The 144179-nt window shown below is 45.7% G+C and overlaps 4 protein-coding genes across 12 annotated transcripts in view; 1 reads left to right on the forward strand and 3 right to left on the reverse strand.

Moving 5' to 3' along the window:
* si:dkey-172j4.3 (diacylglycerol kinase delta) overlaps positions 1-17944 on the reverse strand; it is a 34333-nt gene extending 16389 nt beyond the window's left edge. For 3 of the 7 annotated variants that reach the window (XM_049028934.1, XM_049028937.1, XM_049028932.1), the window contains exons 1-2: positions 17791-17943; positions 16279-16531 (exon numbers count right to left, since the gene is read on the reverse strand). In XM_049028934.1, the coding sequence (XP_048884891.1) occupies positions 16279-16467 (189 nt within the window). In that variant the 5' untranslated portion in view covers positions 16468-16531; positions 17791-17943. Of the gene's footprint in view, positions 1-2107; positions 2275-16278; positions 16532-17449; positions 17689-17790 lie in introns of those variants that run through there. The other 4 variants (XM_049028938.1, XM_049028935.1, XM_049028933.1 and 1 more) reach the window with 4 other exon arrangements.
* An 8282-nt stretch (positions 17945-26226) lies between these two features.
* On the forward strand, positions 26227-33084 carry gpr185b (G protein-coupled receptor 185 b). The gene is made up of 2 exons (XM_049028801.1): positions 26227-26316; positions 27353-33084. The coding sequence occupies exon 2, from the start codon at positions 27355-27357 to the stop codon at positions 28348-28350; it is 996 nt and encodes a 331-aa protein (XP_048884758.1). The 5' UTR covers positions 26227-26316; positions 27353-27354; the 3' UTR covers positions 28351-33084.
* Positions 33085-33837: 753 nt separating this feature from the next.
* zgc:109889 (uncharacterized protein LOC553542 homolog) lies at positions 33838-48249 on the reverse strand. 3 transcript variants are annotated; one of them, XM_049029684.1, is made up of 10 exons: positions 47992-48249; positions 47065-47174; positions 39256-39413; positions 38883-39017; positions 37737-37890; positions 37527-37650; positions 36837-37012; positions 36273-36548; positions 35781-36163; positions 33838-35558 (listed from the first exon to the last, which is right to left on the reverse strand). In XM_049029684.1, the coding sequence occupies exons 3-10, from the start codon at positions 39386-39388 to the stop codon at positions 35401-35403; spliced, it is 1539 nt and encodes a 512-aa protein (XP_048885641.1). In that variant the 5' UTR covers positions 39389-39413; positions 47065-47174; positions 47992-48249; the 3' UTR covers positions 33838-35400. The 3 variants fall into 3 exon arrangements, with proteins under 3 accessions (XP_048885641.1, XP_048885642.1, XP_048885640.1); XM_049029685.1 differs by lacking the exon at positions 47065-47174 and having other exon boundaries at positions 37533-37650; XM_049029683.1 differs by lacking the exon at positions 47065-47174 and having other exon boundaries at positions 47992-48248.
* A 3589-nt stretch (positions 48250-51838) lies between these two features.
* htr2cl1 (5-hydroxytryptamine (serotonin) receptor 2C, G protein-coupled-like 1) lies at positions 51839-107309 on the reverse strand. The gene is made up of 5 exons (XM_049028781.1): positions 107211-107309; positions 61148-61278; positions 59734-60414; positions 55113-55313; positions 51839-54454 (listed from the first exon to the last, which is right to left on the reverse strand). The coding sequence occupies exons 3-5, from the start codon at positions 60119-60121 to the stop codon at positions 53583-53585; spliced, it is 1461 nt and encodes a 486-aa protein (XP_048884738.1). The 5' UTR covers positions 60122-60414; positions 61148-61278; positions 107211-107309; the 3' UTR covers positions 51839-53582.
* Between the last annotated feature and the right edge of the window lie 36870 nt (positions 107310-144179).

The following is a 144179-nucleotide window of genomic DNA, read 5'->3' on the forward strand; positions in this document are numbered from 1 at the left end:
GGCAGCCGATACGGAAGCCTGGCGCTTAAATAACGACTTTAGATGGGAGGTTAAGGACGAGTGGAAGAGGCAGCACCTCCTCTCCTCCCAAACCAGCAGCACCTCCTCTCCTCCCAGACCAGTTCAGCTGAGCTGCCTCTAGAACAACAAGCTGTTTCAATGGCTTAACTGCTTAAACAGAAAATCCTTACAGGAACATTAAAAATATGTTTGGGACAGTGTGTGGCTCAATGGGTTAGGGTGTGGTCAGAAGGTTGCTGGTTCAAATCCCAGGATCAGCAGAGTGATTTCACTGCTGGACCCTGGGGTGAGGGAATGGCTGGGAACAACTTCTCTTTTAAAAACTGTGCTTCTTTGGGTAAGTGTCTGCTTAATAAATAAAAACTTCATAAGACACACATGGTCCCTCATCTATAACAAGCCATCTCTGTCTCTAACACACAGAACACTGACGCCACATCCCCTCTGTCTGTAACACACAGAATAGTGACACCACATCCCCTCCGTCTCCAACACACAGAACACTGACACCACATCCCCTCTGTCTGTAACACACAGAATAGTGACACCACATCCCCTCCATCTCCAATACACAGAACACTGACACCACATCCCCTCTGTATGTAACGCACAGAATACTGACACCACATCCTCTCCGTCTCCAATACACAGAACACTGACACCACATCCCCTCTGTCTGTAACACACAGAACACTGACGCCACATCCCCTCTGCCTGTAACACACAGAATACTGACACCACATCCCCTCCGTCTCCAATACACAGAACACTGACGCCACATCCCCTCTGTCTGTAACACACAGAATACTGATGCCACATCCCCCCTGTCTGTAACACACAGAACACTGACACCACATCCCCCCTGTCTGTAACACACAGAACACTGACACCACATCCCCCCTGTCTGTAACACACAGAACAGTGATACTGCATCCCCTCCATCTCTACATCTTTAACACCCAGAACATTGATTCGGTTTCTCCAGTTTTAGGTCTCAGTGAACCGATACCTGACTATTTCCAATTCAAGACTCAAAACAATGACACTCAATCGTTTCCAGGCTACTCACACCGGACTGTTTCTATGGTGATTTCCCCGCCAACTGGGCATGAGCTGTGGCCCTCACTGATTTTCCCGACTCTTCAGACTCAGTAGCCTCCAAAGTTCCCTGTCAGGTCAAAGGCCTCAATAGCTGTACAGCGAGATAAAGCAGTCCCCCCTGCTGGTCAGGCGTGCGAGACTGGGTGACCTGAAGCTCCCTCACTCCTGACCATGTTCAGAAAGTGAGTCCCCAGTAAAGATCGAAAGTCTTGTGTGTGACCTACAGCCAGTAGCCGGATCAATGAGGCGGACAAACGGACCCATTCGGGTCCCTCCTACGCAAGCATACCCCCCTGATAGGATCAGAGGTGAGAGGACACCATGCAGGCAGCGGACTCCAAAGGACTGGAACTGTTCAATCACAGCGGAATAAATCAGCCAGCATGCGACTGCAGGGGGGTCGCAGTGGGAGGGGGAAATGCAGGTGGTCGATTTGCACCCCACAGGTGGGACACTCAAAACTACCCACAGATCACAGCTGAATCACACACGAGACTCTCAAAATCACACGGAGATAATGGCTAAAACACACGGGACTCACACGGGAACACGGCTGAATCAAACACGGGCCATACGAAATCACATATGGCTCACACAGGATCAAGTACAGATCACAAAGCATCATACAGAGATCACATAGGATCACAAACAGACGCCACAAAATCATATAGGGATTGAGCAAAATCATACATATACCACACAAAATCTTACAAAATAATACACAATAAAATCACACACAGAAATTGAACCATTATCACATCCATATTATACAGAATGGCAGACAGCTGTTCTGGGATGCTGGTCAGAATGCCACCCAGTCTGCCAATCAGAGCTCCAAGCCACCAGTGTCAAGAAGAGGTGCGGGAAGTCAGTGCTGAATGACCTGATCAACAAAGACTGTGTGTTCTACCAACACACTGGCAGCAAAGAGGAGGAGGAGGAAGACGGAGATGTGAGTGCAAAAAGGACAGATAAGAGTGTAAACCTGAGTGTCAGCCTGGGTTCGAGTGGCCCTGCCCCCCAGGCACAGCTCCGGCGGAGGGCTTTCCGCTGGGGGGTCCATCTGGGAGAGCAGCGGCACAAGGCAGCAGTAAGTGGAGGGGCAGAGCCGCGGCATGGTGGTGCGGCTGCTGGATCCATTCTGGAGTTGAGCCCCTTCCGCTCGAATGAGAGGTAGTGGCTGACCCCGCCCATCAAACCTCATTCCAGCCAATGAACACACGTATGCAAATAAGCCCCTCCTGAGTCCAGCCCCTTTTCACTTGCACTTTCAGTTCTTCCCAGGTGTGTCCACGTGTTCGGCAGAGGAGCGGCGGTGACTAAAAATAGCGTGGCAGAGCCGGTCGGCCCAGATGCCGGTAATGAGATCAGAACATGGCCCCGCCCGTCGGAGGTCGCTAGGGCTCTGAGCTGGGAGGAGCAGAACTGCACTTCTGCACCCTGGGGCTGTTTTAGTTCAGAAGGCTCCAATTTCTACCCCCCCCCAAAAAAAAAGAAAACATAACAAGACACAGGCCACATTATAACTAAAACCATTACTGCTAAAGTATCAGAATAGCTTCCCAAAGCCCAGACCGGCCCAGTCTAAAGATCACAGGTAGGTGTGCCATTGACCTCCAACGTCATCCCATGGCTTGTGCATGGCATCGATATTGAAAACCACAGATTTTCACAGCCACAAGGTACAATAAAGACGCTCATCTATAAAACGACTATGATTGTGCTAACAGGTTCTTAAATATCACTGCGTTCCTTTGTCTGCCTTTGTTCCTGTGTGGGAATTGGCAGGAAGCTGGAAGAGGATGTTGCCTTTTTAATCTTTTATACGTCATGTGACACATCCTGTCAAACACCATGGTGAATGTTACACTGATTTATGCAACTAGATGTCCAACATATATCTTTTATCTTCAAACTGCGACATTTGTTCTCCGTCTGGAACTCAAACCTGACACCCACTGACTGTGTCTACAAACCATGAAGTTCGCGACCCTTGTGGCTGTCGCCAGTTCCCTCTGTCCCACATGTAGGGCCAATAGGTGGCAAGCAAGGCTAAATTATGTCAATCACTTGGAAAAAATGTGGGTTAAAACGATAATCTGATGAAAGATTAAAAGTTTCCTATATTTCGGAGGCTGGCACTGACGAGCCAAAACATTTTGATTAGGCGTGTGGCGATTCTCCAAATCCACAGTTTGGTTCAGACCTCAAAATTTGAGCCATGGTTTGACTCACACCTTGGTTTTTGTTTGGAGGGGAGAGTAGCAGGTGAATAAGATAAACGGGGGGAAAAATTCTGGGTTCTATAAATCACCAACTAATTGAAAAACGTTAGATTAACGCATGTTAGATAAACTTAACTTCGCATAAAATTTCTACGTGAACAAACATTTTTAAAATATAATACTATACTCCACTGGCCTGAATGTGTTGGGCTGCCCTTCAATCTCAGGGTTATTATACATCTTAACTAATGAAACTAGCCGAGCTTTTATTGTGGGCGTGACCACTAGATCATGATTGGACCAAAATGGTCACATGATGCACACTTCTACTAACTTTACCTAGAATGATATTTTCGTGATTTTAATCTGTTATAGTGTTAACTGCGAAATTAAAAATAAGTCTGATAACATTTGTGACCTAGAGCTTAACAAGCTCGCAGTTTCGGTCTCAATTTCAGAATCATTACACCACTAAATTTGACCGGCCCATGTGAAGCAAATAATCTCCTAAAAAAGGCACATGCTAAGATCTTGGATTTTTTAGATGGTAAGCTAACATCCAGTACTCATAGTTGACGTGTAAAGATCTAAGTGACTTTTATAAGGGCCAAATCATTACAGGCAGATGACTGAGTCAGAGCATCGCTAAGAGGGCAAGGCCTGTGGGCACTCATGGTCAGCTGAGGTCAGTACTTGCTGAAAGCAGCCTGAGGAAGGACAAACCACGAACCTCTGACAGAGTGTTTGGTGGCCAGGACTCATTGGTGCAGGATTTTCACACCAAGACTATGTCACCTGGTACCGACCATGAAAAGGGTTACTGTGGCACAAATGGCAGATAATTTTGATGATGATTTTCATCATGATGATGATGGGAGTGATATGCTACCACACATGTGGCATAGAGCCCTGCTGACCATGAGTACTGAAAGTTACCTCACCACTTAGCATGGGGGTGGTGTGTAGCTCAACAGGCGAAGCCTCTGTACCTGTGACTGAATAGTCACTGATTCGAGCCCCAGCCTCACATGTCCATGGTCCCATGAGCATGGCCCTTAGCCCCCAGCCCACACCCCCAAGCTCACTCACACCTGTTTGTGTGTGTTATGGAGAGCAAGAGGGGGGGGAGGGAAAACGAGAACTAACCCATGGGAAGATGTATATCATTTCTGAGTCCTTATGTAAAGATGCACTGACTCAAAGTAGATACACAAAAAATAATTCACCGCAGTTGCTTAGCGCGCCACTAGAGGGCCAATAGAAGATGTCACCCAGATATCTTTTTGCCTTTTCTAACTACCATTGTTCTCTCCTGCTCTCTGGTCTCCCTAATCCAGGCACATACACAGCTTAGGGCTCCCAGACGAGCCTGCAGGACCCAGGTCTGCTTGACTGGCTGTCCCTCTCCCCATCCTGCAAGGTACCTGTGGATCGCCTACAAACAGACGTGCCATTCAGTCTGGGGTTAGGCAAGCCGCTTTATTACTGAGGAGAATGAGGAGTGTTAACCTTGAGTGGAGCACGACAGTCTGTGTGTATGTGTTTGTGTGTGGATTAGGTTTATATTACATTGTGGGGACCAATCATTTTTCAGTTCCCCACAAAGACCTGTGAATGCAATAAAAAAAGTAAAAATGCCAGAAGTCTCGTATTTTGTTTGGTTACTTATGGTTAAGGTTAGGGCTGGTCAGGGGTTAAGGTCGTCATGTTGGGATTAAAGTTTCCCCATTGGAATGAATGGAGAGTCCCCACAAAGATATAATTACAAACGTGTGTGTGTGTGTGTGTGTATGATGGGGAGGATTCCTGTCCATCATGAGACTGCATCATGTGGGCTTGTCATGGGAACAGCAGCCCTGTGTCTGGCCACAGAGGCCAAAAAAGTGCTGACTGCATGCCTGGAAAGGGCAGTTGCTCGCACACTGACGTGGTTTTGCACGGCCGCACGTCTGCTTTCACCCATCTGCCAGTGAGCACTTCACTGCAGTCAGTTGCTTCAATTCTCTGTCCACTTCCTCCCCAGCAGGGGGGGGGGCAGTCAGTACACTGTGTCACTAGTGACTCAAGTTCCTATATATGTCGGCCGGCGTTTAAGCATTCAGGGTGTTAAATTTCCACTCTGAGTGTCCTTTGTCACTCACCTCCCACCGCCCCCGCCCCCCCCACTGACCCCCACCTCATATCAGTCATGCCACGTTCAGATATTTTCTGTCAAAGCCCATGTTTCTGTATGTCCCCCTTCCCACAGGCTGTTTTTAGCAAACATGGGGTGTGGCTTTTACACTGAAACTCACCACATCCTTCCGGAAATAGCTCAGCCATGTATTAATAGAAACATAAAACGGTGCCCTGGGCCATGAGTGGCCCTGCGGGCCCTGGTGGGGAGGTGCAGGGCTGCGAGGTGCGTGTGCACGGGTCCCCCACTGGCGGGGGCCCGTCAGGCCTGCGTGAGGACAGCTGAACTGATTCAGTCGTCGCAAAATGGATTTCCATGAAATGTGAACCCAACCTAGCAGCGACAAGAATGACCTCTTCTGAAAGCAAGCGAAGATGGCCGTACGGGAGCGACTATGGGTCTGAACGAGGAAGGAGCAAAGGGAGGGGAAGAGTGAAGGAGATGATGGAGAGAGAGAGAGAGAGAGAGAGAGAGAGAGAGAGCTGTGAAGTTAGCAGCTATCAGGGCTCAGTCCAGGAGGTCGTATCTAGCAGAGATTCTCCACACCTGCAGCGGAATCTCAGCAGCATGCAGACTGTCCCAGTACCCTGAGGGCTCGCCTCAGCGCTGGGAGTCCCCCCCCCCCCCCCATTCCAGGGCCTAACCGCTCTCCCTTTGATGTCCACTGATGCGGCTCCCCCCACTGACCCAGTGTCCTTTCGCAGTGGCTGGTGGCTGCCTTTCATGCACGGTGGGGCCTGAACCCAGGGTAAGGTGCCCCCCCCCCCCCCGCCCCCAGCGAATCACGTCACACTGCTCAGACCTGCCCATCTCACTAGCGAGGTTAAATGCTAACAAGAAGACAAGCTAACCTGTACACAGCTAGCTCAGATTATTCTTATTAATAACCTCACTCTCTCATCCTAGGGCAGAAACAGCCTTAGGGACATTAAACTGCCCTGCACTGAAATGGGGGGAGGGGGTGCAGGATTAAATTACCCCATTACAATAAGGTTTCATCCTGTACACCAGAGGGAAACAAGACAGTGTCTAAGGCTGATCGTCTGCGGGTCCACAGTCTGGGTGGGCTTGGCAGATGCAGAACTGAAACCCGGAACTCTGGCAGGGGGCGGGGCCACAGCTCTGACCGTCATTGGTGAGATGGTATCCAGAAACTTCCACTTAAAGCGTGTGGAACATGAACCCAGAGGGTTCGTGAACCTGCATGTTGCAGGAATAACATGCTGGGACCTCCTCTTCCTCCTCCTCCACCCACTCCTCGGCTCCCCTGCTGCTCGGCCACATCCTCCCACTCGCTCCCACTCGCTCCCACCGGCTTCCAGGCACTTTGGCGGAACGAGGAGCATGGTGGGGGTGTGGAGGGCGGAGGAGGAGTGGAGCGAGGGAATGGGGAACTGGAGATGCAGCGGGAGCGGCGTGGATGGACTCGTACGCCCGGATTGCTCCTGGGGGCCGTGCTGGGGCGGAGAGAGCTCGGGCCGCAGGGGGAAGGTCGAGAAAAATCAGACAGCCCCTCCAGGACTAAACATCCCCCCCACCTGCCATGACGTGCTGACTTCAGAAACAGCCTCTGTAGCGCCCAGAGGGCAACCCGGTTCGCAAAAGCATGACAGCAGCGCCGCACAAACTTCGGTTTTTGGAATGCGGTATCACTGCGGGATGCAAATCCAGTGGGGAACTGGAGACAGCACAGACTGCTGCAAGGAACAAGGTGAGGCACTGCAAAATCCAGTTTAGGGATGCTCACACTTTGCCCGGTTGCTTAGTACCACACTCAAGCAGCCTCCTCGCCACTCCCCCGCTGGTCTGCGCTTAACGTTCCGGGCCAAAGCGCCCTTTCGTTACCATCATCATGCAACTTTTTGGTTGAAGAGAACATAGGAAGAAAAGTGCTATCTTCATGATTAGTGTCCTCGCTTTGTGGCTTATTTGGAGTCCCTTTGAGCGAGATGACACAGGGCCCTCCTACAGATTTATCAAGTATGCAATGCAAGAATTTTCATGTAATCGTGCTGCACATGTATTTTAAGTGTGACGTGTCTGGTCATGGTACGGAGCGATAACACTAGTCAAATGAACTGGACTTTGGGGGTCAAACGTACTCGGGCACAATACGGATCACCTAGTGTGAGTACACCCCTGCTCTCATTCAAGTTAGGAGGAGGTCTGGACTCCATCGACACGATAAGCACAAGAGCAAGACATCAAGATATGCCACATGTTAGAGGACCAAGGTATGGTCAAGCCAAGGGCCCAATCAGAAAGAGGGAACTATAGATGAGGGCCTTATAGATGTGTGGCCATACAAAGGAACCAATAGAAGAAAAGGAAGCGCAGCGGAGAGGTGTGGTCTTAGAAAACATCCAATAACAGCCAAGAAAGTCTAGCAGAGAGGTGTCATCACAATGAAGATCCAATTAGAAACCCTGTAGAGGGGTGTGGTCACAAAATAGGGCCTAACCAGAGAATCTGGGGCTACACACTGTCCTCATGAAAAGATCTTTATTGCTGGAAGCCACTGGTAAGCTGTACCACAGACATATTCAAATTATGATGTTCGTTAGTGACAGCCAGCTGTCTGGGAGATTAATTAATCCTCCGGAGTCTTCCTTCCTTCCACTAATGACCACTAATGAGTTGTACAGCACTTAAAAGCAGGGTCTGCTTGTAATTACAGACACAGCGGGGAGCTCTGCGCTTCCTCGGACAGAAAATCGCTCCGGAGAGACGAGCAGGATCATGGCCACGGCTCCGTATGTGTGAGGGCGGGGGTTCCCAGAGCGCCCATAGCCCCTCGTTTCCATGGCAGCATGTGTGTGTGCGAAGGGGGGGGGGGGGGCAATGCGTCACCTCGGTTTGAGTCAGACGGGAGTGTGGTGGGATGCAGAAAGCGAGGGAAGGCCTTATCCCCTCCCCTGCTGGAAGCCGGCCGCATAAAAGCATCTTCCAGGCAACCAAAGCAGACGTAAAGGAGTGGGAGGATGTGGGGGGGGGGGGCTGCTTCTGAATGCGCGCACACACACACACACACACACACACACACACACACACACACACACACACAAACTACAGTGGGATTTGCTGGATAAATGTTCTTGCCATCTTGCCGCTGCACAGGAGATTAATCAACGCAGATGGAAGGGGAAGTGACAAGACAGCGGCGATGGGGACAAGCGGCCACGTCCCCCCTCACCCCAGAGTGACCCACTACCAGTGCTCAGCTGCTGCACTTCCGTCTGACCGCTCTCAGTTGCCATGGACACAGGCTACCGGGATGTCTGGGGGGAACTGGGACAGTGTTAAAGGGACAGCGCCAAATACAGATCTCTATTTTTTTATATATATATATATACTCTCTCCAGCCAATAAGGATGCAGTGGAGGCAGGACTTCCTCCTGCAGGGATGCAGGTAAACGAGCCACAAATCTCCTCGTCTATTTTTATCTCCTTCATCCTTTATTTGACTTTCATTTTGCCCGGAAACCTTGGCCTGGTTTCACAGGTTGTGTCCAAACACTCTCCCTGCATTTGGGCTCCCTGGTGGACACTGTATTCATCCACCCATGGAAGTTCGGTTCTTGTCAACAAAGACCTAGCAACAGGCCGGCGAAGGGGGCTGGAAACTGGGGATACATGCTGCTCCATCACGGCCTGAGTCATGGTGACTCCAGTTAAAATGGAGGACTCGCTCTTCAGTAGGCAGGTCGTTGACAGGATGGCAGTGCGGCCCCACCGGCGAGGTGGGCCTGCTCTCTCTCCCTCACCTGCACCCACGCTCTCATTTAAAGCCTCATCAGCAAACACACTCACTGCATCTCCACTCAAATTCCATTCCTGTCAACCCCCTCCCCCCCATCAACCGACCACAACCCCAGCGTGCTATTCCTACCCCAGCTGTACCCCCACCATGTATGCGTGGGATTCCTCCATGCAGTGTCAAAACAGCATCGTGTCGGACGTGTCATGGATGAAGTGAAACATCCAGACACCAGGTGGCGACACTAAGCGTCGATCCATCACTAAAGGCCACATGCCTCGTTCCCACCAACGCGGAGCCGGTGCTGGGCTGGTTCTCACTTGGTGCTTTTTGAGAACCTGCCTGCATTTCCACCGGTTTCAAAAAAGAACAGAACAGAAACATTATGTAGGCGTAAGTGAAAGCAAAGTAAAGGTTAATTTGTATTTTGTTTTTCGATTTATTTTACCGAACTGAAAAAAAAGTGTTTAGAGTCGTTGCAGCCCAGTCTCTGTTTACCTGTTTATCCGTTATTCTAACTCGCTATTTTACCGCTGTCCTTTTAAGGATCCCGCAATAAAAGAGTCTGCAGTTCGCCTCGTAATCTCTTAGCCACTCAAATGCCACAATATTTTATTCATTCAACCTGCGACATATTTATACTTTATTGTTAAACGTATTTATGCTTTATTGTTAGACATATTTATACTTCATTATGAAATCTGGCCAGCAGTTCAATCTTTAACATTGTTGTAATGTAACATTATTCTGCTAATAAGCTGGCAAGTTTCACTGCTGGCATCGGTGATGTTAAACATAACAATACTGGCTATAGATTGAATTTTCTGGGTATGCGGAATATTTGGATGCAATAAGCCGTCCTGCTCTCGCTGACGTGATGGCGCCAAATTCTGAGCCCAGTTTTCCTGTGGCGCTGGGCTGGAGCCTCTTTCTGGCACGGGGCCATTTATTCTGCAGTGAAAACGTATGGAACCAGTGCCGGACTGGGAGAGAGTCTGGCACGGCCACTGAGTTGGTGGAAACAAGGCAATAGTGTCCTGGAGTCTATCCAAGGCAGGGGAAACCCAGGCAGTCACACTCTTACAGTCACTATGGACACTTTCCCTAAACTTACAATCAATATCGGACAATCTCAATTTGCATTTTTAGATAGATAGATAGATAGATAGATAGATAGATAGATAGATAGATAGATAGATTTGCAACAGTTCAAATTGTGCATCAACACATAACATAGTACTTTAAGACAGAAAGAAGCTGAAGTATGTATTTCCAGAGTGCAATTATAAATTTGACCTGTAAACACAATCAAACATAAGACGTCACACAAGACATAAGACAGTAAATCTAATAAACCATGTAAGGGATGTAAAATACAATAAATAGTTGAGCTGTTGCACTGAGGATGCTGCACAATATTGATATTGGCCAAGAAAAAGGCCGTTGATAGTATAAGTGGACGTTGTGCTGCAATCTAATCTTTTTGGGGTTGCAGTAAAAGTATTTTACTACTTTATGAAGTATAAACATTTACTTCTTTAGCAGACACTTTTATCCCAGAATGCTCAGAGACAGACAGTTCCTGGAACAATTAGGGGTTAAGGGCCCAAGGATGACACCACTCAGCTGATCATGGCACCTAAACTGGACACACACACACACACACACACACACACACACACACACACACACACAGCAGCAGTGTTAACCCAAAGTACTACGCGCTGAGGCAAAAGACCAAAAAAGTCTAATGTCTTCTACACAGATGGGCTGCCAGCAAGACAGACTCGCATAATGACCGATTGTCTTACTGCTGCTAGATTTCCAATTAAGGCAGACGGCCGGGGTGGGACGGAGGGGGGCTCCACTAATAAGATTGGGAAGCATTTTGGTCTTGGCTCCCTTAGTTTAGAAAAATCCGAAGGTCAGCATCCATCCTACCACAGCTGCTTTTAAAGTAATGAGCCCCCAAGTCAGCCCCCCCCCCAATCAGCCACATAATCTGACAGGTAAACACTTCACCCCCACCACCACACACCCGCTATCTGCAAACTCAAACTAAAACACAGTAAACCTGTGCTTGTCTGTGGGGGGGGGTGACCCCCAGGGCTGTCCATCTAACCACAGTTCTCAGCACCCACCACGTCCACCCCCTGAGTGTGCACGCCCCCTCCCACTGGGCGTCACGAGGATGTCCCTCCAGCCCCTGCTTGAGATCTGAACACTTGGACAGGTGCCTGGTGTTCCAGTTAAGTGAGATGAAGATGAGCTGGGTAAGTCACCCCCCCCCCAAACTGAAAGCTGGAGATGCCCTCCCCAACCGCCCGGAAATCACACACTCCGCCCATCCAACTACACACCACACCCACTCATGTGCAGTTCCACTCAACTACCTTCCCCTCTCTTCCAATCCCAGGAGGCCCCACCCCACGTGATTGGACGCCACCTCTCTCCCGAGGTTCCCTCCCCCTTTGCCCATTGGCCGTCACAACAGAAGAGCCGCTGCTGCCAGATGCGAGGGATGCTCTAACTGCTCATCTCATGTTAACGGATACACACCTGGACTATGGTCACCCCCTCCACAGTTATGTAAACTGGGGGCTGACATAGAAGCTCAGCTGCTCTAAGTGAGACATGATTGATGGCTGGAATGAAGCTAATAGACCTTCTAATGCATTTAGAGGAGGATTAGCCAGTCAAACAGTCTGCTTATTGACACTAAGCGTAGTGCTTAGAAAAGGGACCAAATAGGCACTGACACATCCGATGCCGACAGAGCCAGGCAAGAGTGGCCCCCACCCCCATCGTGGCACAATAGTCACAGTTCAGCACCCCCCTTGTACTGGAACCATCTAGACACATGCCCCCCCCCCTCCACACACACACAAAGGCTGCTTTCTGTGGCTTCCTGTACAGCTTCATTTGAACAGCCTGTCAAGAATCAGAAGTGGTGCTATTTTGGGTCACAACAAGTGTGGGTAAAAGAAAAAGAAAACAGAAAAAAGGAAATGTCGAAAATAAGGTTCCTTCCTGTTTTTCATATTTTCTTCTTTGAAAATCTAAAGTTGACAAAAAAACCAAACACAGAATAAGAGTTTGAAGTGTCACCTCACGTGTGCCAAGGCTATTCTCTGCCAGGGACAAAACCCGGTGCAAGTGCTTGGTTGGACAACAAACTGAGAGGCCATAAAATTGTCTTTCCCTCAACAATATTTTTAAAAACGTGCCACCCTTTTAAAGAGAAGATAATTTACAACTTGTGTTAAATGTACAGAAGATCACACAGATTGCCACAGGAAAGGAAAGCATGTGCTGTGAATATGATAGATCAGCCTGCTGTGAGAGGTGACAGTCACATGTTATCCCTTGGTCACACAGGGCTGGAAAATCATTTTAGTGACATGGAATGACAGGTCACCTCCCTCCACCCCCCACGATCGTCACCAGAATCACTAGGACCCATTTCGATTCAAGTCATTAACCTGCCACCTAAAATTCGCACCCTCTGATGTCATCAAACTCGTACAAGAGATAACCGGGTTTCTAGGAACCAAAACTTCTCCGCAACTCCCTCATTAAAACTTTTTTTCCATGTGTCACAGATTGTGAGGGATTGTCTGGGGACTAATCATGAAGCTGGGGGGGGGGGGGGTTGGTGACACTGATAACCCCAGAAGGTGGAGAATGAGGACAAGGGCACCCCCACGACCCACTTCACCTGACGAGCATGCGCTCCATGCACATGCACTCAGTCAAGGCCAGTCAATCACATTTCACTCACTTCCATTTCATTCGCCCAGAGGAGTTGCCCAGGGAAGTAAATTTACGGAGAGATTTAAAAAAAAAAAAAGTAATTAAGACCATAAATATCATCCCTCAAGCCCTAGGAAGGTAATGGAGCCCAGGCCCAAAAGAATAACATCTATAAATGAATAAATGACTAAAATCCCAGCATGAAGGACACAGAGAGGAAGACTGACGCCTCCTACAAAAACACAGGCAGGGGCCCTGCTGCCCTCAGTGCCTGTGCCACGGGTGGCTGAGCTGAGGACGGCAGAAGGGCGGCTGTGCAGCTGCCCCCCAAACAACACCATGTGCTCACATACTCTTTTTCACCGGGGCAACATTAGGGAGCCATAAAATTCTTGGCTGGCATCGTGACACAGTACCTGGGCACAGCCCCGGCACCAGCTCCGCCCCCATCCACCCTCCCTTTCTGATTTTTTTTTTTTTTAATCGCCTCTGCAGCAGTGGCCCTCTGCCTGTATCCCATAATGCACCAGCACTGCAGAGAGACTCTGAGTGGGCTGTAGCCAAAACGGTCAGTGCGAACACGCTCACATCACGCACGCCGCGGCGTGACGCACCACTCGTACCTATGGCGGCCCTCACGCAGAGACGCTTACACAACACTGTCCGTTTCTGAGCACCAGAAATCTCCTTAGCAGGAATCAGCCTATGAAACGACAGCAGGTGCGAAGACTTTGTGGCTTTGCGAACATGGGTGAATGACAAAGGGTTCCCCACTCACCGCGAGGGTGTGTCTCAGGTTAACGCATCGGCCGCTGCCGATCATCCCGCCATATCGCAGCCCGACGGTGCAGGTACAGCCCTGCTAAGCAACACCCTGAGATCCAAGAGAGCATAGAATTATCAAGGAGGAAGACTGAGGAAGACTTCCGCTACAATGGCACGGAGCGCTCAGCACCAAGGGACAAGCCCGTAAACATACTGGGCTGTTGACACAATAGGCTGCATTAGCACCAACACACTGGGACCATTAGCACTGACACACAGAGCGAAGATGCACTGCCAGCACCGCTAAGGGCTAATTAGCTAGCGTGGTGGGGGGGGGAGCACTCTGCCAGGGTTTTGATGCGGTAGAGCTTCAAAGAAACGTCGTGTGTAAATAGGCACAGGTGAATTTACAAATCTGCTGGTAAGCCCCCTGCTGTGCCATCTTAAATTGTGTTTTACTATAAAAAAAAAAATTAAATAAAACAAAAATCTTGGGGTTGGTTCATTAAAAGAGCCCATTCCTGGGGAGTAAAATGGGGGGGGGACTCACAGCCACCCTCCCTGCCGAAACGCCGAGCACCGTGAGAACAGCCGGGAATTTACAACCGATGCAACATGTTTGCCAGAAAATGAAACGCTATTAATCATTCAAATTAGTGCACGGTGGGGTGGGGGCGATGTGGGAGGAGGGAATTTTTAAGGAAAAGAAGGCTGATTATTCACCCACCCATCCATCAATCATTTTCTTTTCTGCTCTTCCAATGGGGTTCGAGATAACAGTTCTTCACATGCTTTATTTGTTTATCTAATGAACCGAACACAAAATCCACGGTCATCAGAGGACAAATGCTGGAGAAGAATGCAATCAGTGTGACAAAGGTATTTGTAATCCCCCCCCCATGCTTCTTGGGATGCAAATATTTAGTGATTGCACTCTGCAGAGTGATGAGGTCATCAGGCTTAAATCCTGCAGATCAGTAACCAGGTTAATCTCTGCCAGATGAAGACAGGTAAATATAATCAGTTAGGCTCCACCCAGGCTCTGTTTGTGTGTGTGAGGGGGGGGCAGCAGCTATCAATGTCACGTCCAGAGCTCCTCAACCCCCCCCCCCCCCCCCACCATATCCAGGCTACATGCTCATGGCCCAGCCACTGGTGCTAAACACCAGCCACTGATCCAGACTCTACCCTCTCATTTGAGTGTCATCCGATGCCTCCACAGACATAAGGCCGTGCTGTGAGCCCCGCCATTACTGAGCCGCTGTCTGCCACTGACCCTCCCAGCGCCATGAAACAAACACCACAGTCAGAAACAGAAAATTACCCATTGAGTTCCCAGGTGGTCTATTAGCGGCAGCCATCTTGGTTCCGTGGCTCCGACCCCTGCACTGAGGCCTGTAGGAATCGCTCTCCTGGGGCACCCTGACCTGTCGCACTGTGCCATTGGGAGGTGTTGAAGGTTATATTAAGGACCCACCTGCCCCTTTATGGATGCCCTGCTTGCCCCCACCCCATTTCATCCTAAGTGAAATTCCAGGCTGCAGAAGTATGAGGCCCAAGTAAAATGTATGAGACTCTGCAATCAGATGGGACGGTACACCTCCATTCACATAGACCCTTCAGTTATGCTGAAGCAGGAATAACGTCTGACACCAGCGGGGACTGCTATTAACAACACAACCACACTAGCAGTAGCTGAGGCTGCACACTGGGTCATTGGTAGAACCACAACCTGTTACACAACCATTGTTACCTCCTTATTCGGTATTAGCACTCTGAGTGAACGCGGAAGCCCCAAATTAACTTTTAACAAAAAAAGACGGATTTTGTACAGTTTAGCTGGTTTAATGAGCCTAACTGCTTCTTTCTAGGTTGTGTGCCTTATTTAGCTGAAGGTTATAATTAACGTTAATGAGCCTTTAACAGTTTAACCATCATAGCCAGGGTTATAATCAAAACAAGAAATAAACAGAAAGTGCGCCTAAGTTAGCTATTTGCTGTGGGTCATAGCAGCAGCGCAGCCCAGAATGTCACACTAAGGCGTCCCGCCGGCATCTGGGGGGGGGGGGGGTAGCCGTGCGGTTATAATCGGCCAAAGCAAACAGAAGATGCGCTTTAATTTAATTACCGGAGCCAAACAGGACAGACAGCGCGTCGTTACATTACAGTCCTCCGGCGCACCAATTAGCCCCAATTAAGGGCCACCTCTGAGGCCACATGACCGGTCGGGGCTCGTCACCGGACCGAGGGACTGAAACGGACCACGACTGCGATCGCAGTTGTAATCCTCTGCACTAACAGTACCCACCTAATAAACCAATATTTACTGGAAAATTCCAAATAAATGCTACACTACAAGTATTATTTAACGATGCAAATAGTGGGACACGTGTCCGCGTCGCTAGTACAAAGTGAGATGTTTTGCAGGAACAGATGAATCAAATAAATGAAAAGAACGAATTAATGGGAAAAGACGTTACCTTTGCACGAATCTGGCCCGAGGTGGACACTTTGCGGATGAGTTTGTGCGATGTCTCCTCCTGCTCCCCGTCGCTGTCTGACGATTCCTCACCGGCTTCGGCCTGCGCTAAGCGCCCGGCGCCCGGCGGGGATAGGGGCTCCTGGGGGTCCCGAACGTACAGGACGTTGGGGTTCAGATTTTCGGCCATGGTTACTTAAGAGAACTGGGCAACGCGGCCAGTGAGCGCCGTCGCCGCCTCCTCTGGCTGTACCCTGAAATGATGATGCAACGCTGATAAATTTGAAGTTTAAAATTCAGCAATCAGACACAATCACTCATCTTTTGAAGTAGTTTTCTGTGGCATTAAATACAATGTGGACTCCTTTCGTTCCCATCAAGCACGCCGTGCAGGAACTCTTTCCTTACTGCGCCCAGTTAAGAAGCGGCACCGCAGTGACAGCCCAGTACCGAGGCCGGCATTCTCGCATGATCGCCCCCATCTTCCGATGCTGGTTTGTTTATCTCTTTCGGCTCATCCAAACATGGCCATTTACGAGTCGATCGCATCTCCTGGAGCTCCTATCTGGTTTACAGCGGGGAAAATGCTGGTGTGTGTTTTGGCTACGCGGAGAACGAACGGCATTCGACGCCGTTCCGTAGGAGTAGAAGCTCGGATTGAATACCACCGAAACCCCGCTCGCAGGCACACAACAAGGCGGTCTAATTCACACAGCCCCGGGCTACGTCTTCCGATGTGCTGCTGGCACCGAGCACTTGACGGATCTACCCTAAATATTTAAGACCTTAACGCACTGTTGATATTCACGATGGCGTGAAGTTTCTGCATTATTCGTCATACGTGAAGGCAAACTAAAGATGCGTTGCTAAAACGATTTAAGCGCATCTCACTGAAATGTGATCTAAGGAATACCGAAATACAGCACGACAAAAGCAGCATACATTGCATATTATTCTGCGACAAATCATAGATTTATGAGCAACGTGCAAAATTAGTTAATTGACATTTTTAATTACGTAAAGCAATATAAAGTAAAAACAAGTACCGATTTATATCATGGAAGCCAAGTTGCTTCAGGGTATTACTTTATCACAGCTGTGTCACAATGCATGCAATGTTCACAGTGGGATGCTATTTTCTTTTCGTAGTTGAGACCTTTCCCTTTTACTACCTGTTGTTGCAAAGGCGCTTCGCGTTCCCTTGATTCCCATCAATGAAATAAGCGACGTCCGCGATCCCTTATTCAACGCTACTGTTGTTTTCCTCCTAACTGCCCAAACGTCATTGCGACGTCCCCGCACCGTGCGAAATAAAACTCATCGCCTTCTCCGTATCACCCTTGGCCCAGCATGCGGCGGACTGCAGCCGAATACCCCGCGATGCATGACGCTCGCTGTGATCAATTCACTCGTGCGTCTCCTTTTTTGGCGCCTGGCGCAGCAGTTTCTTCATTATAAATTATTATCAGTACTTAATTGAAGGCGATCTCGCTTAATAAAACTTCGGGTTTACCTCGGTAGCGACCTCTCCTCCCGAGCTGCACCGAGCAGCCGCTGCTGTCCTTTCAGTGATCACTGTCAAATCTCGTGTTCTTGCATAGCATCAGATCTGCTGACAGGGGGGGTGTTACACTATCACAATTCACGCACAATCATCTCAAGAGGAAACTGTAGCCTCAACGGTCTGCTGAGAAGAAAGACGTGAATGCCTGTATGTTTTGTGCAAGTTCTTACGTCAGTGTATAATTTAAAATGGATACATTTTTGCTCTAACATATTTGTATTATTGAAGACGCATATGCTTATTCTGAGATTAAATGGCAAACGTTACATTGTTCGAATACAGTACAGTTTAATAGGGCAGGAGGATGCCAGATCGGACTCGTTATTTATAACGAGATATAACTTAACGTCTCGGTTATTCAGTGGTTTCAGACTATTGCTTTCAATAGCGACCGCACGTCGTGGCTGTAAAATGAGAGAAAATTCAGTGTACAGTTAAAAAAAAAAAAAACCTTTCGGATCCGTTTCGTAGAATGCAAAATCGATATGTATATGGTTTCAATCAACTTCTCGGAAATCGAAGACTAGATGTAGAAATGGAACTAGAAGGTATATTTCACATTTTCTATATGGAGTTACGTAGTTACACGCAGCAAATTCGACTATCACTGGAAAGGATTGTTTTATTTAATCATGTAAATCTAAACGAAAATCCCAAAGAGGAAAGGCTTAACAAGATTCATGAAAATAACGAGTTGGTGCGGTTTAAGAACAATATTACAAGCAAGCGGCAGTATAAAATGGGCGTTTTAGTTTTCGTCAAATGAAACCGCTTATGATACATCCAGAGCCCTAAACGTTGTGGCAAACTGCGAAATGTATTTTGGGTAACCGAAATGATTAAATACCAGCAGTATGCCCTTTCTGTTGTGCAAAAATTGGTTAAAATGTATTGTGAAAAGCTTGAAAGCTTAAAAAAGTGTTATCGCATTCGACAGCTAAAACTGTAAGCAGATCATTAAATCATGTTATTTTCATCTCACTGCGCCGTAAGAAACTGGGCAGCCCTTTTATGTTCTCAACTTTACGATGGGATTCATCTGCTCATGGAGCTGTCATCTTATGGAGGGACCCAGTGGCTGTATCACCGTGCACCTCCGCTTTGCCACCCCCGCGTGGTTTGCCATGTTTGTGACCGTGACCATTTGGAAACAGCGGAACTGTGTCGTTCCCTCCAGAAGTGCGGTTCTAAAAGAAAAAAGAACTAAGTATTAATTTGTTACGAATGTGTTGGCATTAAAAACATGCAAACTGAAGAAAATGAAACACACATTAGCTTAGCGGTATGTAATTGTGACAACAACGTCCTTCATCTTTTGCTTCGCACTAACAGAACACGTTTATCAACATAAAGACACTTGCGATGATGTTTACTAAATTATGAGGTTTTGTTTTAATCCTGTAATAAGATAGCTTATTACTGCCACCTAGTGAATGTTTCTAGAAACTGCTTTCCAGTTTCTTCATCTCCATTCCGGAACATATAATTACATTTCAATGAAAAGCAATTATCATACTTTATTTTGCTTAATTTTAGGTCATGCATTTTTTATGTGATGTAAAATATTTAGAATCATTTAACTCTGGCAGTTCACTCTGGTAGGGAGACGTGTTTCTAAAACATTGTTACAATATGTAATATAATTCTAAAATAAAGACAAATGATGTAAAATACCACTAGGAATATGTACAATTGTTGGAGATCGTAAACGATGCTGAATGAGCAGTTGAGCTGGTCATGATTTGAATTACCTATGATGAATCCGCAGGTCCGATAAAAGAAAAAAAGATTAAAATTGGTGTGAATTTTCATTAGGAAACCTATAATTACCCCTCCTTGCATTGTACATATACACTCAATCACTCTCAGCTGATGGTAAATAACTTACCCTATTGATTTGCAATTAAAGAACATTGTGTCGCAGACGGACTGGCTGGTGATTTGTCTTATACACGGGAAATGATTCTGCCTTCGAAGATGTAGACTCAGTGTGTTAGATGTGGTGGTGTCACATTACCACATCTGTCCATATTCCAGTACCCAGTATAACGTCCCAGAGAGCCCGAAGGCCGTTCCAGCAATCACAAGGCACAGGGCAGGGGACACCATAAACGGGATGGCAGTCCATTACCAGACACATACAAAATGAATAAGAGAGCCACCAGTTCGACTTAATTGCATTTTTATTTACTGTAGAAGTAATGAGGAATACCGAAAGGAATCCCACATGGACACAGGAAGAACGAGCAAATGTCACCCAGGGAGCAGGGAATTATATCTTTTTGTTTTTTTTTTGCTCCCAAAATGTTTTGCCTAATAACCATATGAAAACCACATCACAGCCATAAACTGGTGTTTTACTTTGCCTAATGACCAAAGGTGGTCAAAGAGAAAACTGGGTGGCACAATCCGGACCTTTTCAATCAGCAATATTCTATCAATTTACCCCAAAAGTGAGTGTGACCTTAGGTAAACTGGAACCTTCTCAACTCAAACCCTCCAGAGAATCCTGTCTCCCCCCAAACCTCTCATTTGCTCTGTCCCGGGGCTTTCTGCCACACCCCCAGTCGCACACATCCTGTCAGGTTGTCTAAACTTCAACAGGGGCTATATATAAATATGCCTGAGCTATTTTTGCCCCGCACCCCCCGTCCCTCAGTGAAGGGTGATATGAAGTGGCATGCTTTTGTCACCCTCAGTGTCAGCTCCATGCTGAACCCAGACCCCATAAGTTGCCCCCTCAAACACCCCGTGTCACATGAATGTCGTCTCATCCCCCCCATCCCAAGGAACACAAATAGGCTAAACTACTGCACCAAATCCATGTGTGCTGCTTTTAACCTGGGGTCCCTGGGGAAGGAAAGTGGCTTGTATTTTTTTTTACCACAGTGGTCCAGACTACAATTCCTCTGTTACTGCACCACACATGCAAGTTTGGTGGATCTGGGGTTCAAATTTGTGACACGTCAGTGGTGCAGATGATGAGGGAAGGACACTAATTATTTTTGGCTTAGTGACTACAAAAAAGCTGCAGGATCAGACATGAGAATGGGAACTGCTGTTGTACTCTTGAATGAACACATATAACCTTAATGGTTCTGGCAATCCGAAGGTGAAGTTATACACTAAACTTCACTTGCATTTCATTATTATACATAAAGGCATTTTGGGAGAAGAAGTCAGGTGACCAGGTGTAAGGCCAGTGACCCATATTTTCTGTTTCTTTTTTTCGTAAGTTTAAAAAAAAAAAAAAAAATTCTGTTGTCCCTAAGCAAACTGACTCCAACATTCATGCTGCAACTATCACGTATTTTCATCTGCCTGATGTCCAGGGCTGGACGGGGATTAAATATCAGGTGCACAGGGTCGGGGCATGGGGGGGGGAGTCCCGTAATAACTTTTACCAAGTGATACATTTTGCCAAGTGAGGAGGGCGTAAGCTTGTGGTAGGTGGTCTGCCACAATACATTTTGGTAGCCCACATAACCGTCAGCCCACTGAGAAAATGCTCAGTAGACCAGATGTCAGATGGGCAGTCCAGCCCTGCTGATCTTCCATTTCAGTGCATGATTTCCCATTTCACACAAACAGTGTTTATTTTTGTTTTCAGTTGCATCCACAGGCTCCTTTGTGTCACTCTCATCCCTTTCAGGAAAACCATACCCTGAATACAGCCCCGTCCCCCTGCTCATCACATGCTCCTATTTGCCACCTACCTTCATATATCTCACAGTACTATTTTTAGACAGTACAACAAGATTAGGGCAGCAACTCCCTAGTGGTGCAAACAAACCATAAGACAGGACAACACATGTGACATTTACCAATATGTACAAAGGGGCCGTACCCTTGTAATTTTACCCTTTAAGGTATAGAAATCGACTCCGGGAAACATCCCAAAGGTACAATCAGCAGAAATGTCAATTTCTGTACCTTAAAATATAGAATTACCTACAGCTAAGGGTACAAGTGGCAGACCTTTGAGGGTACAGTGTCAAACAATGGTACAAATTTTTAACCTTTTTTTCTTAGAGTGCAGAGCAAGCACTTGCTAAAATGTGACCTCAGGCAAAGGCACATCCCAAAGCATCACGCCCAACCCTCATACCACCAAGCCCACCGCTGCTGAGCCCACACCCAGACACCCGGACACCCAGACACCCAGACACCCAGACACCCAGACACCCAGCACCCAGACACCCAGCACCCAGACACCCGGACACCCAGCACCCAGAACCCAGACACCCAGACACCCAGACACCCAGCACCCAGACACCCGGACACCCAGCACCCAGACACCCAGCACCCAGACACCCAGCACCCAGACACCCGGACACCCGGACACCCAGCACCCAGCACCCAGAACCCAGACACCCAGACACCCAGCACCCAGACACCCAGCACCCAGACACCCGGACACCCGGACACCCGGACACCCGGACACCCAGCACCCAGACACCCAGCACCCAGACACCCAGACACCCGGACACCCGGACACCCGGACACCCAGACACCCAGCACCCAGACACCCAGCACCCAGACACCCGGACACCCGGACACCCGGACACCCAGCACCCAGACACCCAGCACCCAGACACCCAGACACCCGGACACCCGGACACCCAGCACCCAGACACCCAGACACCCGGACACCCGGACACCCAGCACCCAGCACCCAGACACCCAGACACCCAGCACCCAGACACCCAGCACCCAGACACCCAGCACCCAGACACCCAGACACCCAGCACCCAGACACCCGGACACCCAGACACCCAGACACCCAGCACCCAGACACCCGGACACCCAGCACCCAGACACCCGGACACCCGGACACGTAGACACCCGGACACCCAGCACCCAGACACCCGGACACCCGGACACCCAGCACCCAGACACCCAGCACCCGGACACCCGGACACCCAGCACCCAGACACCCGGACACCCAGCACCCAGACACCCAGCACCCAGATACCCAGACACCCGGACACCCGGACACCCAGCACCCAGACACCCAGCACCCAGACACCCAGCACCCAGACACCCAGCACCCAGCACCCAGACACCCAGCACCCAGACACCCAGCACCACAAAGGTGATGGCAATCCAGCCTCAATATACAATTATATGTCCAAAAGGCACCACCAAGTCCAGGCATCCATAACTCCCCTCTGCAGCACCACAGATACCAGCCTCAAAACCATCTACTCCAGCAGAGTTCTAAACACCCCACCCACATGTCATCAGCATCTTTTTCCAGAGTGATAGTCCTATGGACAATGCAGAGGACTGACTATAATGATTCGAAGCTTCTTTCCTCCATTTTCATTGGCTAGAAAGTCGTGATTCACCAGCCCAAGCTCAGGGTCCAACGGATCTGCAAGTACACCCATGCAATAACCTCTCCCATTGTCATTTAGAAGTATCTGTGAAGATATCTGAAAGAGTGCCATACTCATGACAATATTCATTACATAAACTACACAGAAATACACAGACACATTCATACATTGGCTTATATAAGTCTCAGCTTGTATTAACACACATATTAGCTTTAGGAGAAGTATTGATGGGCAAAACTAGTCTTCAAATCCATTCATCACTGGCTTATTTTCGCTAGCTCCAATTAAGACAGTATCCAATGGGTAGTTAGCTGTACTAGTTAAAAATTGGTAGGGTAAAAAAAGTTAAACCGCCAATCTGCGATTTCTCGTATTTAGTGAATTAGCTGAATTAGCACATTCCTCTAACATACCTAATCCAATAAAGACTATTCACACAGCTGAAGAAGGGACAAGGGTGGATTTATCTGTAATGAAGGAGGTGTATGAAAACACCCACCACATACTCTGGGAAATGTACGCGTTATACACAGTCTATTTACTGAGGTGAAGGGCTGTGCATTCGTAAAGGTACCAATGTCACGAAATGAACATCATGATGCGCTTTTACAGAGAAAGTCAATAAGGTAACACGCTTACCCATAAGGTCTCCCTAAAAAAAAGTAAATGTGCCATATTTTGTAAGCAGGGAGTGAAAAAGACCCGGTTGACTCGTGTCGCCTGTTGGCTCATTGTGATTCTGATCAGGATCGCCGATTCATAGGAAGCTTCCCCGCGGAAATTCAATGGGGAAAAAATACAGAATTTCCGGAGAGACTTTATTTTCCCCACCCGGATTCATTTAACAGGGAGAAGGCACGTACATATTCCCTTCACGTAGCAAACCTACGAAATACCGTGGGGGTGATGCCAAACAAAGCTGAGTGTTTCCAGCAGGAGTCCTTATTTACGGGGAAATAACAAACGCCGGGTACCGGATGACCCTCCTAAACGACGTCAACGCGCCCCCCCCCCCCTCCCAAATTTCACATCTCCCAAAAACACACAAATACCCGCTGACATCTTCTGGTTAAGATGAGAATGTCGAAATGTCGTTGAATTAAACTGAAATTAATCGAGATGCGGAATCTTCCTGGAAAATAAATGGACGTTGATAAAAAAAAACAAGCAGGTCAGATAGGCTTGAAATAACTAAGCCTACATGAAGTGTTCGGTCACGGTGGTAGATGTTGTTTCCCAGTGGAGCACATTACCTGGAATTGGCATCTACCGTATAGGCCTGTCTGTATATCGACTGCCTATATGCACCAGCGGTCTTCATTGAATCTGAACAGTGCGATCGATTCCCACCTTCACCCCCATCGGTCAATTTTACCATCGATGGATATTTCGCACACAGTGGACCTTGGCATTGTGTTGCTGATGGAGTTTAACCCTCGTGGAAATAGCTGGGGAACCCTGACACACCGTTGCACTGAATGGATTTTGATTAAGTGGCCTTTGAGCTTGATTGTAATGTTATTTGAAGTCATATTGGTCTTATTCCTGTCATACATACAGCTATATTTTTTTAATCACTTGCCCTCGCATTTCAGGATTTTTCTGCGTACACAACATAGTAATATATATTGTATTAATATAATTTAAGCACTTTAAAATGAACACAGATGTTTGTTCATGTGCATAAAGATTACGTGTGTGTTTGTGCCCAAGAAAATAACGTTTATGATTCCTTTTGAGAAAAACGTGTTGGTGTGACACTGCACAACAAAATATTAATATTATGCAAATATCGCTCCAGATGCTTATCACACCTTTCTGTCTGTTGAATTTGCTGTAGTAAGAATTAACATCCTTTCTGGTAGCCTAACAGATGTTGTCGAGTGCCCTTCACCTCAGAATGGCTTCTGTTATGTAAAGGATAAAAACATTATGAATGAACCCGGTGAGAGAAACAGCAAACGGTGTCTTAGTATTCAGTTAACAAGTACAGGCCTGCTAATTGTCCGGCTGAGGCACATAACGTAATTTATCTATTTTCAACGTTTAAAAAGAGACGGCGGTGCCCACTGTGCAGGCCTATTCGAATTTATATTTGTAAAATCAACAAATTACGAGACTTCTAATCGTGCCACATCGCCTAATGCATTTCTCATGATCATCTCTATCATGTTGTAATTTATAAAGACGCCAAGACTGGTAACTGATTAAACATAAGAGCATTGACATCTGCATAGAATATTGCATTTTATGCTTTTCTAGAATAGTTCAAACAGTTAAACCCACTAATCATGGAATATGTCACGCAAAACGCAAATTAATCGCAATACTACACTTTTCATCATATATATGCATATATATGTATATGTATGTGTATATATATATGTATGCGTGTGTGTATATATATATCTGTGTGTGTGTATATGTGTGTGTGTGTGTGTGGTATTTGACTTTCACTTAATATAGAAACGGGTTGTTACATGTCTATAAATATCAACGTCTGATTTAAAATTACGTTATAAATCGATTAGATGTGGACCCGGGCGCTAAGCAAAAATGTCAGGTTGAAAGGATCTTCTAGCAGTATACAAACCGAAAACGGTGATATTCTATAGTAAAATACACGAACAACTGCTCCAGCCCCAGGTGAAATCGGACACAAAGACCCGTTTTGTTTCAAGTGAAAGACTTTGGGTTGGCGGCAGCGGATCGTGACCGTACTTAACCGTTTAAAGCAGTGGGCTACATGACACGTCCACCTGCCAAAACGCAAGCCAACTTATAGCTTTAAGAGCGAGGCAGAATATAAACAAGACTTTCAATTAAATTCTGTCGTCATATTACCTCGTTGATACAAATCGAGGTTATTTTATTATCGTTTTGATTGATATTCTGACCACAGTGCCTCTGATTCACACAGACCATCATGACTATAGTCAAGACTTTTGACGTCAGATGTGGGATTCGTCGGCACGTCCAATGGGGGTAGATATTAACCGAGTAGCGGTCCCTGCCAACTGCCAACAATATTAGCAATGTTAGCCAAGGAGTAATGCGCATTTCCCAAGGACTCCACGATTGAAAATTAAAAATCTACCTGACGGCGTGCAGAAAATAAGAAGACAAGCAACTGGTAATTTTAATCTCTCATCCTTTTATATGCCCCCTTCTATCTGCATCTCTCGCTGCTTAAGTGCCTGTCACGGTTTCTGCTTATCTTTTTCTCTTCAGAGCATCGCAGCTTGATGCAACCGATGTATTGTTTGGAGGTGATACGCACGAATGCTGACTCCTGTTTAGATTTTTTTATTTCCCTTAAATGTTTAATAGTATAGGGGACCGCAAGAGACTTATTTCAGCGCATGCAAAACAAGAATGTAATACAGTCTAAAGGAATTGCACCGTTTTGCTTCAGACGGTGACCTCCCCGAGTCCTTTATAAGTCGCGTTTTTCCGCGTGTATGTGAACGGCAGGGAAATTTGTGAATGAAACGCTGGCACGCTGAGTTTAAAATTAGCTCTCGCGTTTTCTGTCTGTGTTCAGCGTCAAGCATGTAATAGAGTATGGTTACAAATTCAACGTCATTAATAGCTTTGGCAGAAGATATTTAATCACACATGATTGTTATTCTTAAACCTACCGTCTAAAAATAGATACCTGATTAAACAGTGTCATTTAGAGCAATTCAAAGGAATACAAAATTGATGATAATCCAAGTCATGGAAAATGCATGATTTCTTTTGCAAGGCAAGTGCGCTAAATCTTATTGCATTTTATTCCTTTCGTTTCTTTGTGATTTCTGCTTCCCCGTCTTAATATGTTATCTAAGCATGAAGATACGGTATTGTATTCAAGAAAGGATTTAACGCACAATTCTAACGACCTTTATAGGTAATGTTATATATGTTGCATGTGAATTAAGGATTTTAGTGGTGTAAGCGAGACTACTATAATACACAGTTGTTAATTTTTGCTTACTGCATGTCTGGATAAGCTATGGGCTATTACATACATGTAAAGCTTCTGGAAAAAATATTTATTTATGTTCATCTCATATTTTAGCATTTTCTGTGTTTTTCCATTCAAAAACACTCTGACTGACTCTTTTTGCTTGTCTTGTCTGACACGCGCTCTTTCTCACCCCCCACCCCCCATCCCGATGTCACAGCTATGATTCACTCTTTCGCTGCGGCAATGAGCAACCCAATCCAAAACACATCTTCCTTCACCTCTGGAACCTGGAATCTCCTAGACCCGCGAAACTCATCACCTGTCCGGATACCCGAGCAGCAACCGATCGCTGTTAGCCCCTGGGACATTGCGTTCTGTGTGACGGGGACAATAATCTCCTGTGAAAATGCCATCGTGATTGCAATCCTATTTTACACGCCCACCCTGCGTGCGCCTATGTACATACTCATAGGAAGCCTCGCCTTCGCGGACACGTTAGCTGGGCTTGGTCTTATACTTAATTTCATCTTCACATACATGCTGAATACGGAATTCGTTACTCTGATCTCCGTTGGACTGCTCATCTCCGCCTTCTCCGCCTCCGTACTTAACATCCTGGCAATCACCGTGGACAGGTACCTCTCTCTATACAACGCACTGACCTACCACACGGAGCGAGCTGTGACTTTCACCTACGTCATCGTGGCGCTCATCTGGTTCGTCTGCATAGCGCTGGGTTTACTGCCCCTGTTGGGCTGGAACTGCCTGCGAGACGAGTCCTCCTGCAGCATTTGTCGGCCGGTCACCAAAAACAACGCCGTCGCACTGGCGGTAACTTTCCTGCTCATCTTCGCGCTCATGATGCAGCTGTACTTGCAGATCTGCAAAATAGCTTTCCGGCATGCCCAGCAGATCGCCGTGCAGCACCACTTCATGGCTATATCCACCACTAAAGGCGTGTCGACCCTTTCTGCCATTCTCTGTACCTTTGCCATCTGCTGGATCCCCTTCGCCATGTACTCTATCGTGGCGGACTCTAGCTATCCAATTATATACACGTACGCCACAGTCCTCCCTGCCACCTGCAACTCAGTCATCAATCCCATTATTTACGCCTACAGAAACCCCGACATTCAGAAGTCCTTGCGGCTGGCTTGCTGTGGATGTATCCCTACAAACTTCTCTCTAAGGCCAAGGACGTCAAGTGACGTATAGCTTCAGTATACGTGATAATTATTGCCAGCCATATTCTCGGTGTTTTATTTGGTCGACATGCACACTTGTATTACGTATACGTTTTGGTCGGTGTAAATTTGACTAATATTTGCGTAACCATGAGAAAGCGTGCATAACTGACAAATCCTCTAGTTGCCCGTAAGTCGATTCTGGTCACATGTTATCGGGATCTGAATACACAGTCACATGTGTATGACTATTCGGTTTTTATAGACCTATGTGGATATATGCGAAGTCGAGGTACTTACTGTGAAATTTGGCCGGGATGTAGGTCCTTCGAGTCGCGCAAAGAGACACGTGAAACGCTGGATACAGTCATAAGCAGGCCTTTAATGACCTCCTTTGTGCAAGTCTGTACAAATGCATCAAGGTAACCATAAATGTCATAATTAGAAAAAATGATCAAACTCTCAATACCAAAAACATTTACGTAGGGTAATGTGTTAAAAACCCTGCAAGGGGTTTTCACAGAAAGCAGCAAGTTAAGTTTAAGATACTCCTGCCTTAGCCGCGAAACTGTAATTAATCTGATCGACAATGACGTCAGTGTCGTTCCAAAAAAATATGTTTAAAATGACGTGCAAAAAGGTGATTTCACGTCAATACGTAATCCGGTTTATGCTTTATTAAGCAAGTCCATTATCGTGTCAAGGAATTTTCTCGTTGGTCATTTGGAATTTCGAATTATTACTAATATTCAGTTTAATTTCACATATAAATGCACCCGTTGAAATGAAGTTTAAGGCACACAAACTAAATGGTGGATTTGAGTTGATTTATTAATGACTTAATGACATTGGCTTTCACGTTTAAAATCGCCAAACGTTAGAATGAAAATAGCACGCGCACTTCCTCTTTTTCTTTGCAGTGTTTAGGCAAGCAAAGATAAACGTGGTGGAAGCAGAACTACGCGATCATTAAGTATATTCGCAGAAGCACAGCCGCAAACCGGCATCGCGTCAGCACCATGGACAGCAATAGGCAGGTTGCGGCGCGCATGCTTTTGTAAATGGGGAGGCTTTTGGTGATTCGATGTAGGCCTAGATACACTATTAAGGAATGATACAACCAAGATCGTACAAAATGACAGACGTTTAGAGTTGAATGTTCACGTAAAGTTGTTGTCGGATCAATTTTGTCAACAAATGCCTTCATGCGTGTCACTTTAATTCTTCTATGAGAAGATGTTTAAATTCGGTTTTCGAAACCATAATGACGTTTGATTTATTTAGGGTTAAGGGAGACGGTAGAAAATGCGTCGGAATATCCTATAGACCTTTATAGGCCTAGGAAACATTGAATACTGTTTTTTAGCAGTAGGCGATTTGGTCAAATGTGAAATGGTGAATAAATTTTATACAGTACTAATATAAAAATTAGGCCTAGCTCATCTTTATGCTGATACAGTGTAATTTGTCATATGAATCGACTTCTCCCTATGCCAGTCATTTGGTAAGGGAATAGATCATTACACAATGACATAACGACAACGACAGCAAAGTATTTTCTTACGAAATGTAAACTTCTAAAATCCTGTAAGGCATTTTTGGCCCAAGCGCAATTTAACCGATTAACAAAGAAGCAGTATATACTGAATACGGTATCTGAACATGATATCTTTGTATCTGAAAACCGTTTAGTTTAATTTGTTAATTCTTCTGCCTCTGGCCATAATCCCCCACCCACCCATAATTAGAAAATCAGCCTCAGTAAATCGCGGCGGCTTCAACAAGGAAGTTAATGAGTTTTCACTCCAATCCACATTCAGATTACCGAAGACATGGGGAAGCGACTGTAGTCACATTTCACCGTTTCTCCGCGCTGTTTTCTGCTAACGTATCCACTGTACTGTAAGAAAAATCCAAGTCATTGTAAGACGCACAGGCAGAGGTGATAGAAAAAAAAAGACCTCAGATAGCAAGTGTTTAAACTGCTGATTAAAGAGACAGCAATTTAAACGTAGCATTTTCCGGGGAAAAATAAAGACATAGGGCAATTATTCGAACATTACATTATTTCTACGAAAAGGTCACGATGATGGAAGATGTTAAGAATTATGTTATTCAACGCTGTTACCAAAAGATGAAAAAAAACTTGACTTAACTCTAAAAATGGCGCACACATGCTGATGTACTATACGGGACGTAGCCGTTTTGATACAAAAAAAAAGCTTTTTAATGTTTCTTTTGAAGAGGACCAGCAAAAGATTGCAACGTCCCGTGTTGGTCGCGACACGCAGAGTTTGTAAATATTCGTCTGGCCTTATTTCTGCGTTCCTGCAATAACGTGTCACCGTGTATATGAGTGTTCAGTAAAATGTACGAACAGGAGGAGACCTCTGACAGATGTCAAATTCCATTCTGAACAGAGCTAATGAACTTTTCACAAGATGAAAAAAAAAACATATTTAAGCACCAGAATTACAAAGTTGTGATAGTTGTGTGTGTGTGTGTTGAGTGTGTGGCCTGTTTTCTTGTGTGGAAAAAAATATATATGTTCAGGTTCTTTTCACTCTCACACCCTTTATATTGGACTATGACTCGGTTACATCACTTGTGATGTCTTATTCTCTGCGGATCAAAGACTGTGTGGGACAGTGCATGTGAGCCTGGGTGTGCGTGCACATGCATTTTGCGCACTGGGGGAACTTTCGGTGACCTATTTTTTAACACCCCATTTTGGTGAAAAGCTTACCCTCAGTAGCCGTTCCTTTGGTCCTTTTGTCGGCTGGTTCTCGCCTCGCTAACAGCTGGCCAACCTGCAGTCATAACTTCTTCACAGCAGCTGACTCAGACGATAGGCGACCTCTATTGGATGGAGTATTCCAGTACATCTCCAGCCCCTGTTCTCCTTCATATGGAGGTATTTTGTTCTCGATCATTCGAGGCCAGAATATATCAGCTGCTATGGTGCTTTGGGTAAGATCGAGAGAAGGAGGACAGGGAGAGCACATTGTCGTTCTGTCTTCGCATGCAGACAGCTCTTAGCTGGCAGAGAAACGTCCAGTTGCCGCCAAATGCTGCTGGAGCCAAGCGTGTGATGAGGTTATGACGCAAAGATCACATATATGACAACTGTGGCAATCTTCTCTGGGTATATGTGTGTGTCTCAAGCAGTGAGGTGCACAATTTAAGAAACCTTACCCCAACCACCAGGCCAGTAATACTCAAACCAGGGATGGTTCTTGGAGGGACTCGGAATCTCCGCAAATTCTCTCCACCTAGAGTCATGATCCTTTTGGCATTCCAGGTAAAAGATAGGTTCAGGATTCTAGCCACAGGATCCTAAACAACCGACCCTGGTTTAAGCACTGCAGGCTGCTCAGACCTTCATGGTTTTTACTCTAGTCCTGACAGACGTTAACGTTTTGTGATAATATGTGTTGTATTGTATGAGAAACACGTTTCTAGGGTGCCATATTTACGTTTTAGGGTAACGGTGGCTGTCTCTCTTATGCAATGCTGTGCTGGAATCTATATTTTTATATTCATCTCCAGGGGATATGTTCAAAAATAGTCAATGTGCACGAGTGATTGTTACCTGTATTTTCTTTTACATCGTATAAGTTTAATTGTATTTTGGAGATGCTAAACGTGCCACCTTTTCTCAAGTGTCTTCATCTGTCCTTCGAAATTTAAACGTAATTATTATTTGTAAGGTGTTTGAATTTTAAAAGAATAATGCTAAGTGACGATGAAACGGGGAAAAAATGTAGCCCAAGTGCACGTTGCATCAGCACTTACATAAAATGGGGTGGGTTTTACTCCAGCTTCAAAAAGCATTGGTCTGCAGGAAGCAAGCGAAACAGCAGACTAACCAATCAGAACTCGGTTAAAAGAAGCGAGATTTACTCCGCCTCCGTCTTTGTGTTATCAAGGGGGGGCGGGGGGCGGGGCGGGCAATAGGATTAAGTATCAGATGGGTGCAGGGCATATCGCCATTGACAGCTGTCTGGGGACAAGAGAATTTATTCTGGTTCTCAATTTCCAGTGTTCTTGGGAATGAGGACGAAGCACAGTTGAACTCAGATGTATTAAATTGCCGATGATTTATATTGCCCCCTGGGAAAACAAAGAGTCTGAAATATACACCTGGCAGGATGAAAAAGGCAAGCTAGACATTTTAGTCTGTCTCAGTTAATGCCTTTGCTCTGCTGGAATACAAAGATGCAGACGATAAATAATAAGGTCATTTTCTCGAAGACTGTATTACTTTGGAATTCTTTCATGGATATTTCCAGACGTTCTAAAAATAAGTGCAGAAATTTAGGGCAAAATTCCCTTTTCCCTCGCTAAATAGCACCGTCCTTCCGCCTAGTGGCCGAAGCAGGGCTGAATCTACGCCATAACGGACTGCCCTAAATTTAGGGCTATAAAAGGAGAAAAACTTGGACCCCATTTATGACTGATGCATGAAAACACTCACGGTGATTTTAAAAAACAGACGAATTTCTGTCCTCACCTTTTTTAATCCACAATCCCCGTCTCCAGCTATTCCACCCCATATAAAATGTCACCTTGATCTCAATGTGATTTTGCTCAAAACTACCACCGAGAGTGTAAAAATAATATCCAGAAATGTGTTTTGTGAGAGATAGAATGTGACTTAATGGGGCAGGGAAGCTAGTAGGATTATAACTGTGACCTTAACATAGATATTGTCTTTCGATGTGAAATTTAACTTATAATGAAATACAAGATGCACTTTAAAAAAGACTGGGGAGGGTAGGCAAGGGGAGGGGAAAGAAACCATTGCACTCTGTCGAATGTACGATGTGTATGACTTGCTGAAAAATATAAATATTTTATTACGGCAAACATGAAAACAGACAAAAAAAAAACAGATTAAAGTTTTATCAATTAAAATAACGTTCAGAAAGACTGGGGTCTGTGTGTCATTGAGTGTTTCATGAAGTTTTTTGGATTTTTACCAGCCCCTGTACTTCGCTTTTAACGCAGACGGGCAAAAATAACTCTGTACTGGAAACTTTCCCTTCGGTTAGCCGCCGGTGCTCCCGCTGTGGTTATTAGCGCCACCTGCTGTCTGGAGAAGGACGTGCATCAATGCATTTATTCATGTTCAGTTTTATTCACGGATGACAAGGACAGCCAGGGAAAGGTATGCTCTTCTAGGCAATGCAAAACGTAGATATCGTAAGTAATTCATCAGGACCTTATTAACGCTCCTATATATCATAGTAAAGCGATATTGTATAATAGTATTAGCAAAAACTGGTATAAAAGTGTTTCTGTTTGATTTGGCGTATGAATAAAGGAAAGGCGCACTTTCCTCTTCGATTCTCATCCTCACTGGTGGAAAACTGGTGATATTAACGTTCAAATCCAGGCCAAGTATCCAGCGTTAGATTCCTTACTCATTTCACACCTAAAAATATTTGATTCTTAAATAGCTCAACTCCCTATCGCAACAGAACAAACAGACAAGAAGAAAAGATGAAGGTCGAGGTTTTTGTTTCCATAGTTTTATTAGTATTCCGCACATGCATAATCACCTATATTTTGCTCCATGGATACATACACGTTTGTTCTTCAGATAAAGGTACTTTACAAGCAGTCTTACCAAAAATCTATACAACGGCTCATTTAAAACACAAAATATACTTACTAAATGCAGGCCAAACAGACATCTCAGTTGTTGATGAGTAAATTCAGTAGTAAAGTTGGAAGTTGCACTGTCCCAGTTCTCACACATCCCGGCGGCACTAAAACAACGACGACGAAAACGGAGATTCAGACCCCTGCCCCGGCTTAAGCCTCACCGTCACTGTCCGAGACGCACAGAGAAATACATCTTAGCCGATACTGAAATAAAGGAAAAAACGGGGCATCGAAAGTCACCGAAGAACTGTTAAATGGCAGCCCTGTGTACATATTTACATATAGGTTCGTGACCAGTGTACTTACATTAAATGTTAGCCGTGTGATTGCAGAAATTCTAGCTTTACAGAGCCACCGCATGTTTATCCGCCCTTTATTATTAAACCTAAAAATCGATGTTTTAACATGCTGGGCATCGGCGCTCCGCTAGCACACACTTATAAAGCATTTTTTTGGTGGGAATGGATATACCGCGTGCCCAATTACACAACACCGGGGTAGCGGGGCCTTTCCTCTTTTTGTTTGGTACGTAGGCAGAACGCGTTCGAGACAGTTTGTGCTTTATATTGATTAAATAATTAAGTAATCGTTTCCTGATGGACACACATGTACACGCACACACAGAGATTTAATCTTATCGTAAATGTACTTAGTCCTCATCTGACAGCTTCCCCTGCTGCTCTCGCATGAGCGGATGTGTGAGGATTGTTCGAGCTGGATGCTTTATACATAAGCACTGCGACGATCTCAAAAGGTTTTCGGACTCATTCAGTACAGTCGATGTTTGGCTGGTTTACAAATGTGCAGGCGTGAAATCGCCGACGCCTTCGTTGTATTGGTATGTATAGGCAGCTGTAAATTAAACCGCGACTGGGGAACCACCAAAACGGCTCGACATTGGGATGCGGAATGAGGTCACTTTAATAGGACAAAACTTATTTGAGGAGGGTAGGGGGTCTCTCGGGAGGATGGTGGACGTTGCCTAAATTTTGGACATGATCGTGGATTTTGTGCCCTTTACTTAGCAGCTGACTTGGACTTGTCCGGCAGAACCTGGATGTTTTAACCATAAATACTGTATACGATATACACATCAACAGAACATGTCTGGTGTTAAATGGATCTTGCTCACCCTCATATTTCCACTAGAGGGCGCCCTAATATCTCAGCTACTGCCTATTCCATCTCCCGCCTGAGACTGTTTGCGTCAGTGTTGTTAGTGTGAGTGTATATAGGAATGTCTTTGAGAGTGCAGGTGCATGAGTCTGCCTGGACCCCCCCCTTCTCCCCTCTGAGTTATAAGAGTGTTAACAGAGTAGGTGGTAATGTGAGAGCAGCTCAGAACCGGCCGCAGCAGGTCTTGCTATGCGCAGGCCCGGCCTCTTCCTCTCCCTGCGCCAGCTCGTCTTCCTCAGTCGGACCATTCATTCTCGTCCAGCTCCGAGTCGTCGTCTGACTCGCTGTACTCCACGGCGATGCGGCGTGACAGGATGGTGGCCACATCGTTGCCCACTGGCTCCTTCTTAGCTTCCTGCTCACGCTGCTCCTGCACCTTCCGCAGCTGGATGCCTGGCAAGACAATAACCAGAATCCCCTGCTTCTGCAAACTGGTAGCTGTACAGGGGGGCAGGGCTGTATGCTGCATGAATGTTTTACGTTTTGCTGTGAGTAATAACATCTAAAACTGTCCTTCTCCTTTTTATGTGAACCAGAGACAAATCAAGTTAACTGACTGCAGGCATCGAACCCGGGAAATCCCATGATGCACTGGGATGGATCCCACCCACTCACCTCTGCGAATGGCGGCCAGCAGGTCGCTGCGGGCATCACTCATAGGGATCAGCGGCACCTGGCCCTTCCTGGGCACTGGCTCACCAGCAGGCGGGACCACGGCGCGGGCTGGAGAGAAGGCGTGGGTTGGGGGCCCAGGTGGCGGGGGTGGGGGGGCCATGGGTGGGCCGCCAGAGGGTGGGTGGGAAGGAGATGGGACGTAGGAGGCGGGAGGCGGAGGGGGAGATGGGGTGTATGGGCGGGACATGGCAGCCACCGCGTTGGGGGGCAAGGCGGGGGGTGTCGCCGGGCTGTCGAAGGCTGTCTGGGCGGACGGGATGAGGGGTGGTGGTGGGGGAGGGGCTGGGGGTACGAAGTACTCTGGCATGGGCATCTGCTGACTGCTGTGGAGCAGAAACACACAGACTAAAGCACAAAACGGTCGGTGTCAATCAATCGATCAATTAATCAATCAGTTACTCGGCATGGACGACTATGTGAACGGGCACCAACCCGTAATCTTTGACCGCTTGTGAGCGGGGGCCGTTGAGGGCAGAGTCCACAGGCGGGGCAGCGTGGGGGGGCTGCACGCGGCCCAGGGAGTTCTGCCTGCCGCTGGGGGCGGTGCCAGCCGGACGGAAGGGGCGGTCCAGCGACTGGGTCTGGGAGGGGGCCGTCAACATTTCTCTGCCCTCCGTTACTGAGTGGGCGCCAGAGGCACCGGCCTGCTGGGCAGGGTGGTTGGGGCTGGCAGGGTAGGACCGGTCACCCACATCCGAGGCCACAGACCTGGGGGGTGGGCACAATATTTCATTCTGTTATGGACGCAGCAATGGCAGTAGAACCAAAAGAGACACTGCAGTACGATTTAATAATAGTCAGTCAAATATACGGCTTTCTGTTGTTGAAAAAAAAATTATAATCTACAGTTTTGCTATAGAGGGCATCAGCGAGTCACGCAGCACAGGGATAGAACAGCAGCACAGGGATAGAACAGCAGCACAGGGATAGAACAGCAGCACAGGGATAGAACAGCAGCACAGGGATAGAACAGCAGCACAGGGATCTCCGCATCACCTGCTGTCGGGTGAGAGGGAGCCCTCTGAGGACATCCCGTGGTAGGGCGATGGTGTGAAGTGCGTATCCGGACGCAGCTCCTTGTCGTACGCCATCATGTTCCACTCCTGCCGCCGGTTCCGTGCTTTACGCACTTTCTTAACCTCGCGACTTGGGTCCTCCACTTGCTTTTGCTCCTGGGAGAAAGTGAGAGAGGAAGAGAGAGAGAGAGAGAGAGAGAGAGAGAGAGACCTAATTACGAAAAAAAAAAAAGATTTTTAGAAAATCCAAAAATAAGTGGATATTGGGTCTGTGTGGGCATGTCTTTAATGTCAGAGATATTTAGAAAAAGATGGACCTTTACAATATTCATGACCTCCCAACCTCATTCACCATAAATAAAGCTAGTGGTCAGCTGGGGTGGGGGGCAGCCTGCAACCCAGTGACGAGATGCTGGTTATCTTGCGGTAAGAAGAGAAGGCAGCAGAGCCTCTGAAATGGAGCTACTGGTTTACTGAACACTGCTGTGTGATCAGGGATCAGGGGTTGCCTGACAGGTGAAGGGGCAGGAGAAGCACCAGACCAAGGAGTTGTGTGTTAAGTGGTCTTTCACCAGTCACACACACACACACACACACACACACACACAAACCTCAACACGCAAACTCCCCTCCCCAGTATGTATATTTGCACTTATTAACACACACTCACCCTCACCTTCTGCCTCCTCTTTTCCTTCCTCTTGTCCTCAGTGGCCTGCAGCATCTTCTCCTTCCACAGGTTAAAGAAGTAAGATGGATCCGTGTAGAACTTGAGAGCATCCTTCTTGTCATCCCTGCAGTTTGGGACACAGTCAGCAGGGGGCAGCAAACACACCTGGCGCTGACATGAGGGCTGCAGATTTCGGTGCGAAAAACCCACCGGTATGGGGTGAGGATGTTGAGGGGCGGGGGCTTGTCGCAGTCCTGATAGCGTTCCATGACAGGGTTTGGGATGGACGTCCTGGAAACCACTTGCTGGTCCTGAATGGTAGAGCTCTTGAAGGCCTTCCGCATGTTGATGTCCTGAAGGGACACTGCAGGCACACAGATGGACGAGCATTGATCACACATCCACATACACACACTCAAACATGCAGAAGGTTGTTGACACCGAACTATAACCCGCTGGCAAGGACTTAACTGGATAACTGGAGAGCGAGCGTATTAATTAAACCCACAATATAAAATGCATTTTATTAGGGCTCAAACTCAAAATTAAACTTTCCATGGAACGTAAAATCAATTCTACATTGTATTTACATTGATTGAATGGTCTGTTAAACACTAAAATTACACTAAAATTAGGCTTAAAAACACACAGAATGAGCAGCTAAGCAGAGAGGAGCAGATCGTTAAATATGAAGAGTGGGAGTAAAAGCTGTGTTATGAAATCTAGATTAGTGAGCCAAGACATCAGAGAGGACGAAGCTTTGAGGTGTCAGTCATCCCCACATGGTCAGGACTTCAAAACTAGAGTCCTATAGGATGATCTTGGAGGCGGAGCCAAACCCAGGGTGCCGCCATGCGCTGTTCATTAGTGATTTGCTGAGAAGGAACAGCTGGAACCCCTTTCATTGGGGTTTTACGAACAATTAAGTCATAGTTCTACCGCCACTAGGGGGATGACCTTCACCCAGCACCTTAATCACTCCCTGCAGATGCATGGTACAGTTCACCAGCCCCTTTCCCCCCTTTCATACCGCTCTCACAGTTACTATTTGCTAACCCACCCACATATTTTCATACCCCATTTATGGTGCTGTCTGTGGTACAGACTCACCCACCTCCTGCCAAATAAAGGCTATTTTTACCTCAGTGAAACTGTCGCACAATTCACTAGGTTGATAGAAACTCATCCACGATTACAAGGTTCTCTCTCTCTATCTTACCTAACCGGGGCAAATTCATTCTTATAATAATCACTAATTTGTTACTCGATGCTATTATCCAATTTTAGAAGTTCAGTAGTAAACATTCAGTAGTCTACATTGTAGACCCCCCCACCAACAAGACTGGCCCCACCCACCTTCCTCCACAGTGGAGTCCAGCTGTGTGACCTTCACAGCCAGGAGGTCCACTCTTTCCTGCAGACTGTTCATCCGCATGTAGAAGCTGTTGGCCTCATTGAACAACTCCCCAAATATGTCTTCCGCATGCCTGCCTGCAATGCCACAGACGTGGAAAGAGACGTTTTATTCACTGCAGGTTTCTCTCACTGGTGCAGCTCCTACAAGGCAAGTACATGGATGGAACTCCAGCACTGCAGGGCTAGACCTATTGGGCTCCTAATCCCATGGCCATATAGGGCTGGAGTAGCAATTCTAGTCGATAACTTGTAGGCTGGCATCCTATGTCTAAATGTGCACTTCAGTCCTCCTGCCAGAAGGTGGCAGACTCACTCAGGCTGCCGAGCTGCTTTATGATTGCTGCCAGTGTGCTGTTGGTGACACACTCAAGTTCACTGGTTACGCCCTCTGGCAGAGCGCCCCGGCACAAGTGCCGCGGCTCGATGCTCCTCTTCACCAGAGGCATAGCTGGTTCTGTTCTCCGCTCTCACCTGGGGAGGCAAACATGAGGAAAGAAACAGGTTTATCAAATGACGTCACAGCTGTGGGGACACCGGTAATATCCCACATATCTGTTTAGTATCCGAATAAATAACTGAAAATGTCAAATTTTAGGGGGTCTGGATGTTTAAGTCAGTAGTTATGGCTGGTTAAGCCTCACTCAGTAATTCAGTTGCATGTGATGTTAGGGAAAGACATGTTTAATAGTAATGAAGTTAAACTTTTCCACATGCACCGTGGACAGACAGACACATAGCTGGATGTGTGTCTATGAAGCAGTGAGATCCTTACCTGATTTTTGGAAAATTTGACAGATTTAAAAAAAATTTTTTTAACATAGCACAAATTTTCTCTGGATATTGAGTGTTTTATTACAGGCCAGTGATTAATATCTGATATTGCTGTGTTGATTATTAATACTGTTAATGTTCTGCCACAATTACTAAAAACGCTCTTTAGCGATGCCCTGCCAAAGGACGCACACATTCCTGCCACTATGTAACAAAGTGGTTGTGTTGAATCGATCTAGAGTTGGCAGAAATCTCCTCAAAAGCCATCAACCCAACCACATTCTGTGTGGTATCATCTGCAGCTCTGTTCATGCACAAGAGGCGAGACCGGACAGTATGGATGCCATCTTCATTTCACGATATGCCATTTTGTTACCTGACTCATAAAACATATATGGTCACCGCGGATAAGCGTGAAAACCACACGCCATGAGCCCTTGATACACTGCAGCTCACCCTGCGGGAGGCGAATCCTGTGACCTCATTCAGCTCCTGCTTGATTGGCCAGCAGCCAGACGCTAACGGATACATTTTATTTTCCCTTCCTTCGCGTTTGACGTTCGACAGCTGCGCTGTTAGCATCGCTAAACTGCTTGCTCTCCTCTTTCGGTGGTAAAAAAAAAAGAAGCAAAATCTCATTCATGCCAGTGAGGCAGCTTTGAGGCCAAGATGGAACATCTGGGGCCCCAACAGAAAAGCAGATGTTCGAAGAGACATGAAGACTGGGAAAGATGGTGGGAATGATCAAAAAGGTGTACAGACCACGGCAAGGAAACACACCACCCCCCCAGCAAGAGGAACGTGCCTGAACCTCTCTATCATCTATCTATCATCCCAATAACTTAACAGCAGGAGACTTCCGAATATAATTAAGATCATATTCCAAACGCATATTAAGAGGAAAACACAGACCTGTGGTAAACTACACAGGCGGTGCGGGCGAACAGTGTTTATACCGCCCTGGCAAATCCAGTGGCTAATTATGCTAAGTGCGATTATGCTTCCATGAATAATGCATAAGTGGGGGACGAGAGCGTGGGAGAGGCGCTAGGAATGTACAGCAGCATCATCTCCGCAGAATTCCAGGGATCTGGCCCAAGTAAAAAAGACAATGCCTAGCAACGGGGGGGGTGGGGGGGGGGTGGGTGATGGGAGGGACACAGATGTCAGCAGAAAGCTAAGCCTGGTGTCATGAATTGTGTGTAGGCATGCGTGAGTGTGTGTGTGTGTGGGTGTGTGTGTTATTTTGAGTCTTTTGATCCCCATAAGGAGAAACTTGATTTTGTAAAAAATCTGTCAATATAATCAAGAAAAACTGAATATGTCAAAAGTTTAGTATTTTGTTTTGTTACTTATGATTAAGGTTAGGGCTGAGTGGGGGTTAAGGTCATTATTGTCGGGATTAGGGTTATGCTCATGGGAATGAATGAACTTGGATGGTCCCCACAAAGATATGAATACAAGTCTTTGTATGCGTGTGTCTATGTGTGTGTATGTGTGTGTTGAATTTTTAAGGATTCTAGTTTGTCAGAATGTTCCGGTGGAAGAATGAGAGTAATTATGTGTGTGTCAGGTTGTGATGAGTACGTATATTGGTGTACAACTGATAACTATGGAATACGAGGGCGTGTGTATGGAATGAATGAATGGTTAACTGTGTGTGCAAGACAGTGAATGAGTCTGTGTGTGTGTGACTGTGTGTGTCTCTGATTAGAAGTGACACACCGATCTGGAGGCGCACATCTGCTAATTGCAGACTAACAGATTACAGACAGAAACATTCTGTGCCTGTCTTGTATCTACATGACTCCAAAGAACATTTACTAAAGGAGTAGAGAACAGGGCCTCATTCCTACAGCTACTAAGGGAGTAGGGAGCAAGGCCTCATCGGTACAGCTACTAAGGGAGTAGGGAGCAGGACCTCATTCCTACATCTACTAAGGGAGTAGGGAGCAAGGCCTCATCAGTACAGCTACTAAGGGAGTAGGGAGCAAGGCCTCATCAGTACAGCTACTAAGGGAGTAGGGAGCAGGACCTCATTCCTACATCTACTAAGGGAGTAGGGAGCAAGGCCTCATCAGTACAACTACTAAGGGAGTAGGGAGCAAGGCCTCATCAGTACAGCTACTAAGGGAGTAGGGAGCAAGGCCTCATCAATACAGCTACTAAGGGAGTAGGGAGCAGGACCTCATTCCTACATCTACTAAGGGAGTAGGGAGCAAGGCCTCATCAGTACAACTACTAAGGGAGTAGGGAGCAAGGCCTCATCAGTACAGCTACTAAGGGAGTAGGGAGCAAGGCCTCATCAATACAGCTACTAAGGGAGTAGGAAGCAGGACCTCATTCCTACATCTACTAAGGGAGTAGGGAGCAAGGCCTCCTCAGTACAGCTACTAAGGGAGTAGGGAGCAAGGCCTCATCAATACAGCTACTAAGGGAGTAGGGAGCAGGACCTCATTCCTACATCTACTAAGGGAGTAGGGAGCAAGGCCTCATCAGTACAGCTACTAAGGGAGTAGGGAGCAAGGCCTCATCAGTACATTTACTAAGGGAGTTGGGAGCAGGACCTCATTCCTACATCTACTAAGGGAGTAGGGAGCAAGGCCTCATCAGTACAGCTACTAAGGGAGTAGGGAGCAAGGCCTCATCAGTACATTTACTAAGGGAGTAGGGAGCAGGACCTCATTCCTACATCTACTAAGGGAGTAGGGAGCAAGGCCTCATCAGTACAGCTACTAAGGGAGTAGGGAGCAAGGCCTCATCAATATAGCTACTAAGGGAGTAGGGAGCAGGACCTCATTCCTACATCTACTAAGGGAGTAGGGAGCAAGGCCTCCTCAGTACAGCTACTAAGGGAGTAGGGAGCAAGGCCTCATCAATACAGCTACTAAGGGAGTAGGGAGCAGGACCTCATTCCTACATCTACTAAGGGAGTAGGGAGCAAGGCCTCATCAGTACAGCTACTAAGGGAGTAGGGAGCAAGGCCTCATCAATACAGCTACTAAGGGAGTAGGGAGCAGGACCTCATTCCTACATCTACTAAGGGAGTAGGGAGCAAGGCCTCATCAGTACAGCTACTAAGGGAGTAGGGAGCAAGGCCTCCTCAGTACAGCTACTAAGGGAGTAGGGAGCAGGACCTCATTCCTAAATCTACTAAGGGAGTAGGGAGCAAGGCCTCATCAGTACATTTACTAAGGGAGTTGGGAGCAAGGCCTCATCAGTACATTTACTAAGGGAGTTGGGAGCAAGGCCTCATCAGTACAGCTACTAAGGGAGTAGGGAGCAAGGCCTCATCAGTACATTTACTAAGGGAGTAGGGAGCAGGGCCTCTTGCTTGCACGCTTGCCGTCTCCACTATGAAAGAGACAAAATGGGGATACAAAATGATTCGGAACAAATCCTTGGCCCAAAACACCACGCAGCCTGACACTGAGACCCCGATTAAGCCCCCTCCCAGCCCCCCACCCAGTGGAGTTGTAATCCACCTATAGCTGCCCACCGCTCGTGCCCGAAACAGGCCGTCTCTCACCAGCTGTTTGGCGGCTTTGACTGCGCGGGGGAGGGTAGCACAATGGGGTCGCAGCGAGAAAACAAGGGCAGGGGCAGCTGTGAGCCGACAGCAGGCCATCACATGCTCGACTGCCCAAGAACACCATCCTATTAGGGGCTGGCATGACATCTTCGGCCACCCTTACGGATTGGCTGTCATGGACGGACATAGTGTGACCTCACAGGCCCCTTTTTCCTTGATTCCGGATCAGCCAGAAGCTTCACCCCTTTTTCTAACCCACAGTGTCCCCTCATTCCTGTAACACAACCCGGATATCTCCGCCCCGAAGGGCTGCAAAAACAGTTTATCGCAGGGAAGAAAATTAAACGGCAGTGGAGTATGATTGCTCATTCATTTGCAAATCTTAAATCCGTCTTATGCAAAAAGGCCCGGAATGGAGAGCGCAGAATGAGTGTCACTACCCAGGCGCGAATAAAGGGTTGCCATGGTTTCCCTTCAGACGTGTCCCTGGGAGGCAGACAGCAGAGGAGCCGCACGTCTGAGCAGAAACACAAAAACCGGAACGGCTGACTGATAGCACAAGCAGCCCGAGTGATGCCCTTTCGGGAAGCTCTCTGACACGGAGCTCAAGGAAAATGACAAACATACAAATGGGCTGCGGCACCAGAGACGTGTGAGTATTCAGTGTTTGTATAACGGAACATGGTATGTGCAGCGTCATCGTCCGGGAGGAGAGAAAAGCCCGTCTCCCTGTGCCACCACGAATGCTGACCTCGCTATTCGCTAGCACGTACGCGCTAACAATGTTTTTTGCTAATGCGCATACGCTAACCATGCTAGCATGCATGTGCTAACAGTGCTCTGTGCCAGTGGTAGCTTGCTAATGGTGTCGTCGGCTAGCGTGTGTGCGCTAACGATGCTATCCATTAGTGTCTACTTGCTAACTGTGCTAAGTTTTAATAGGGCATGAACAAATGAAGCCTGATCGTAAGGATTCTTTTACAATTAATTATGGTTTTCACATTTATTTAGCTTTACCAAACAGAGCTAGTTACAGAAATTGGGCACAAACCCTTTCTAGGCACAAAAAAAAAAATCACATCGGTTCACCAATATAAGTCTGTGATATTTTTATCACCTGCCCCTCCACATCTTACGTAAAGATGCATCCACCAACCCCCCATCAAAACAATTCAATGTGTTGACCATCTGCAATCAGCCAGCCCACAGCTCCATGATGGCTGACTCCCACACATGCATGGGGGGAGGGGTGGAGCCAGGTTCCATTAGGTCACATGGCCACGAGGCTGATCGCTGTGGTAATGCTCTGATCCACTTCATGGCCTAATTCAAGCAAGCAAGCAACAAATAAATCAATTGAAAACTAAATAAAATTCTGCACATCTAAAAGCTAAACAATTCTATTAAAAACAACGATAATACTAAAAAAAAAAAAACAAACATTTTTTTTACACATTATTATCTAAAGCAGTGGACACCAGCCAGCCGACCACCTTGACATTCGTAGTTAATCGCGACACCCTCATGCCTCCCCCCGGCAAAATCTACCTTGGAAGACTGCCTACCTACCAAGGGGAAAACCCCTTCCCTCATCAGCAAAATCTTTCAAGGGGGGATCCCCATGAACTGGCAAAATATACCATCACTACTTAGGGTAGCTGTCCATCAAATTCCCCCAGGCCTTGGACAAATCAACCTCTGTAATCACTAGTTTACCAGCAGCTCCTGTCCAGCTGAAACTCCAGGAAAGATGTGTGCTGTGTGAGGCAGGCCGGCTAATACAGGCCACCGCGTTACTTTTTAAAGGCACACTTTTGCTATAATTAGGCTGCTAACAGCAAACCAAAGACAGGACGTGTCTGCAAGGTGACGGGGCGGCGACAAGCTTTAGTCAGAACCGGGTACCCAGACGGGGAATTCAGCAGGGCTGCACAGCCTCATGTGAAGACATGAGCACAGACTTAAGTTCAATCCATGGGGGGGGGCTCTTTCAGATGGAGTTAGCTAAGATATGCAAAGTATCCTTCAAGAAATGCACAAACGAAGAAGAGAGCAAGCAGGTAAATCCATCTGCAGGTCCTGAATTATAGCGTAGGGTGACTGTCCACATTTCACTCGTCGGCGTAGATCCCACAAAGATAGTGGTTACATAACCATTTCTCCAAGGCTTTCCAGCAGAAGACCTACTGTGGGCTCCCATTGGCCACACCCGCCTGCCAGGAACCTTATTTCAGCCTAATAAACAACCAGAAGGAATATCATCAATTATAGTATGTTTTTAAAGAGATTTTTTTTTAACCCAGACAAGGTTATTCCTGTAAGTCCTCCCCTATCCCCATAAATGGTTAGCCCCAGGATTACCATTTCCAGAGTTCTCAAAGAAGGGCACTCACACTGTCGCTAATAAGCAGGGGGGAGTCTCCAAAAAAAAAGAAAGAAAGAAAAACCCACTGAGGTCCGATGACAATCCTCCTGTGGTCTGGGATCAGAGAATGAAGTATCTCTCTTCTTCAAATCGTAGCACTTTCACATTTACCGTTTCAAACTCTTATTCACAGCAGAAAATACGACAAAGCATAATTAAATTACATTATAAGGATGTGATTTACAGGTGCAATCCACACATTATTATTTTTGATGTTTGTTTTTACATTTTATTTGGTCGATTCTGCATGCTGTATATAAAAATGGATTCTACTGACATCTCTGACGCTTTAAGGGAAGTGATGTCATTCTTTTAAATCACATCTCACATCAGAGTTGTGTTCGTTTCTCTCTAATGAAGAAAACAAAATCCTCATGTTGTAATGTCAGGGACCAACTGCTGTTTGTCTGCATCCCAGCCACAATGGAGAAACATTTTTTGGTTACGTTTTTTTTCCGGTTAAGATTCCAGAAAATGTTCTGCTGTACTTCACAGTGCAGCAATACAGAAAATAATTTTAATGATTAGAATAGAAACATATATGAAATTTTAATCTAAGCTTTGAAGACTCTAAGCAACACTAAGTCATATTTCTAAGCACCCATGGGTATCCTATTAAAATGTCTCTGCTGACATTAACTTAAACCATTATTCTCATTTTTATTATTATTACTACTATTAAAACTACAACTGGCCCAGTAACATAACTGCCAATGTTACGATTCACAATTTACAATGATGACGAACATTTTACAAAAAGGTGGTAAATCGGGTTAAGACCCACGCTTAAGGTCCAAGAGGGAGAGCCCATCACAGGAACTAAATACGGTGCTGAAGGGTCGGCTCCGATTGTTTGCCCACCACACCATCTGCCGCTTCCCTGTACATCCTGGCTTGGCCTTGCCACAGTAAATTGTGTGGTCAACTGTGATGAGAGCCATAGTCAACAGGGCATGGCATGCTCCACTCATTTCAGAAGGGCTTTATTATATAGCGTGACTTTCTTATACGACCGAGTGATAGCTTTGCCTTTACCTGTGTGGATTTCGACCATAGCTGTGCCAATAAAGGGTGGCCTTATGGAAGACCTCAGAGCTCCATCCCAGCTTTAGTATTTCAGTGAAGTTCTTAAGTAATGCCCTTGTTCATTAATATTTAAAGTAGCGACAGCCCTCATGCATATTTATGCGCGAATTATTTTCAATTACTAAACACTATCCAAAGACTCATTGATGATCATATTACGGAACAATGAAGTTTATGTATGTGAATAATGAAAGAGTGCTTTCATCAGCAGTCAAAGCAATCATTTCTTTCCATGTTATTTTCTCATATTCGTATAGGAAAATGAAACAGTGTTGCTCTAGAACAAGCCTACAATCATGTCGACTCACATATTGCAAATATCGCCGTACTTGTTGAAAGCTCGGTTATCATCCACTGATGCTCATCGGTCAATACAGCTGTTCACTCTGGATCTTCTCCCTCGTTTCAATGTGCTCCACTTAATGAAGGAAACATTGCACATCGTTTTAAGCAACCAGATTATCAAACTAGCAGAATATCCATAGGCCTCCGAAATTTCCCTCACCGGGGAAGGGCGATGGGGAAAAATAATCTTATACAACCAAATACAGGAATAACGGGATTTGTACAAGCCGCACTGCATGATTCGTTTCTCCATCATCTCTACGAAAGGAATCTCGAAATTAACATGGATATGGTTTCATTTCACGTAAAAACGGGAAAAGCAAGGATTACTGCGTTTTACGTTGCTATTCTCACCAGCCCAATCGCCAATACTATCACACGGCAAAACGTAAAACAAAAACACCGAGAGTAATAAGCAATGTAATCACCGCCGATTACACGTGTTAAAACAGAACACTGGCTAATATCTACATTAATTTCATTCTTTTACAATACGAAGCATTTTATAGCTTCGTATTGTAATGTGGCTGCCTTACGCAGCACGCCGTCCATTGCAGCCCGCTTATCGCATCCTGCTTTAGGGAATCAGGGTGGACTCCATCAGAATACGTGTTTTAACACCATTGTGCGAATCGCACGGATCCACATGAGTCTTTCCCAAAACCCGTCTCACACACAATGACAATAAGCCTTCCGGCGTGATGCTCCACAGACAGCCAGTGGACAATAAAATCCTATGGAAATGAGACAACTGACACTGCAAACGGCACCAGGTTTCGCACAAACGGCGTAATGCGCGCATCCTCTGCGAAATGCATGAAACAAGCAAGCATCGGGGCTTGGCAAACTCCGGATGGAGGAGAAAGGAATTAAAAATACCCTCGGTTTACCTGTTGGTGGTCGGCGTTTTTTTTCTCGTCCTATATTGATTTTTAAAATTCTCCTCTCTCTCGCTCTTCAGATTTCGGTTTCAACAGCGACACATGAGAAATCCGGCGCTGGAGATACGCAGAGGAGTGATTTTTTGCATCACCAGCTAGCAGGAATGGAGGGCACTCCAGAAATGTGGGACCCCTTCTTTCTGCATGTGTGTTTCCCTGACAGCGTCGCCTTTTCAGCGAGCGATCTGCAGCACAGAGACCATCGCGCATGCGCGCCCGGCGCCCACCTACCCACCCGGCCGGCGGAGCACGGAGGTCTGCACACGCATGTACGCTCCGGTCACACATGGGTCTGAGGCGGCTTCGTCACACGTTCGACCGCATCTCCAAAGGGAATAATAGCGGGCACCCCAGTATTGGGGATCTCCTAATTAATGCTGGAATTATCGTCATCATTTTTTATTCTTTATTCTATAGGCGACACAAAAGACCAAGACAATGCAATTAATAGCATCTATTCTAAACTGAAATTTCATTCTTTAATCGGACGAAGCAAAAAACAATAACTTTTTTGTTTAAAGCGCTCGTTTATTAACAGATTAATGTTGATCCCAATGCGAATTTAATTATACAACAACAGTCAAATAATACATTACGGAGGACGCGGTGACAACATGTATCCCACATCCGCATCGTAACCAAGATTTTTGTGATCGTCAGTTGTTTAAAACAACGAGGATGTTAATTAAACTCATTCTGTAATTTCCTTTCAATTGTATTTATTATTCCTAATTTAATAGCGAATTCCATCCATCTTCCAACGGCTTGGTGGGTGGTGGTAGGGGGTAGAGGACTGGAACTAATCCCGGATAGAATAAGGCATAAGGCGGTACACTTTGAAAGGGATGACAGTCCACTGAAGGGCACACATGTGCGCGCTCACACGCAGACACAAGCTATGGGCAAAGTTGCTAAATATCCCATTGGATCTTCGAACTCTAGGGTGACCTTAACCCTAACAGAAAGAAAGCAGGGAGGTCACGCGATCTCCACAAACACATAGGAGTGAGACAACAGTGCTGCCCCTTGAGCCACTGTGCTGCCCTAAATAACAAATAACACAAAATCCAAAATAATCCAGTAAATAGGTCCATGCCTCATTTTCTTTCTTCATCTATAAGTGGCCTAAAGTTGAGGGTTTAGTTAACGTAAATCCAAAGCCACCTTGAAGTTAAACTAGTTTCGGGCAGTCATCTGTCTCATGCGATGACTGTCAGCTATTTTTATATAACGAAAAAGACGTAATTTGAGCATTATGATGCGGGGCTGGAGCGGAAAGCGAGGTCGCAGAAACGGAGCCAAGTTCCCGTCAATCACTAGAGATGACTAATAAATATCAGTCGCATCTCTTCATTATGTCATTATTCCATATTTCACCCTCTGTACTTTACCTGTCTCCTTGGCACATTCTTACAGCATCATCCTATTTCAGTATTCACAGGAGGAAACATTAACTTTGTAATATTATGCACCTGTCCCATAATTCCTCGCGCCCATGGTCTGACATTTGACTAATCTCAAACCTGGCCTTTGCTGCAACTGTCCCCCCCCCCCCTCTCTCTCTCTCTCTCTCTCTCTCTCTCTCTCTCTCTCTCTCTCTCGGTTGTAGTGCTTGTAACTGATTGAAGCCTAAATCTGTTTCTTTATCTGGTGCCTTTACTGGTTACCAGTGAGTTCCTTACAGTTGGCTGTAGCATCTGTAAAGTGGGTTGAGCACTGCTACTTTCTTGTGGTATAGCGGCTCCTCTCTCCAGCGCTGTGTGGCTGCTTGCATGCCACTCAGCTCTACGTGTGGTTACAGTCAGTTTATCTTCCTGGTAGCAGGGGTCTCTGATAATTCTTTTTCTACCAATCTGGTCATTCATTTAACCAGGAGAGCTTCCCAGATCGCGAACCTACAGTATGATGGGGACTCGCATCTTGATACTTCGTATTACGTTTAAAATGCTCTTTCACCACTAGGTGGCAGCGCAGTCCTGCACCTAGCAGGGACAAGCTGTTATAGGTTGGAGGTTGGGGGGCATTGCGATTGGCTGTCAATTTGATTAATTTCCATGCCTGTCCGCTTCTTTTTAACCAACATTTTTTAGCAAAGGTAAAGTCAAGGATGGTAATAGAGATGCTGATTTACCAATAAGGCAGTAACACATTCTTGCGTCTGTTTTCCTCAGAAATAATTAATTTTATACTTATTAATAATGGGAATGTGTTGTATTTGATATGACTCACGTTGATTTAAGGAAGGTCAACAGGACAATTGTTTGGACAAGGAAATTACTGCTCTAAATAAATGCTACAGTGTAAGAACCCAGAGTAGAGATGTTGGCTCTATTTTTGCTAGTTGATTTATTATTAATGGTCCTGCCTGATTCCGCTTCCTGGATGTACTCAGGTTATGCCAACAAGACAGCGAGATAAAAAAAATCACAAATGTGAGATGTCCTACACCTGCACGCGGTCATACATTCTCGCACACATTTTCACACACACACACACACACACACACACAGACGCAGACGCCAGTCGCAGGTGTACCGAGTGCGTGGTGCTGTCTGTGGTTCTGAAGTCATCGTTTTACTATTCAAATGGTGCATTCGAGACGACAACTATGGTTACAGATACAATGACAAATGACAGATCGTGCAGCACCATAGAATCACACCAACGATACCCAAGGGGGGACAAGAACAAATAAAAAGTTTGTTTTTTTTGCAAAGAGTCTGGAATTATAAAATGTAAGCAGGTCCTATTTCTACCTCACAGCTCACTGTGGGTTCAAATCTAACCTCAGCACTGTGCAGATGTTCTGCATTTCATATGAATTTTACACTGCAAATTGTGCCTTTTCTGAGTTTGTGTGTGTGTTTGTGTGTGTGTGTGTATCTCTATGTTGTGACCTGTTTTTTTGTCCTGGATCACTGCAAACCTCTTTTATTAACCAGTGTTTCCCAACTCGGTTCTCAGGGACCCACACATGGTCCATGTTTTTACTCCCTCTCAGCTTTCCTCTGGGAACTGGAAGGGAGCAAAGACATGGACTGTCGGTGGGTCCCAGAGGGCTGAATTGGGAAACATTGATGCGAAGAGTTGCCAATGGAAGGAAGGTTGCAGAAATGTCCATTGGTTTTCTTGCATTGCATTTAATGAACCGTAACACACAGACACACACACACAGACACACACACACATAATCAGGTAAACATATCTTTATGGGGGCTGGTCATTCTATGCAAATACTAATGCTAACTATGAGAACCTTAACCCCCACCCAGTCCTAACCATAACCATAAGTAACCAAGCAAAATTCAAGAGTTTTTAAATTGCAGTGACAGATATTTTTATTTTTATTAAATTGAGTTTTCCCAGGAAACTAAATAAATGCTACAGTATAAGAACCCAGAGTAGAGATGTTAGCTCTGGTCCCCATAAGGGACCCCCATGTTATGGGAAAATTGTGTCCCCATAAGGTAAGGTAAACCTACTCGCGTGCACACACACACACACACACACACACACACACACACACACAATCATTATCACAGCTGACACGCAGAGACAAGAGCAGCTGGAAGGGAAGTCATGCTAACCAGGAAAAAATTCTCACCACACGGTTGTAACAAATCTTTAATAAACAGACAGCAGCATCACAATAAAAAAGAATGAGAATGAGAATGCGGGTCTGGCAACGCCTGGTGACCCGAGCGGCGCCGTGACGAGTAACGACGGAGCAGACGGAAGCAGGAGAATAAACACTCGGTACCCCGGTATGTGCGGTGACGAATGGCAGCGTTAACAGAGAAATGAGACCCAGTCTTTATACTCCAGTTGGAAGAATTATGAATAAATATATAGAAGTATAGACCCCTTCTGCGTGTGCGGCTCGCAGGCTCTCCCCATGCCAGTTTTCTCTGGGTACTCCAGTTTCCTTCTACAGTCCAAAGACACAAAGTTAGGCTACCTGGCATCTCTGAACTGCTCTTAGGGTGTGACTGTGAGTTTTGTAGGTGTGTCTGTGTGTGTGTTCCCTGTGATGGATTTGGTTCCCATCCACGGTGTTTCCCTGTCTTGTGCCTAATACTGCTTAGAATTAACGACAACCCTTCCCCCCCACCTCCCTGACCAGGATAAGGGGCTGGCAGATAGATGGATGGAATTTAGAAGTATATGTGTTTACATATAATAGACCATTTGTTTTGTGTGGCCAGTGCTTTGTAAATTTCCTCATTGTATCTCAGGGATTGTCCTTATGACAGACTACGTCTTCCTCTGCCCAAAGCTAAGCTGTTGCTCTTGCATGTTTGATCTGTGAAGTATTGGTTGTTCTTCTTTGCCCACTGCTGCCTTTGGCTGGGTGAGGTCCTGACAAGATTGGACCAGGATCCCTTTGCCTGGCTCTCCTCTCCTCTCCTCTCCTCTCCTCTCCTCTCCTCTCCTCTCCTCTCCTCTCCTCTCCTCTCCTCTCCTCTCCGGCCTGTATTTACTCTTTCCTCAGTTTAACACTAGTTCAGCTGCCATATTTTACACCTGCCCTTCTGCAACATCATCTGCTGGGCTAGAGGGCACACAACCCTGCTGTCTGCTACACTGCAGGTTACACTAAGGAGAATCAGTCATGGTTGGAGGAGAGGCACGCGTCACTGCAAACAACTAGCCAATCGCAGTCCTGACTGGTTTCCTGCTAGCGTTAGCCATGCTTTTCATAGTGAGCCAGGACACTACCCTCTCCTCTAGAGGCATTAAACTGTCAGCTAGCTGCCCACCCTCTGACCTTAACGGCCTGGTTCACCATGATAAGGGCATCCCTGTACTGGTGTGGGTCTATATGATATAACTGATGTAACTCTAGCTAATTACAGTTGAAAAAAAATCTTCTGAGTTTTAGTACTGGGTACAAATCAGTGACCTTTGGCTCACAAGGTGCCGTTTTCCCTGAACTGCTATTAACCACCTTTCTGATTTTCCAGTATCTCCTTCTTCACAGATGGTCCAAACGTCCTCGCCCCCACAGCCCCATCCTGTCCCCATTTTGTTCCCTTCACCCGGCTTTGGTCTCCAGTGTGCTAGATGGACACTGCTGGTATTGAAGCACTCGATCTGTTTCAAAGTGTAATTCAACCTTGCTGCCACACAAGGGCACTGTGACACTGTGAATGCTGAGCGGCACAACACAACACTGGCACTGTGTGCTTCAAACCCAATACACTGGAAGTGAAACAAAAAACCTCTAAAATGTCCCAGAGGTTTGAAAGTAAATTTAGCTTTAGTGAGAAAAATGGTACAGTTAGCTAGCATCACAATCAATAACGATCAATTCCCAGACAAAAAAACAATAAAAAATGGTATCAGTCAGTAATACTGTGCCCCCCATGAGTAGAGGGGGTTCATTTTTGATGGGTATATACATGCCCTCATTCCTGTAGAAGCATCCAAAACCAACAGCAACCAAGGTTTTCTTCATGTGTCCTCAATGAACACATCGGGAAGCAATGGGAGTGGCTATATTGCCTCAACCAATCACAAGTGGGCTGTCAGGTGTCCAATCAAACACAGCTGGTGTGCTCGGTGGGGGTATGGCAGCTGTTAATGGAAGCTTCAGACATGCATGGACGCATCTCCAATGCCTTATCAGCGTGGTCCAGCCCTAGGGTTTCTGCTGGGTCCCCATTGCGGCAGTTACTGTTGCGGTCGACGCCCCCCTTCCCACAAAGGCTGGCAGGCGTGAGACTGTGCGGCGGGCAGGGGAGGGGCTTGAACTCGACCTCACCGTAACGGCAGCGCAAGTAGTTGGAGAATGCGCGGCGGTAGGTCTTGTTGAAGAGTGTGTAGACCAGAGGATTCACCCCCGAGGAGATGTACCCCACCCAGACGAAGACGTTGAGCAGCTCGGCCAGCAGGGGGCCATTGCACGAGGCGCGGCAGAGCACGTAGGTCACATTGGTGATGAAGAACGGGCACCACATGACCAGGAAGAGGAAGAAAACCACGCCCAGCACCTTAGAGGCCCGCCTCTCATTCTTAATGGCGTGCATCATGCCCCGCCTCCCATAGGAGCTGGAGTCCCGGCCAGCAGGGGAGCTCATCTGTGAGGCCGCCCCCGAGCTAGGGAGAATGGAGATACTGTCTGGGGGTGTGACGCCGTGGGCGGGCTCCACCTTTAAGCAGATAAGGCTGGGCCGCCGTGTGGGCAGGGCCTGGGCAGGTGGGGGCGGTTCCTCATGCAGGAAGACGGACGCCTGTCGCTGCAGCACCTGCACGGTCAGGCAGTAGGTGACCACCATGATGACCAGCGGGATGAAGAAGGCCACGAAGGAGCCCACCAGCATGAAGCGCTCCTCGTTCAGCGCGCAGCTGCCATTCACAAACACCTGGTCCTCATTGTGCAGGCCGATCACGGGGATGGGCATGGAGATCCCTGGCGGAGGGGGGTCAGAGAGAAGCGGGCAACAGCAGGCAGGGCTAAGTGCCTATATCGGCTCCCATAATACCGCATTTCCATTACTCTTTCCTGATTGGACAGTTATTGCCTAATCAAAGTCCTTCAGCTAATAACTACCAGACTCTTCCTGCCCGTCAATCAATCGCAGATCATTCTGATAATGAGCTTATCAACTATGTAAAAAATAAAGAAGGCAAAGGAAACAGGCAGGGATTTACAAAGAGCCGTGACCCCCGCCATGATCGATCTGTGTCGGGTCTTTAGCTCCCCCTCCCGCTTTGAGGCTATCGCTCCAAGCAGAGCTGTCAGGACCTATCCACATGCTGTGCCGGGCCTTCCTCTTATGTGGGGGGGACCAGGTACTGGGTGGGACGGGTAACGAGACCCCTTGCTTTGCATGCCCCATAGCTGCCGCACCTCCGTGTCTCATAACTGTGCTCCTGTCTACCCACATCCAGGCCTATGGCCTTCAATCCGCTGTTCGTTGTATGATAAAAACGACCCGAGTCTGTAGCTGTACCTAGGCATTGAAATGACGCCTAAGGAAATGTACAGCAATTCTGTGTGTGTCACCTCACAGACAGCACTGACACCGAGCATGGACAGCGGGGCGGACGCTGAGGAGCACGCTCACCTACGGAGATGGTCCACACCGCCGCGATCTTTAGCTTGGCCGTGGTGCGGGAATTGAAGCGGCTGTGCTGGATGGGGTGCCGGATGGCCACGTAGCGGTCCAGCGAGATGGCGCACAGGTGCATGATGGAGGCCGTAGAGAAAAGAACATCCAGGTAGATCCATATGGGGCAGAGGGCACTCGGCAGGGGCCAAACGTAGTCTGGGAGGGGGAGAGAGTCACAGGAGAGTCAAAGCGATGACTCAGAGCAGAGTGACAGTGTTAAAAGGTAACTCTCACTGACACGAGGTGGCACCACATAGCTCGATGGGATTGGAAATGCTAGGTCTTGCCAGCGCAGTGCAGGAGCTCTCTGCAAATGCAGGGATTTGCCTGCCCAGTGTTCTCTGCGATTCATGTCTTAGTGACTGTGATTTTAGTGACTCCTCAGATGAATCCAGCAGAATAGGTACAGGGCTATGATTGGATTAAGGAAGAATTACGCTTGGACTTTTGTGGCAGAGAAATTCCTCGCTGTGCAGATTCCTCCGTGACAATTTTTGTAGATGATTTACGGCCTTAGATATGGACTGTACATCATTTCAAGAATTTGTACTATAAACGTTGGGGCTGGGATTGAGGGATTCTAAGATGGACATAAATCAGTTAGCAAGGGCAAGAAGTGGCTAGCAGATAGCAGCGGGACAAATTCAATCAACTGTCTCTGAGGACACAGCCAGGGTGGAGACAACCTGCTTTATTTTCTCAAGTAGCTTTGAGAACATAAACAGATTCAAACACACAGTGTCCTGGCCCCTACCTGTACCAAGCCGGGGGACACCTGTAAATCCTGCAGAGACTGTGACTCCCACACAAACAGAGCTTGCAGGGACTGTGACTCCCACACAAAGAAAGTCCGCAGAGACTGTGACTCCCACACAAACGTAGCCCGCAGAGACTGTGACTCCCAAACAAAGCCTGCAGAGACTGTGACTCCCACACAAACGTAGCCCGCAGAGACTGTGACTCCCAAACAAAGCCTGCAGAGACTGTGACTCCCACACAAACGTAGCCCGCAGAGACTGTGACTCCCACACAAACAAAGCCTGCAGAGACTGTGACTCCCACAGACACAAAAGCTGCAGACTCTGTTCATGCACAGCCAGCTCTGTCTGGAGGTTCCTCCCATAAAAGCAAAGGTAAACCTGTAGCTTTGATTGCTAACCTGCTTTAATACACGTCAAGTATGTGTGTTTCATAGCTCAGCTATGTGAGGATCACAGATCACAGACCATGCCCAGAGATGCTTTTATGCCACTGCTGAGTGCACACATTCAGCCAACCTTACCCCTTCTGTACCCCCCCATCCTCTCCACACACATTACCCATCACCTGGATAATGCACATTCGATCTGTCCAACCTTCCTTGGCAAAAAAGGACTTTTAATGTTTTTGATGTTTTATTCAGCAAATGCTGCAGAACTGGGGTGAACTGGGGGGTTCCTGAAACAGGAAAGGCCAAAGAACCCAGACCATCTTGACATAAAGGGCTCAGGGTGGTGATCTATCGTTGAAAGTGGTAGATCCATTCACATGCGCTTCCAGACTAGGGTGGGAGGGGGGGGCTTTTTCAGGGAGCTGCCGCCGATTTGAGTCATGCGCTGCTTCCTTTACCCATGGAACGTGACAAGACTGAGGAACGTGATGCTGAAACAACAATGCAAGGGGAGTGAGAGAATCACGGATGAGGGGGGGAGAGGAACAGAGAGAGAGACACACAGATGGGGAGAAAAACAGAGAGAGAGAAAGAGAGAGAGAGAAAGAGAGACACAGATGGGAGAGGAGGAACAGACAGTGAGACACAGATGGGGGACAGAGGAGCACAGACAGAGACACACAGTCAGGGGGAGAGGAGCACAGACAGAGACACACAGTCAGGGGGAGAGGAGCACAGACAGAGACACACAGTCAGGGGGAGAGGAGCACAGACAGAGAGACATAGATGGGGGAGAGGAGCACAGACAGAGAGACACAGTCAGGGGGAGAGGAATACAGACAGAGAGACACAGATGGAGGACAGAGGAGCACAGACAGAGAGACACAGTCAGGGGGAGAGGAATACAGACAGAGAGACATAGATGGGGGAGAGGAGCACAGACAGAGAGACATAGATGGGGGAGAGGAGCACAGACAGAGAGACACAGTCAGGGGGAGAGGAATACAGACAGAGAGACACAGATGGAGGACAGAGGAGCACAGACAGAGACACACAGTCAGGGGGAGAGGAGCACAGACAGAGAGACATAGATGGGGGAGAGGAGCACAGACAGAGAGACACAGTCAGGGGGAGAGGAATACAGACAGAGAGACACAGATGGAGGACAGAGGAGCACAGACAGAGACACACAGTCAGGGGGAGAGGAGCACAGACAGAGAGACATAGATGGGGGAGAGGAGCACAGACAGAGAGACACAGTCAGGGGGAGAGGAATACAGACAGAGAGACACAGATGGAGGACAGAGGAGCACAGACAGAGAGACATAGATGGGGGAGAGGAGCACAGACAGAGAGACACAGTCAGGGGGAGAGGAATACAGACAGAGAGACACAGATGGGGGACAGAGGAGCACAGACAGAGAGACATAGATGGGGGAGAGGAGCACAGACAGAGAGACACAGTCAGGGGGAGAGGAATACAGACAGAGAGACACAGATGGAGGACAGAGGAGCACAGACAGAGACACACAGTCAGGGGGAGAGGAGCACAGACAGAGAGACATAGATGGGGGAGAGGAGCACAGACAGAGAGACACAGTCAGGGGGAGAGGAATACAGACAGAGAGACACAGATGGAGGACAGAGGAGCACAGACAGAGAGACACAGTCAGGGGGAGAGGAATACAGACAGAGAGACATAGATGGGGGAGAGGAGCACAGACAGAGAGACATAGATGGGGGAGAGGAGCACAGACAGAGAGACATAGATGGGGGAGAGGAGCACAGACAGAGAGACACAGTCAGGGGGAGAGGAATACAGACAGAGAGACACAGATGGAGGACAGAGGAGCACAGACAGAGAGACACAGTCAGGGGGAGAGGAATACAGACAGAGAGACATAGATGGGGGAGAGGAGCACAGACAGAGAGACACAGATGGGGGACAGAGGAGCACAGACAGAGAGACATAGATGGGGGACAGAGGAGCACAGACAGAGAGACATAGATGGGGGAGAGAAGCACAGACAGAGGGACACAGATGGGGGACAGAGGAGCACAGACAGAGAGACATAGATGGGGGACAGAGGAGCACAGACAGAGAGAGACAGATGGGGGAGAGGAACACAGACAGAAAGATGGAGGGAGCTACAGAGAGTGAGATACAGACAGAAAGACAAAGAAAGGGAGAGAGAGAAGCAGAGATAGAAAGAAGTAGTCTAGGGACCAGAGATTTGCTCCTGGTTCCTCAGACAGGTATGAGCCAGCAGTGATCAGAGGTCAGCTGAACACAGTGGGTGGTAAGTTAAGGTGAGTGTTACCCTCCCTCTTCCACTTTGTGTATGTATGTATGCATATACAATGTTATATTATTACATTGGAGAGACTAGATTCCCCCACAATGTCATAAAAACCTGTAACATTTTACCTTGTGTGTACATTTTTTGGTATGCACAAGGAAAACCTCAGTTTCACTAAAATTTGTGAATGCGATCAAAAACAAAAAGTCAAAAGAGTCAAAAGTCTTGAATTTTGTTGGATTACTTATGATAAGGTTAGGGCTGGGTGGGGGTTGAGGTTGTCATAGTCGATGTTAGGATAATACGCATAGAAGTGAATGGAGTGTCCCCATAAAGATATGAATACGTGGACTGAGCGTGTGTGTGTGTGTGTGTGTGTGTGTGAGTACAAGCCTCTGTACCTGGTCTGCATAACTGACTCCCAGAAGCTACATTCCACTTACTAATTGGGTGTTTAAAGTTTGTACTTTCACTTCAATATCAGTATAATCAATGTCCCTCTAAAACATCTAACATTCATTAAGGGAATTGGTGTGGGAGAATTCTTTATGGAGAAATCAGTGATGGTTCCTCCTGCCACGGGTGATAGGGTACATTAAGGCATCGTGCGAGGGTTTCATACAGCTCTAAAATCAAACTCTGTGCCCCAGAGGAATGAGATTTATTGGCAAGATGCCATTTCTGTTCTGGTTCTGGAGGAAAAAAGGTTCAGACTCATTTTTGTGTTGGTCTCTCAGACACAGAAACTCTAAGCGAGTTTCTAAGCGAATTGAAGAAGAACAGAGACAAACGTGTCATGACTTCATCTTACTTAATTCCCACACAAACATGTACTCCGGTAGGAGATATTACTAAATTACAGTGAAAGAAAAGATGTAATTGGCCCATTTTAACAACAAGTCGTACAATTTTGGCCTGACGGAGTACTTTTAATCCATGAAAAGATGTGAATTCATGCCAGGATGAGTCTTTAGTGTCTGGAAGGAAGAACCAATTAGGACTGCTCCTGCCTGGAGTAAGCAGTAAAAACGGCAGGTAAACCACACATAAACATGGATAATATTCAGCATGGCAGGTTAGGGAGAGGATGGGGGGGGCAGGGTTAGGGCTGGGCTTGGGTACCCACCGTACAGGATGTTAATGAGGGACACAGGCATCACCAGGATGCCGACCAGCATGTCCGCCACGGCCAATGAACGTAGGAAGAAGTTGGTGGCGTTCTGCAGCCTCTTCTCCAGGGACACCGCCAGAATCACCAGGATGTTACCGCCGACTGTGAGAAAGATGACGACCAGGAATAACAGGGCTGGCCAGTTCTTCTCACGTTCAGCTATCGGAACGCTGGCACGGGCTGCTGAGAGATTGGTGGCCGGCTCTGCCCCCAGCAGGAGGCTCTGGTTCAGGTTGACTGAGGCATTTAGCGGCCAGGCTGGCCACCCCCGGAGCAGGGCAGCCTCGACAGGGGCTGTGGTAGAAGTGAAGCCCACTGGCCGTGTGCCACTGGAGGCTCCCATAATGCGCGAAGTCCGTCGCTGTTATTGCTTCGGCCTCCACCAGGGGGCAATAGAGAGACGGATCAGCATGCACTGACACATTCAGAAAAACAGGACTGAAAGCTACTGGAGGAGCAGGATCAAACTTGCCAAAGCTGTCAATTTGTCAGTTGCTCCCCATAGAGGACAACATAAGAGAAAATCCAACGACATCAGGTGACACCATTGTCTGTCTAGTGCCTGTTTTTGTTTCCTCGTCGTCTGGATCAAAGACGCCTTTGCCTTTTGATTACCGAAGTGGAGATAAGCAGGGCCTGCAAGATGAAAGGTAGCAGAAATGCTTTGGTTAACAATCAGTCAATCTGCATGCATACAAACACATTGTTTTATCTGTGTTAAGTCAGTGTGTTGTGAAACAAAATAATTAGCCAATACTGCCAAATCCATGCTCTGTAATCACTTGGTCCCATTCAGGGGTGCAGGGGGTCCGGAGCCTGTAGGCACAAGGCAAGGAACAACCCAGGATGGGGGGGGGGGGGGCAACCCATCAGTAACTTAATAACTTCAATTAGCCTCAACATGTTTTCGCACTGTGGCGGGAAACTGCAGCACCTGAAAGAAACTCCACAATTACACGGGGGAAACATGGAAACTCCACACACATAGAGCCAGGTGGAGCCAGGTGGAGACTCGAACCCGAGTCCCAGAGATGTTAGACAACACTGCAAACCACTATATTGCTGTGCTGCCCCAACACTGCCAAATTTCTGCCAAAACTTGATTACCTACCTCAAGACAAAGAGGTGGTTTTTAACATTCTGATTCAATGGCGTCTACAACCTCATTAGAATGTACCCAACCCCCCCCCCCCCAAATGATAATGGAACAATCTCTTCCATAGTTCAGAACCCAGTGGCAGGAGTGGAAATTCTGTGAAGGCTCCTTTTGGAGGGGGGGGCCAGTCCATTTCTCCAGCCACAGAAGGATCTACCCATGGTGTATCCTTTTCCCACTGTCACCCCCATCTCATTTGGGAGGCCCCCTTACATGTTGGTGGGGGGGCTGCACAGGCAACCTCCCGTCCTGCAGTGTTGCTCCAGAGCCCATCGCCAGTGGCAGACGGTCTGTCCTCCTGCGGACGCCATGCCACACGGACGCTACGTCTGGGTCCATCCACCCTGTGGCAGGAAGAGGCAGGTGGGTGTGAGGAAGCAGGGGGGCTGCAGGCTAAGGGGGGGGGGGGGGGGGAGGGGATCTGCAGGCCCTGGGGTGAGACATCTTTTATCCTTAAACATTCCCTTCGACTTCAAATATTTTAGCAAATCTCCATCTGTGTAGCCTGAATACTGAGTACATCTGGAAGATTTCCAAATGGGTTCATTTCAAAGCATCCCATTAAAACCGAAGGATTCAGGTTTTCATTGTCCTGCATGGCTGTGCTGTTGGGGGGGGGGGAGGTGCAGAACTTCTGCCCCCTACTGGTGAGGATGCCTTGAGGGGCTCTGCAGCTGTGATTCGCCCTCTGATTGTAAAGTGGATGGATGTGAACAGGTCAGACTTGGCTTCCCCGCAACGGCGGGTAATGTGGCAAGACAGGCTATCTGTACGATCGACTCTCCCAGGAATGACTCGGGAGCGCCTTGGACGGGAAGCCCCCTAGGCATCCGAGCATTCACAAAAGCCCAAATCCCCGAAGATAAAAACTCAAACTGCACTGAAAAGAAAGTTTGTTATGACTCATAAATAATTCTGAGGAAGCAGGTGCAGACTTTGCCGGGCGTGCCACCCTTAGCCTCTACCAGCCTGCCTTCCCCACTGGTATCACTGGGTGAGATCTGAACTAAGTACCGGGGTTCCTACCTCAGCCAGTGCAGACTGAACTATTAACCATAACCCTATTTCTTTTTCAGACTGGGAGACAATCACAGAGTAGCAAAGGAGATGCTTCCACAGCTCCGGTTTGGGAGACTGTAGCGTGTGACTCTGTGGTCTCAGACACCAGGACATCCTGATTCTGCCGAGTTCGCCATGTCCCTGGATCACCAAGGGCGGGGCTTGCATTTCACTTGTTTAACCAATCACAGTCTTCATTGTTTTTTTTCCCCTCACTTTCAAACTCAAGGCTCCCGGCTATTGAGCTGGAGATGGTGTTTGGCACAATGGACTAAACCTCTACACCTGTGATCGGAAGGTCGCTGGTTCAGCCCTCGTCATTATTGCTCTTATTATGATCATCCTCGTGAAAAAATGAAGATATGCCCTTACATCATTCCGTACAGCCTTTGCGGGTAAGCATGTCCCTGTGTTTTGTATCTATAACATGTCGCTTAACAAAAGACACACAATAAAATGGGTACCTTGCAAATCTGTGCACCTTGACGCTTTAATTAATGTGGTGATGTCGTACAATGAAGACTTTGATTGATTAAATAAGGGAAACACAAGCCTCTCCTTTGTTGACCCAGGGACATATCAAACTTAGCAAAATCAGGACGTGCTCAGATATCTAACTTGCGATCAGAAGGTCGCTGGTTCAGATCCTACGGTCGGCAAAGTAATTTCCCTTGAGTGGGGCCCCATGACCCCAGGTTGCTTCTGGGACTGTCAGGCCCCGCATCCTCAAATCTGTATCACTTTCAATTACAGCATCTACTAAAGAAATAAATCTTAGTTATGGTGAATTCTGCTCCATGTTACAGAAGCCATGACCTCTCTGAAGGGCGAATGCAAGTGAAACACGTCATTGATAGTCAGAGTGATGGTGACCCTGTTCAGTGGTCCCTTGTTGCACTTTTCTTACTCTCACTGTGTAGTAACTCAGCGGCTCAGTGACTGGTCTGTCTGGTCAGGGACTCTGAGGCCCCGGAGAAGTTAACAATGCCGATGAAGGGCGACCTGTAATGAACGACCACAAATCCATATTTCACAGGTTCTAATTAGCTTACTGGCAATCCTGGACTGAGTGGTGAGCCAGTGCCAATGTGAATCACGTTGGGTTTGGATTTTAATTAGCACAATAGAGGAACCATCAAAGGAACTGCAGGTCTTTGAAGAAATAAAACGTCTGGAGCTAAAAAAAAAAAAAATGTTTATCTGGGAAACTCTGAAGGATGTTAAGGAGTTTTGAGGCGAGTGAGAAGTATTCCGAGATGCCGTAAAAGAGCGTTCCCCAGCTGGAAGAAAGCGCCCCTGTTACAGGGCTCTGAGTGATCCGGGACGCCCCGTGAGCTTGGCATGAATTGTGCATGAGGGGAGCTTAGTCTGACCCTGAGTCAGCCAAAGCGAAGGGAACAGACCCTGCGGCTGTGCAGCCCAGTTGGTCCCATCTCAGGTCATCAGCCTGCGCCACTCCCCACCCCCCTGGCCACATCCCACCCACCAGAGTCGAGGGTACAGAAGGCTCCCAGCAGCAGGAGTGGTCTCACTCACACACACTGCCCCCCCTTTCATTTCTCTTTCTCTTTAAGCACTTTTCTCCTTTGCTCTGCTGCCTGCATGCAAAATAAAGGAGGCTGTCTCTATGCAATGTGTCCCCGCTTTCATTTTCTGTGAAACCTGATTGCCGACGGGCTGCACCGTCATCACCGTCAAAAGTAAAAACTTCTCAAAGAGTACAGTCCTCAAATGCCGGTTTGTGGAATTCCATCTAGTTCTGAGCAGACGGCACTTCGGTGCAGATAAGATGAAGTCACAGTTTATGAGGCATGTTGAAAGATGGAGTCACACCTCACCGGAAATCACGAATCTGGCAGCTCATCAACCCACGTGTCTGAGGGACTCTCAAGCGAAAGTGTTTGGTCTCATTTTATTCCTGCTGCTGAGGAAGCCATATGCCGAAGAGGACAAGGCTGGTGATGTGTGATTAACAGGAGGCTCGGGGTTTGCAAAACAATCTGGTGCTCTTGTTCCCTACGTGGCGTTTCCTCCCCTCTGATGCGGCCCTGATCACAGAGATGGACACACCACGACTAACGTGGGTCTCTGGGGAAGGCAGGAATGTGTAGAGCAAGGCGGAGAGGGAGAGAGAGGAGAAGAGGCAGAGAAAAGAGAGAGGAAGCGAGAAGGAGAGAGAGAGAGGAACTCAAGAGAATGAGAGAGAGAGAAAAACAGGCAGGAGAGCAGAGTAAGAAAGAGTGGAGTGTCAAAACAAGAGAGAGCTGCCACTGTGATGTCGAAATACAAGCCTGTCCAAGCAGGTGCTCATTTTCTCGTCTAATAGAACCAAAACACTTAGCAGCCCATTTGGTGGATAAATACTTTCGAGCAAAACCACCAAGATGATTAGTGAAAAAATAGCTGGTTTTACAAATCCATAAAGCATAAAACAGGAAAGCTGCGCAAGCCGCTCAGACGGTGCAGATCAATACGGAAGCACAGCGCCGACCCCCATCCCCCCCCCCCGGCGGTCCCGCACACGCCTCTGAAAGCATCCGGCGAATGCCGAGGCACAGCTGCATCTCGTGCTAATCTCCCGAGCTGGGTGATCATGATGATAGTGAATGTGCTGCCCTTTGGTCCTCAAGCCAGTGATCCATGGTCAGACTGATTAAATCTCCTGTCGCTCTCCACCCCGTACGTGGTCTGGCCCAACTTTGGGCCACAGCTGTTATACGGAAACCCTGAGCCCTCCACTGCTGAAGCTCCCTAGGGTGCCGTGAGAGGGTGAGCTGGCCTCGGCCCAGGGCCTTTGGAAAGGCGGTTTAGCGGAGTCCCACTAGAGGGCCCTTCAAACAGTGGCAGCGACCTTGGCACCTCCCACTCAGGCCAACAGCTGACAGCTGCCGCCCTCTCCAAACGCACAGAGGTTGGCCAGACCAGGCACGTCTTGATTGGCCAACATGCTGATTATTAATGAGGTCACTGCAGTGACACCAGAGGGTAGGATGGGAACTGGACTTCTGGGACAAGTCAAAGACAGCTGTTACTTATCGCGATTATTCTTAACATCAATACTTTTCCCTCTCTTCCCAAAACCAGCTGAAGTTCTGGAGCATGATCCTGGTTCACCCCAAGACCCGACCCACACCTTCCATGACTTCCCCGCTTCCTCATTTTCTGACAATAACACCCCAAGCAGCTTTTCTTCTTTCACCGCAGTGACTTCGTTCACTGGCCCCATAGATGCAATTTTAGCACAGAGCTATTATTACCAGTTATAATGACAAATGTCAGCCGATTGAACCAAATACAACAAACTGAACAAAAAAAAAACATGAAATACAGGGATTATAGGGTGTCAGACACCGTATGAACTCACCTCCCTGTGATAAATTAAAACTAATAAAACTTGGTAAAGTGCTGTTCACAAGTGTTTCTTGTAATAGCCCCATGCTTACTGTACTCCAGAGCATCCTGGAAGAAATCTATCAACCATTAAAGCCGGGCGTCCTGCATGCCTTAATCCGTGATGTCAGTTTTACCTTTCCACAGTCTTCAGAATAAAACGATACCAAATATCAGCCTTGGCCAGGAACTTCTATATGACGACAAGATGTCCGTTTTGTAAATGTGTGGAAAATACCAGACATCGATGAGTCAGGTTAACTAGGTTTAACTTCCTGTATGTAAATAATTTGTTCTGGGGTTGGAAGGAAAGTGGAAGGAAAGTGTTAAACAGCACAGAGAGCCAGAAAAAAACAGCTCATTACAGAGAGTAACAAATATACAGTCACAACCGCTAAGCCATAGAGCTCTCATTTAGTATTTGGAAATTCAAGGAATATCTGGTGAGCTGGTGAAATCATAGAGCTGGTAATTTTAACGGATTAACTATTTCCTAGGCATCTGTGCTGGCAATCAGAGGGTTGCCGGTTTGAATCCCATGAATCCCAGGAGTGATTCTACTCCATTGGGCCCTTGAGCAAGGCCCTTAACCCGCAATTGCTTCATCCTGGGTAGGACGTTAATCTACATCCAGTTCTGTAAGGAGGTCCTCCAACTTATGGGGGTTGGTGGCAGGATTTGCGCTCCAGCCATTAGAAAAAAATTCACACTAGTGTGGTGCTGAGGTTCACATGGCTGTAGTCGGGTCTCATCCCTGAGGTGGTTTGCTGTGTAGTGGGTGTATCAGTGCTGAATCAGCGCATGCTCCTTACCTCTACCTCTCCATCTCCTGTAATGTCATCTTTGAGTCAAGGCCGCCGTCTTCTGTTTTGGGGCTGTGGTTCTCATAAAGGACAGGAGAATAAGTAGCGGAGAGGCACGCGAGTCAGATACAGGGGCCTCGTTAGCACTGCCGCTGGCCAGCCCTCGCAGCAGCTGTCCAGACGGATGCCGTGTTGGGCTGGAGGGGAAACCAGGCAGCCTGATCTTTTAACTGGTGTGTCCATTAACATTCACTACGAGACTCCAATGGCTCTCTATGGATGCGCGTGCCTGTGGGCAGGAAACTGTACACACACGCTTTGCTTCAGGTCATCTTTAGCCTGAGGGTTAAGAGGCTAATGGAGGGTTAGGAGTTCTAAACAGGGTCAGCTGGGACGGACAGGAGGGGAGGGGAGAAAAGAAGGGGGGGAGGATTGTTCATATGCAGTGAGTTCTCCTTTCGGGCAGCTGATTTCAGATTTCTGCCAGTTTGAATTGATCAGTGACAAGGACTATAATCCTCATTTGTGCTTAAATTTAATGAAACAAAGCCCTTTGTTTGATTAAACCTGAGAGTTCAGCGTCACTCTCCAAGCCCTACATGTCTTCCACTTCATGAGACGACTCACTGAGAATTCCTTAGCACACTGGTGTAGTGAAATCCAGCGATACACTGGATGTGCACAGAAGTCCTAGGACACACTGAATTACGTTTGAATGAGGACGAGCAGAGACAGCAGGGACATACTGTTCTTTCGTGGTCAGCTAAATAAATGTCTAGCATGTGATTAGCTTCTCCTCCAGGATACCATGAGAGTCTGAGAGAGTCCAGCCCTGACCAAGCTAATCTGCTGGAGAAGGCGGCCTTGGTTCAGATCTGAGTCTGGTGAGTGGTGATACCCAAGCAAGATCTAAAGACTCTTAAAATATGAAAGAAACGTCACGATGCGCAGTGAAAAGGCGGGATTGGGCTTCTGTGCGCAGTGAAGCATCTCGCCTTCGGTCAAGAGGTAACTCCAATCCCGCGTTTTAATGCGGGCGAGAGTCTGCTGCTCCTGGCCTTTTCACTGCTCAGCCTTTGAGGTCTGATGAAAGGAGAAACAGGGCTTAAGTCCTGTTTTGAAACACCTGATTACTGAAGTCTTGGGGGGGGGGAAGGTGGTTTGGCGTGAACATTTTTTAAATTGATTTTCATCTCGACGGTTCTTACGTGAGGATCACAAAGGATACTGACAGAGTTCTCAGTGCAATTAAAATGTAAGAAAGTAGGAAGAGGGGATAATTAAAAAGGAGACACAGTTCATGGCTCTTAGTGTAATACAAGATCTACAGCAATTAAGAAGATGATAAAGTGCAATAATACAGAATCGCATATGGTCTTGCTGATAATTCCGATGGATCCGCGGATCATATTCATAAAGCAGAATGTGCTGTGTCGCTGAGAATTCTGTTTTTAAATAAAGCATGTTCGGTTTTTTTGATAGGGGGTGGCATGGTGGTGCAGTGGTTAGCACTGTTGCCTCACATCTCTGGGTCCCGGGTTCGAGTCTCCGCCTGGGTTACATGTATGTGGAGTTGCATGTTCTCCCCATGTCGTCGTCGTGGGGTTTCCTCCACGTACTCTAGTTTCCCCCCACAGCCCAAAAACATGCTGAGGCTGATTGGAGTTACTAAATTGCCTGTAGGTGTGCATGTGTGAGTAAATGGTGTGTGAGTGTGCCCAGTGATGGGCTGGCCCCCCATCCTGGGTTGTTCCCTGCCTCGTGCCCATTGCTTCCAGGATAGGCTCCGGACCCCCCGAAACCCAGTAGGACAAGCGGTTTGGAAAATGGATGGATGGATGGATGGATGGATGGGTTTTTTATTATAACAGTTATTATTTCTGAATGTAAGAGTCATTTAATTACAAAGTCAGTTAGTTTTCTGTGACTGCCATGTTAATTTTTCCATCCATCCATCTTGTTCGACTGCTTGTCTGAAGATGGGTCACAGCAGACATGGAAGACAAGGTAGAGGACATCCTGAATGAGATGCCAGTCTGCCACAGGGCACACACACGTTACAGGTAGGAGCAGGAGCGTGGAGCCCCCAGACGAAAGCGGGGAGGACAGGAAGCATGTCTGGAGGATTGTGTCAGACAAGGAAGAGAAGTATATCGCTGGGTAAATCATTGTGCATTCAGTAAGCAGTGGATAGTTTGTTATTAAGTACTGTGGCATAGATGCCCCTTGAGGGGTGAGGTTTATTGAAGGAACGAAGGTCCTTTCAGGGTGGTTCGAAGCACACATGTATACACTACGTGCTCCCCATCATCAGTCACCAGCTCACTGGAGCCTCGTGTGGCCGACGGTGAGGAAGACACTGGTTACTACCCGCCTTTGTGGTGCTGATCGCCCCCTGCTATTGTAGCAGATCCTTAACGGACCCTCACATAACAAAACACATTACATTACATTAGGTAATAAAGTTGTTTAGCGACTATGCGTATCCACTACGTTATGCTAAACCTTAGCCATTTTCATGTGCTTATCCATCACACTGCATTGCAGCACATCTCAGTAAATTACCCAGCATGCATCATACTGTAAGAGTGGCTTAAATGCACAGTGGGGCAAATGGTGCCAGGTTCAGAGGCAAACCTCTGCTGACACTTGGCATTTATCACAGCGGTAGTTAATTAGTCCCAGTGCCAGACGCAACACGTATCTCGGTAAATCTCTTATTTTCAGTTCATATGGTAAAATCAGGATGGGCTGATTGGGGGGGGGGGCAGTAGAATAGTAGAATATGTCTGAAGTGGTGATTCTGGCATGGATGCAGTAACCAACAGTGCTGCTTCAGTTTTGAGTTTTTTTATTTAGTTATTTTTACATTCTTTACAATTTTCACTTGAAATCCAGCAGTTTTAGATACTTCTCAGTGTTGTTTCATTCGTTTTTATTTTAAAGATATATTTCTATTTATTTACAGTTTAAGTTTCAGTAATTTTATTTCTACTGATAGACTGAATGTTGTAGAAATATTTTATGTGTGTGAGAATCCCACTGAAATAACGCAGTGGACAGTATGTAGTAATACCCTCAAAAGGGGCAAAACGTGTTCCAGGAATTATTCATGGTAATTAAAAATAAACAAATCATTACTTTACCTCAACGGCATCAAACAGTAAGAGAAAGTATTATCATACCTGGCTCGTATCCAGCAATGCCAGTGGTCCGTCCTGCCGTTGCCCTAATTAAATCCCCGTTTGCCCCGACTTTGCCTGTCTGCCTGCGTGCTCCTTGCCCGATCGCCGCTTGCCTGTTCCTGCACGCTCACCCGTTCACCGGCGATCGTGACAAGTATTCAATGTATGTTTATATCTTTTGAAGCAATCTATATATATTTTTCCTGTTGATATAATTTTTTATTTACTTTCATATCTTATTTGAATTCACGAAAACGTTTCCACATTGTTTTAGTTTTAATAATAATTACCATTGTAACCACTAATGACTCCTTTCATACAGGTTTTGTCTGGCTATCAGAAGATCTCACCGTCTGGAGCTACTGGTAAATTCTTGGGGCAAAAATAGCCCTAAAAATAGCCTCTGCATGCCCTGAGGGCAACCATGATCCCATCCGGGGTTCCCTGTCATGGCTGGGATGCACTTCAGGCTCTCCACAACCTCCTACTGCAAAAATGTCTACGGAGGACCAAGGGATAGGTCGATGGATGGATCAATTCACTGAAGCACTGCAGGTTAAGCGCTTCGCCGCGTGTTATTGCAGTGACGTACGGAGTGGAACCTCTGAGATGCAGCTCACACATCCTCACCCCCCAGCTGGCCCCTTTAATTTGCGACACGCCGTCTGCCACACCATCCCGAGATACCGTCCTGGGGGGGGGGCACACCAATTATGCGCAGGCTTAATCACTCCTGAGGGTAACTCAGAAAGGGCAGGCCGAGGCCTGAGGAACAGCTGTCCCTGCTGGGTGCCTGATGGATGTCTGGCTCTTGTGTGGGGGTGGGGGGGGCGTCCTGCTGCCAATACCCTAGCTTGACTCATCACTCTGACCACTGACTCGCTGACTCGCTCCCGGCTGAGATTTACAGGCCAGTTGGGCACCACACATACCGTTTATTGGGCCAGGGCTGAATGCCCGAGGCGGCAGTGGGAATCATATCCACGCAATCGGAACTGAACGCTAGCAAGGGCCATTTGTCTGGATGAGGGACAATGGAGTGTTCAGTGTCGATCCGGCTGCGGGAAACTGGGAATTTGGGAGATGAAGTTTGTGACAAAGTACAAGTAGGCCAAACCAGCCAAAAACCGGGGCGTCAGATTTCCTGGCCAATGACTTCATCATCTACTCAGCTGAAACCATCGATAGCCAGTGGCGCTGACTCGGAACAGTGACCCCCAGCGGAGTGATGGACATTCTGGTGAACTGTAATCCAAACTGTTCCGCTACTGCTGTATGCTGCCAGTGTATTACTATTCCCTATACAGCGGCAAAGCCACACTGTACGCACTGCTGGGTCCCAAGGATAACATCGCCAAAGGCGAAATATTTCATGTTGGTAAGAAACTGAAATTGTTTTTATTTGTGAAAATAAAAAAATAAACAGTAATTAAACATTTGTAGTCATTTCCCTTAAGGGATTTAAATGAGAATACTCCATATCAAAGCAAAAGGAAAACTTTAGGATTTAAATTAACAACCGATAAGCTACAGGGAGGGAATGAAAAAACCATTCTTACTTTTCAGATCTGGCAAACACTAACAGCTCATTTGCAGATTCGTCATTCCACAGCCTCCTTGCAGTTTTGTCAATCTCATTTTGGATCAATAACCATTTTCTAAAGGCTGCCATCAGAATTGCATTCCCTGTAAAATCCTTTTATATTCTTACACTTGTCAAGAACCCTGATTTTCTGGGGCTGAAAAGCCCTGAAACGCTGACCTGTTTGACACCATCTTGGCAAGAAGGGGTGTTGGAGGTATGTGTGGTGGCCTCGCTTAGGCAGGCTGGGTTGCGGATTGGAGGGGCATTGACAGAATGACCTTGCACAGCAGCCAAGTCTTTATCTGGGTGACGAGCTAACGGCTGCCTTGCTGACAGAGGACTGCAATTCTGAAACTTCCCACTGAAGGAGATTAAGTGCAGCTTATTTCGGATAAATACCTTCTGAGAGAGACGCATTCCGGCATTGTCAAAAAACCAGCTGCACCAAAACTCATCCCATTAGTCCATGACGGGGGTGATTCTCCGATTTTTTTTTTTTTTTAAGGTGAGGGGCATAAAAGGGGTCATAATTCATACAGAGGGGCCAACTTCATCATTAGCCAATAATGTGTTTTGAATTGGTGAGTGACAGGGGAGGGGTACCCTGGGGGCCAATCCGCTTAAAGCTTGAGCCTAGGGTCCCTGTGGCCCTGGGAATGCTCTATGCGTGTCTAGCGCTGACACCTGCACCATCCTCCCATGACCTCATCCCAGAATGCACTCTGTCAGACTGGTGAATAGTCATGGCTGAGACCAAACTTAGCCAAACTCTGGCAGTCCTTCCCCGCATCTCACTCTCGCTCGCCCTGAAGCGAAGCGGATCCGGCGTCTCGGTCCAGAACCCCGGATAGCGGCACGTGTCTTTGTTCTTGGCACCTCTGTGAATGTGCCCTGAGGATGTGCATGCTGAGGAGGGGACCTGCAGGCATACGAGGGCATGGAATGTTCCATAAGAACTGTCAAAGCAAATGCCTGCTGGGCCATAAGGTTGTGTGTCTGGACCTTCCTGTGTCTAAGGTGGATCGGTCCCAGCTGGAGATGAATGAGGGACCTTCCCTTTGTCCCTCAAAGACCTAGAGAACTAGGGGCAGTCAACAGGGGCAAACCCCACCTCCATGCCCCAACAGATGATGACAAGACGTCAATATAACCAAGATGACTGGATGGTGAAAAGGCGAATCAGAAGAACACACTCTCATCCAAGCTGTTCACTGCAGCCAATTGAGTGTGAGCAGCTCTAGGTCTGCTAGCTGTAAGGGCTGTCAGGTCTTACTGTACTTATCTGAGCATCTGCAACTCTGATCATCTGTATCTCCCCTCTAAAACCAGCTTTACTGGGTTTGTTTCACTTTAATCCAAAAGGTTTCTGCCACAACCAGGATTTAAAACACAATTCTTGACTTAAACAAACAGACTTCCTGAGCAGAGCACCACAAACCGGACTGTCTGTCCATCCGCAATTTGTGTTATCCAAGTTTATCCACACCAACGCGGCTGTGAAATCAAAACCACGAGCATGGAAACGAGGCAGAGACTAACAACTTTCTGGAGATGCCCTCACATAGAACTGCAGTCTGGGAAGAAACGGGTTGGCAATCCTGACCAAAACCCATGAGAGATTAAACCCCGCAGACCTGGAATCCAGCTCCAAAGCGAACAGACCAGCGAGCCTCACAGCCTTAAGAGCGATGATGAGGCTGCGGCTGGTGCAAAGCTCATCGCTCAGGCTAAATAAGATTTGGAGCCAGATACCTCTGGTATGGACAGGGCCTTCGCTCAATTCCACGACTGAACGGAGCACAGGTGTCACAGTCAAGGAATACTGAAAGCATGTAAACCAGGGGCAAGCAACCCTGATCCTGGAGGGCTGGAATCCAGCAGGTTTTCTATCCTACCTGATAAGTTACTACCTGCCTGAGATCAGGTGAGGTTCATCAGAGACCAGGTGGGATGGAAAACTAAACATGGTTTTTATTCTACATTAATTATTGTTATAAGCATCGCTACACAGTCATATTATTAAATATTATATCAACTATTTCATTACCCTGTTTATTATCTAAATGCACCCAGTCAGAACCCAAGCCCTTCCTACCTACTACCTTCCCCCATACAAAACCACTAAGCCTGTTTTTCTGGTTAACGTTGCTAAATGTGTGCGTCTTTATTTTCTAACAAACTAACAAGATTCGATGGAAAAGGCCTATAATGCAAATGGAGAAGATCAATAGAGTCCAAGGCCTGCACTGCTCCAGGCCTACTGAGCAGACTCCCAGCGCAGAAGAAAAAGCAAGTCTCCTGAGCATTATGGGTATTTTTGGATAGTCGTACACTTTGACCTGGGGAGATGGGCGTAAAACAGCTTTCTGTCAGTGCAAATATAATTTAAATTCATGAAACTGAGGGTCCACTCAAATCTGTTGGACTGGGGGAGAAGAATAGAGGTTAGAAGCAGTGACTTGCTCAATACATCTAAAATAGCACTAAATTGGTTAGTTAGTGGGCCATTTACTGTAATAGATAATAAAGAGAACAACCATATTCCTACAGCATCACCAGCAAATTCATCCAAAATACAAAACCAATATTTTGCAGCTTTTTCATAGCTTCTGGACTGATATTTCCCCCTCTCTACATCTTACGTGTGAATTATATATCAGATCTTTGTAAAAACAATAGTGTTTCAATCCAGATATCTGGTGGATATGACAACTCGTTCATGAAAAGGATTTATGAACCAAACAGAAGCAGAACAAACAGGGGAAAAAGTTTTAAGGAGCACAAAGCATCATGAAAGAGGGTTTAACAATGGAGGGGAAAGTGAAACCTGTCAGCGGAGGGAACAAAAGACTTTTACTAATGCTGTGAAGGCTGTCATGTCACAGGAGACTGTAGGGAGCCCATGTATTCTGAGCGTGTTCGAGGGATGAGTCTCGGGTCCAGACCGGAAAGATCATTCAATTAGCCGGAGAATTGTGGAGAAAAGGCTCAATTTCTTGGAGTTGTTCCGCTTTTCCTAAACTCAAGTGACACAAGTAAACTAAGATCAGCAAACTTTCCCTTTGATAGCGGACCTGTGTCTCACTGATGGGGGACCGTAACAGCCCCGGCAGCCATTGCTGAACCGCTGCAGACGGTAACAGAGCAGGACTGAAATGAATGAATGAAATACTGCAAAGTCTGATGGGATAGCACAACGACAGAAGACAAGAACAGACCGAAAGGATGTCGATCCAATCCTGCTGTCTTCTGCAAGGAACGGAAAACCATTTCAGCACTCTCTTACTACTTTTGCCCATTAAAGAGCTCGGCTTTGGATGTGAATGGGCGTGTGGATGTTTGTCAGCATACTGAGATTACCCAAGCATTCTGCATCTGCTGCCTCCCGCATGTATGTTAACAGGGGAGTAACTTTGCATTTCTCGTCCTACTTATAATTACTCCAAATTATAATGACTCGTTCCGCATACTCAATCTTCCCCTGTGAGATATATGCATAGCTCACCAGAACCTCATAACGTGATCAACCGTCTCTTTGTTGACCAATAAATAAAATCCATTAGATCAGCATAGCATTAAAAAAAGACTGTGAATTACTTTCAGAACATCAATAATTATGTAGCTTGGCAATATTAATGGATGTCATTTTTAGAGTCCCCTCCTCCAAGTATCAAAGGGATCTTTTTTTTCCTAAGCTGACTCTTAATATTGTAGAACATTAAGCACAGTTAAAAACAGCATCATTGGCATTTATTTAAAATCAGTTATACTTCTGTAGCTAAACTTTTATGTCCTTTCAGGCAAATACACAACTCTGGGAAGGGGCGTTATATGAAAATGCATTTTGCTGGATCGGCTCTTGACTCCTGCAGCCTTGAATATGACAAGTGGGTACAGAAAATGGATGGATGGATGGATGGATTGATGAGACTAAACCGAAGCCAGTATTTGCATGTGACGCTGCACAGTTTTGACTGATGTAGGAGAAATGTGCTCACTGCAGGGGCTGAGGAGAGCTTAGGGTGTTTTGCCGGGGGGTGGGGGGAAGCTTATATTTAATGGCTACTCATCATAGGCCCCTCCAGGGCTTAATATTAATGTCTGCCTTGCAAACAAATGAGGGCAAAAAGAAGACGAACATCTGAAACTACGAATAGCTCATAGTCCTCATTAAAATAAACCTCGTTTATTCTCTTCTAGTTAGAACACCAAGAATACCTGCTGCACGCTCCCAAGGAAGCCCCCGACCAAACAACACTTGCAAAGCAAACTGGGGATTTCTCATTAATTGGTAGACGTGTATCACAAGTCGACAGAAACACTTGTTAAGCTGACCAGCGCACACGTATGGATATGCAAAATATAGGCATCTGAGCCGCAATAAGCTAACTCTGAAACATAGACCTTTTTGACATTTAACTTGTGATACTGGCAGGCTGTGCAGAGTATGCCCCTGCCTTATGCTGTATTTTGGCAAGGGATAAGCGCCAGCCTGCCCCCCCCCCCCCCCCCCGCCCACCACCCCCTAGACAAGGATACCTGGTTAGAAGATGGATTTAATGTTGACTTCTTGTAAAATTTCACTGCGTTTTGAGTTGAAGAAGGTGCTGCACAAACGCGCTCCGGTACTCTGTCGGAGGATCAACTGCAGGCCCAAAGGCAGGCTGCAGCATTATGACAAGTCTTACGGAGGTCTGAGGTGGAGCGAGCAGCCAGCGCTGTTCCGGATGCGTCTCCCCTGCCGCATGCCGCTGAAAGCAGCCTGGTACGGGGATGGGAGGGGCGGCGTGCCGAGATCCAATTAAACACGCACGTGGCTTGCGCAGGATTTTAAGGCAACGGGGATGCATTTCAAAGGGTTGAATGCCGCTTGATTTTGACACAGACTGGTGATTTCTCACAGACGTGGAATGGCTATAAAGGCAGTGATGATTTTTTTGGCCCTGAATGACAAGTGCGTTGAACATCAGTTGAGTGAAAGAAACCCATCAATTTTTTTTTTTGAAGCTGGGGTTTCCATTACATCATACATGCCAGTGAGCCACTTATTGCCTCAACTGTGGTGGAGTCTCTTAGCATGATAATAAACAAAAAATGTGGGGAAAATTAATGACTCTGCCACGCTCAAGTTAACAAGATCATGTAGTACAGATGGCCGCTTCCTATGGGGGGGGCATCTTTATGTGTCTCAAATGTGTGTTGACACTGGTAGAGTGGTGGGGGTGACCTGACTGCCCTTTGTCGCACAACATGAAGAGCCAGTGACTTCATTTATTGAATTATACAGCCATCCACATATGGAGTAACATTCCAGATGGCGGCTGGAAGCTCATCGGAGGGAGTATACAGGAAATATAACAGGTAAATTGGGAGGTGGGTCTGTGGCTGCTGTCAGTCAAATATGCAAACCAATCAGGGATGAGAGCCATTACGAGTCACCTTTTATAAAAGGATCAGGAGTTCCATTCTTCTGTGAGGACAAGATCACGACTTCGGAATGTGTTGATGTTGGCTGCATGTTGAGCTATATTCCTCCATAACTATTTATGATTTTTATATTTGAGTGCTAAAGTATGAGAAATGCATCCAGACAACATGGACATCGGTATCGGGCATAAAAAGTGGTATTGTGCCGTTCCTAATTTGTAATTTGAAAATATAAAAATACAGGTAAAATGGCAATGGTACACATGTACTGTTACAGCTCTAGTAATGCATAAAATGTACTAAATATACAGCTTGTCCTAACTTTAAACACAATAATAATTTTGTGATTCACATATGTTTTTTGTTAAATGAAAAATTACTTTTGTAACATTAGCAAATGGGCTGGCCCCCCATCCTGGGTTGTTCCCTGCCTCGTGCCCATTGCTTCTGGGATAGGCTCCGGACCCCCCCGCGACCCAGTAGGATAAGCGGTTTGGAAAATGGATGGATGGTAACATTAGTAACGCAATGACAATCAACAGGTGGCAGCGGGTTGGGGGGGGGGGGGGGGGGTGATATCACGGTTCCAGAATGATTGTACCATGATTTCCATCTTGGTTTTGGGACCATTACACACTTATTTTTTGGCAAATGTTTCCCTCAGAATTAGTCGCGGTAGCTGGCACCGGTTGCAGAGTGTGTGTCTGCATACTCAAGGAGACACACCCCCACTTTCTTAAATTAATTATCATAATGCATGAATTATCCACTTTGTCTTACAGTAGGACGTTGAACATCCGCAAGCTCAACAAAGAAAAATGGAACCAGTGACTGTGACGCATATAATGTGCATATAAAAAATGCCTACATTTAGGTAATAGAAATTAATTTTGGAACGAAAGTAGCTAGCCGGACTTATCGCTAATTAAGTTTTCCGTATATGACAAACCACAAGATGCCACTGCTTGAGCATGCCTGTTGAAATTAGCAAGAATGTAACTAGCAGGCTAGCAGGTTAATTCACATGTTCTATAGGACAGCACTGCTGTTTGCTAATTGCTCTCTTTTTCTGTCCTATAATGACACTCAGTGAGCAATATCTGACAGTATATTTTACTGCATACTTTACCTTAAGGCAGTTTACGCCGAGTCCCGAAGCAGCGTCCTTCCTTGGATCACTGGTCATAGGAAAACTAAGTTCACAACGAGTAAGCCGAGTGCAACAGAGGAAGTTCGTAAAATGACAGAAAATAAATACATAAAATGACATATTTTATTGAGTATTTTAAATATTTGAAATGCGTAAAATACAACCTCTAGGAATATTTTGCTATAAATCACACGTGACTTTTTTTCATCCAGCAAAATACAAATCACTCAAAAGTAATTAAATACATATTTTAAATATATTTCATTGAAATGCTGCCCATCTCTGCCCACAGACAGGACACTAGGCCATTAAATGGCACCATTCACACAATGTGGGCAAACTGGAGACACCAATTTGACTAAGTCCATATAATTGGACTGTGAGAGGAAACCAGAGCGCATGGGGGAAACGCAGCCACAGCTGAAGACAGGAACCGAGCCTTGGAAGTGTGAGGCTATAGTGCTAACCGGCGAGACACTGTGCTGCCCCTATTCTCGGCTGCCGGATGACTTAATTGAGCCTTTTTAAGTCCTGAATCCGGCTGCTCCTTGACAGTCACTGACTCAGTTCACCACATGACAGGCAATGGGATAAGATTCACAGCCCTGTATGAAAAGACAAAAATCCCCAGGAAATAAAAAACCTGCACTTTCCTTTGCGTCTGTCAGGCCCAGGGAATCCACGGAAATTGATGTTGGCAGTGATGGGGCAACTGGCGGGAAGTGGTAATCCACAGGTGTCTGCTGGGGAAAATTAAGGAGAGCCCCCTGCTTTTCTGTCACTTACCAAAGCACGCTGACTCACAGAGCAATAACAAGCTTTCATTAGCTAAATCAATTCAATTTCAAAGTACACAGGACTGTAGCAGGCCTGCCGACCCAGCGCCATCAAGGAGCATGTGGTGACAAGCGTGTCGACATAACAACCTGCTTTCCTCTAAGACAGACATCCCACAGGCTCACGCCTACAAACCTGATCGTATGTCATGATTTAGACAAACTCATTAATATCCTGGGCAAGACTGATTATATTCAACATATATTTATGGAAAAACTGCTATGCCACCATGAAAATTGTCATGGCACAATAAATCATACTGCTGCTTTAGTGTTTCACTCGTGTGTTGGTTAGCTGGCTATGACCACACTGCAGAATTCTGGGGTCGTTGGTGTTGGTTAGCTGGCTATGACCACACTGCAGAATTCTGGGGTCGTTAGTGTTGGTTAGCTGGCTATGACCACACTGCAGAATTCTGGGGTCGTTAGTGTTGCTTCAAACTGTGTTATACTCAGGGATTGACATAACTGGTACGCAAGTATGCATTCACCTGTAAAAGCGATACGCGCGACAATCGATTAATGTAACAGTGTGAATGCGTACGCATTTTATGTGCATTTGCGCTGATATGACAAGAAATTATTGCGCATTTTAACCTTTATATGCTAATTCGTACGTCATTGTTGGTGTAGAGGTTAAAATGCACGATAATTTCTTGTCATATCGGCGCAAATGCACAGAAAATACGTACGCATTCACGCTGTTACATTAATCGATTGCCGCGCGTATCGCTTTTACAGGTGAATGCGTACTTGCGTACCAGTTATGCCAGTTCCTGGTTATAGTCAAGCACAAACAAGCATTCCTGCAAAACCGCCTCCCACACACAAACAGCCCAAAACTGCTGCGAAGCTAAATGAAAAATGTTAAACAGTCTCCAAAAAATGACACCACTGTCAGCTGACATTCTAAAATGCCTGTCAAGCTGCGGCCGGCTGATAACTGTCGAATATGAAATGTTGTCTTTTCACTGGTCTGGCCTTTGGCACAGCTAAAATGCTACAATAAATCGAGGGCAGCTGAGTCGCATTCCCTATCTGTCCAAAATCGATTACATGCATACGTGGTTCTACTAAAATCACATGTTTGATATCTAGTGTTTTCAGATTTCCCAAACCCAAACCCTTGGGATCCCAGTTTACATGCACTGAGCTCAGTCCTGGCCTGTGCGTGAAAAGGCTTTAGCGAAATAAGGAAAAGCAACTGTCCTGCCAACTTGACACTGCCACCCAGCTACTTTCAGGAGTTATAAAGGCAGAATCAGAATGACGGCAGGGAAGCTGGGGTGTCCCTGTAAACAGCAGAAGGGGCTGGCTTGGTGGGGACGTGTGACTGCACTCCTGTGCCATTAAAGCCCCAAGCCGGGAAGGTGAGTCACATCAGTGAGCAACATAACATCTGTCTGGTCAGGACGTCATTGGGGATGCATGTTTATTTCTAAAGGAGGTGGCATGGATTCTATTAACTGTTTCCGTGTTATCTGTGTTATTGTACGTTTGCTTTTTGGTCTGTATATTATAATGAAATGGCAGGTTAACTGCAACTTTGAACTATTTTCTGTAAACTGACCAAGTCACTACCTCTAACCCCCCCCCCCCCCCCCCCCCCGTATCTCTCACTCTCTGATCTGCCCTGTCTGGCCAGCACTCACCCCACCCCCCAACACCCGCACATCCCACCCAGAGCACCTGTCCACCCCCCACCCCCCACATACCCCACCCAGAGCACCTGTCCACCCTACCCCCACCCCCCACACACCCCACCCAGAGCACCTGTCCACCCCACCCAATTCCCCAGCACCCGCATACTCCACCCGCTGCACCTGCACACCCTACCTCCCAGACTCCCAGAGTCAACTCCATGAAATAACTTTGTTCAGAAAGGCCCCTGGCAAGGTGGCCACCCCAGGCAGAGAGCATGAGACAGGTGGGGGCTCCCAGGGGGGCTTTGGGGGTGGGGGGGACAGCCGTGTCTCCCTTCATTAGCTGGCCCTCTCTGAACCACAGCTCAGCGGGGGTGAGAATTACCATCTCTTCCCCGGCCATGCATCAGATCATTCCGGTAACGGTGGTGACGGTTCACGGCTCTGAAGTGGGGGGTTGGGGAGGTATTTCTTTTTCACGGGATCTTTGCCTTGTGCTTCGCTCCCACCCCTTTGAGCAGCGTGTCCCAAAAGCCTCCCTAATTAGCAGGAGGACAGAAAGATGGAGATACTTCAGAAGTTCCCAGCTGCTCTGCCCCAGTGTCTCTCCTCAGGTGTAGATTAGGTTTGTAATTAGCAGCGGATGTAGCCATGCAACAGGGTCCCCCCACCCAAAGCCATGCCCCTGGAGTCTTGAGGCGATCGTGATAAGACGAGGACCATCACAGCTGTTGGTTTGCGGGGTGCCAGTTTACAGGAGAGTCGACTGAGCCCGGGAAGCTCGACAGAGATTGCATCTGGCATTTTACACAGACAGGATGAAGACCTGCTTCTGGCAGGAATGTAAGGAGCTGCTGGGCACTTCAAAGAGAGTGTCGATTTTCGCAGTTTACAAAGAAGGGAAGAACTGTGCTTCACTAACACACTGAGAGCCACAGTATAAATTTTCCTTAAGACTGACCAGGAAATGTACCACAGTTGTCTGGGAAGAGAAGGCAGCCGAAGAGCAGATTAGTCTCAGTCTGACTGGACAATTAAATCCAGTCAGTGGCTCAGTAACACTCTTGTATAACACCCTGAGTATGTCAACACCTGTAATAATACTTTCATGCTTGGCCTGTGTCCATAGCTTGTCACAAGATAAGATCCTAATCTCAAGAAGAACATATACAATACATTAGGTGTGAGTAAGCTGAGTAAAAACAGACTGAAAACAGTTGATCATTAAGTCCTAAAAAATATATCAATCAACAACATATCACTCTGTCTTCCCACACAAATTGTTGTCATTATTAATCCAATCTGAATTGTGTAAATGCACCAAATGAATTGTATTTCAAAACTGCGACACAGGGGATGGTCCCAGGCTCATGTGCAGAGACAGAAAATGGCGCCAGCAAGTGATCTTATTATGGCAACGGAATAAGCACAGGTGGTGCCCAAACTGATCCAGAAAACCTCCCAGTCCTTGGAGACTGTGGTGGAACAGAGGACACTCAGGAAACTGCTGGCGATATGGGACCGTGACTCCCCCTCCGCAGATCATCTTGGCTCAACAGAGGAGCACTGCAAGTGACAGAATGAGGCAGCAGTGATGCTGTGGGGAGTGCTACATAAGGTTGTTCCTACCTTCAGCCATTACACTCTACAATGAGTCACCCTATGTCGGGGGGGGGGGGGGGGGGCAACTGTGTCAGAACCCACTGTGCAAAGGAGTGGACTAACTTCTCTGGAGGGGCACTGGCTGACATGGGTTGCGGCCTAGTGGAGATATTTTTGGAGCCAAAAGAGAAACAAGAGGAAATTATATGAATTACGGAAATAGAAACTTATAATTTGTAAATTATAAATTAATAATTATATATAAATGATATTACAGAACATCAATAATATTCTCACAAAAGCACAGGATACCAGCGGTAAAGCTTACTGATCAGGACAGGGGGGAATGTTGCCGTTAAAATTTGTTAATGGGGGAGGGGGGGTATTGCGTCAGAGGATTGATAGGTCAAATTTAAACTAAGCTTAGTCTTGAATTTTTTCATACAGTTTATCATTGTTCTCTACATATCTGTTCACAAGTTGCCTCCCACTTTAGCGAGACAGTATCAGACAAGAGAGATGTAATGTTAGTCTTGTATCTTTGTGCCAGTCCGCTTTGCAGTGAACAGCTGGTAGACTCCAGTGTTATAAGAAAGCTGGGTAGCGCAAGTCTCAGAGTAGAATAGTCTATTACAGCTGGAACGGGGGCAACTGTCTATCCTGAAAACTGTTAATAAAAATGCAAATAACATTCACATTGCTATTATTAAAATAATCATATTATGTTATATTCTGAAATGTAACTTAAATGGAAATTCTGTCTTCATGGGGCCCCTAGTTTTTTTTGGGGGGGGGGGGGGCAGACAGCTGCTTACCTTTGCCTTATGATAAGTCTGCCCCTGAGAGTCTAATTCTAATCATTTCTGAGCCATTACTATGGAATTCTATGCAATACTTCCCCTGACATTCTTCGCAATGTTACTGTTGCCTATTACTTATTGTTACTGTCTGATGATTTCTAAATGACTTTCTGCTGTCGAAACGTTTGTATTGTGCTACTGTAAACATGCAATTTCCTTTGGGATTAATAAAATATGTCTGTCTGTCTGTTATTCAAAAACCCAACAAACACAATAAGAGCAAGACAGTGACCACAGGAACCACTGCATCACAGCACAAGCTAAACTACTGACTTCTAAGATCTGGGATATGAAGATGGAGACACGGAGCATAAATAAATCACCGCATGTGGGAATAATTAATTACTTAATTGACTGATGACACCCCCGCAGGTCTCCACAGCAGAGGGCTGGCCCCATGCAAGCTGCATGATAGTGACAGAAATGGCAGCTTGATAATCAACGACACCGAAAGCAGGGGGCTGGATCATGAAGCAGGATTTCTTGCTTAGCCAGATACCTTGTTGGATTTAAGGTGGCCTGGGATAAATGTAAGTGAATGGAGATAAAGGCCATATACACTGGGGTACCTTAAATCCGAAAGCAAGAAATCCGGCTTCGTGATGCAGGCCCCTGGTTTAACAGGGTTTATTTTTAAATGTGATATAACTAACCACGGGCACGTGTGCTGGTGAGGAACTCATGGTAAGCTTGGTGTGTAAACTGGGAACTCTCTAAAGGAAGTCACACCTGGAAAGACAATCTGAGCAGGTCAAAGTGATGTTGAGGCTAATGAAAGCATAGGAATAATGCGAGGGTTGTCTCTCAAGTTTTCTCTCCTGTTTAAGTTGCAGAATTGTCTCATGTATGACATGTTCTGGGTTTCTGACCTATGATTCTGGATTTCCCTTTAGTATTCTGTTTGTGTCTGATTGACCCTGACTAAGGACTTGGAGATTTGAATTTGTTCCAGCTTCGTGAAATGAACTCGCTGTTTTGGATCCTCACTATCTGGAGCCTGTCTGGTGTGCCAGGTGGAAGCCCACCCGTAGGCGAATGCAGTGAGAACATGCCGACTCAGCACGAATGGAGGGTGTGACAGGTGAAAAAGCAGCTTCTCTCCAAGCCCTAGTCTTAAGGCTGTCAAATATTGCGCCTGAGGGCAAATGATCGTTACAGAGAGTAACAAAAGGGAACAAGCGAGCTCGCAGACGTGGACGAGTAGTCCAGGCACGGGTTGACCTGGAGCCTTCCGCAGGGGCCGTGTGGTTTCCTTATAAGGCCATCTGATCAGACGCCGGGCCTCCATCACATCTGGTAAAGGCCCATGCGGCCGACCAAGACTGATGACATCACAGCCAGGAACGGACGTGATTGGCTGGGAGCTCCTGTATGCATGATTCAGCCTCCAGGCACAAAGGCTGAGGGGCTGCTTTACACCGCATGAACACGATGCTGCATTTTGGTTCTAATGTGTCAGCTCTTAATGTCCTCTGAATTCATGCGAGATGAAACGTGAAAAGGACAGAGCGTGGTGGGGGAGTGTAGATAGCACCAAAATTGGGGTCAAATTCATAAGAGTGGTCTGAGAAGCTCTTCTCATTCCGGGCTGCCCAGCAGATCATGTTTGGTTTAAGATAAGATAAAAGGGCCCCTTCAACACAGCGAAGATGCAAGCCATTTTTTCTAGTTCATGCACGTCATAAGTCTATTTTTACATCGAACTCACAGGCATTACACATTTCTTACCCCTTTATAGAGGGGGACATTCTCTTTAGTCAGTGCAAGTTACTTATTCATCCATTCATTCATCAATCTTAGAATGGAACAGCCTGGAGCCTGTTCCAGGACCAAGACAAGGGACACACTTCCTATATATGTCAGTAATATTATTTGCTTAGAGGCTGAAAAGTTAAACATAAAGCATCCATTTCATAGCAAATCCAGCTGAACTTTTAAACCACACAGTTTTGCTCTCTGTTCAGGAGTGAAACAGGGTTCTGGCTCCATAACATTGTGGAGGAACTATAAGGTGCCTCCCATCAGCCCTCTGGGTCTGCCTTCCGTTCCATGGCAAATGAACTCCATGCCCTTGGCTCAGAAAATACGTGAATCCATCCAGGGGCTTGCTGCTGCTGACCCAAGCACTGTGCCGCGTGAAGTTTCTCCAGGAAGATAAACTCATACATCTTCCTGCTTTCCACACATATCATACACCCCATTGTCACCCCCCTGCTCGAGCCTGACAGAACTGAGTAAAAACCTTGTGGAATACCTTCTGCAGACCATAAGTAAAGTGCCTGAGATCATCATACTCAATTCCCTAACCTGAAGATTGGAATTTGGTGGGAGGGTCTTTAATCACACCACTTCCTGATCAAAGTTTCCCGGAGCTTATTCCAGGGACCATAAGGTCTGTGATAGATTCCGGTGTATCTGCTATGATACTCTGTGGGTAATACAGAGACAACAGGCTTAACTGCATGTCTTAAAATAGTGGAAGGAAACTAGAATACCTGAAACAACCAGGTGATTCATGCAAACTTCAAATGTACAATAAGGACAGTATGTGGCTCTACGCGTTTTCACTCTGCGGCAGTAATCAGATGGTTGCTGGTGGAGGTGGAAAGTTTATGTTCAGAAAGTACAAATCCAGACCAAGATTTTGTTTCAATCAACCAGTTGAGTACTGTGTGAATGTGACTCTTTATACTCAAATGGTTGGTTGAAACAAAATCTTGATCTGGATTTGTGGTTTCTGAACCTGAACTTTCCACCTCTGTTTGCTGGTTCAAATCCTGCAGCAGACATAGTGGTTTCTTCATTAGCCTTTGAACAAGGCCTTTAACTCCAATTGCTCCAGGGGTTGACTCCCCCTGCCTACTCAACTGTATGTCACTCTGAATAATAGCATCTGAAAAATAAAAGTAAAAAAAAATATTTAAACCCCGAAGCTGGAGGTGTAAGGCCAGAGTGCCGCCCCCATCCATCTACAATATGCAAGAAATGCCTCAGAGCCTAGCTGGAAAATAACCGTTAGCACTCCTTAAGCATGGGAGTTTGGTTTGGAGGCTGGTCTCCCAACCCTACTTGCCGGTACACTTACATTAGTAGTAAGTAAAAGTTTCACACTTCAGAAAGGATGTAAGTGATATATTTTAAACTAGGAGAAGCCTCACCAGGAGCAGACTTGAGTTGGCTGGGGTATTGCATTATGGGAATCCGGCTCCACCCATCTCTGGGAATCCGACTCTACCCATCTGTGGGAATCCGGCTCCACCCATCTGCCAAGAGTACCCCCCACCCCCATTTGAAGGCGATTCACTGGAGGCAGGTGGCCCTGGTAGTGGGATTTAGGATACACCCCGGCAGCGAAGAGCTTATGTTTTATGGGCATATATGATCCTGGCATGGCTCAGTGGGTAGTTCTATTGCTTCACACCTTCTGGACTGGGAGCTCAAATCCCACCCCCAATCTGGGTGTAATATGGTGTATTCTCATCTTCACTCTGGTTTCCTGTAATCCAAAAACATGCAGTTAAGTCAATCAGTGTTACTGCCCTGTGATGAACTAGCATCCTGCCTAGGGTATGACCCTCTGTTATGACCTGTGGTTGATGGAATAGGCTCCATGTTCACCATGATACTGTAGTAGATAAAGGATTGGAAGATGGATGGAAGGATTTGTCAAAATAAATAAAACGGTAACACCATACTCAAATTATGGAATCTAAGGCTGCTCATGAATGAACGCTGGTCTGCATTCCAATACTGAGCACAGCTTGAGAGGTCTAGTGGGAAAAGGTTCACAAATGGCATGCCGGTCACGAATATGAGGTCTAATACATATGGTTGTAAATGGCTGTTAAATGTCAGCATTAATAATAGTTATTGTAAGAGCTCTAACGTTGACAGGACCCATTGCAAGGTCAAGAGGCTACAGGGGTGAACCACTGGAAAATATGTCATATCTATCCTCCGTCTCCCAGGGTGCACTGCTGCCTGGCTGGCCACATCAGAAGTCTTCCTCAAAAAGACATGCTGAGGCATCTTCTAGACCCCTTCCCACTTCAGAAGGCTTAAGTTGCAGCATGCTATCCTTCCACCCCTGGGTCTTCAAGGCTCTGTTATGTCCAGTGGCACACTGCGTGACAGATGTCCACAGTCACGGCTGGCCCGGGCTGAATGTCACCCAGCCTCGTTTTACGGTACTGGAGCCACGAGTTGGATGAAGACGAGGTCCTAGTTTGTTTTAGCTGATGGATTCTGATTCTGATGGATTTCACCTTACAGATTTCTGTCAGCTTGGCAGGTTTCTCTGTCTCCCAGTTAAGCACTGATCCCTGTGCTGGATAAATCGGATCTACACTACAGTATCAGCTCTCTTTGCATCCTCAGCTGGAGTCTATACCCAAATAGAACCAGCACTTTTAGTCTCAAGTGCAATTCCTCATGTCTGCATATCCAGTGCTTTTTTGTATTATACAGTGTTTACCCCCATTACCCATTTTTACTTTCTACATCTCACCTTTTTCGCCCTCTGTTCTACAGGACCCAGGTTAGAATGTCTAAGAGCTGCTAAAGGGCATCTTCTGTAACATCTCCCACCTGCAAGATATAGGGGTATCACATCTCTGAGGTGAAGGATATTTTGCCAGTAGATGGAGGTCAGCGCTCTCCATAAGCAGGACAATGAATGAGGATGGGGTGTGATCTTACGGAACATGTCTAGTTTTCCAAGGCCCTCATCAGCCCTTCAAGGAGACCTGGATTAGCACAATGAAGATGCTTGCACACATGTATCTAGACATGCCTTCAGAGTAAGAAGATTAATGCAGTTAAATATAAAGGACCTGGTCAGTCAGACAGCTCTCCACAGCATGCTAAGGACCTCCCAGACACAACGAACATGCCGTGGAATCATAGGATTCCAGCAGAGACCTGCAAGCTGTTGGGTGAAGCTGATCCATCAAGTATAGTGGCAGCTTGGGGAAATAAGAGAATGCACTGTGCCGCAGTGATGCTTCCAGAGAATCAGTTCCAGGGTCCGTTCATCCACGGTGACAGTAAAAGGGCTGAGTACCCTGACCCGACCCCCCCCCACCCCCCAAGGCTGCCCAGAACAAGATATAGCCCCTTCCATTGCACCCCCTTCAGGGCTCAGCAGACGGCTTGGCACTCTGCAGTTCCTCCACACTACAGCTAGTCACACACCTGCCGGCTCCACGGACAGGAGGTAGTAGTTGGGGGAGGGGGGGTATGGGGGAGGTGGGCGACAAGCGTTGGGGTGCTGGAATCAAATACGGCAGTTAGGTCTTAGTTAAGAGCAGCGGGAGTGAAAGCCTGCAGTTTTTTTTAAAGCCTTTCTCTTTTAAACACTCATCAGCTTGTCCTTCAGATCCTGCTCTGAGAAGGACCCCTGATTAGTTTGCTTCTGGAAGATTGTGGTTAAAGAATCACTTCAGACTGAAGCCGCCGCTGCTGGAAAAACCATGTTGAAATGGGCAAACCATGAAGAGGGAGGAGGACGGGGGGCATTTGTCAGGCTTTCCCTCTACAGTTTACTGTGTTGCTGTCTTCAGATCTATGGGGGAAAAAAACACAAGAGCTACCTTACAAATGGAGAATAAAGGTGCTCCATGTCACAGGAACAAAAGATTACAGTCACCCAGCATGCAGCCAAAATGGTACATGTGTATATTAATTATCATTATGGTTGGAATAATATTAGCATTTCATAGAAACGCATTATAATCCTTGTATCAGGGTGAGAACAAACAGGGCTAATCTCCTCAACAGGCCGTGAGGGGATCATTAGCCTGGTGTCCTGGACACATTCTGAGCATGTCCGACTCGCCAGGAATAATCAAAAGAAACAGAACGGAATAAATCTCCCTTCTTTACCACTCCCCTGCTGCCCCACGGCAGTTGTCCCTTGTCAGAGCGCTCTATGATTACCACAGGGCTTAAATAACTCACCAAGTGCCCAGGAGGGGGCTTTGGGGTCCCCACCATGCCCTATCCTGCCCCGGGCAACTCCTCTAGTGGATGTTACAACATACAATGGGTCTAGTCAGGCCAGCCGAGCACATCTGTTCATTATAGATATGGCGGCCGTTACCACCAGGGTCAGGAGATTCACAGGTTCCTCTCGGAAAACCTCCACACAATGGCTCTAAAGGAAAGGCATCCATCTGAAAATACATCACCCCCCTTCTTTATGCTGCACTGGGCCATATAAATTGCAGAATGAGCCGTTGACTGTATAAAGGCCACTGTTGTCCATTGTCCACAGTAATCGTTTATACCATACTGATACTCGATGATTTCGAGGCATGGGCGGGCTCAGGCTGACATTTCACATCCATGTGAATAAACATAAAGAGCACAGATTGACAATTTTTTTTTTTAAAACAGTCATTATCTGTCAAAAACTCAATCTTCTGAGCGGCAAATAGATCGATGGGCCGCAGTGACTAGAGGATGGAACAAAGGATTTTATTCGGCGCCCCTGTGGCATGAACAGGTAGGCAAATAAATTGATACACAAATACACATTTTGCTCTCCAACTGAAACAAGCAGCTGATAATCCCCCCCCCCACCCATCCCCCACCCCAGAGTCGAGCTGTTGCTCCTGGGCTCGTTCTGCTTCACGGAGAGCAACATTACTGCACATGATGATCGATTAACAACACGTGAGCAGACCACGCTCCTCCCCAGAGAGTTCCATGCCCACAGGGTGGTGCACCATGTCAGTGGGATTAGGGTTAGTTATGAAAGGATTCCTGATGAGAGTACGTCATTCCCAAAAGGCTGCATGAGCCTCTTGAGCAACATGGGACAAAAATAACTCCCACTGAGGCTTGCTATAGCAGTTAATCTCATATCTGCCGCCAGGACATGGGGTTTGAAGGGACCTCTTAAGTGTGTGTGTGTGTGCTGGGGGCCTTGTGTCACCCCTTGTTGTCGCTGGGGGCCACCGATGATGAGGCTTGAGGCTCCTTGGCCTCCACATTGCAGGCGCTGTGCGGACAGGATTGAGACACACAGCATGCACAATGAGGAGGAGGAGAAGCCCAAAGTCGGCTCCGCCCCTAAACACATTTGGCTCCGCCTTGTCACATGACAAAGGTAGAGCGATTTAGTTCTGGCACCACTGATCATCACTATTCAGGAGGCCCTGCGTCTTTGCCGCACTTCAAATCATGGGTACCGTTGGCAAAAGGGATATTAAACTGCCTCCTGTCCGTCCAGTTACTCAGTTCGTATTTTTCCCATATTTACAATACCACAGAGCCCTGAATCTCCTTATTAATTAATTACTGTCCCTTTTATGAGGCTGACCTCTTCTACTCTCTGCCTCATTTCCACTGCAGATCTGCAGAGCTATGAGGGAAGAATAGCAATTCATGTATATTTAATTGCGTAAAATGGCAAATCTACACTAACGATGTAAAAAAAAAAAAAAAAAAGTTTTATTTCTTCCAGTCCGCCTCAGAATTTATGAGTGATTCTTTGAGTCATGACCTTCTGCTCATGTCGTATGATGAGGAGGTGAGAATAGTGACACAAGTAGAATGACATGTTTCCCTTTCTCTAGTGAGCTGAGATGCACAGTCTGGATGCGGCTACTGGCCCCTGTTTGTGGCAGAGTGGGACAGGGGTACCCTTGGGGATTAAGCCCCGTCATGGTGCCCCTTCTTGGAGGTGCAGAGGAAGACAGCCATTGGAAGGAATTTACATTTTAATTTCCTTAACGAACATTTTCATCCAGTGCAACTTGCACAACTGGCAAGAGACACCTACCAAAAAAAGAAAACCTAGTTATTTAAAACCCCCTTCGAAAAGGTCAAACAAATGCGACAGAACAGTACTTTGAGCAACTTTTAATTATGCTTGATCTAACTTAGTAACAGGTTCTGAAGAGTTGTTTTTAACAAAAGAAAATATAAAATATGAAATCTTAAAATAGCTACCTTTTCTGTCAACCTGCTTCTGGTCACAGACATGCTGGAATAAAACTGTTGAAGTTTCCAGTAATATGAACATCTGTTGTTCTTGAGGTCTGCCAACTTGTTTGAGTAAAATAAATTTGTATTCTGTTTAACAGCTGGAGAGATTTAAATGCTTTTCTTTGATGTGCAGGAACCTACCAGGAACAAGGACAATCGAACAGGGAAAATACCGTCTTCGTTGACTGCAGTCAGATTTTCAACATGTCCCTCAACTGTATCACCGAAAGAACTCAAGTCCTCTAGAGTGCCAAGACCCCCGAGCCCACACCAAAAACCTCTAACTGGGGAACTATTATTGATGTGGAATTGTACTGTCTCAACATTCCTTTAATCTCTACAAGCTGTGAAGACACAGGAGATGCTGCATCAGTCTATCCATCCAAGCCTGTCCCTGTTCCTTCCAAATTGGGTCAGTCTGTCCCAGTTTGTCCACTGTTGTCAGTCTTTACCATTCCTTACAAGCCCATCAAGCTTCGACAGTCATTGATTTCAGTCTTTGTCCTGCCATCTCAGGTTGTCCTGGTTTCTCCCACACTGTCTGGCTTTCCAGCTCACTTAGTGACACTCTGTTGGAACATATTGTTTCATGCCACAGGAAACCATTAACAAGCGAGAACTGCGTAAATAGACAGTGAAGAAAGTAACAGTTCTTTAAGACGGAAATGTCATTGAAGAATGTTGTGTGTTGCTTATATTTGCTCGGATGGTTTTATCCCTCTAAAACTACTCTGAAACTAAGATTTTAGCTTTCATGGTTGTCCTAAACAATCAGGAATATCCCCTTTATCGGATGATGTCTGAGGAAAGGGAAGTGTGGAACGTTTCGCTAATTCCCACTCTGCTAAAATCCCTGCTGCCTTTCTCCGCAGGGGGGAAACGGGAAACCTAACCCTTCTGATGATACTCTTTCATCATCCTTTCCCCCCCTTACTGCCATATTGTGATCGAAAAAAGAAACGTGGCTTTTTTTGCTAACAGGACATGTGTTGCAGAGTCATAAATATTTGATTTTATCAGACGGCGCCCCGAAGAAAAAAAAACATGCAATTTCAGCAGCTTAGAAAAGGACCAGGAATGAGAAGAACATGCTGTATCAGAATCGCTTTCTACAGCCAGTCACGTGACTGCGATTTCAAACCAGATATGATCCAGAAGGTCAAAAAAATCAAGAGGGCAAAAAAAAAGTCAGACTGCAATTTTTTTTTATGTGCGACAGAGAACAAAAACCTGATCTTTAACAAATCTTTAAAATGCTGGGAAGGGAAACTGGGAGGGTGGACTGAGGGACGGACGTCGGCTGAAAGCCAGGTTTGCAGAGAAATGTGGCTCAGAAGCTCTGAGAACCAAGTGAAATAAACATCTGGAGGGCCTGATGCTGGTGGCCTCGTACCTAATGGCACCTCAGCTGACACAGGTAAGTAGTGCAGAGAACCCAAATCCCAAACTGACGGTCAGACCTCCGCTCGGGTCATGATGGCAACAGGCCAGAACAACGGCAGGAAAAGCAGCGATAAGAAAGCAGCTCCTCTGGGAAATGGAAGAAATTAGAAGAGTATGGTGTTCAGTGATGCCGCCTTGGCCACCGGGAAACACTCTCTAAACATTCCTGCGGGGGGGGGGGGGGGGGGGGGGGCGCATTTTCATCGGGCCATTAGCTCCACATGAGGGAACGCTTCCAAGTGAGGCTCCACAAAAGTGTCCCCGGAGGTTCAGGGGGGGCCATGTCACCTGTTTCGCTTTTGGCACAAAACGCCACGGCATGTAGACAAACGCCCCGCTGATGGAGACCCGCTGGTACAGCGTTTAATTCAAAGCAGACCATTCATTAAGGAGTCAGGTCTGTTCTCTTAGGCTAAACATTTAATCACAAAGAAGAAAAGCCTCCAAGGGAGAATACACTGAGAGAGAAGCCGGGCCAATCCCCGACCCTCCTGGGTCTGGAACAGAGACAAATGAAATAGCTGCGAAGAGCAATTTGCCAGTAAATATATGTTTCGAGTTGTGCATACTGCAGATATAAACCTTGGCTGCCTGCACAGTAAGATTTAAAACAATTTAGCCAGTGCATTAAGAGCAGAGATTTCACCAAGGCAATTACAGAGATAGCTCAGGTAACTGGACTAACCAGTCCCCCGGGATGACTTGGAACAGTGAGCCAATCCATCCATCCATCACTGCATCAAAGCAGTGAGCTCAGAGCCTATTCCAGGAAGCCGATTTCTCCATCTTCCATTATGGACAGGGTCACCGAAGGCAAGGGGTCACCCTGAATACAACAGAAGAGTGATATCTGACTAATCTTCATACGGAAAATCTCTCTTTTACTACCCCATCTTGCTCTGCATGAGACATACATACCCAGGCCAGAATAAGCTTGGGGGTCCCACCGCAAGGCGAGCCATCCTGCAGCCCCTCTAGGGCTGGGAGTTATGGGTCTTGGTCTGGGCCCCAACAGCTGCATTGGTCTGCCAGCCCCAGGATTTGAACCGATGAGCTTCCGATCATAGGGAAAAGTCCCAACCCACGGAGCCACCCCCCACCAGGATAGTGCACTTACACACACTCAAGCACATAATCACAAACGATAATCAAATTAAAGACACAGATTAGCTTTCCTGCACGCCTGCAAGAGAACACAGAGTACCCAAAAGAGCAGAGCAGAGGTCAGATCCGAATCCCACAGCCTGGAGGGATGAGGATTTCTAACCACATTTGTTTACATATATTCCAAATTAGACTTAATGTCTCACTGGTAATATTGTCGCTATTCAGTCATTCATTAGGCAGTCACTCATACTGAAGAGTGGGGCATTCTGAAGCTTGCAGGCCTCAGCAAGCAAGATACCGTAATGCACACAAAGCACCCGCCCTGGCTTCATTATCCTCCTTCTGATGGCATGCTTACGATCATGCACTCTTCTCCGAGGAGGAGGGATCTGTAGAGGAGAAGGGATGGCATCTGTGGATGTGTGTTACTGTCTCTGGAGCGCCGGGTGAGACCCAGATGAGGCAATGTTGCTCTCGTCCTCAGGGTGGAGACAATAGTTGAGTCTCAGGAGACTGGGGACCGGGGAGAGTACAGCACTGTCCCTTGCTGGGTCTCACCTATTTGTCAGCTGCCCAAATTGTCATGGGGCATGCGGTGAGGTATGGTGCTGATACAGGCGCTGAAAACTGACAGAGCTGCAAGGTTGATATACGAAATAGCTTCTCAACCGGGTGCCCTGTGAAGGCTCCTGCCCACTCCTCATCAAGGGCACCTTCACCAGACGGGCAAACATCCCATGGATGGAAATCACGTATTTTAAGGAGCGGTCTTAACTCGAGAAGCTGCTTAAAATTCCTGCCGAATCTTCTCACCCATTAAAGAATTTGAAATAAGAATTGCCCTAGCAACACCCCCCCCCCCCAGGTTGGGAACTGAAAATAGGTTACAAATTGGAACAAAGAAAATACCTGTTACAGGGTACCCAATTTTTTTTTTTCAAATTTCGGTTCTGTTTATCAATTCCTAAACATTATATATCTGCGAGGATGTGTGTGGCTATCTGCCAGGACCTGTTTGATGAATACGTCATGCATCAACACGCTACAGCCATTTGTTTAGACACAAGCTAGCATGCCTGACAACAGTGCGAAAGATAGACTGTGAAGAGTCAAAAGTGTAGTTTCACTTTAATAAAGAAAATGACAACACTCGACACACATCAAATCTGTTCTTAAATTACATGACTGCTGACATTACTGATGCTGTTTTGGCCAAAGTCTATTTATATACTAGTTGCCCCAGCATTCTGATGCATTAACGTTAGGTTTGGAAAATCACATCAGCTCAGCCCAAATAAACACATTTATTTCACATGGTGTTACTTTCTTTACTTCTATCCATTCACTCATTTGTCAGCTATTTATTTAATGTAAAACTTCCCAACTACAGTCCATCCATCCATCCATTTTCCAAACCGCTTATCCTACTGGGTCGCGGGGGGTCCGGAGCCTATCCCAGAAGCAATGGGCATGAGGCAGGGAACAACCCAGGATGGGGGGCCAGCCCATCGCAGGGCACACTCACACACCATTCACTCTCACATGCATTCCTATGGGCAATTTAGCAAGTCCAATTAGCCTCAGCATGTTTTTGGACTGTGGGGGGAAACCGGAGTACCCGGAGGAAACCCCACGACGACATGGGGAGAACATGCAAACTCCGCACACATGTGACCCAGGCGGAGACTCGAACCCGGGTCCCAGAGGTGTGAGGCAACAGTGCTAACCACTGCACCACCATGCCGCCCCCCAACTACAGTGTTTGAACATTATACATTTTTTTAAATAGAGCAGGCAAGAATGCCTGCTGGTCTCAAACATGGATTGTGGCAAATGCTGAAATATGTGGCTTCACTGCACTATACAAGAAAAACATAAGGCAGAGTGCAATACATACATGAAACTAATAAGCTCCTCAAGGGGCTGTACATCCAAAATTACCAAACATTCAAGGCAGCATGGGATCGATCTGAAAGAGTGCAAGCGTGTTTGATGCCTTGCGGTCTCCGATCCGGAATGAACCATCTTCAGGCAGCAGTAGCACTAGTATCTCAGAAGCAGGGGCAGCCAGCCGTGATGCACCACTCTCATTGGCATTAGAGGGAATGGTGACCAAAGAAGAAATTTGAGGATTGTCACAGAGTGGTGTGGTGAAAGGGCTACAACCCTTCCCAGCTGTAGAATCTCCATCACTTAGGTATAATCCCTCCAGAGATAGTTTGTACTGATTCCTGCCAGGTACAAGGAGGAAACGGTAAACAATTTATCCGAGCTAAGTAACGTTAGCAAAGTTGTGTTGACCAGCGACAGCTGGACAAGCATCTCTCAAGACCACCATCTATGTTGTGGAGGGAAAGATGAAACGAAATGTGTTTAAATCACAGCTGACAATCCCACAAACATGGATGTGGTAATAAAAAGTTAGGATATTTTGCACACGCATTAATCTTGGGGTACAAAGTGCGTACTCCGCAGCAGCAGTGGCAAAATGGACAATCAAGAAGATGAACAGATCATCCATGGGGCAAAGATAATGTTCTGAGAGAAACAAGTCATAAGTAAGTTTCAATGAGTTCACTTCATGTTACCCTTTTATGGGCAAGGACAACTCATTAGTGCGTTTACATTTTGAATATCTTAAAATTTTTAACATATAAATACTACGTCTTTCTCCATACACTATATAAAAACTTGATCTTCTCTTATAGATAAGACCATGTACATTGATTTTCTGTCACAAAGAAACAAATTCTCATTTAACAAGACTCAACAGCAAACAAAACAATGCACATTTAAAACATTAAATACAAAAATACGCAGTAGAATGTGGTTAAACGTTAAAATTGTTAAAGGAAGACTTTTACTATGCATTATTATTTTAATATCATATGTGATTTTCCTTGTTTGTACTTCGGCCCACCTGCCAGGGAGGCTGTAGTGTCTCCGCTTGAGGAGATGTTTTGCTGCTGAGGATGACCTCAAGGTAAAAGTTTTAGCCAATAACATTGAACAAGGAATGTCCGTCTGTCCAAACTGACGTCGCAGATGTACAAAGAGACGCCACCAACAAGGACATCTGTTGACACTGCTGCCTGGTGATGGCATAGCAGAACCACATACCCTTTGCTGTCAGAGGTGGCCTTTTCATATTTATGCATGCAGGCCTCCTCAGCCCTGAGTGAGAGAGTTTTCTTGAATGAGGGGGACACAGTATGCCCAGAAAGATCACACATACTACCAGAAAAGACAGATATGCTCATTTTCCCAACAAGAATTGTTAAATTGCTTTCATTTTTATCATTCCCTCTGTTGCTGAAGTTGACTTGTTGTTCTGGTTTGGTTGCTGGCAGGAGTTGTGCTCTGCACTGAATTCACTTTAGTTAGAATTTTACTCTCATTGCTGCTGGGACATCCTGAATGTTCAGAATAAATATATTTTTTGTTATCTAAACATTTTCCCACCTTTTTTTAACTTGATGGAAACAAAATTGGGAATCGATAAGAACCGGAATCATTAAGCAAAACCGGAATTGATAAAATTTAAACGATACCCAACCCTACCCCCCAGCTCAAGCCCCTACAGCCCATAACTCACTTGAGTGAATACAGCCCATGCTGGACAGCAGAGAAGCCCTAGCAATTCATTTGTGGCCAAGGTTAAAAAGTGTTCTTCAGACAGTATCACAGACCATGACTGCTTCCTGTTCCTTCTGCCCATTACATCTGTCCATTCATGCTCTGTAACTGCTCATCCGGCCAGGGTCATGGCCCAGTCTATTGCGTGCCTCCTCACTCCACCAGCAAATGAAGTGAATGGCCTCATTTAAACAGCAAGGGCTGTGAGGGGACCGCTCCCCTTCCTTGTTGAAAAGTTCCCCCTGAATTGTTCCAGTTAGTTACATGAGGCCCCCATCCCTCTGTGGATCAGCAGGCCCAGGGGATGCAGAAGATGCGGGGAACAGAAATATAGAGAGAGGCGGACCACGAAGAGTGCCTGTCTGCTCATGGAAGGGTCTGCACCACCGCTAATACCAGGAACATGGGCGTTGTGCAGACTCGAAAACAAAAGGGAAGGTGCACTGTGCTCACACTCTGCTCAGCTCCTGAGCATAGGGCCGAGATGTCAAGGAAGTGAACAGCGCACAGCCCTAACACACTAATGTTACACAGCAGGCCACAGCATCAGTGGTACCCTGCTTTATATACTTGTGGACACTTGTGGAACAAGCCACCATGTCGTCTGTTATCCAGTTCAGTGCATTTGGAATTGACAAACAAAGCGCAGTGTGCATTCCGGGGCCACTACTTCCTGTCCTGTTCATCAGAACGCCACATTTTTTGGGCTGCATCGTGGTTGCCTCCATCCCGGAGGGAGATGTGGGCTGGACCAAGTCTGTCAGGTGATGACTACGCTTTTTTACCTGCTTGAGACACTGGAACATCGAGTCGATGGCTCTGCTCTCTGTCTGTCAGTCTTTGGGTAGTGCAAGCCCCGAACGGCATAGCAGCCAAGCTTCCCAATGCAGACACACGCGCGCTGCAGAGAGGTCCTGCCACAGATGCAGTGGGGTGTGAAATTGCGAGAGACTTAGAGCAGTACAAGGGAAAGGTAGCTGCAACCTAGGATTGAAACTGTGTCTGGCGTAGCAGGCATGGTGGGAGCAGCTCTACACTACACTCTGCTGGATGTGCAAATACTACCACACCACAGGGCACTGACTGAGTAAATACCTCCGCACTGCAGTGCATTGTCTAAGCAAATGCCTCCATACTACCAAGCACTGCCTAGGAAAATACCTCAGTGCTGTAGTGCACTGCCTGAACAAATACCTCCATGCTACAGAGCACTGCCTGAGCAAATACCTCCACGTTGCAGAGCACTGCCTAAGCAAATACCTCCACACTGCAGAGCACTGCTTGAGCAAATACCTCCACACTATACAGCACTGCCTGGGCAAATACCTCCACGTTGCAGAGCACTGCCTGAGCAAATACCTCCACGCTGCAGAGCACTGCTTGAGAAAATACCTCCACACTGTACAGCACTGCCTAAGCAAATACCTCCACACTGTACAGCACTGCCTGGGCAAATACCTCCATGCTGCAGAGCACTGGCTGAGCAAATACTTCCACATTGCAGAGCACTGGCTGTGTGAGTGAGTACAAGGGCCCCTGGTGAGCTGCTTAGTGCTGTCCTTCCATGAAGTCTGTACTACATTGTTGTAAATCTGACCCATATCTCAACATGCCACTTGAACCTCACTGCTGCTGGAAGGTGTCACTCAGAACACAATATGATAAGAGTCTCCTGATAAGTGTGTGCTGATCTCCTGAACTGCTTCTCCGAGGATATTTCACGTCAGGTTTCTTTCAATCTGGGATTATCGCCTGTTCCATGGAGAAACACAGCAGGAAGCATCTTTCGTAAATATAAAAACACTCAGAAAGGATGTTGGATCGCTGTCTAAACCAGTTGCTCATTAGTGAGGGGCTTATAAATAAGTGAAGGTGGCTGACAGCGCCACCATCAGGCCTGAGTGATGGCTTTGGCTTTCCTGCCTTTCTACCACTCAGGAGGGTGTATGCTAGACTGGGGGGGCCTGGACCAGTGGGGAGAACAAGCCAACAGAAGGAAAAAAATAAGTTTAAAAAATCAGCAAGAGAGTAGAGGAGGTGAACGTAACAAAACAGGGTGTCCTGCAGCCAGCTGGCAGCTGCCGCTCTGCATAGATGCTGCTTCCGAACACCGCTGTCTGTAGACTGCAGCCCAGAAGCACTGGCAAGAAATGGAGAGGAGATCGTAACGTCAGACGTGCCCCCACCAAGCCACCGCTTCTCACTGACCAGGGACTGGTGGCGACTTGCACCCCCCCCCCCCATTCACCCCCCAAGCAGACTGTCAGTCCGGACAATGATGAAGATCTAATCGCCGTCGCCCGCAGATGTGTCCCAATGGAGCCCCAGCGGCTCACTGATCCGAAACCCCCTCTAAAATCTTAACTTAGGAGGGAATACGGGGCTTTACATAGACCTCAAGGATTTACAGAAGTCCTTTCGGAAGCTGTTAACATCGTTATTTAAATCCTACGCTGCTGCTAGTCAGGCCGCGCTGCAGGTGCGGGTCTGGAAATTCCTATATTCCTTCCTCTGTTTACTCCATCCGAGGTCTCACAATCACAGCGTTCATCGTGGCCTGTCTGTAATCCTCACCCCACAAGAAGGGAACAGCACTTCCGGGGAAAGATTTGGATCTTTTTAAGAAGGTGCACCAAACCGATAAAGATGTGGAAGTAAAAAAATAAAAATAAAAAAAACGTTTCTGCCGGCAGTTCGGATCACTCCCAATCTATCACATTCAGCCGGCGATATAAATCACAGCCAGACAGCAATTTACTTCGCACATTACTGCACTGCAAAATCTCTCCGAACACAAGCAAGCAAAGCTTTAAGGAAAGCTAATTATCACTGGCTTTAGCTGTAATTTAATTTATTTGTGTGTGTATGGTGTGTGCATGATGCGTTATAATTTGGGGAAAAAAACACCGGTCAGTTTCTATTTTTGAAATAGCTACAATATCTGTGTGAGTCTAATTACTGGTTTATGACAAAGGGGGGGGGGAGACAAAATCACAAAAACACCCTGTATGTTGGCCATTTATGATCGTCTGTGTCTATGTGTGTGCACGCATTTGTAATTATTACATTGTGGGGACCAGATTTTCTGTAAGTTTTCACCTTGTGGGGACATTTTCTTGGTTCCCAAGGGGAAATTCAATTAAATAAAAATCTGTGAATGCAATCAAAAAATTTAATAAGCTAAAAGGCTTTTTTTGGTTACTTATGGTTAAGGTTAGGGCTGGGTAGGGGTTAAGGGTGTCTGTTGGTATTAGGGTACCCATAACATAACCATTAGGGTATGTGTGTTTGTATGTGTGTGTGTGTGTGTGTGTGTGAGTGTGTGCGAGTGTGTGCGAGTGTGTGCGAGTGTGTGCGAGTGTGTGCGAGTGAGCATGTGCCTGTGCTTGCAAATGTCATTTTAAAACTCTATCAGATATTCCATTGCTGGCCATCCTACAGGTAGCTCAAAGTGCTTGAACATCGGACAAAAATAAACCAGCATTAATATAGTATGTACTATAAGCGATCAGAGTGGCCAACAGGTGAACTTAAAAGTGCCCAAGCTGTTATATACGTAGTGCAGTGCAGGGTGTATTCGTTTTTCAAATCGCTGACAAAATTGTTGATGCATGACAGAGTGCTGTGGAGCATTCCCCTATTCCCGAGGCTGGTCTTTAAAAAAACAGACTGAAGATTTCCAACCAAATGGTCTCCAGTCGCCATTAACTACAATAGAGCCCATCTGTCCATCATTCCAACCATCTAAGTCTAACAAGAATCCAGTATAGGGGGGACCCGAGTCACCAGCAGGGTTTACCACCACTCAAACCATACATTTGAAGTGTGCCCCCCCCCATCACTACCCTGAGGGGGAATGGCAATTTTGAATTGTGCCCCAGAAAGAACAAACCCCTGTCTGTATCCCTTGCTTATCCCAGGCATCATAGGGCAGGGGGACACCGTGGACAGGATGCCAGTTCATCGTAGGGCAGGGGACACCGTGGACAGGATGCCAGTTCATCGTAGGGCAGGGGGACACCATGGACAGGATGCCTGTTCATCGTAGGGCAGGGGGACACCATGGACAGGATGCCAGTTCATCGTAGGGCAGGGGACACCGTGGACAGGATGCCAGTTCATCGTAGGGCAGGGGGACACCATGGACAGGATGCCTGTTCATCGTAGGGCAGGGGGACACCATGGACAGGATGCCAGTTCATCGTAAGGCAGGGGGACACCGTGGACAGGATACCAGTTCATCGTAAGGCAGGGGGACACCATGGACAGGATGCCTGTTCATCGTAGGGCAGGGGGACACCATGGACAGGATGCCTGTTCATCGTAGGGCAGGGGACACCGTGGACAGGATGCCAGTTCATCGTAGGGCAGGGGGACACCATGGACAGGATGCCTGTTCATTGTAGGGCAGGGGGACACCGCGGACAGGATGCCAGTTCATCGTAAGGCAGGGGGACACCGTGAACAGGATGCCAGTTCATCGTAAGGCAGGGGGACACCGTGGACAGGATGCCAGTTCATCGTAAGGCAGGGGGACACCATGGACAGGATGCCAGTTCATCGTAAGGCAGGGGGACACCGTGGACAGGATGCCAGTTCATTGTAAGGCAGGGGGACACCGTGGACAGGATGCCAGTTCATCGTAAGGCAGGGGGACACCGTGGACAGGATGCCAGTTCATTGTAAGGCAGGGGGACACCGTGGACAGGATGCCAGTTCATTGTAAGGCAGGGGGACACCGTGAACAGGATGCCAGTTCATCGTAAGGCAGGGGGACACCGTGGACAGGATGCCAGTTCATCGTAAGGCAAGGGGACACCGTGGACAGGATGCCAGTTCATTGTAAGGCAGGGGGACACCGTGGACAGGATGCCAGTTCATTGTAAGGCAGGGGGACACCGTGGACAGGATGCCAGTTCATTGTAAGGCAGGGGGACACCGTGGACAGGATGCCAGTTCATCGTAGGGCAGGGGGACACCGTGGACAGGATGCCAGTTCATTGTAAGGCAGGGGGACACCGTGGACAGGATGCCAGTTCATTGTAAGGCAGGGGGCCACCATGGACAGGATGCCTGTTCATCGTAGGTCACATACACATATGTCACAGGCAATTCAGAGACATCGATGAATTTAACTGCATGTCTTTAGACTGCGGGAGGAAACTGGAATTCCTAGAGAAAGCCGCACAGCAGGAGGAAACTCCACAAACACAGAGCCAACAAAGGGATTCAAACCACCTATCCTGTAAGCGTGAGGGTACAATGCTAACCAATGATCGGCTAATTAAAATCACCCGGTGATCTATAACGGCAATGCTGGCCCCTTGTCCACCCATCTTCGGACCTCAATACACGGCTGTGGCGTTACCTTTCAGCATTCATTACAACCTGCACTATCACACGGCGCCTCTTCAGAGAACGGCCCAGGTAATTTGATCGCGAGATGAAACGGGTTTCGGTGTTTGGGTTCAGCTTGATTGGCTGAGATGCCAGTCAGTGTTAACCCTCCTGACAAACGCTTTCTTCCATGCTAGTACTAGCGTCAATGCTTGCCAGGTCCTGAAGGTGTGTGCGTACATGCTCAGCGGAGGAGTTGAGGGATGCTTCGATAACTAAATACGAACAAATCAATGATCAGTTCTCCAATCACCCTGCTGGTATGTAGATTGCCATTAACTGTTTCAGTGCTGCGATTGCAAAAAATATGAAGGTAAGGACGTGCTCGGGGAAGTACCAAGAAAGCAATGCATGAGCAACGAGCAAATTAATCACAAGTCTTAAGTATACAGGAGAACTTAAATTTATCCAGCTGGTCCTGATTGGATAGGCTGTTAGGGTTTTTATATGGAGAGCTGGTTGGATTCAGGACGATGTGACAAGAGCTGACAAGGAGGCAAGAGCTGTGAGGCGGGACACAGGCTCCTTTACACATTAACATTTTGGTAGTATTTCGTTTTCCATTTTAAGATATTCTTCTTAAACTTTTTCACCATTCAGACTTCTGACAAACGCCATACCCCTGTTTTTTGTCTCCGGTTCTGTAGTGTATTGTTTTCATGAGGTTAAACCCACGCTTCTGCCCACCCTCTCTTCCCTTGGGCCAGACCACTCTGCTCCACAATCCATTAAACTAGATAACTCATTAGATACCTACTTAATGAAAACTGTCTGAAGGCCGCTTTTCATTATAGTATGAGGTGCCCATTTTTGTGTTTGGTTTATGTTTATGTTCAGAGACACAACCACACACACACGGGCACACAGACACACACGTAGAGTTGGCCCAGTAATTCAGCCACTTTTTCAGTTCTTTAAAACAGTAACCCATACACCTCATGACCTCCTTATCATTATCTAACACGCCTTCTTCAAGGTCTTGCTATCTCTCCATTTTAATTTTTTCCAGCTTGCCATAACCACTCATTAAAATCAAATATCATTAATAAGATGGGTGACACAACAGAGGTAATAGACATAAAAATGTTCCCTTGCCTTGCTGGGAAGATTTTGCTAAGGGTGTCTGCTGCTCAAGCATAATGGTGCAAAACCCGTCTAGATTTAGGGCAACTGGAATATCAGTGACCATTGACTAATGGTCTCCAGCTCTGTAGTAGGATGTGAGTGTAATTCAATCCCAGAGGTCTGTGTTTTAAACATGCAATACAATGGCTCCATGTCTATTACCAGCATATATTTACATTTTTGCTAGCTGTATATTTTAAACAACTTTATAATCCAACTGTTTTGGGAAACAAAAACATTAATCAAGATAACAAGCGTAGGCTGTGGAATTTACACACATGTCTCCAATCTGAGCACAGCAGATCAGATGAAGGGAACCCAAAGAGCAACCAGTACAGCAGAGATGCCCACAAATCAAGGGAGAAGCCAAAGGCGAAAGGCGGCAGCGAGGCGACCAGACTCCACAGGGTAACCGCAGCCAAATCGTGTCCCTGACAGCAGTGTACCACTCCACGGAATGGCTCTCGGAATTCAGAAAAACACTAAAACCCACATCTTCCCCAACACGCTGATAGCAGCCAGTTTGTGTCTCCTGAATGGAAAGGAACATAACTTTGCACTTTCTTTAAAACCTCATGAACCCCCAATATGAAAGCAACCTTTCCCCACGCCTGTTTATTTTTCGGGCGGGCTGTCAACTTTTAATATCACATTATTCAAATCGTGCACTGACAAGTGAACTTCTTTGGATAAAGGTGTCTGTTGAATGAATTTAAAATAACGATAAAATGAAGTTAAATGCTAAATGCCAAGGTTCCTGTACTTTTGTGCGCTAACCATGAGAACTCCGCTGTGAGCCGGCTAATCTATTTAGCGTTAAGCATTTGTATGAAAAAAAAAAAGATTATAGGAATTAGATGGAAAGGAGCTCTCTGGTTTAGCTGTGAAAACAGTTTAATCCCCTCGCTGTCATCTTACATCTAATTTTTTAATGGAGTTAATCCTTTCCACACTGGATTATATTGACACCAGAAAAAAAATCTATACATCTGTGTTTATATCTGGTAATAGGGTTGTCATCTGCTTTGTAAGGTAAGCAGTAGAAGTTCAAACCTCCACCGCCTGCATGTCTCTGGCAAAAAGGGTGTGAACTTGGTGTCCAGTGTCCACTATGACCATTCCAAGTGTCTGGTGTCTGCCTACAGGTCATCAGGTTCTGCTCACCGCTCCCAGAGGGTTGCCATGGCAACATCAGAACCCCCCCCCTCCCCCCCACCAGCACCACCACCCCCCCTTTGCTGGCAGCCCATGAGTTTGAGCTCCTGCAGTGCCTTGTTGAAGATGAGGAGCACCTGCAGGGGGGCGTGGGGGGGGGACTAGGGTGGGGTTTGAAAGATTGCAGCGTGGTGCACAAACAGAAATGCGTCACAGCAGCATTCGCAGCCCCAGCGGGCACGTGCAGGGGGGGGCTGGCTGGCTGGATGGAGCTCGCTGCTGTTCCCGCTGTGCAGTGGCCTTGGCTGGTCCACTCAACAGAGTCTGCGTGTCACTGTGTGAGCGTGTGCTAAAGAGCCTTTTCAGCACACTGCTCACAGCCCCCAGGTTCTACCAAACAGATTTCTGCCATCTTTATTATCCCCTGCACTCACCTTACCAGCTGCTCTTATTCACAGTGACCTACACAGCTCAGGACTTTACCTGTTCCTGTAGGTAGGTGTCGAATTGGAGGTGACCCACACATCCAGGGTTGTGGGATCGAATCCTACCTCTGCTATGTGTGTCTGCAGCTTGAATGTCCTCCCTGTCTATGCCTTGCTTTCCCACCACAGCCCAAAAACACCCAGTTCAGATACATTGGTTGTTATATTGTCATAGTGTTTGACTGTGTGTGCTGCCAGTGATGGACTGGCATCGCATCCAAGGTGCCCCCTGCCTTGTGCCCTGTGCTGCCTAAGATTACTCTGGCAAAGTCAACGCCCTGAAAGAGTTCAGAACAGCAGAAATGTGGTCACAGTAAAACTTACTGAGAATAAATTTAACCATTCTTGAAATCTGACCCTCCATTTAATGCAATAGTCAATTTTACTGTTCACTACAAAAGGCCAGATCCAAAAGCCAATATCCAACCATTTAAACATATTTCCATAAGCATAAGGTTTAAAATGACAAGGTACAGTATACAGGGCATCCATCTTTCAAAGCAGCTTACCCAGCACAGGTTTGTGGTCACCTTGGCGCCTATCTGAGGGAGCACAGGGCATAGAGCATGGGACACCATGGCTATAGCATGCCAGTCCATGCCAGAGCACATGCTCACACATACAGTCAGACACAATGGGCAATTGAGACACCAATTAAAACAGTGTGTTTTTTGACTGCAGTAGGAAACCAGAAATCCCCACGGCATACTCCTTCACGGAATCAGTGGTGTTTGCATTACCCCAGACCATTTCCCCACATTCCAGCGTAGAGCAATGCGACCGTTTTCATATTTTCCGCTTTAGGCGTAATGAAATAAATAATTCTTTATAATATAAAAGTGATAGCCATAAATGTCTACAATATTCTTACTTCAAAATGTGACAGAATCATTGAGAGTTTCATCATGCCATGGTCGCATGAGGATTTTTTTGGCAATTTCCAACGATGACAGTCTAACGGCGAAATCGCAAAGGGAGCACATCTGGAGTCGGCTGGTGAAATACCGTTTAGGGGACAAGGGGTCTCCTCTAAAATGCACCGTCTTTTTCAGCCACCAACGCTGCCATGGAGTATCTGTCGTTTGCGCACGTCCTTAAGCGCTCGCAAATTAAAAGGACAGCTTCGAAGTATGTTTCACACCCATGCACCATGCGTCACATTACTGTCACAATACATAAGTTGTGCGACACGTGCCGCTTTTTTAAATGTAAATCGACAAAATAAAAGTCAGCACTATGCAAAATGCGATGCCTTGCTCTAGGAACAGAGTTGGGTTTTTTTTTCTTCCAAAGCGCGGTTGCCTGTTTTTTCATTCATAATTTCTCGATGCTACTGCATTTAACATTGTTAAATAAGTCATTGTATCTCAAGTTAGGGTACAGATGGCACGGAGAATGGCAGAGTGACACATGCACCTGAAAAAATAAGGTAGTATTTGCATAATCGAAAACACTTTTTCTATAAGGAAAACCCATGAGAATTTGAACTCGGGTTGCGATATAATACGCAGAGAAGTTAAATGGAACCATATTCTAGAAATTAGACTGACTGGTACTCGGTGCACAGGTGGAGTAAATGAGGTTTAAATAAAGCGCGCGGACCATGACTAATCTCAAAGATTTAACATTGTAACAATTTTGCATAAACGCAGAAAAAAGGCAAAATCACGAGTAGGCTACATTTTTAATCATTAGATTCTGTAAAGCGTTCAACATGGTACAGAAGGCTATAGAATTCTTGAAAAGCCATTTTCTACACAGAATTGTGTTTTGGGAACGTCACCTTACTTGTATACGTGTAATCGATAAATAACTGAAAACTTAATTGTTTACGCAAAATATTACCTACAGGTAGAAAGCAGTCTTTCTGTAGTTGTAATTTATTTAGCCCTAAGTACAGGAAAAAATCTCAGGTTTTCCCCACCTAAAACGGAGCGTCCAATGCGTAAAAGGAACGGTTATACCACAATATATAGAAACGTCGGGTGATGACAACGACATTATCATGCCAACACCCTGACCATTAACTTCTATGCCTAATCGCTTTCCCACGGGCTTAACATTGTCTACACTTTGACGCATGACTGAGTTGAAATGACAAAGTATATTACATCATACATCAGTATTGCAATACATTTGTCACCGATACATATACAGCCACATATCAGATCGTTGTCTAATATTGCGTTTTGATTCTCGTTTTGAACCAAGTGTGTGTGAAAACCTAACGTTTTCGTCAAATAAAAACGGTCTAAAATACCATCCGAACAAGTAAAAAGTTTTTCTTTTATTAATGTGTGAACCCTGCCACTTGCATATCGGAAGCGTACTCCCCGCAACAGAAATGCAAAGAAAAGCTACAAGTATCATTTGTCTCAAAAGCACAAAAATCCTACCTGCGACGCGAATTCCAGACGCTACAGTTCGTAAATTCAGATCGCCGCCGCAGTATGTCTGGTTACTTCATTCCGCACCTCTAATTCCGATACATCTACAGTCATCAGCTAGAGCACGGCGTTGGGTCCACACTCAAACCAATGAATGAAGAGACAAGAGAGTCGTCGTAGGACCGCAATTTCAACCATCAGCAGCGTACATGTTCGGGCAGTCTGTGAGCTGGCTGTGGGCTGCGGTTAAAAAAGCCTGGCGTGGGTCCAGGACGGACAGATAGGACCGGAGAAGCAGATCGGAAGCCCCGAATCTTCCTTCTATACGGAAGGCAGTACAGTAAAACTGGATTAACGTATACAAACTTGCCGACCTACTTCTGTCCCCTGAGCACAACCAAAGAATGAATTCAAGGTGGGGCCAGGTCTCACACGCTATTAGGACATCCTACTACCCGTAGTTTCTAAGCGAAGTCCAGGCATTTCCTTTTAAAGTTAGCACCTATGATGATATTGTTGCGTGTTTAATGAAGCTGACATTTAATAAAATTCGTCATTTACCAACCAACAGTTAACTCTGCCGGGGTAGTTCCAATGGGTGCTGTAAAGGTGACCATTGGATGCAAACAACATTACGTTCCAAGCCATTTAAGCGTTATTAATTATTCAGGTACTCGATTAAATTTATATTCCCGGGAAGGGGCTATCCATTATATTAATTGGCAGACTGTTGTCCCTTCTGAAATTGAGGTAAAAGAACCATTCAGTAAATTAGCCCATCTTAATTGCTTCCCTTCCTCAACGGTCTCAAATTAGTATAGATGAGCTGCGTTTTGATCTATATGAATCAATCTGTAAAATGACAGTGTGAACAAATTAGGTACATGTTATCACAACATAGGCCTGGTATTTTGTTTTGTAAATTGGTCGTCTCTGCTCCATGTAATTCTTTATTCGTCTGCTTTCTTTCTGTAATTGTTAGCAAGCTAAATATTAAGTTTCACGACAGAAATAAGCAATCCTAACATGCCCAAATCAAGCTTAGTCAGAAAAGAACAAAAAATATATGAGAAATTTTGTGTACGTAGTTATCTCTTTCATCCCAAAATTCCAGGCGATTTAAGGAAATGAAAGCTTAAAAAGCTTAACTGTGACATGCGTAACTATGTCAAAAAACAATTATATTAACTTTTCGTATAAAGTTAAATTGATGTGCGGATGTGTTATCTGAGGATCTATTGAAAAAAAAAGTCGTGAATCAAAAAATATCCCTCCGGATTCACATCTCGTTTGTAAATCTGTGACCATATACTATGTGTAGTTTCGAATATAGTATATGGAGGATTGAATAGAATAGGTGAATTTAGAGTGTTAGCGACATTAACAATGATTCGATTCTTTAGATATTTTGTTTTTATGTGACCATCAAACCATTGTATATGACGAATCAAAATTTCAATATAAAATTCTGAAAAATATTATACACAAGCCTGTTCATAATACAAAAAAATACACCGTTTAAAATCGATATTTAAAATGTTTTACAGCAACAATATATTCCCCAAAACTTTGAAGCCCTAGCGAAACGCTGCATGTGCATTTAAACACATCGTAGTTTACGTCAGGTTCTGCCATGTTCCATGTTTGGAAACAAGATGCGACTTCCCGCCATTTCTCCTGTCTCCAAATATATGATTCGCAATAAAGTAACATCATTTTTCTTTTCGTTCGTAGATTTCAGCAAATTAATCATCAAAGTGTGCGCGAAAACACTGAAGTGCTGATGTGAGCGGCATCAAATTTCTCCATTTTGAGTGAGATACTGAATGCAGTTAAGACATAATAATCAATTACACGCCACCGAATGTCTGAGCATAAAGCCTACGACACGATCTTCCAAACACTGGCAGGTCTAACAAAGTTGCAGGTTCTCACTCAGAGCCGATGTCTCCCAGCACCCCACTGCTGATTACACACATTTCGAAAATGAAATGAAATACATCTGAACCTCTCATTTGACTGAGCTAAAACTAGCTCTCCTAAGAACTAAAATGACAACCAGGATAAACGCAATCGCTTATTTGTCTTGTGGGTCATTTTGCTGAAGAATTCTCTCCATTCATCATTGTCTATTGACTAACGAAAGCCGTATTGATCAAAGAATAAGATAATTATAAACTCAAAGGCTGGTTTCATCTTATCTACTGAAGAAAAAAAGCAAGTTCTACAAACCATCCTTCACAGGTGTCACAGCATAGTATTCAATTAATACCGTTTGTCTTCATAAGAATAGTGCAGGATTTCAAACTAACCTTTTCCTCTGAATGCAGTCCTGGAACAGTTTTCGTGAGCAATTTGATAACCACACCATTTGATCAAAAGTTCTCAATCAGTTCTGAACTGTGAAAATATATAAAATGTATTTGTATGTATGTACTCAGCATCTGGGTTAACATTTACGCATTTGGCGTGACACTCACTTTCAGACTCTCACCCTTGCACAATACATCTTACAGCAAATCTATATTATTCCATTATAAACTTAGAATTAGCTACATTCAGAGCTTTGGTGTAGTTTGCAAACCCTACAGCCTATTTACAAGGCACATACGTGTAAAGGTGTGTGCATGTGGGCGCAGAGTTTGTCTTGAGTTGAAAATCTCAATCCAGCCAGCAGACCAAAAACTGGCAACCCCACAACACCAGTGCATACAACAGGAGACCCCTTGTAAGAATACTGACAGGAGACTTTCAATAGACACGGATTCCCCTCTGTGGAAGAATCACTGTGGCTTTAATTCAACTTAAAATGAAACATGATATGTACTAGTACAGGTAGATAGGAGTTCTTCAGCTACCACATTCCCCATCCTGCTCTCTGTGAAAAAACACAAACATGCATCTATTTAGAGGGGAAAGCAAGTTTCGGGGTTGCGGCACAGGGTCTGCTAGTGTACAGCACCTCCTCACTGTGGAGAATTTACCATCGCACCCCACTCGTTGGTGCCCATCCATCATACCGAAATTCCCACGTAATGCCACGGATGTCCCCTGTGAAAATTTTGCGCCTGGCTCAAACAATGCCTGGGGTAATTCAGGTTAAGAGCTTTTTGCAAGGGGGTAAAGGCTTAACAATTGCTCTGCTGGCCCACGGAATCCAACCCCATGACCTTCCAGTCACGGGTCTAGTTCCCCAACCTGCTTAGCTATACACTACTGTTGACCACAATGTTGCTCTATGACCCTAGTGAAGTCCACGCTTTACTGTGTATATTTATCTTTCAGCACAAATCCTGGCTCCTCAAATCACCCCATGCCGCATCCCCTACAAACTCCAAGCTCCCTTCTCCAGGACTATGCTAGTGGAACAGAGGGGGAGAGCTGCGTGTCTGCAGGCACGTTCCACTGCTTCTGTGCAACAGGTCTGAACACGTGGCGGGGAATTCATTATTGACGGACACTGTGTGCGAGCATGTGCATCAGAGTAGCGGAGAGGGGTGTTGGGTCTGACGTCCGCACAGCTGTGTGGGACTTTATGGCGATCCATTCCCACCAGTGCAGATCACATGAAGGATGACCGACTGCTGGAATTTCATGTTATCCTCAGAACTGCAGAAGTTATACAAAATGTCTACACCCTCAGACATGTCATTTACCCACTCACCACAAAAGCTAATCTTCACTATCCTCCTCAGGCCCATGCTCCTCCCCTGTCTCCTCTCCTCCCCTCCTCCAACCTGTATCTTGCCCCCCCCCCCCCCCAGCAAACTACTATGTGTGCCTCTTTTTAGTCCAGGTTCACGCTATAATAAAACAAAAGGCGTCCTAAATTCATTGCAAAAGACGCCTCAATAGGGAAACTAATTATAAACAAAACGATAAGCAAAACATTATTACATAAAAATGGTTGGAAATAATGTATAGCTGTAATCTCACATGCAGCTTGGGTCCAATGATAAGACCACTCTAGATTGTTCTTTCTTTTATCTCTCTGCGTTTTCTTTCATATTCAGTCAGTCCTTTTTATACTAGAGACAACTGACACCTTTTGTGGTCCCAGGTATTGGCCCCACCTCCAGGCAGATAATCCCCCCCAATCCAATTTGGCCAGATGCAGAACAGGGGTCAAAAGAAAAAGGAACCAAAAAAAACTAGACCGTAACATTTCCCATTAATGAAGTAACTGATGTTATTGTTAGAGATCTTGAATGAACCACTGTTCTGAATAAAAAGGCAAAGAAATAATCGGTTTCTTTCCTTCTACTGAGTGGCAGGCTTGTTATGGCCACCAGAATGGTGAAGTGGGAGCCTCATAGAGACTCTACAACCCAATGAGAGTGTCGTTAAAATACTGAGAGAGACTTCCTGCTCATGAGCAATCACAGCGTTAGATTTCAGGCTGTCAAACTAAAAACAACCTTAAGAGAAACAGTCATAATACAGACAATCTAACATATGTGGCTTGGTAATTAGCTCAGGGTTATACCTTACATGTGCACAGTAACATTTCATAGCATTAAACACATTGTTGTCCTTTAACAGAACCAAAAACACCTTGTCTAATTGGTTGAATATTCAAAAAGGTAAAGTCAATAAATAACTACAAGCCATGAAAAACATTCCTATTTGCATGAATAGACTGAGAAAGCATTCCCCAGTGAGCATCATCTGATGTATATACATTATCAGGGGTATTCTTTATCTAAATTGTGCTATCTGTTTAACACTCTGAATTGCTAATTGATAATTACAATATTACTAATAATAAATGAAGACTTGTTTTAAATATTATTGTCTGTCATCCCGTCCAGGGTGTACCCCTGCCTTCTGCCATACGTATCACGGGACATGTTTCAGGAGCCTGAACTGGATAAGCAGCTGGAAGATGGATGGATTTTTTATGGTGAGTGTAAATGGATTTATGTCTGATTTATATATAAATATGATTGTTATACAGATTATAGTACTTGTAGATTGGAAATGATGTGTTGCACACAACAGGTGTAATATGGTTTTGTGTAAGTAAGCAGACTGGGTGGATGTAGGACCGTCACGTCACCACAGAAGCACCTGCACTTCATCTTGCTGACATCCTTTGCCACTGGCAACCATCCCCTATACCTGATGCTGAGTCTGTTTGCCTTTCACATTTTCACAGAGCAATAAATAAATACTCACACCTCAGGGAAGTGGCAGGCTGGTGAAGGAGCTGGTGGCCAGGTTCATTTGGTGAAGCTGAGCAGCATACACAGCCCCCAATGAGAAACGCGCTTGTTAACACCTTGGATGTGAATCAGCGCTACCTTGGTGACTTGGTGGGTGTAGCTGTCCATGGTTCTGCACAGACAGATCGATGGGCAGAGTGGATCGGGAAGCCTGCCATGCTAATGAGTGAGCCAGTGGACCGAATGGCTGAAGGAAAACCTGCGGCTAGTATGAATGAGAGAGGCAGCATGTGGGGAAGGAGTTGTGGGAACCACAATTAGAACAGCACCTCAGCAGATGATAAGGAACAAGCCTGTCATCCTTCCTTGATTGGTCATTCCTACAGGTTGGTCTTTGGCCCCCTTTCCCCAATCTTGGCATATTATTTCCATTATAAGCACAGAAGACAGTGACAAACAATGTGATAGATGGATCTGCCTCAGAACATAAGCATGACCCTCATTTGCTTCCATATTAGCCGAAACACCGTTGGACTCTATACAAGTTCATCTTTTTGTAATAAATCAACCAAAACCTTTGAGCTGCAATACGGAGGCTGGTTCCACTGGTTGAACTCAATACGATTTCATGCCAGAGAAAATAACCACGGCTCATGTCACCAGACTGCTCCCAACCCCTCACATGGCCTCCCTTATGGTAAGTAGATGCTGAATGGCACATGTTGAATTTGAATTGGGGTTACTCACATCCATAACCATCCCCTTCACCAAAGCAGGAGAGGAGACTTAAGGCAAACCAGAGTCTCCCAGAGATACTGTTCATTTTAGGAAGAATGTCTTCCTACATAGATCTGCAAATAAAAATTCATTTTGGAATATATTGTGTGGTAATTTAGTTTGTGCCCCAGAACAGGTCTGCCCGTGGGTGGAAGTAAAATTGGATTAAATGCTGTACAGCAAGGCTTACTGAGCTCTGACAGATAGGTGCTCCTTTGGAAAGGTATAAACTGTCAGCTGCTAGGCAGTGTGGCCGTGCGGGCTGGGGGATTTGCTGCTAATCCCTGGCTCCCACAACGCCTCGCCTCTGTGTATCTAAAGCCCAGATATGAGGAGAGTGACGTGGGGGGTGGATTAAGCAGGCTGATGACAGCACCCAGGCAGTACAGGAACAGTTGTGACGGGGAGAAAGGATCCAAAATGACCCCAGGAAAGAACTCACTAACCACTGGCTCACAGTTAACCCTCTTCTAGAGTCAATGGCCTGTTATGGAGTCACACAAGGCGGTGTGGACCTCCTTCTTGTACATGTCGGACTTCGTACTTGCCCCCTCATTCACCACGCCACTATAATTTCCCAAAAAAAATAACAAAAAAACAGGGAGTATACTGTTGATGTATCATTTCCAGTCAGGACATTTTTTTTTTGTTTACTTGGGGGGTCCTCGACATTAGTTGAAGGATTTTTCCCACCGTATTCTGCTATAGAGTCACAACCAAATCAAGGTGGGTTTAATGGCTTTTAGTTTTAAGTGAATGATTCACAGCAGGATATTTATTTCTAAATAATGCTTTCCACTCTGCTGTTACGGAGAAGGGGTGTAGGAGGAACCGCAAATTGTAGTAGGAGTACAATGTCGGGGTGTTTACTTATGATCATTTGTTGTCATATATTTTATAATTGCTTATTGAACCAACTTTTTGACTGGTAGCATTCTGTTTACACATCCTTACAGGTGAGATGGGCAGGTCTTTGGGAACAACATCACCGGTCCCTAGTTTCGAAGTTTTCTGCCTGTAAAACAATAAGGGGATATGCTAAATTGACAATTGGACATTCCATTATTGCCAGAGCTTAGCTGTAAATAAACAACTGGTGTTTGCTCAAAGGCCTTAGAGGCTACAGGCAAGATCAGAACAGAGCATGAGTGAAGAATAGAGTCAAGATCTCAAAAGTCCTGAGGCATGCTGGAAAAGAGTTCGGAAGCCTGCCAATATATAAGAGCGAGCTTATACAAGAACTGCTTAGTAAATGAAAGACAGTGTGGACAAAAAGGACCACATGGTTGTTCCAAGAATCATATTGCAACAGTGACGCATGTGCTTTTGTTACAATTGTGGAAGGAATGGGTGCATAGTCTGTTCTAAAGGTTGCAAATCACTGTGGGGATGCAGGCATATCGTGTGGCTGATATACAAGTCATCCTACATGACCCTATGGATGGAGAGGAAATTTACATCAGAACTCTTCAGCAGGGGAATATCAGCTGGCTTTAAACTAGCCAAATCCATGTCAACAGAAGAATGTTGGACAATCAGGTAACCAATCTGTTATGAACTCTGTACACATCTGAAAGGCTGCGGTCATCTCCTTGGATGTCCCTCTAAATCATGCCCCATCCACGGGCTGTCATCATGTAAGATGTGGTTGATTTGGTCAAGATCAGGACCAGCAACCAGAAAAGCCCCCCAAAGTTTGTTGTAAATACACATTTCTATTGCAAAAGGAATCAAAACTCAGCAACCCATGACAATCTAAGTCAACAGAGTTTCCTCCGTAGCGTCTCAGGCGGCCAATAGAAGGACGATGTACAGAGAGCCAAGCTGCATATTTTACCCACTCTGCTGGAACCACTTCCTGGGGGTTGATTAGAAATTCTGTCATTCTGCCATTTTCACCATTTCAGTAGAGCTGGGAGAGTGACAGAAAGTCTTCTTCAGTGCATCGGCCAGCGGGCATTGCCACGAAAGCTATGGTGTCATATCATGGGCTGGAGCCTTTTTGAACCATCACTATAAAAGCTCTACAGTAGCTGGGGACTCAGAGAGACTGGTTAAGGGAAGTATTCAAACAACATGAATGTGCTTCACATTTATGCACTAAAATGACCTTTAAATCATGTTTGGGTCTCCATATCGTCACTGTCCAGTGAAAATCACGTGGCACCAAAAATCCATTATTTCAGGAGCATGAAAAAACACATTTTCTCAAAAATTACTTTACAAAATAAACCTAAAACAATGACACCCTTAACTGCCATTGAATGTGTTAGTGTTTTAAATGGACTTATGTGGATTGTTGTCAGTGTCAAATGATTCTCTCTTTATATTCGAAATGACCAATTATTATAGCTAGTTATCTAGATATCAACATTGTTCATACAATTAGTGATTACAAATAGCCACCATGATCACAAATGTTAACTAATACAAACATAAATGCTAGATAACGACATATTGATAAAACATTTTTTTCATTGGTCAATTACATAGCATTTGACATCAGTAAACCGAATGGGCGAATTCCATCTATAGTAAAGTCAAAAAATAGACATACACAATTTTCAGCAGACAGCAATGATACGTTAAAACTTTCCCTGCAAATACTGGTTCAAGTGAGGCAAACTGTCACAGACTATAAGATGTTTCAAGGAGGAGGCCAGCTGTTGGGTGTGAATGCAAGCTATCAATCAACTGTAACGTGGGTAGAACTTGAGAAAGTGAATTCCAGCTGACTCAAGCCTTACTGTTATAAATCTTTTTCTTATCAATTTGTCATCCCGGGGTGCTTCAATGGGACGGCTCTTTAAATCAACATTATGTCCATGTCAGTTTTAATTCAGAGATACATCCCTCTCAATCTTCCATATCAATATACATATATTACATATGGAGGATAAGTAGCATACCAACGAGTATGACAGCAGTTTCTCCCTGATCAGGTTCTGAAAGGCTGAGAGACCCAGAAACTACAGTTTGGCAAAGAATGTACATTGCATCTAATGACCCGTCTAAGACAACAAGATGAAATGTGAGGGATTCCTGACTATCATAGCCAGAGTCTGTGAGTGGCTTCCCTGAAAACCCATGATTAAGAACACCCTGGCTGCAAAACCTCCCCACCACACAGAAGGCTCTGCTTGCCGGCAGCAAGCCCAGGACCTAAATGCTCTTTCTTCATCTTTCTTTGCTGTAGCATAATCCTGCCTTAAGGGTCTGTTTTCCAGAAATGCAGAAGGAAGCCCTTTTAAAAGAGTTCCCACATACTCCTAGTTCACCTGAAGGGCAGGGAAAACACGAGTAACCAGCGGGCCATAAGTGGCCTATTGTAATTATTGCCTATGTCCATCAACACTAAGAGGGCCTCTTTCAGCTAGTAAAACTACGCAGTGGAACGTTCGACAGTAGCTTGATTAAGAAGCTTCATTTTGTCAACTTTGTACTCTGTAAAAACGTCTGTGAATTACCGATGCTAATAGCAAGTTTTGCACCAATTAAGAAATCCATTAGTATCTTGCTCTCAGGAGCATTGTAAACATTCTCATCACTTCAGGCAATGAGGAACAAGGCCCGCCCACCCACAACCCCTCACAGAACTGTCCATTTCATTTGTTCTTCCTCTCTCAGTTTAACAAGATGCCTTCCTTACATAAGGCACTTCAAATGGAACTGTCCAGTGAATGTCCCTCCTTGTGCTAAAGATTTAACGCAGCAGCAGAGTATGGAAGACAGGCATGAAAAAGGGCACTGGAGGAATGTGTATAAGAAATGAAAGCATGTGAGGACGAGGCAATGAAGGCAATGAAGAGAGAGAGAGGAAGATGGGTGAGGAAGAGGCAAAGGAGAGAGATACAGCAAAGATGCACAAGAGGAAGAGGCACCGGAAAGGACAGCAGGTGAGGAAGAGGTAAAGGATACAAAACAGAAGAAAGAGGCACAAGAGGAAGGCTACAGGATAGGAAGCCATGCGAGGCAAAAATATACAAAAGGGAGGCACAAGGGGAATTGGCACAGGAAACCAAGATAGGTGATGAATAGGCAAAAGATGGGGTATTAAAAGAGGCTGGTTTTGGATGATGGCAGAAGTTGATATGCAAACACTAGAAGGTCACAATGAACCTAGACCCTATGCCAGAACATAAGGCAGGAGACACACTGGATGGGATGCTAACACATCACCCTAGCAAGAACCTTACCCAGCACAGAAAACAGTTATATCCTCATGTAGTTGCCTCAATCCTGCCACTAACCCTTTCCTTTCCAGATAGGAACAAGAAATCCTGTTTTCTAGTCAGTTGGGATGATGCCTGTCTTCCAAATGGAAGCAAAGATTGCCCACAATGCCAGGAGGACAGCCTGACCACCAGCTTGGAGAAGTTCACCCCAGATACCACATCATTGTGGCCTTCCCTACCCCCAGCGGATTCACCATCCATGCAATCTCAGTGACACTGGGTGGTTCACAGCTGATTGGAAGATCAGCCTCAACAACTGTAGACCCAGAGATGTCCAATGTGCTAGTCAGAGGACCAGCTTTAAACAACTGTTTAAAGTAGCCAGTCCAGCGGGTCACAACTGCAGTGGCAACCTTCAGGGTCTTCTTATGGACGGTCTCCCACATCACGTCACTGTTGGCAGTCGCACCAGCCTCATTCTCCTAGTACTGTAGGTGATAGTCTACTGGATCTAAGCTGAATCTTCAGAGTAGCAACAAGTCTGTGGTCAAAATTCACAAACTGGGCACTTCTATAGACCCTGCAGTTCTGCAGGAGCCTCTAGCATCGAGGATGTGATTGATCTCCTTCGCTGCACCATCAATATTGAAGAATCAAGTCCAACGCTGCAGCTCACGGCATTATAACCAGGATCCAGTGATATACAGCCCCTGACCTTTTGCAAAGTCAAGAAACATGGAGCCATTCTCACCCCGGTCAGTAGACCCATAGGGACTACACAATCCTACACAAGTCCTGCAGGGGACTATACAAGCCAGTCCTGTCAGTGCCAGTAGTCGCACTGAAGTTACCCATGAGCAGGGGAGTGTCACACCCAAGGAGTGCCTTAGCCTGAGTTTCATAATACACTTATTGGAAGGAATGACAGACACCATTGGGAGGAGCCGATCCACCAAAGCAACAGCTACTCCCTGTGTATGGCAGCTATCAGAGGGACCAGACCAAAAGTAGGTGTACCCACCTACAGAGATCTGGCCACTTCCTGGTCTGCGTACCTCAGAGAGTGCCTCCACTGAAATGCAGAGCTTACGAAGCTCCCCTGATAGCAGAGGAATATGGTCATCTTACCGGAGAGACAAGACGTTCCGCGCACCTACCCGAAAGGGCCACCTGAAACAGGGACCCACGTGCTGCTCTGTAGCAGGTGACGCCTCAGCACCACACCAGCTCTGATCCCCAACAGGCCTGACCCTATTAGTTTTCTGACAGTCTTCATTCTTCTGGGGATGAGGCTCCCAAAGGCTCCCCCCCCATGGTCCTGTGGAGAGAAGAATGGTGTTGTGCCTGTTTGGACTGAGCTGTTGCGAAGTGTTTTATGATGGCTGGAATGCCAATCCTGCTACCACCCCCCCAAATTTTTCCCTGCAACATAGAGGATCACTTGCAAGGCCGGATGCAGTTTAACATCATACGCAGGACATTCCAGCTGTAGAGGTGACAAAATGTGCAGCCCTAAATCAAGTTTCTGACTCATCCAGAACATCCTCCTGGGCTCTCTATAGTTTAGCTTTAGAGCTGATTCTGACTGTTGTGGACTCCCAGAGGGCTGCAAGAACTGCGTCTCGGTCATCCACTCTCATCGTAGTAGACCCCTCTGCCGTTAACACTGAGAACCACCATATCCTCCTTTCCATCCTCTCTCAGCCTGAGATAGCTTTACTCTGACCTATCAGGCACATCTTTCCAAGGGTATAAAGGCAGTGTTTCCCATCCAGGTCCTCAGGGACCCTTAGATCGTCCGTTTTTGTAAGAATTTAGCAAAAATGTAGACTGTCTGGCAGCGACCTGGGAGGGAGCAAAGACATGGACTGTCTGGGGAACCCCGAGGACCAGGTTGGGAAACACTGTCTTAGGATGCAGAGGTATCCAAGTCATACCTACTAATAACTGGCACGCCTTAAGATTCAGTAATTGACTACTTCATCTTTTCTCTGTATACCTCCATAGGTCTGATAATTGAGTCACATGGCTTCCCTACCACCTTTATGATGATGACACCTAGCTGTACCTGACCTTCCCTTCCAAGAACACCACAGACTCTCTGCAGATAGTCACAAAGTTTGCCAACATTGCAGCCTGGATCAGGGTTCGTCACCTCCAGGTGAACCTGAGACGAGCTTCTTGTGCTCTGTTGTGGTGAAGGGGACGTTATGTGTCCCCCGTCTGCCTCTGGACTCAGATGCATCATGAATCTGAAGCATTTGAAGCTGAAGCCCTATATAAATCTGAATGAGCCCCAATGATTCGTTTAACTCAGATGTTTTAAGAATCATGGTCTCAGTCTGAGAATCCTAAGACAGACTAGGTCTCAGAGCTAAGCCCTGAATGTCTTAAGATCCTAGCAACGCCCCTGGCTGTACAGTACCTGTCCCTCACTAGATGAAACTCTTCTAGAAGGTCGTACTGAATGTGCATTGAGGTGTTCAGTTTAATCAAGCACTGCAGAATAGCCTCTATGAATAATATATTGGAGGAGGATTAAGGAAGACATTTCCGAATATATCACTGATAGCCCCAGGATATGTTTTTTTCCCTAACAAACATACAGTGAGTTAATAAACCATGCAACTAAGCTGTAAAAACATGTATAAATGTAAGTGTAAACATGTATATGCCTTTTCTTGGTTGCCGATCTTCTGTACAGCAAGCGACAGAATTTCAGTTCAGATTAAAAAAAAACTGCCCAGTTATGAAAATGGATGACCATCTAATATGAATAACTTTCAGTGGATTGGGCATGCTCTGTAGTTTGTAAGATTCCCAATCTGACCCTGAAACAGAGTCGTAATCCCCATCGCCAGTCGTAATCTCCATCACCACTTTTCAGCGCACTGTGGTTATGAGCTCATTTTTCATGAGAATCAGGTAGGCAAAACTGAAGAGCCTGTCGTCATCCCCCTGCGTTCTTTTACTGAGCAATGAATCACAGCACCTAAGAAAAGGGAGCGTTTCTGGGTAATTACTGCAAGTCCAGCCCCCCCCACACACCCCCCCACCCCCCTTGGTGCCATCAACACAAAAACGCCTGCCATCAGTGACAGCAAAGAGTGTCTTGGCAGACTTCTGGGACTAAGGGTACGAGCAAGGAATTTACCACCACTATTAGAAATGACATTACCTACATTAGCCTAATGACCTCCCCAGAATATGCGTCACATCAGCTCAACAGGGGACCCACACTGATTTAATTTCAACTGCTAATAAAACAGAACAAATTTTACTATGAATGTGTCACCAAGCGCATTAGCAGTCGGCCCCAACCAAATATCTGGCAGCCATACCTGCCGAAGCCAAACAAAGCTATACTCCACAGAGTCTTCTGTAGGAAGCACAATTAATGCTGTTCATACAAACCGAGGAATGCTATAAATGGGGTTTTTTTTCTTACCACAAACTACAAATCAACAGAAAACCAGTATGTATTGACTGTATCAATCATAAAACCTTCAGAACAGCTTTTCATCACTACATTTTAATTGTTCACCACACTGAACTATCCATTACAGAAAATGAAAACAACCACACACCATGCAGATGGTCTGCTCAAGAAAGGAGACAATACTGGAACAGACTGGTAGACAATGGCCTGGACTGTGTCAACACAGTTTCACTCAACAGATTGCGTTCCCTTAACTACCCTGTGGGGCCAGCAATAGGTGGCCCTTTATCACAGGTATACAAATATTTATTTCGTAGACACTTTTATCCAAAGCAATATACTATAGAGACAGTGGGGTCAGCATTTAGGTTTAAGAGCTGCCTACCACAAGGTTTGAACTGCCAGCATTCAGATGACAGGCACAGCATCCTAACCTGCTGAGTCACACATAATCAGTCTCCCCTGTTCATCCATCCATCCATCCATCCATCCATCCATCCATCCATCCATCCATTCATAATATAACCACTTATTGTGGTCAGATTCATGGGGGTCTGGAGTCTGTCCCAGATAGCATAAGTACAGAGTGAGGGCACACCTTAGGCGGGATGCCAGTCCACCGTGGCCTGAAAGTTAATTTTATTGCTATTGGATTCATATAATTCTGCTAATAGAATAAATTATTATACTTACAGTACTGGTAGAGTGGTGCAGAGTGGAGTACTGTGACTGTGACCCTTCTGGGCTTGCCTGCATTGAGTTTGTTAGTGTGTATGATGGGCTGGCACAAGATACTCTCATGATCCCATTAAGCCCTGCAAGAGGCACAGAGCCTCTGAATCATTTGGTGATTCGGAGATTCCCATGTCCTGTACTACTCTGTAGCTACCTATACCTAATAGCTGTTAGCAATTATGCCACTGCTCTGTTTGCTCTAAAATTGCCTCTCAAACTGCTGTCGTGTCATCTGCATCTTCTCTGAAGTTTACAGTATTTCACTCTTCTAGATAAATACTGGCTAAGCTGATATAGAAAATCAGTACAGGCACACTTTTGAAACTAGCTTACAAGGTATTGACATACTTTACACGATTCATCCCATTCCAAAATGCTGCAGAATTAATCCTTTTCTCAGCAGCCCCTCCTATCCTGTCACTCAGCTCCTACAAGAACTGAAACTGGAAGTGTACAGAAGCTGTAACTGGAATTTTCGCAGCGGTGCTTTCTTTGAAACGAAGTACAATGTGAGCAGACACAATCTCAATCACTTCTCCGTAGAGCTGATTTTAAACAGCCAATGACAGAGAGGCTGGACAGTAGTCATTATACAATAGGGATTAACTGACATGTTCTGCAGTTGCGTTTCCAGTGACTGGCTATGACAAGGATGGCACAAATCTTGAGTTTACTCATGGTTATGAGTAGGCTACATTAAATCAGATGTCCAGCTTCTAAAAATGGGGGGGGGGGGGGGGGGGGGACGCCTAGAGTTGCTGACCCCTTCCCTAGGCAGCAATAAACCTCTGGATCTGAGCTCTGGATGGCAATTAATGGACTGACACATTTTGGAGTCGAATCATTTCTATGAACCTTAACTGACACCCCATTAAAGCCCCATTAAAGCAACACATGAAGTAGCAGTAGCTGTGTGAGCAATTAACTTTTGAAATGACGACTAAAACAAGTCTGTTCTCCCACAAAGAGAATAGTGCACTACAGATATAATGGGCTGCAGAAAACAGCAGAGTAAAAACGTGACTAAATGACTCTCCTCTCTCATCTAAGTGAGGAAATCCCAGAATACATTGAGTAATGACACAGAAAGGCCCACGTGCCCAGGACAGGAAGCTAATTCACCAAACGGCAACCCCCGACTTATTAAACACACTGGTTACACGAGTCATATACTCTGGGAATTGCCTTACTTTATTTGGGCCAAGGAATGGATACTCACAGTTGGAATTATAGATAAGAATAATATTTTTCATCCGCCTCCTGATTCCTAATTACGGACTTGGACATAAAAGGCTTTTCATCAGTTTACTAGCTAATTATGCTTGAATCCGGCCTTGTTTGGGTCATTACCATATGAAAATAAAAATTGTACATTAAAAACTATGAGTCATTTTGAATAGTGTCTCTCCCCAATACTTCATACTGATGTTAAAATTCACGTGCTGGGGGAATGGGGAGGGGCATGCTGATTAACAAAACAGCCCTGAAGGGATGGGATTCCAGGATTATTTTCACACGTCAAAAGCTTAAAAGGCATTTTAATGATAAGGTGTCACCGAGGTCCATAACAGATGATCTGTGATACACATCGATTTTCTGCCACAGCCCTGAATTAGCATGAACCTGGAAGATGCGACCAGAATCCCAGAGGCGGCAACTGATCTTGGGGGGGGAATTCAATGATCCACATATGCAAATTAGAAAAAGTGAAGCTACTAATTATTTATTTTCTTGACAAATTCAGTCATTTTATGGCTTTTCCTACTTTATTTATTGTGAATAATTTATTTTTAATGATTTTTTAATTTATTTTTAATGATTTAAGACAGACTTAATTCGCACCCAATGTGATGACACAAAGACAGATAATCATGTATTATTTCTGCATAAAATGCTTCCCCTAAGGGTTCTGGTCAGCAGTGTCTTTTTTGCATTTGCCATTTTTGCTAGTCTGGGTTGAGTGTGAGCAGCAGGACTTCCCACGACACCCTCACACAGAGCTGGATGCGTGACATGAGGAGAACGAGCCCGTGGCACCTTGCCTCGCCCACATCTGTCTCCAAGCTGCTCGTTCAAGCCTTCGGAGAGCCGTCTCTGCAGAGTTGAATGGGCTCAGACCTGCGCGGGAATCCGGTAAATCGCTGTGGATGGCCAGGGGACTGGAGAACACGAGTGATTAAATTACAATTAAACTGCCACAGCTGTGTACTCTGGATGGGGCTCAACCACTCGGTTGTACAAAAGGAAAGATTACATTAATTAAATTTGGTAAAATTAATGAATAGGGAAAAGCTTTACGTGCTAACAGCCCTCTCTTTCTTATTTTACCCATATGCATACAAATTAAATTATTGAAAACTAAACATCTGTCCAACCTCAAGTTAAAAAAAGCCACTAATCCATTTTAGATAGCAGAGGTGGATTCCGGAAGGATTGGGCACAGAGTACACGCTGGACAGGATACAAAACACCAGCCCAAAACCCAGAACAAGCACACACACACACACACACACACACACACACACACAGAGTCTCAATCGTATGCCATTTAGAACCTTCAAACATGTAATCTGCCCAAGAGCTGAAAGAGGAAGACTACATACCTAAAGGACTACGAGATTAAATCAGGGAGCACAAGCGGACCTTCAAGCACAGAAAGAGCTGGGTTCAAACATACAACCATGAATGTGTAAGACAACAATGCCACTGAGCTGACTTATTGTATTTAACGATCTTTCATTATGTCTAACATCTTGTCTATAAACCCCTAACTTTCTGATCGCTTATCCAGGTCTGGGCCATGCATGGGACTAAAAACTGGGGGGCTCCCTGAATGGGATGCCAGTCCACGACAGGGCACACACACAGTCAAATACTATGACAATATAACAACCAATGCATGTTTTTGGACTGTTTCAGGGCAAAAACAGGGAGGACATTAAAGCTGCACACACACATAGCAGAGGTAGGATTCGAACCCACAACCCTAGATGTGTGAGTCACCTCCAATTCGACACCTACCTACACGAACAGGTAAAGTCCTGAGCTGTGTAGGTCACTGTGAATAAGAGCAGCTGGTAAGGTGAGTGCAGGGGATAATAAAGATGGCAGAAATCTGTTTGGTAGAACCTGGGGGCTGTGAGCAGTGTGCTGAAAAGGCTCTTTAGCACACGCTCACACAGTGACACGCAGACTCTGTTGACTGGACCAGCCAAGGCCACTGCACAGCGGGAACAGCAGCGAGCTCCATCCAGCCAGCCAGCCCCCCCCCCCCCCCCCCCCCCTGCACGTGCCCGCTGGGGCTGCGAACGCTGCCATGACGCGTCATCATCTGTGCACCACGCTGCAATCTTCCAAACCCCACCCCAGACCTCCACAGTTCCCCCTGCAGGTGCTCCTCATCTTCAACAAGGTACCACAGGGGCTCCGACTCCGGGGCTGCCTGTAGAATATTTTATATACTTGTGAAACATCCAACTTCTAATATCTTTCTTTCTGAAAATTTGTAAAACAGCAGCAGTAAAGTAACAACTCAGCAACAATAACTGATATAAAAATGTTAATTGATGACAAAACACTTTTCTTGATTTTGCACAAGTTTCTGTAAAGATTATAACTTATGCAAGGTTTCTCAATGGATCTTTGAAACCGATCATTATTTGCTAAAGATGAAATACTGTCTTGTGCAGCCCTGGGCAGCACAGTACGGAAAAATTGGCTCAATGAGATGAAAAGCAGGCAATATCAGGTGTCCAAGACGACCGAGAGATTAGGCAGGATTACCGAAGCTGTGTTCATCCATGTCTGATGAAAAAAACCTTTTCAAAGTGGCTGAAGGAAATGAGGTGAAAATATCAATGGATGAACTTCACAGAGCAATCAAGGCTATGCACAGGAACACAGAAACGGCAGAGGGCACGTGGCAGAGAGCACGGGTAACACACCACCGCCACATCCACCATCATGCAGATGCCATCAGTACCCCAATCACAGTGAAGGCTGACAGGCTGCTAAATTTCCAGGAATAATGATTGACGAATGTGGCAGAGGAATCACAGACCGGCCTGCACCCTTAATAACAACTAAGGCGCATTCGGTAACTGCAGCAGAGACAAAACCGTACCAGGGATGGAGCAGACAGTGAATGCGTCACCACCACAAAATGTACCTACTTTGGCAGGGCTGACTTGTCAAAGTTATTACAGCAGAGTCCTGCAGAGATGATGAGTCAAAGAGGAACTGGGATGGATGCAAGAATCATATTTGCAGCCAGAGGTGTGGCTTCAGATGCTCTGACAGGTCATTATGTCCGATACCGCCACAGGTGATTAGCTGCCGCGTGACTTCCTGCCAGCACAGCTGATGGAAAGAATATGGCCGGAGTATAGTGGAACTCGCGAGATTTCTGCATAAAGAGATTCAGAGGAGGGACAGAGTGACTTAATTAACAAAAATTAAACGGCTCAAACAAAAGGAGAGCCAGTCGGCCGAAACTAGGTTTGTCTTACGGAAAGGAAATCATGAAGAATGAATACGGCACCTGCAACGGCGCCGTGAGCATCTGGGTCATGTTCCTCAGCAGGCCATCTGTGACCATATGCATGCAAAACAAGAAAAGAAAATAAAATGGATGATGTGTGCCAGGAAGTGAATACAGGGGCAAAAGCCACACGCCCAAAGCATGAACCCCCCCAACCCCAGACACCTGCTCATTTCCTCTCTAGGAAATTAATCGCCCATCTACCACCTTAAGAAAAGTATCAGCCTGTTAGTATGGCGAGTGGTCAGTTCTGGTTAATAAAATCCTGTCAAACTAATACAGCCACCTTCCCCCATCAGCTTAAATATCTCCTCAGGATTAGCTGAAGATCAGATGGGTGGAATGGGTGAGAGGAGTGTTGTCGGATAGATGTCACAGTGAAGACTTCTGTGACTATGGGCTTCAGCTGTTTCTTTGTGTTTGAGTGGTTTTAGGGTATTTTCACAGATATAGTTCGGTTTCTCTGGTGCAAATCAGTTGATGAGTTTGTGAAGCTGTAGCGTTTTCCACTTGGTTCAGTTTGCTTTCACACAGAAAAATCCAAGCGAAGCAACAATGCACCGCTACAAACTAGGGCTGCCACTAACGATTATTTTTCTAAAGATTAATGAATTGACAATTTTATCGATTTGTCCATTAATCTAAATGATTAATTTTCCTCCAGAAAATCAAACAGATTATTTATTTCAGTTAATTTTATTTTGACAACATCCATCCATCCATCCATTTTCCAAACCGCTTATCCTACTGGGTCGCGGGGGGTCCGGAGCCTATCCCGGAAGCAATGGGCACGAGGCAGGGAACAACCCAGGATGGGGGGCCAGCCCATCGCAGGGCACACACACCCCATTCACTCACACATGCACATCTACGGGCAATTTAGCAAGTCCAATTAGCCTCAGTATGTTTTTGAACAGTGGAGCGAAACCGGAGTACCCGGAGGAAACCCCACGATGACATGGGGAGAACATGCAAACTCCGCACACATGTGACCCAGGCGGAGACTCGAACCCGGGTCCCAGAGGTGTGAGTATATTAGTACTGTATATTATTGCAGGGCTTTAGATAACAGACACCGGTTTTTCCACACTATACGGACATTATTTTCGCCCACAATTTCATAAACAGATTAGTAATATGCCCAAATATTTATTGGATGCGTAACGTGACGCCCAAAAGTTATTAATCTGTATAAAATCGGCATATCTTTATGGTTATTAAACTCAGTTAGAGGAGTCCTGCATGTTACTGTCTTGGTAAGTCATGGGAGCGATAAGCACTGAAGTGGCGGTAAATAAATGGACAGCTTAGCAACTACATCTATTAAAAGAGATATTGTGGATAAACAAGGTAAAAAGACGGTGGTGTGGCGCTATTTTAGGAGATTCTAAGGTAGCAGTCACACAGCTTTATGACTTTAATTATGAGTGTATTTAGCAGCTACAAGGACAAAACATTTAAAAGCTCTCCGTAGTGATGTTAATTTAATGAACATGAATAGACAACACTTTACGGTGTTTTTGCTTATTCTGGCGGTCCAGAATAGCACCTGTACGTTTTCTCTTCATGCGCTCGTGCATAGCGCTAGTGCCCATGTAGTATGTCGTTGAACACTCCACAATGTAAAACAACCTTTTCGTTTTGTGACAATTGGAACTACTCCCATAATTACATGGTGATATTATTTGTTATAATGAACTGAAGCGTTTTATAAATCATAATGGTCATTTCATTAAAATAACAGAAAAACGATACATCAATTTATAATATTCATATCGACATCATCGACTAATCGCAGCAGCCTTACAACAAACCACGTGAGAATGTTTATTCTGCTTATGGGTGAGATGTGCCTGTGGTCCTGTGTTCGGGGATATGCAGTTGAACATCTCTCAATTTTACATACTGTTGCCTCTGTTTTTTTTTAAATTTATTTTCACACAGCACCGTTCAGCCGACCAGTCAAATCCTGTGTCCTTCAGACATTGAACATTTTGAAAACTTCTAAGTTTTTATTAATTGTTTTGAGGAGCTGAGGAATGCAGTCCTTGGCCAAGATTTCAAGAAAGCAACGTACCTCGCTGCTAGACCAAGTAAGACCTCGGTTCATTTTTCCTTCTCCGCCTAGCTGCTGCTACTGGTTTGCATGCTCTGCCTCATCCCTGAATGCAAAGCACACCTGACTGAGCTGACGGAGCTGTTTAGCTCAAACTCCCGCAGTACATCTGGAAGTTGGGTCGGAATGAGGTTGGATCTTGTTCACACCACAAACGAACTAATTCAGAGTTTGTTTGGGACTGGACTGAGACCACCTCCTCTCAAGGGTCTTCGTCTGCACCTGAGTGCGATTACTGTGTCCACACCTACCCAAACAAATTGCATGAAGAGGGGAATCAAAGTAAAGTCCATCTTAACCAGACTAAAAAGTGCTAGTGTGAAAATACCCTTAGTCCCTTGGTTTTCAGTTTGCCTTTCTGCGAGGGGCCTTATCTTCATTTTGTTCTGTTTTTCTTCAGTAGAGCCTCTTTCTTCCTTGAATAACAATAATTCCACACCCTGTGCAAGCTGTCTTTCTTATTGCAGTGCCGTTTGTCCTGTTGTCACCCCATCCACTATACCCCTCCCCTGTAACTCTAGCATATGAATTTCACTCTGGTCCTTGGAACACAATCAAATAAAACCTTGAAACTGAATCTGTGTACCCTGAAGGCTACCCCTGAACAATAAGCTGATGAGAACATCCCATTTGTCAATGGAGAGAAAAAACACAATAATAATGACACAAATAACATAATGAAGCTGCAAAGTGCGTAGGCATGGATGTGTGAACAACTTTTGGAACAGTAAGTGGAATAATTACTGTATCTTTTCAGTGCTTCTAGGTGGAAATGAGCCAGTGTAAGAACCAACAGTGTTGGACATTTCAGGTCCAGAAGCTACAAATCCAGGCCCAGATTTTGTTTCTCCCATCCAGTTGAGAACTCTGTGACTATGATTATTTATTCTCATCTGGTTGGGAAAACAAAATCTTGGTCTGGATTTGTAGCTTCTGGACTGGAAATGCCCAATACTGAGGACTAACAGTATCTAAATAAAACTCTTAGTATCATATTTATTAGAGATGCACCAGCTGCATTAGCCAACTATCAGTATTGGCCAATACAGCAATAGTCGGCCATCAGCTGATGGTTAAAAATGAGCTGATATTAACCACCGATAATTCCTTTTAAAATGGTGACCCATACTGCTTTGCACACCTACGTACTAAACAGTTAGACAAATGTCTGCTGTGTGAAACTGTAAATGTTAGCGAAAATGATGTTAGAAATGCATTTTGCAAACATTGCTTTGCTAAAATTGCACGAGTAGGACCTGCTAATAAACTGTTCAACACAACCAATTTGACTGCTCACCTTAAGGCGAGACTGTGAAGAGTATGAAGAGTTTCTGAAAAACAATTATGTTCCAATGAAGAGGGCTGCAGTACTGCCAAATGCAGGTAATTCGCCAGTAATACAAGCATTTGACAGCAAAAGGAAATTCAGTGCAGAGAGTGCAAAATCAAAAGGTAATACTTGGAACTTTATGGAGTTTATCACATTTGATGATCAACCCTTCTCTGTTATATAAATGTATAATATTTATAACATAAAACATATAGTTACAAAATAATATATTTTGATGCTGTTGTTGTATGTCTGAGTTGGTGTTTTCTTACAAAAAAAAGCTTTATTTAGGTGGAGTGTCCCTTTTTAAACCTATTTAAGCCGAACCTCCCGAACAATCAGTATCGGTATCAGTGTCTTTTTTTAAAATAATTGACTACTTGTATCGACCATAAATTTACTTATCAGTATATTACTAATATTTATGATGTCAGCTATTACTTCTAAAGGAGTTTTTGCACAAAATGTTTTACCTGGGGAGGTTTCTGAAATTTCTTGGTAAAGAAATCTCAAGATGTCTGAGGAAAAAATAGTGTAATCAGTTCAGACCATTCATCACTGAGGCTTAGATAATATAGTTGTAGAGCTGTTGTAATGACCCAAGCATTAAGAACCTTTGTGGATCTAGCACAAACCGGAGGTTAATTCTAACAAGAAATGGCAACAGACCATTTTGTTGTGTCCCCGAGTGGAAAAACGGTATGAGTCTTGACAACCTCCATAGCTTAGAAGAAAAGCCTTAATGTGTTGTAAAGGTTTGAGATAAAATGAAGCCAACAGGCCCACTGCCCTTAGAGGTTTCCCAGTCTCACATTTTCTCAAGGTATCAATACGAACTTAAACATCTTTTTCAACTGGCCCCTGAAGGTTTCTAAAGAATGAGCTTGTTTGGTCGTGGAGAACAGTGCAGCAGTCATAAGTAACAATGCTGAAGGAATGTCTGTATGTGTGTAAGCAAGAAGGATATAACAAACAATACAGAAGGCGGAAATTCTGTGTAAAACGTTTTGGGACACTTGCATGGTTTAACCAGACAGTTATTTAGTCTACCATAGGGCCAGATGTAGCAGGCAACTCAGGGGTCTCAATAGAACAGGGATCGAGATTTTGGACTGGCAGCTTTCTGGGAAAGGATAAAGACAGGTACTAAGAGAATCCAACAAACTAATGTTCTGGAGCTGATGACACGGAAGCTACATAGGAAATACCCAATCTGTGCTACACTCAAAGCCAGCAGGTGCTGGAGACAGGCCTCTGGACAATTCATTCATCCATCCTCCATAATGCTTATCATAAACAAGGTTGTAGTAAGACTTGTACCTATAACAAAAAACAAAGGCCGCAATCAGGAAAACACCCTGGATGGGATGCCAGCCTATCACAGAACACGTACTCATAATGACACATTACAGCAAACGACAATTCATGAACATGATTTTAGGCTGTGGAATGAAACCCAGTGCAGCTAAATGTGAACGTCACAAACCTGGAGGTGTGAGTCTTCTGTGTTACTCACTGAAATACCACATTGTCCCAAGACCATTATAAGAAGCAGCATATTTTAGGAAACATAAAGAGTGGCATATTTCCTCTGACAGAGGCCAGACTGAGAGAGAAGAGGCAGAGAAACTTGGGACAGAACAATAGCAGATTGAGCCTCAAGCAAATAGTCAGTAAAATCTACCATGCCCTGATTGAGTTGATTATCACATCGCAGTTAAAAAGCTAGGTGGAATCCTGGGGAATATTCCTTATTTACCAGTTTGGCGGATCATCATACCTCGGTTGACACCAAATATATTTTGGCGATAACAAAATATTAAGTATTAAGGTTTGTGTGTTCAGGTTACTATTGATCCTCATAGTGTCTTCATAGTCCTTCATGTTATGAGGGTAAAGAGGAGGGGCTTATTTTCATTCTGTCACTATGCGAATGCGAATGCCAGCGCTAGACTGAAACCATATTAATCGGCAGGAGAATGGGCCAGAAATGCCTTCCGGCTATTGCTTCTCAATTCAATTCAATTAACATTTTAAGATAAATTCTTGTGCATATTTCAAGCATATTTCCCCATCCAAAAAGCATATGAATACATTACCATTCTCACTACATGGACCATTGTAACTGGGCATCCTGTGAAGCCTCTCTTGAAAATGGAAGCCACATGACCACTCTCTTAGCATCCCTGGGTTGGTAGCCAATTCCTGTATCTTTTTTAGATTACCGCGGAAACGCCTCCCAGCTTCATGGCCCAGACTCTGCCACCAGCCCCATGTGGCTCCCAGAAAAAGTAACGCAGCGCACAGTCGGTATGCTGTTGTGTTGCTAATGAGCTAGAGTGAGTGATGTTCATTGCTCCGTGTTGGAGTGCAGATGAAAGGATCTATGGGCCACGATTTTCCAGCAGGAGAAACTGTCTGGGGTTCGTAGCATCTAAACCAAAGTGAGAAATAAATAATTAGGATTTTAAAGTCGCCCATCCAGTTTTACTGAACTGCAAGGCCTGGCTTTTGTTTTTTTTAGTTTTATAGTTATCTTTTGCTCATTAGTAAAACTGGATATATTATTAATATATTACCCCCAGAGGACTAGCCAGGAGGCCTGCTGTGAGGCCTGACAAAAACTTCTAGCCTATTCCAATTTGCTCTTGCTAAATAGGAAGCCTGTGATAGGCACTGACTGCCTCTCATCACATCACCAGATTCTGAGCTGTAATTTTGAGGTGAGATGAATCTCTGTGGGTCAGAGCCTCCGCGCAGCATAAGAGCGCCTGGCTCTGGGGACGGAGGCACATAAGCGCGACGATGCACCCCTCTGAATGTAGACCTGACTCGCCCACCTGCCACCAGTCACAGGCTGTGCTACAGATTGACAACCGGTCAAACCCGTGTTTAACAAATGAGCAGAAAGGGGCACAAGCACATCAAAGAGTATTTTGTTGCAAATTACAAATAGTTGCTCATCAATTGGAATAAAACAAAATTCTAAATTTCGGTGTGAGAAAATGTATTTAATTAAAATACAAGTAATTTGAAAATACAAAAATACATGGAAATCGCTAACGGTACATGACGAATACGTGTAACGTTACAGCCCTAGTAATGTGCAATATCTACAAAATATACAGCTTGTCTTAACTTTAAATAGAAGAATTTTGTGATTTACATGTGTTTTAGTGTTACTGTAAATGTGAAATGAAAAACGATTTCTGTAGCATTAGTAACGCTAGGAGAGCTAAACAACGTGTACCTGCAACAGCGGGTTGGCGTTGGGAGGGATATTGAAGTTCTTCCTTCCGGAACCACAATATGAGACGATGTGAATGATGTGAATGTTTCTAATTTATAGCTAGTGCTTCCCACAGAATTAGTGGCAGTAGCTGACAGGGGTGCCAGTGTGCGCATGTGCGTGTGCAAGGAGGCACACCTACACTTTCTTAAATTATCATAATGCATAATGCATGAATTTCCTGCTTTGTCTTACAGTTGGCCGTCGAACATGCAAACTCAAAGAAGAACCTATTTTTTAGATATACGCTCAAAAAAAACCACACAACTAGTGGCTGTGACACATGCAATATGCAACGTCAAGTAATAAAGGCTTAGAGGCTGCAAAAACACCTATGTTTAGCTGATAGAAAGTAATTCTGTCCTTAAGAACGAAAGTAGCTAGCCTGATTTATCACTAATTAAGTTTTCATATATGACAAACCACAAGATGCCACTGCTTGAGCATGCCTGTTGAAATTAGTTGGAATGTCACTAGCAGGTTAGCAAGTTAATTCACAAGTTCTATAGGACAGCACTGCTAATTGTGCTATTTTTTGGTATTATAATGAAATTGAGTAATATCTGATTTATGTTTATTTCACTACATATACTACAGAGCATATTCTTTCTTTGGATTACTGGTCATGGGAAAACAAAGTTCACAATGAGCAAGCTGGGTCCAACAGGATGTATCATGTAATGTATTTGCATCTAGCCAAAGATGGTGATGGGCTATATTTAAATAAGCCTGGTGATGAAGGTTCTCAAAATGACAGAAAATAAATAAAATGGCATTTTCTTAAGTATTTCAAATATTTTAAATGCATAAAATATGATCTCTCAAAGTATTTTGTTACAAATTACATCTGATTTTTGTCAGTCCAGCAACATATAATTGACATAATACTAAGTAATTAAACATGTATTTTTCATTTAATTGAAATACTGCCCATCTCTACGATTGAGAGGCTGGATAAGGAAGTGACACTGTACTCCACCAAGCAACAATTACCAGGGAGCATCACATCTGTCCCACGCAGATGCCACCAGTGGAGGGGCTGCAGAATTGCTTAATAAATTACACACATAAAAATCCCTGTTGTCACTTGTTTTGTCAAAAGCTTGGATCTCCAAGGTTCCGCAGGATGCACCAGAGGACCAGTGAGGATATGTTATGTAAAAAGGCTCAATAATGTAATCCAGTGGATGAGGTCTGTACGGTCCAGTCAAATCATCACAGACCAGAGATTCCACAGACACAGTGTGTATCTAAGGTCTAAAGATGTACCAATGCTTCTACAACTTATATGACCATTACAAAATGTCCAGGGTTGAACAGAAAACAACAGAGGTTGCTAATTTGAATACTGTCATCCATTTTCAGTGACATTCTTTTGCTCTTGCTTGACAGAATCAATTTGCCACATATTCACCTTGTGTGAATTGCTAATAAAGTTAATTTGTGCCCTCACTTGTCACTATATCAGCGAATTATTTACACTAAACAGTTCATTAAGTCTTTTACATCTGTTTTTGTAGATTAACACAGCTACATCTTCCATTTGCTACAGGGCCTACTGACCACACAGTAGGAGATATGGATTTATAACAGCTGTTTGTTACGTTACTTTTGGGTTTATTATACCACCTGCTGCCTTGTAAGTTGCATCCCGTGGAGTTCCCTGTGAATGTGTTCTGGGGAGGGGAGAAAACGGCGACATGCCGGAGCACCTTGTTAGCTCAGCCAATGCAAAACCTTAGCGCCAGGTGTCGACCTTTTTCACTTGGCTTTCCGTTCAGCTTCCATGGCCCACTGAGGCTCCTCCAGCTTTGACAGCCCACTCCTCCACTCTATGGGGCTCAAAAAAAAAAACATTTCCCAGCCAGCTTCCTGCCCCTTTAACGGAATGTAGATGGCTAGTGCGCAGGTATTGAAATGCAGGTAGGATTTCTGCTGAGACTTCTACGTGATTGACTCCTTAATTTTCAAATCTTGCTGGCTAAATCACTATGGCAACAGCAGAGATGACATCACACATTTGCAGCCAGTAGTGTGCAGGCCAGAGAGAGGGACCTGACTGAAGGGGAGAAGTTTTGCCTCCGTGGAGAACAAGCAGCCAGGGCAGGAAGGAAGTTTCGCCTCCCCTACATCAGCACTCCATTTTGTGTCCAGTTATTACTTTCAGCTATCTTTGCTTGTAGCCATCTTTTCTGGGCTTGAGCGTAGGCGTTGAGGAACGGACATCTTAATGCAGGCCAGAGGTGGCAGAGTCAGGGTGATGGCACAAACTGAAGACAGCTTATCTGGTATACATAATGTAGTATTAATGTTTAGAATGTGGTCAATGTAAAGCTATTCTCTCTAACATTACTCCATCAATTCCATCGCAGCAAAAGTCAATCTTATGACCTTTACAAAGATACATTGAAGATAGATATTAATTTGTCTGATAGTAACCGGGGGCCCAGGAAGCAGCAAGAAAGCAGCGGGCACTGGGCAGAGAGCAGCTGGAGATGGAGAGGTGGCTAAGGATGGCTTTGAAGGCTGGTAGTGGCAGATCCTGCTCCTTTCCAACTTCCGTCCTGCTCTCTGAGAGTCTCGGGCACCGGATAAGGTTTCTGTCTGCCAGTGCTTCATGCAACAGCACTGGCTGACAAGCGGCTGATGTGTCTCATTAAACTTCCAGGCTGGAGGAGGGTGCTCTGCAGGCGAGCACAGGTCCTCATGAACAGATATGATGGTCCGTGCGATGGAAGCTGACCTCTGCCCTCACTGCAGCAGTAAAACTCAGCAGATTTTATTTGCCCAGTATTGATCTTTGGAGCATCCAAAGGAAAGCCAAAAACATTAATAAATTCATTAAAAAGTTTGCAATTCTTCACAATCCCACAGAACTGTAAATACCTACATACACGTCATATCTCTGAGCTACCAGCACACAAGCATGGGGAGTATAGGCTGAATTATAGAAGTGTGTCCTTCCAGTGAAACAGCACCTCCTGCATGCCTCTTCAGCTCTTGCCATTTGTTTGTACATCCCCTTAAACGATGGAGATTTACAGGTGGGTAAGACGGGCTGCGGAGCAGCAGGCACACATTACCATCCATCGAATTGCACTCTTCCGGCCGAGCAGGATCGCATACAGCGAAGCGTGCCACGATCCGCTGCCCGCCACACTCGAGCGAGCCTCAGGGGTCTCCGCCATCCATCGATTGCTGGGTCTTAATTACGCGCGAAGCGGCTGATTGTTTGGCGTCCTCTAATCTCCATCTGGGTGGCGGTAAAAGGTGCCGATCGATCAGGAAAGAAGGCTTGGCGAGTGCGGTCTAGTGGAAAGGCAGATCAGACTCGCTCCCGTGCGCTGTCTCGCCTCGTCTCGTCAATGCGGGACGTGGCAAAGAGGCATGATGGCTACTGCTTACACGATCTCCTCAGACCTTGAAGTGAGATTGCTTGGGGATTTTCAAGGTTTTTTCCAGGACTGTTCTGAGGCAGGGGAAGGAGAATAAACATATATTTTTCTTGGGACGTTCCTGGAGTCAATTCATGTGGTTTGGAGATATGGAGAACCACAGCCGAGCATTTATAAAGGAGAGTGTCTGTAAGGCTTGGCGTTAAACAAACTGGGCCCCTTTGATGGTCACACGAAACAAGCTCGGCTTTGATCTTCCAAGACCAAGGAGCGACAAACTTCAAAGTGGGAAGCGTCAATCATCCAAGAAAGCCCAGCAGCTCAGGTTCTGCATGCCTGGATGGTGGCACAAAATATTGTTCTGCACTGGCTGCTGTCAGGTTTTTAATGACACGGCCAGATACGGCATTTAATCATTAATAAAGTTCTAATTAAAATCAATAACCAGCCAAATCAAAGCAGTCCTTTTGTCTAAGGAAGAATCATTGCCATCACCTGACTGTCCTTGGATTCTTTGGCCTTTATTCTTGTATAACCAGTCCTATAACTCTGTATGACCAGTTCTATAGTGATGAATTACCAGCCCTATAGACTAATATAGCCAGTCCAGCTGCTCAGAATTTTGGGTGACTGCCTGCTGATCATCTGTCAAGTTTCCCACTCTAATACTGTTATGACACTGTAATTCCCACCATTTCCCAGTATCATCTGCACATGTTCACATGCAGAATCAGTAAGTGCTTCTAAAATATATCATTTTGTGACCTTTTTGCCAAATGGCTTGTTGGGTCAAGTTATGGGATTTCTTCATTTGCTTTATAACAGCCGTAAAATGTGGTTCTGAAGCGATGTTGTGAAGCCATTGATATCAGACCAGCTGTGTTTGCTGACTCTAATGGAGAGATAATAATGGAACCCAGGAACGAGGTAATGTTTATATCTAGGATACCTGGACAGGCAGATTAAATCAAACATTACTCTGGTGAGCTGACACAGCAGACTGAGGAGAACGCGAAAACAAACATCATTGCAAGATGCACCAGAGGGAGATGATCTGCGTATCTCAGATTGTCCCAGAATGGCATTGCCATGGCTTTCCAAATGAATGTGAGTCTGTCTAAGAAGCAGGGTCATGAAGTGCAGCACAAACAGACAGTGATTTGAACTGCTCTGCTGGAAAACTAAATCCAGAGAATGTGACATGAGATGAAAGTGATTTACAGGGACAGGCCGCCAAAGACATGCTTACTATTAGGCAGCAGTGGGGGCTGCTGCAAGGTGGCAGGTGCTGAGTCGAGCCCTCAAACCTATCACCTGAAACTGGTCTTTGAAACAAGGAAGAGGATGTGGTCCGGGTCATGCAAGGACCAGAGTTTCAGGGTCACTACCGGAGACAGGAAAACAATTCAGTCTTCAGTGCATTGTCTTCTGGAGGTTGTCAGGGTGGGTATAATCTCGTAATTGTAGTGCCTGATCCAGTCAGGATCATTCATAAACATGTGATCTTTATTAATAAGTATATTAAGAAGACAAAGTTCATTTTTAAAAGGGAATTTATCATGATGTGTCCCCGCAATGTGAAAAAACCTGATGCTCTACACGTTGAAACTCAATTTTATAAAAATCTGTGACTGAAATCAAAAAACTAAAAATGCCAAAAGTCTTGTATTTCATTTGGTAACTTGTGTGTGTGTGTGTGCGTGCGTGCGTGTGTGTGTGTGTGTGTGTGTGCGTGCGTGCGTGCGTGTGTGTGTGCGTGCGTGCGTGTGTGCGTGTGTGTGTCGGTGGGTGCTTGGGTAAGGGGAAACTGAGCCTCTGGTGGTAACACAATCAGCAGCTCACACATGCCATGGATGATCTGCAGAAGATCTCACAAAGCCAGCATGACTGTTAGTCCAAAGTATCATGCACACAAGTCACACTCTCTTTAACTGGAGAAACCATTTTTGTCTCAAAAGGCATTAAATCCTTCCTCTAAGGCACAGACCTTTTTTGTCTTGTAAGTTTTAATTTCTCCTAGGCCTTCACAGACATCAGGCATGGATTCTATTCTGTGGCATCAGGTTAGAGGGGATGATTAAAAATTCTTCACTGGAGATAGGAAATTCTGGAATGTTTCCAGCTTTCTGCCAAACATTTTTATTCATCCTTGATGCAATTTGGGAGACATCAGGAATAAATTCAACATCCAAAACTACAGTGTTGAATTGCTTTTCAGACTTCAGCACCTTTGAGTATTTCCTGATTTTTTTTCTTAGCTTTTTTAACTTAAGGGATCGTAACACGGGTGGAAGTCCTTTACAATATACCCAAACTGGAAAAAGTAACTTACTTTATATGAGTCTACAGTAGCTTGCAGACACTGGAATGACAGGCTGGTACGTGTGCTATGACTGGTATGTGTGCTATCATCACCAGAATTCATAAAAACAAGCAGACCACATCTTTACAGGCATGTGGAGCTACAAAGGAACAGGGAGGTAAATTAACCTTCACACAGCGCAACATGTGTTCAGCTGACCTTTTACCTATTGGCCTGACAAGTCTGCGTTGGCGTTGTGGCAGGGAGTTTAGCCCTGCACCTTTCCCTCCCAGTGGCTCAATGAAAACTGCTAACATTTGAAAGAACCAGAGTGTTAAAAAGCAGCAGCCTCTAGCTGTAAACTAACAGACACATATGGAATGCAGACTTGTAACTGGTAACCCCTCAGCCAAAAAGCCTGTAGCTAGGGTTAGGACCTATCATGCGTCACTCTGACTCCAGAGCCACACATTTCATCCCTAATACCCTATTTGTCTTATAACAAATCTAGAAAGAGGCACTTGCAACCACAGAGTCAAAGAGGTGAGACATTTCCTTTATATTTAGCTAAAGATTCATTAATAAGAAGCATCCACTGCAGACTAAAGATAAAAGAACCAGAGCAAGGCCAGCAGAGTGTATGAAAAAATTAGATCAACATCAGCAGTTCCAGGAAATGGCAGACTGGGGAATGTACACACAAGAATAAGACAAGAAACCCTTAAATATAGAGAGATTTTTTTTAAAATAGGAAGCCTAATGAATGGAAGAAACCCTTAAGAGGAAAAGGAACCCTTCAGCACTAACAGCTGGTTTATGTACACGTTTGACATACTGTTTGTTTGTACTGACAGGGTTCCTATCGATTCTTATTTGAAGTGAAAACATATTTAAAGACATCAAAAAACACACACAGGTGCCTAATATTATTCTTAGGAACTTTCAAACAGGCCATTTTCAATCACAGTTTTGTATTGATGCCAGTGCTGAAAAATCACAAGATCACATTTAGGAAGGCGAATGAAAGATGAGAATGTGCTATGTTAGCGGTGCTCCATCTCAGCAGAGTGCAAAAAAAAGGGGGGTCACACTGCTTGTTCAATCAGGAACACACCTGAGCTGGTGCTTACTCTCAGCAACCTCCCGATTTCTCACTATCATATCCACTCAAGTTCATCGCAGAGGCATGAGAAACACTAGTGTTTTGGCAGATCGATGGCTGCAGGAATGGCAAACGAGACACTTCACTAGATCAGTACCAAGCACCAGGACAGCGGTCAGGAAAAACTCTCTGATTGCATGACATTTATAAAGTTTGCCGTTTCATCTGTCCCACAGACCCTCCAGAAGGCGACTGCCTGGAATAGGACCACCGGCTCCTTCCCCTGTTCAGCTAACGCTCTCTAGGGGGGAATTGTTTTTTTTGGTCTCATTTCTCCTGCTGTGTGTGTATATTTTTGCTATTTTCTTTCCTCTCACCGACCATTTGTTTCCTAACCCCAATAAAGACAGCCCAGCAGGGGTTTTTGACACTCAGCTCGACTGCTGAGTCCTTCCGTCTATCTACACGGGAATATTTCTGCCTTTCCTGGAGAAACAGAATGTGAGAAATTACAAAATCCAAAGAAATTCTCTAGGTGGAACCAATGATAATTTCCTTCTATATATTTAGAGATGGTCACAATGACAAAAATACATAATTAATGTTGCTCTGCTCTTAATGTCATTTTGGGATGTACATGCACAAATATTTTGAGGGCTATGCAACATACTATACCCATGAGAGGCTTAGCTAGCAAATTCACTCTCCTCACAGTAAATACTTCAGTGTACCAAGTTGTCAGGTCCCCATTTCATTTTGCATTGCGCAGCACGTATATAAAGTAATCAGCTTGGCTCAGTGTATTGGAGTACTGCAAACACAAGTAAATCCATTTCACAGGATGTCCTTCAAACAAAAGGATGATAGATGGTAGAATTCTCTATTTCCCTTCTGGCCTTTGCATGCGTTTTTCTAACATCTGCAGCAATTTTTTAAAATCTGTTTGTTAGGCCTTAACTCAGACATGTATGGCCACCAATACTTAAGAAGCACTGGTGAGCATACTGTAGATCCTCATGAGCACTGACATACTGCATGGTGGATGATGTTGCAAATGGAGAGCTAAGGGTGTCGCAGAGAGTTTCCGTCCTCCCTCTTCAGCTGAACTGTCAGCACCCACCCTTTCTGTTGATGGCATAAGAGGAAAAAAATACCCCCCGCAGGTACCTGACCTAAGCGTTGATGTTGCAGTTATGTGCATTTACCTTGTGCACTCAGAGAAAATAGCTTGCTAACACATGTGCACTCACACACACACACATGTATACACGCAAGCACATTCAGGGAAATCACGTCATCTCCATTGACTTTCAGTGTCTATTTTCTATATGAACTAGCTCCAAAGACAGTTGTTTCTGTTTCTTTATTTCTGCAGACAGTGCCTGCAATCAGACTGAAGTAGTGGATCAGAACCCTTATCAGGATCAGTACCACACTGAATAGTCTTCAGTTGTTTCTCATGACCTTTAAATTCAGCCTTGGCTTAAACAAATTAGAGATTGTCCACCTCAGGTTAAATAACATGTGGAATTTAGCCAAAATACAAATTGCCATTATATGCTTTGATGGCCACAGAATCACAGTGCACCTGGAGTCTATGCAGATAACTATTCTGTACGCAAACACAATGAACTGCAGGCATTACAGAGCAGAAAGAATGTTACCTACAGAGCAGTGACACAGAGATCAGTTAACCACTGACAGCTCTCAGACATAGGTAACTCCTCAGCAGTGCTGGATATGGAAAGCCCCATACCTACCCAGTTTCTGGTGGCCATGTAGAACTGTAATTGCAATTACAGGCGCTCCTCTACTTACGAACAAGATACGTTCTGAATGTCCTCACAACTTGAAATGTTCGTAAGTCATCATTCAACATCATTCTAAGGGTATATGCAAGTACAAAGAACGAGGATGCTGGGAGAACGCACACTACGCTACTGTACGGCGGGAGTAGCAGCCAGAAGTCGTACTAGGTGGAATTGGCGCACAGAAAAAAAAATTATGTTCTGGACAGGAAACGGGAGCCCAATGAACACAATTTGGACTCACAGTCCGTTCATATGTCTGAAAGTTCGTAAGTTGAAAGTTCGTAAGTAGAGGAGTGTCTGTACATTCTAATGATTTCATCAGAGAGCTTCATACCTGTATTTTATACAGACACAACAGGTCTGGGAATGTTGAAAAAATCTGCCTCTGAGAGGAAGCGCGCACCTTCACTCAACCCAATGTTGGATTCCAGCTTTGAGAAGCACATTGGTTGCCCCGAATTTGAATATTTAAAATTGACTAGAAAAGGCCAAGTGAATAATGGATATTCCCCCAGGAATAACTTTTTACACTCAATTCATCAGTCGCTCCCTTGCCGTTGATGGGGGTGACATGGCACACCGCTCCAGAGATTGTATTGGGAGCAGGGATCACCAGTCCTTTTAGCCTCCATCGCTGAAGGGCATATCACACATCAGCTCTGGTTAAATCACTTTGTAAACACTTGTCCAACTTCAGGGAGCTCTACTGCAAACTGGAGCTTTAATAGCGAGAATGACTATCAGCTTGAATCTGTGTCGAGCATGAGAGCGCCAAACCGGGAAACAGGAGATGCACTGGTTGAGGAAACCGATGACAACATAAAGGTTCCCAGCAGATGGAACTGCTAGTAGTTGTTATAAATAAATGTGTCCTCTAAACCAATAAATGCAATGACAAATAATCCATCCATCCTCCATAACCACTACATTGAAGTTTATCCCAGGAAGTACAGGGTATGAGGCAAAGCAACCCTGTACAGAACACTACTCCATTACAGGGCAAATACATAATTATACACAAAAGGGCAAATCACACATGCCAATTTGCCTAATTGAATGTTTATGGAGCGTTGGATGAAACCTTCCTCACCACAGGGATAACCTACAAATTCCACAAAGAGATTCAAGTGGGATTCCAACCGCCACCGTCAAGGTTGAACCATTTAAATATCGAATCTAGCATGTGATTCAACCAATAGGGACCAAGCAGGGGTACCAGAGAACAAACTAAAACCAATAACATCAGAGAAGTGGCCTAGAGATTACCTCCATCATCACCTCTAATGCTCAAGGTCAATTAGGGACAGGACCTGCACCTGGTGAAGTAGTCGTGCGGGGGTCTTGGTTGGAGGGAGGGATGAGTCTTAGCATGACCAACGAAGGATCCAGCATCAGAGACAGAAGAGGTAAATTTGATTTAGCAGACCAAAAATCAGTTAGGTTAAGGGAAGACCAAGACCTTTTTATTCACTCTCAGGCTAATGGTTATAAGCCTGCTAGTCCTCCCTTTAATCAAAATGTCCCTTTTTTGTTAGATAAAAGAGCAAGACATATTGCAAAGTTAACTTTAAGTGACATTACTATGTCCTCTGAGGAGAGTCTGACTTTAGATACTGATACTAGTACATCGTTTCATGCAAGCAGCGAACAATGATCACATACAAGTGTCCTTAGTCAGAGAATGCAGATAAAAGTTCTTATCCGCACATTTTATTCTCCTAGGGACTGGTATCGGCCTTTTTTCCTCGCTGGTCAATTTGTTGTCAGTTCCTGCAGCTCCTGGCAGCAACCTAGAGCCTAGGACCAATAAAAACAGTCAGATGTCAGATAAAAATGCCAACAGGAGCTCTAAAGAAATCGTGCCCCGTGAGCCCCGGCAGGGCAGTGAGAGCAGGGCTGGGACACCTTGTCCTGTCTTGTCAGCCACAGCAGGGGCAGCAGCACCAGGAAATGCTACAGGCACATTACAGCATCATCTGATTCTCGCAGGTAGCTAAAGTCTGACTTTTTATTGCTACTTTCCCTTAGTGATAGCGACAAAATTTTACAGCTGAAGGGGGGACCTGGTGAGGGATGGGGAGGCAGGGGTATCCTCACGTGCTGATATGCTAGTGAACTAGCTAAGTGAAGTTGCTCAGGGGTAGGCGGAGGGCTTTAATAAAAGGTCTTTTGGCTATGAGCTGCCTCTGGTCAAATCCGATGGGGTGCCTCTTATTATTCCAACAGCATCCCCACCACAGTGGTAAAAAGGGGAAATCTATTAATTCCAAGAAGAGCTGCTATTATCCATAATGTTGTGATGGCAGTTGTAATTTTAATTTATTTTCCCCTTTCATGCTGCGAAAGTCACTTCGAGGAAGCCAGGATTTCCTGAGCAGTGATTCATTAGATGGGGTTCGCTGCACTCACCGCTGGTGCCTCCGAGGAGCCGCTGGCCTGGAACGCCGAAGCGGGCAAACGATTACGTCGCTAAACGAGGAGAGTCAGTGCAGAAACGCTTACAGGCACGCATGGCCTCGCATAGCTTTACATGAAAACCAGGACGAGAAGATACAAGACAGGAAAGTCCTGGGTCAGTTGTTTCATTGGCGTCTCCAGGTGCCTGCTGGGAACTGGCAGCTGTGAGAGGTCGTGCCACAGCTTTGCTTCACACTAGCACTCCTGTGGGGTGCCAAAATGTCCAGTAAGGTGTTAAAAAAGTGGCCCACCTGACAAGCAGTGTAAATGGGAGAGACTCGCTCAAATTAGGACAGGAAAAGGCCAAGTCATTCACAGAAGCCCCACTGAGGTCATTTCCTGAGT

The sequence above is a fragment of the Brienomyrus brachyistius genome, chromosome 10 (assembly GCF_023856365.1).
Source record: "Brienomyrus brachyistius isolate T26 chromosome 10, BBRACH_0.4, whole genome shotgun sequence".
In the NCBI taxonomy this organism is placed as follows: Eukaryota; Metazoa; Chordata; class Actinopteri; order Osteoglossiformes; family Mormyridae; genus Brienomyrus; species Brienomyrus brachyistius.

Bases quoted from the DNA above. Each gene is read 5' to 3' on its own strand.
- gpr185b (XM_049028801.1), top strand. From the start codon at position 27,355: ATGATTCACTCTTTCGCTGCGGCAATGAGCAACCCAATCCAAAACACA.
- zgc:109889 (XM_049029684.1), bottom strand. From the start codon at position 39,388: ATGCCTCTGGTGAAGAGGAGCATCGAGCCGCGGCACTTGTGCCGGGGC. The intron at 39,018-39,255 runs GTGAGTCTGCCA...GTGGCATTGCAG, and splicing joins AAAGCAGCTCGGCAGCCTGA to GCAGGCATGCGGAAGACATA. The intron at 36,549-36,836 runs GTGATGCGGAGA...CCCACCCCCCAG, and splicing joins TCCCTCTCACCCGACAGCAG to GTCTGTGGCCTCGGATGTGG.
- htr2cl1 (XM_049028781.1), bottom strand. From the start codon at position 60,121: ATGGGAGCCTCCAGTGGCACACGGCCAGTGGGCTTCACTTCTACCACA. The intron at 55,314-59,733 runs GTGGGTACCCAA...TCCCCCTCCCAG, and splicing joins CCTCATTAACATCCTGTACG to ACTACGTTTGGCCCCTGCCG. The intron at 54,455-55,112 runs GTGAGCGTGCTC...CCCCTCCGCCAG, and splicing joins GGTGTGGACCATCTCCGTAG to GGATCTCCATGCCCATCCCC.